The following is a 144179-nucleotide window of genomic DNA, read 5'->3' on the forward strand; positions in this document are numbered from 1 at the left end:
CGTATCGCAGCAGCCATTATGTACAGACATAAATTAGAGGGGGGATTAGGGGTACCCCATTTACAAAAATTCCTCAAGGCGGCCAGGATCTCCCAACTATTAAGCGCGACATTTAAAGACCACTCCTCACAATGGAGGGAAATAGAGAACACATTCATAACTCCCTTTAGAATACAAGATGTAATCTGGTTCAAAGAAATACCGAAGTCCATTCTGCATTCGAATAACCCAATTATAGCCTATGCATTTAAAACTTGGAACATGCTACGTTTCAAGTATAAGCTTATTTCAATAAACTCTCCCCTAGCTACTATTACCAGAAATCCTGACTTTAGTCCAGGTATTGATCCACGGTATTACTCCTGGTGGACGGAGAACAAATTTAACTGCTTCCTCGACATTATACAGAAAGGGAGAGGCACTATACAATCCACGATATCCCCCCCACCCTCTGAAGTATTCCGTACCATCCAATTGCAACATTATATATCACAGAACTGGAAAAACAATTTTATCCCACCATTGACTATATTGGAAAAACTTTTTATTAAAGAAGGAGGGATATCAAAATCCATATCTGTGATATATAAAATGTCTTTACTCCCAATGACTTCAGAGAAAAAAAGTTACCAACTGAAATGGTCTGGAGATTTAAACTATGATATATCTAATACCCAGTGGGCACAAATATGGAGAAACACAGCCAAGTGCTCAAGTAACACAACAATGACCGAAACTTCCCTTAAGCTTATGTTTCGTACATACTTAACCCCAACTAGAATAAGCAAATACAAAAAACAATTCCCCAGCAACTGTTTTAGAGGCTGCCCAAATAATGGGGATTATATACACATATGGTGGAAGTGTCCCATAGCACAGTCATTATGGAGCAAAACTTTCAACCTATCCACTGAGCTCTGGAACAAGCCCATCCCTTTGGACCCAATATATGCCCTTCTCAATCTTAACCTTAACACAACAAACCTTTCCAAAGGAGAAAAATCACTTTTCACAAAAATTTTAGTAGCCACCAGATCACATATTGCCCAATCCTGGCTCACGACAGAACTCTGCTGGGAGAAAGTTGTACAAAAAATTAACCATATTTGTTTAAATGAATATATTATGGCTTTAACAAAAGGGGACACCTCCGCATTTCTCTCCACTTGGCAAGACTGGTTAGCTTCCTCTTATGGAAAACACATACAAACTACCATATCTAGCTATGAGTAAAGGAACGCAGATATAGTTAAAGTTAAACAATTATCAAAACGTTCACCAGAAATAGAGTTCAAGTACTCACCTTTCAATCTGTCTAAGAATAATAGGATATACATATCACTATTAGAATCCCTTCCAATACACTTCGTTACTATTGCAATTAATTCAAGTAATTAGTTCTGAAACGGTTTAAACGTTTGATTAATCACTAGATATTTTGTACAAATGTAGATTATTTTATGTAACTGATTGTTAAATGCAACCAAGGGGAAGAAACTTTGATCCCCCTGTAGATACAATGTCTTTTATTTGGATACCAGTACAAATGTCGTTAATGTTTGACATTGTTTGCTATGTTTGTAATTCAGTTAATAAACTTCTTTGAAAGTAAAAAAAAACAGATGAATGTTTACCTGCAAAAAAGTGCAAACCCCACTCATGGGATAAAATACACAATGAGCACACATACAACCTGTCTACCACTTGGAGGATGTTAGTTTCCACTAACAGCTTGCATGCAATTTGTTAGGTACTCGTCCCTCCCACTGTCGAAGAAGTCTTTCCTCCATGGGAGGGGACCTAACACTAACTAAATTCTACCTATGCATATGCATAGCCTGGGCGCGCTACCAGTAAAATTGAGAATTGCGCAAAAAAAGTGGGATCAGTGCATCACCAGGCCGCCTCTGAATGGCCTCAGCTCAGAGATGTGCTGAGCCCCCCCAGAGACTACAAACGCACCTTGAACCCAAACAGAGGCTCTGCATATACACCAAAGGAAAACTATTAAGTGGGAGCAGCTGACCAGAAATAAATCAATCAAACATAGCAAAGAAATGAACAGCCCTACTTAAAAACAGATGAATGCTTACCTGCAAAAAAGTGCAAACCCCACTCATGGGATAAAATACACAATGAGCACACATACAACCTGTCTACCACTTGGAGGATGTTAGTTTCCACTAACAGCTTGCATGCAATTTGTTAGGTACTCGTCCCTCCCACTGTCGAAGAAGTCTTTCCTCCATGGGAGGGGACCTAACACTAACTAAATTCTACCTATGCATATGCATAGCCTGGGCGCGCTACCAGTAAAATTGAGAATTGCGCAAAAAAAGTGGGATCAGCACATCACCAGGCCGCCTCTGAATGGCCTCATGTGTATGTTCATTGTGTATTTTATCCCATGAGTGGGGTTTGCACTTTTTTGCAGGTAAGCATTCATCTGTTTTTAAGTAGCGCTGTTCATTTTTTTGCTATGTTTGATTGATTTATTTCTGGTCAGCTGCTCCCACTTAATAGTTTTCCTTTGGTGTATATGCAGAGCCTCTGTTTGGGTTCAAGGTGCGTTTGTAGTCTCTGGGGGGGCTCAGCGCATCTCTGAGCTGAGGCCATTCAGAGGCGGCCTGGTGATGCGCTGATCCCACTTTTTTTGCGCAATCCATTTACATTTGCAGAGCGTTTAGGGAAATCGCTAGCGATTGAAAGCAATCCCTAAACATTCAGGTTGGGTGTACATATGACATAGCCTGAAATGCTGCGTTTGATGTCATGTTTTATGTTAATGTTGTGTGCGTTTTTTGTGCGTTTGCGATGTGTTCTTCATGCGTTTTTGCATGCGTTTTAATGCGTTTGTGGTTTGCATATACAAAACGGATATGCATTTTGTATGCCTTTTCCATGCGTTTTTATATTTTTATTTATGCAAATCACTTATGTGCGTTTTGGCAGCATTCCTGCATATTATGCAACAAAACCAGTGTTTTTGAAAACGCAGCTTTAAAAACGCATAGAAAACGCGTTTTTGTATGCCTTTTTTTCCTGCGGCCCATAGGCTTTCATTAGAGGCAAAAACACAGTGTTTTCCTCAACGCTAGCGTATCTGCTGTGTGCACCCAGTGCTCTAGTGGGTTCTACCCCTGAGGCCTGGAACCCAGCAGAAGTAAGTTTCTAAGCCTTTTGTAAGCGCTTTGTGATTTGAAAAGCTCCTGCTAATTTAATGCTATGGGTGTGATCCCACTTGAGGGATGTGATTTTTTTAAAAGTCACCTATAGTATTGCATTAGCAAGAACTTTTCAAATCATGAGCTGCTAGTGGATCCCAAGCCTTAGGGCCCGTTCTCACTTGAGCGGGAATCGCGCGATTCCCACTCAAGGCAAACCGCTAGTGGTTTTTAAAAAAACGCTACAACATGTAACACTATGGCAGTGTTCTCACTGCCGCGTTTGCGGTTAGCGTTAACCGCAAACGTGTTACATGCAGCGGTTTGCCGGCGGTTCTCGATTAGTGTTTAGCATTCGCGATTAGCATGCACAGCACCGCTAATCACGATTGCTACAAAACTGTTGCAGTATCTAGTGATTTTTCCGCGTTACTCGCGGGAAAATCACTCCCGCAAAACGCCGGCGGTTATCGCCGGTGTTTTGCGGTTTTAGATGTGAACGGGGCTTTAGGGCTCTTTCATACTAGGAGCTGATCCGTGCGTTTTGACGGAACGCACCTAGGTAATCAGGGTGCGGTAAGTGGGGTAACATGAAAGTCTATTGACGTTCATGTTACCTTTCACATTAGACAAGGCGTTCCAGAGCGCTCCATTTTAACGTTTCTGGGAGCTTTTAATCGTGCAGCGCAATTGTTTTCCCATCGGGTGAATTAGTACTATTTCCGCTTAACAACGTCAAATCGCAACTTACCAATGTCACGGCGTAGGTCTTAATGCGTGCATGAAATTGGGTTGTGTACGCGTTGCCTAGTGTGACGGAGCCCTTAGAGACGGCTTGGGATAAGGTTTTACTACATAAAAGTTCAAAGGGTTAATATTTTTGCTTTATTTTATAGCTTAACCACTTGACCACTGAGGAGCTTTTCCCCTTGAGGACCAGAGCAATTTTCACCTTTCAGCGCCCCTCCCTTTCATTCGCCAATAACTTAATCACTACTTATCACAACAAAATGATCTATATCTTTCACCACCAATTAGGCTTTCTTTGGGTAGTACATTTTGCTAAGAAATGTTTTTACTCTAAAAACAGGAATAATAAGAAAAAGTGGAAAAAAAAATTATTTAACAGTTTTCGGCCATTAAAGTTTGAAATTATACATGCTACCATAATTAAAACCCATGTATTGTCCAGGTTATTAAACCATTTAAATGATGTCCCTATCACAATACATGGCACCAATACTTTATGCATTTTTTCAGTTTTGCGTCCATCACTATTTACAAGCCCATATTGTCAAAAATAACAGTAATATACCCTCTTGACATACATATTAAAAAAGTTCAGTCCCTAAGGTAATTATGTATATTTTTTTAATTGTCATTTTTTTAATGTAATTTTTTTATTTGGGTATTTATGGAAGAGTGTGGGAGGTAAGAAGTTAATTTTAAATTAAGTGTAGCTCTTTTTATTTAAAAAAACAACAAAACCTGTATGTAGTTGTAATTTTACTATTTGGTCACAAGATGTCCTTGCGCATTACTTTCCATTACGCTAAACAAGAAGTAATGCGTCGTCGTGTTACTCGGGAAGATACAATGACACTGGCATCTCATTGATGCCGGCGATCATTGACACAGGGGGCTTAGATCAATGAATGGGAACTGGTTTCCCATTCATTCATCTCCCCTCTAACGGGCAGCGATGAGTACCCGTCCGGGAACAGGCGTGGGAGCGAATGGTGGCCATCCACTGCAGTAGACGCATATCTACGTCTCTTGGACTTCAGGTGAAGTACTTTCCCAGGGCATAGATATACTGCAGCGGATGCAGCAAGTGGTTAAAAAACAGAGCGTGGTTTTGAAACTGTGAAAGAATGCTATATAAAATATAACTGAAAATAAAATAATACTCTTTTCTAATTAATTGAATGTTCTATTAATTTTCACACATACAATTCATACCATACTTTTTTGCATCAGGTTTGCTTTATAAAGGGCAGCGTGGCGACTAGTGTGGGCAGACGAGAGGCCAAATCACTCAGAGCCCCCGATTCAGTCCCAGCTGGGACACCGTCTGTGTGGAACCTGTCTGTCCTCCCGTGTATGCGTGTATTTCCTCCGGGCACTTCAGCTTCCTCCCACACCCCTAATACAAACGTTCTAGTAGTTTTCTTTGGCCTCCTCCCAAAAACCAGCTTCAGACTGTAGCAGGGACATAATGAGACTGTGATCTCTTCTAATGACAAATAAATTGCTGGAAGAAGGACTTAGGCTGCGTACACACACTCAACGGATGTCGCCCGTTGGGGATCCAGAGCTGACCCCCTTGGGCAACATCGCTGGGCTGCACACATGCAGGTCAGCTGTGTGGCTGACGATGCGCTGTGTTGCTCTGCGAGGGCCGCGAGGGATGAGACGGAGAGATGAAGTTGACGGAGAGATGAAAAGTGGCGCATGTGTGACGTCACGCGGCGCAAACAATGGGATTAGCTGGAGGATTGGCGTCGCAGGCTGAAGGAGACCAACCTGGTGGATTGCTCACGGGCTAGGGTTCACTGGCTGCCAAGTATAGACAGCCAGATGCCCCCCCCCCTCCCCAGTATAGACAGCCAGATGCACCCCTAGTACAGGTAGCCAAATGTCCCCCCAGTATAGGTAGCCAGATGACTGCCCAGAATAGGCAGCCAGATGACTGCCTAGAATAGGTAGCCAGAAGACTGCCCAGAATAGGCAGCCAGATGACTGCCCAGAATAGGTAGCCAGATGACACTCCTCCAGTATAAGTCTGACCCCCAAGTACGTACAGTCAGATGTCTCCCCCCTTCACCCCCAGATGCCACCCTCCAGTATACCTGTAAAGGCAGCCAGATGCCCCCCCCCCCACCCTATAGGTAGCATGATGAGCAATTCAGTATAGGTTGTCCGATGACCCCCTACCTGTATAGACAGCCAGATGACTTCCGTGGAATTGAAATTTCCATTTTTCCAGGTGGAAATCCGCATTTCTGTTAGGAAATCAGAAAATGGAAATTGGATTTCCAAAGAATGCAGAATTTTCAGAGAAAATCGGATTACCGCTACAATTTTAGACCAATCAATCACAAGACTCGAATATTACTGAGTAGTCCTCAGTCTAAAGATTCCCTATAGGTAGCATGATGAGCAATTCAGTATAGGTTGTCCGATGACCCCCTACCTACCTGTATAGACAGCCAGATGACTTCCGTGGAATTGAAATTTCCATTTTTCCAGGTGGAAATCCGCATTTCTGTTAGGAAATCAGAAAATGGAAATTGGATTTCCAAAGAATGCAGAATTTTCAGAGAAAATCGGATTACCGCTACAATTTTAGACCAATCAATCACAAGACTCGAATATTACTGAGTAGTCCTCAGTCTAAAGATTGCCCTAAAATGTCCATGGTTTTCCAATTACCGCAGTAAAATTCTGCATTCTCTGATTGGTGACTGATTCTGTGATTGCCAATCACAGAATGCAAAAAAAGAAGCCCTCCAAAAAAGACTCCTTGGAAATCGATAATCAGAAATACGCGAAATTGGTTATCAGCATTGCTGGAAATCGGAATTTCTGCGTAATCGGAATTTCTGACCATCCCTACTACCGACAGAAAGATGCCCCCCACCAGTATAGACAGCTAGATCCGCCCCACCCAGTATGAGTATCCAGGTGACCACCCAGTATATCGTAGGTAGCCAGATGTTTCCCCCAGTATAGGTAGCCAGATGACTACCCAGTCTACATAGTCAGATGACACCCCTCCCCCCAAGTATAGACAGACAGATGTGCCCCCCCCCCCCCCCCCCGGATAGTATAGGTACCCAGACAACCCCCCACCATAGGAAGCCAGATATTCCCCCTAGTATGGGTCACCAGATGACCCCCCACCATAGGCAGCCAGCTGTTTCTCCTAGTGTGGGTTGCCAGATGACCCCCTCACTATAGGAAGCCAGATGTCCCCCCAAAATAGGTATCTAGATGACCCCCCACCACCACCATAGACAGCCAGATGTTCCCCCTAGTATGGGTCACTAGATGACTGCCCCACCATAGGAAACCAGATTGTTCCCCACAATATAGGTAGCTAGATGACCCCCCCATTATAGGAAGCCACATGAAACTCCCCCACCTCCATTTTAGGTAGCATTGCTGCCCATGCATCTTTCAGTTTAGACCCAATTGCCTTGAAGGAGGGATTTTTTTGGCCCAAAATGCTGGCTAGTGTCTTCTGTCTCAAAGTATCACTTGTGGAAGTGCCAGTCTCCTCATGTATCTTGTAGGTCAACAAAGGGGGTGTTGTCAATACATTTGTCATTAATTATAGGCAGCCTGATGTCCCTGCAATATAGGTAGCCTGATGTCCCTCCAATATGGGTAGCCTGATGTCCCTCCAATATAGGTAGCCTGATGTCCCTGCAATATAGGGAGCCCAAGGTCCCTCCAATATAGGTAGCCTGATGTCCCTCCAATATAAATAGCCTGATGTCCCTCCAATATAGGTAGCCTGATGTCCCTTCAATATAGGTAGACTAATGTCCCTCTAATATAGGGAGCCTGATGTCCCTCCAATATAGGTAGCCTGATGTCCCTCCAATATAGGTAGCCTGATATCCCTGCAATATAGGTAGCCTGATGTCCCTGCAATATAGGTAGCCTGATGTCCCTGCAATATAGGTAGCCCGAGGTCCCTCCAATATAGGTAGCCCAATATCCCTGCAATATAGGCAGCCTGATGTCCCTCCAATATAGGTAGCCTGATGTCCCTCCAATATAGGTAGCCTGATGTTCCTGCAATATAGGTAGCCTGATGTCCCTGCAATATAGGTAGCCCGATGTCCCTCCAATATAGGTAGCCCAATATCCCTGCAATATAGGCAGCCTGATGTCTCTCCAATATAGGTAGCCTGATGTCCCTGCAATATAGGTAGACTGATGTCCCTCCAATATAGGTAGCCTGATGTCCCTCCAATATAGGTAGCCTGATGTTCCTGCAATATAGGTAGCCTGATGTCCCTGCAATATAGGTAGCCCGATGTCCCTCCAACATAGGTAGCCTGATGTCCCTCCAATATAGGTAGCCTGATGTCCCTCCAATATAGGTAGACTAATGTCCCTCTAATATAGGGAGCAGGATGTCCCTCCAATATAGGTAGCCTGATGTCCCCCCAATATAGGTAGCCCAATATCCCTGCAATATAGGTAGCCCGATGTCCCTGCAATATAGGTAGCCTGATGTTCCTGCAATATAGGCAGCCTGATGTCCCTCCAATATAGGTAGCCCAATATCCCTGCAATATAGGTAGCCCGATGTCCCTGCAATATAGGTAGCCTGATGTCCCTGCAATATAGGTAGCCTGATGTCCCTCCAATATAGGTAGCCTGATATCCCTGCAATATAGGTAGCCCGATGTCCCTGCAATATAGGTAGCCTGATGTCCCTGCAATATAGGTAGCCCGATGTCCCTGCAATATAGGTAGCCTGATGTCCCTGCAATATAGGTAGCCTGATGTCCCTGCAATATAGGTAGCCCGATGTCCCTGCAATATAGGTAGCCTGATGTCCCTGCAATATAGGTAGCCCGATGTCCCTCCAATATAGGCAGCCTGATGTCTCTCCAATATAGGTAGCCTGATGTCCCTGCAATATAGGTAGCCTGATGTCCCTCCAATATAGGTAGCCCAATATCCCTGCAATATAGGTAGCCCGATGTCCCTGCAATATAGGTAGCCTGATGTCCCTGCAATATAGGTAGCCCGATGTCCCTGCAATATAGGTAGCCTGATGTCCCTGCAATATAGGTAGCCTGATGTCCCTGCAATATAGGTAGCCTGATGTCCCTGCAATATAGGTAGCCTGATGTCCCTGCAATATAGGTAGCCTGATGTCCCTCCAATATAGGTAGCCTGATGTCCCTGCAATATAGGTAGCCTGATGTCCCTGCAATATAGGTAGCCTGATGTCCCTCCAATATAGGTAGCCTGATGTCCCTCCAATATAGGTAGCCTGATGTTCCTGCAATATAGGTAGCCTGATGTCCCTGCAATATAGGTAGCCTGATGTCCCTGCAATATAGGTAGGCTGAGGTCCCTCCAATATAGGGAGCCCGATGTCCCTGCAATATAGGGAGCCCGATGTCCCTCCAATATAGGTAGCCTGATGTCCCTGCAATATAGGTAGCCCGAGGTCCCTCCAATATAGGTAGCCCAATATCCCTGCAATATAGGCAGCCTGATGTCTCTCCAATATAGGTAGCCTGATGTCCCTGCAATATAGGTAGACTGATGTCCCTCCAATATAGGTAGCCTGATGTCTCTGCAATATAGGTAGCCTGATGTCCCTGCAATATAGGTAGCCTGATGTCCCTGCAATATAGGTAGCCTGATGTCCCTGCAATATAGGTAGGCTGAGGTCCCTCCAATATAGGGAGCCCGATGTCCCTGCAATATAGGGAGCCCGATGTCCCTCCAATATAGGTAGCCTGATGTCCCTGCAATATAGGTAGCCCGATGTCCCTCCAATATAGGTAGCCCAATATCCCTCCAATATAGGTAGCCTGATGTCCCTCCAATATAGGTAGCCTGATGTTCCTGCAATATAGGTAGCCTGATGTCCCTGCAATATAGGTAGCCCGATGTCCCTCCAACATAGGTAGCCTGATGTCCCTCCAATATAGGTAGCCTGATGTCCCTCCAATATAGGTAGACTAATGTCCCTCTAATATAGGGAGCAGGATGTCCCTCCAATATAGGTAGCCTGATGTCCCCCCAATATAGGTAGCCCAATATCCCTGCAATATAGGTAGCCCGATGTCCCTGCAATATAGGTAGCCTGATGTTCCTGCAATATAGGCAGCCTGATGTCCCTCCAATATAGGTAGCCCAATATCCCTGCAATATAGGTAGCCCGATGTCCCTGCAATATAGGTAGCCTGATGTCCCTGCAATATAGGTAGCCTGATGTCCCTCCAATATAGGTAGCCTGATATCCCTGCAATATAGGTAGCCCGATGTCCCTGCAATATAGGTAGCCTGATGTCCCTGCAATATAGGTAGCCCGATGTCCCTGCAATATAGGTAGCCTGATGTCCCTGCAATATAGGTAGCCTGATGTCCCTGCAATATAGGTAGCCCGATGTCCCTGCAATATAGGTAGCCTGATGTCCCTGCAATATAGGTAGCCCGATGTCCCTCCAATATAGGCAGCCTGATGTCTCTCCAATATAGGTAGCCTGATGTCCCTGCAATATAGGTAGCCTGATGTCCCTCCAATATAGGTAGCCCAATATCCCTGCAATATAGGTAGCCCGATGTCCCTGCAATATAGGTAGCCCGATGTCCCTGCAATATAGGTAGCCTGATGTCCCTGCAATATAGGTAGCCCGATGTCCCTGCAATATAGGTAGCCTGATGTCCCTGCAATATAGGTAGCCTGATATCCCTGCAATATAGGTAGCCTGATGTCCCTGCAATATAGGTAGCCTGATGTCCCTCCAATATAGGTAGCCTGATGTCCCTCCAATATAGGTAGCCTGATGTCCCTGCAATATAGGTAGCCTGATGTCCCTGCAATATAGGTAGCCTGATGTCCCTCCAATATAGGTAGCCTGATGTCCCTCCAATATAGGTAGCCTGATGTTCCTGCAATATAGGTAGCCTGATGTCCCTGCAATATAGGTAGCCTGATGTCCCTGCAATATAGGTAGGCTGAGGTCCCTCCAATATAGGGAGCCCGATGTCCCTGCAATATAGGGAGCCCGATGTCCCTCCAATATAGGTAGCCTGATGTCCCTGCAATATAGGTAGCCCGAGGTCCCTCCAATATAGGTAGCCCAATATCCCTGCAATATAGGCAGCCTGATGTCCCTGCAATATAGGTAGCCTGATGTCCCTCCAATATAGGTAGCCCAATATCCCTGCAATATAGGTAGCCTGATGTCTCTGCAATATAGGTAGCCTGATGTCCCTGCAATATAGGTAGCCTGATGTCCCTGCAATATAGGTAGCCTGATGTCCCTGCAATATAGGTAGCCCGATATCCCTGCAATATAGGTAGCCTGATGTCCCTCCAATATAGGTAGCCTGATGTCCCTGCAATATAGGTAGCCTGATGTCCCTGCAATATAGGTAGCCTGATGTCCCTCCAATATAGGTAGCCCAATATCCCTGCAATATAGGTAGCCTGATGTCCCTGCAATATAGGTAGCCTGATGTCCCTGCAATATAGGTAGCCCGATATCCCTGCAATATAGGTAGCCTGATGTCCCTCCAATATAGGTAGCCTGATGTCCCTGCAATATAGGTAGCCTGATGTCCCTGCAATATAGGTAGCCTGATGTCCCTCCAATATAGGTAGCCCAATATCCCTGCAATATAGGTAGCCTGATGTCCCTGCAATATAGGTAGCCTGATGTCCCTATACTTCTCCCTTCAGGTTCCCTTTGTGCTGGGTCACACTCACTGCAGCATTTGTGATTTGCACAAATCGCACACGTGCTGCATGCAGCATTTTGGGGGCAATTGCGATGTGATTCTCATTCTATTGAAAGGGAATCTCAAATGCAAATGGCGTAATTTTGTGGTGCAAATCTGCGATCACGTTTGTGATAGCAATTCACAATTCGCATTCCGAGTGTGAACCGGCCCTTTAAGTTATGGACTGTCTGTATTGTATTTTGTTCAATAAAGTTGATTAAACCATTTAACTAACTTATGCACATTTTAAATAAAACAACAAAGAAGCCGCTTACATTTTTTATGCCAGAAAAAGTGTTACATTTTATATTTAACCACTTCAGCCCTCAGTCGTTTTCACCTTATGCATCCAAGCAATGTTCACCTCCCATTCATTAGCCTATAACTTTATCACTACTAATCACAATGAACTGATCTATATCTTGTTTTTCCCGCCACCAATTAGGCTTTCTTTGGGTGGTACATTTTGCTAAGAGCTACTTAACTGTCAATGCATTTTAACAGGAAGAATCAGAAAAAAACGGAACACATGCATTATTTCTCAGTTTTCGGCCATTATAGTTTTAACCGGTTCAGCGCCGCAGTGCCGAAAATCTCATGCATCCGAGCAACGTTCACCTCCCATTCATTCGCCTATAACTTTATTGCTGCTTATCACAATGAATTGATCTATATCTTGTTTTTTCCACCACCAATTAGGCTTTCTTTGGGGGGTACATTTTGCTAAGAGCCACTTTACTGTAAATGCATTTTAACAGGAAGAATAAGAAAAAAACGGAAAAAAATCATTATTTCTCAGTTTTTGGCCATTATAGTTTGAAATTGATATACGCTACCGTAATTAAAATGCATGTATTTTATTTGCCCATATGTCCCGGTTATTACACCGTTTAAACGATGTCCCTATCACAATTTATGAATTTATGGTGCCGATATTTCATTTAGAAATAAAGGTGCATTTTTTCAATTTGCGTCCATCCCTATTTATAAGCTTATAATTTTAAATAATATAATAACATATTCTCTTGACATGCATAATTAAAAAGTTCAGACCCTTGGGTAACTATTTATGTTGCTTTTGTTTTTTTTTAATTGTATTTTTTTTTTTTTTATAAAAAAAAGTGTATGTGCGTAATTTTTGGTGTGGGAGGGAAACTGCTAATTTTAAATGTAAAATTATATTTTTTTTACTCAAAAATGTATGTGGGTGCAGTTTACTATTTGGCCACAAGATGGCCACAGTGAAAAAAGTCCTGGATGCGAACGATCTCGCATCCAGGAACTAAAATGCTGGGGAAAAGTTTCCTGGGGGCAGAAATACCGCGCTCTCTGGAGAGAAAGTGTCGGTATTTCTGCGGGGAAGTTAGATCGGTGAATGGGAATTATATTCCCATTCACTGATCGGGGGGCTAGCGGCGGGCGGCGGGTGCGCGTGCCTGATCGCTCACACCACGCAGGGAAAGCAGCAGTGCCTATCTGGACGAGGAAACTCGTCCAGATAGGCCGAACTGGTTGAAGTAATACATGCCTCCATGATTAAAACCCACATATTGTATTTGCCTAATAGTCCTGGGTATTACACCATTTAAATTATGTCCCTATCACAACATATGGCGACAATATTTTATTTGGAAATAAAAGTGCATTTTTTCTGTTTTGCATCCATCACTATTTACAAGCTTATAATAATAATTAAAACAAATAGAAATATTTCATCTTTACATGAATATTTAAAAAGTTTAGACCCTTAGGTAAATATTTACGTGTTTTTTTAAATTAAAAATTTTATTTATGTATTTTTGGGAGGGTGGGATGTAAATAGTAATTTTTTATGTAAATATATTTTTATTTTATTTTATTTTTTACATATAGATGTAGTTTTACTTTTTGGCCACAAGATGGCAACCTTTAATTTTTTTTATATGACGTCGCTCTAAGCATACCATGTATGCTTAGAGGGACATAGGGGGATGTAAGAGGCAGAAAAAGTGAGGCGTCTGAGAGAAGCAGTCGCTTTTTTCTGCCGGGGAAAGGAATCAATGATTGGGCACCATGTCCCGATTCATTGACTCCTGGGCTAACGATCGGCCGCGGGAGCGCACATGGCATTCTGGACGTACCATCTAGGTCCAGAAGGCCCAAATGGTTAAAGAGAAACTGCAGTGAAAATAACATTATGAATACAATTTCTAATTGTTTACAATATTCATTTATAGATTATGTAGTCAGTGTTTACCCATTGTAAAATCTTTCCTCTCCCTGATTTACATTCTGAAATTTACCACTGGTGGTGACAGGCCAGCTTTAGTTCTGTCAGGTGATTTGTAGGGAATGTTCGTTACTGAGAGTTCTATGCACAGAGGGACATATTGCTTGCTTGGCAATTGGAAAAAGCCATTATTTCCCACAATGCAGCAAGGTTTACAGACAGCAAACTATCAGTACCATGGTCATGACATCACACTGTGGGAGGGGTTTCACCACAATATCAGCCATACAGACGCCCCCCGATCATCCATTTGAATAAAGGAAAATATTTCTCATGGGAAAGGGGGTATCAGCTACTGATTGGGATGAAGTTCAATCCTTGGTTAATGTTCTTCTTTAAAGTCAGAATTTTGCAATATAAGTGTTGTCTGCTCCGTAAAGGTCATCATGCTGTAGCTATTCTTTTACAGCAAAGAGGAAGTTCCGAGTGTGGTTCCCCTTTAACCATTTCAGCCTTTTGGACGTAGCTGCTATGTCCAAAAGGCTGCTGCCGCACCGTCGTCCAATAGCCCCCGTTAGAAAGGCTTTTACAAGAAGCCGCAATCTTTCTGAACAAAAAAAAAATCATGTCCTCCTCTATATACTTCCTGTTAGCGAGCGCTCTCGTGATTTTTATGGGGGGAAATGACTGAGGCCATCTTGTGGTCAAATAGTAAAACTACAGCTACATACATTTTTTTTAAATAAACACAATAAATTACATTTAAAATTAACGGTTTACCTCCCACACTCCAAATAATACCCAAATACATTTTTTAACAAAAAAAAATTAATGAAAAAAAAAATTACAAAAAACAAATAGTTACCTAAGGGTCTGAAGTTTTTTAATAAGCATGTCATGAGGGTATATTACTAATATGTTTTTAAGTTATAAGCTTGTAAATAGTGATGGAGGCAAAACTAAAAAAATGCACCTTTATTTCCAAATAAAATATTGGTGCCATACATTGTGATATGAACATAATTTAAATGGTGTAATAATCGGGACAAATGGGAAATTAAATACGTATGTTTTAATTATGGTAGCATGTATTATTTTAAAGCTATAATGGCTGAAAACAGAGAAATAATGAATTTTTCAATTTTTTCTTAATATTCCTGTTTAAAATGCATTGAGAAAAAAATAATTCTTAGCAAAATGTACCACCAAAAGAAAGCCTAATTGGTAGCGGAAAAAACAAGGTATAGATCAATTCATTGTGATAAGTAGTGATAAAGTTATTGGCAAATGAATGGGAGGTGAAAATTGCTTGGATGCATAAGATGGAAAACAGAAGGCTGAAGTGGTTAAGTAAGCCGTGGTTTTTCTGTTTAATTAGATAGCTGCATGACTAAGCCGGAGTCCAGGTGTTCCCAGGAGAGTGCTCAGTAAGTGGCCTTATATATGTGTTTAGTTACGAATTGATTTTGACTTCATATGAAATCTAAGCTGCACTCGAGTCTCGCTGTTTGCCGAGCCGGGTTATAATCCTGGCTGCAGGGCGCTTGCTGGCAGAGAACACATGTGTAGGGGTTGGAGAATTTCTCTCCTCCACCTTATTGTCTATTGTTTGGCTTCAGATAAACAGCAGAAGTTCTCTCTGTGATCACCTCCCCACTGCCTGAGCACCAGTTACGCGTTAGTCATTAAGGATGTGGTACATTAAAGGAAATTACACATCGCAACTCGTACTTCCTCTCTCCAGTCCCAACTCTCTGGCTTTCACGTGCCGCACTTGCAGGACCAATCTTTTTGTCACCCGTTAGCACGGGACAGATCCCCTCAGGCACGAGTCTCCCCGCTACGGAAAACAACCGTCACGTGCCGAGAGCATCGGGACACATCTGTCTACGGTCAACATGATTTCCTGTGAGCGGATTCTGCGTGTGATTAAGGTAAGCCAGACAGTCATGTGGAGAGCACGGCATGCTGCTGAGACCAGGAGGCCGCCCGCGCGAGACTAAACAGTACTTCCAGCCAAGCTTCTTTGTTAGTTTTGGAGAGACTGAGAGAAGCTTGTACCTTCTGTCAAGCTAACCCTGCCGTCTTTGTCCCCACTGATGAGATCTTTTTGGCGTCAGAGTGGACCTTGGTGGTTCTGGTGATAAGGGATGACAGATAGCCATCAAAAAACCTAAAAGGGAAAACCCACATTTGTTGAAAAAATGCCCAGAACCTATACTGATCATACAAAACATTAAAACCACCAGCCTAATATTGTGCAGGCCCCCTTTGTGCTGCCAACACAGCTCTGTCTGCATAACTTGAGGCTTCTACAAAAAGTCTCTAAAGGCTTCCTGTGGTATGGGCCACCAAGATGTTAGCCACGGTTCCTTTAACTACTGTAAGTTGCAAGGTGGAGCTTCTATGAATCATAATTGTTTTTCCAGCACACCCCACAGATGCTCGATCAGACTGAGATCTGGGGAATTTGAAAGACAACAAAAATTAGATTCATCGGACCGGGCAAACCTTCTTCTGCTGCTCCATGGGTAGGGTGACCAGATGGGTTCAGCTAAAAAGGGGAATAAGGACAGTCAAAGAGGGCAAAAATGACCAAATATATTTTCCAACTTCACAGCTACCATATGTGACACTTAGTGGTTAAAATTTAGTGAGAACTTTAGTGAGACTTTTCTGTTTCTTTTGAATTTGACATTTTACAAAAACATATTATTCGTCTTTTAGGCAATCAACCACTAAATGCTGTCTGCTAGGCGCTGTTGGGTGGAACTAGAATATACAACCGTGTTGCTAGGGGAAGCAGGTATAAAGGGCGCTGGAGTTGTCCTGGTAAAAACGACCCAGCCATAGGCGGCAATGTTAAAGCCGCAATTAGGGAGTATAAATGGCTCCTAGACACTAGTGATGGGCGAACAGTGTTCGCCACTGTTCGGGTTCTGCAGAACATCACCCTGTTCGGGTGATGTTCGAGTTCGGCCGAACACCTGACGGTGCTCGGCCAAACCGTTCGGCCACATGGCCGAACTAAGAGCGCATGGCCGAACGTTCCCCGAACGTTCGGCTAGCGCTGTGATTGGCCGAACGGGTCACGTGGTTCGGGCCCGAACGCGCTCTGATTGGCCGAACGGTCACGTGGTTCGGGTAAATAAATACCCGAACCACGTCATATCTCCGCCATTTCTCTGTGGGTTTAGCTTTGGGTAGGCAGGCAGGGTAGTTCGCTCTCCAGCCACGCTAGCCAGGGTCCCCCCCAGTCATTGTGTGTCGCTGCTGGGAACAGTAGTACACCGCTCGCTCAGCCACACTATATAGCATTCTGTTTACTGCCACTCTGTGTACCTCGCTCAGCCACACTATATAGCATTCTGTTTACTGTTCTGTGTCTGCTGGGAATAGTAGTACACCGCTCGCTCAGCCACACTATATAGCATTCTGTTCACTGTTCTGTGTCTGCTGGGAATAGTGGTACACCGCTCGCTCAGCCACACTATATAGCATTCTGTTTACTGTTCTGTGTCTGCTGGGAATAGTGGTACACCGCTCGTTCAGCCACACTATATAGCATTCTGTTTACTGTTCTGTGTCTGCTGGGAATAGTGGTACACCGCTCGCTCACCCACACTATATAGCATTGTGTTTACTGTTCTGTGTCTGCTGGGAATAGTAGTACACCGCTCGCTCAGCCACACTATATAGCATTGTGTGTACTGCCACTCTGTGTACACGGCTCAGCCTGACTATATAGCATTGTGTGTACTGCCACTGTGCACCTCGCTCAGCCACGCTATATATAGCATTGTGTTTACTGCCACTCTGTGTACACCGCTCAGCCAGACTACATAGCATTGTGTGTACTGCCACTCTGTGTACACCGCTCAGCCAGACTCTATAGCATTGTGTGTACTGCCACTCTGTGTACACCGCTCAGCCAGACTATATAGCATTGTGTGTACTGCCACTCTGTGTACACCGCTCAGCCAGACTATATACCATTGTTTACTGACACTCTGTGTACACCGCTCAGCCAGACTATATACCATTGTTTACTGACACTCTGTGTACACCGCTCAGCCAGACTATATACCATTGTTTACTGACACTCTGTGTACACCGCTCAGCCAGACTATATACCATTGTTTACTGACACTCTGTGTACACCGCTCAGCCAGACTATATACCATTGTTTACTGACACTCTGTGTACACCGCTCAGCCAGACTATATACCATTGTTTACTGACACTCGGTGTACACCGCTCAGCCAGACTATATACCATTGTTTACTGACACTCTGTGTACACCGCTCAGCCAGACTATATACCATTGTTTACTGACACTCTGTGTACACCGCTCAGCCAGACTATATACCATTGTTTACTGACACTCTGTGTACACCGCTCAGCCAGACTATATACCATTGTTTACTGACACTCTGTGTACACCGCTCAGCCAGACTATATACCATTGTTTACTGACACTCTGTGTACACCGCTCAGCCAGACTATATACCATTGTTTACTGACACTCGGTGTACACCGCTCAGCCAGACTATATACCATTGTTTACTGACACTCTGTGTACACCGCTCAGCCAGACTATATACCATTGTTTACTGACACTCTGTGTACACCGCTCAGCCAGACTATATACCATTGTTTACTGACACTCTGTGTACACCGCTCAGCCAGACTATATACCATTGTTTACTGCCACTCTGTGTACATGGCTCAGCCAGACTATATAGCATTGTGTGTACTGCCACTCTGTGTACACCGCTCAGCCAGACTATATAGCATTGTTCACTGCCACTCTGTGTACACGGCTCAGCCAGACTATATAGCATTGCGTACTCTGCCAGTCAGTGTGTATATTGCTGGGATCAGTAATACTCCACTCACCGTCAACCACTATATGAGCTCACCATGAGTTCCTCAGAGACCTCCGCTGTGAGCAGCACTCCCAACAACAGCAACAGCCAACGCCCCACGCAAGCTATAACATCCACCCCAGCAGCCAGTGGTCAGCAGCAGCCCTCCCCGGAGGAGAACGTTGTGTCCATCGGTCCGGCGCCAGAGCGATTAATGAGGGCTGCCATTGAGGGGATGATGGGGCCTGATGTGGAGGAGGAGGTCGGGCTCAGGCCAGCATCCCAAGTTAATGTTGAGGACGATGAGGGGTCTGTGACTGTGTCTGGGGATGTTGGGGTGGCAGAGGTGGTGGGTGGGTCAGACTCAGGAGAAGAGTTGTATGATGAGGATGATGATCGGGACCATCTGTATGTGCCTCAGAGTCCGACCCCGGAAAACATGTTGTATCGTGTGTTTAGGTACTAAAATCTGCGTTCCCAGTAGTGTTGGGCGAACAGTGTTCGCCACTGTTCGGGTGCTGCAGAACATCACCCCGTTCGGGGTGACTATATAGCAGACTATATAGCATTGTGTTTACTGCCACTCTGTGTACACGGCTCAGCCACACTATATAGCATTGTGTTTACTGCCACTCTTTGTCTGCTGGGAACAGTAGTACACCGCTCACCCGCCACTGTATAGCATTGTGCTCTGTGTCGCTGCTGGCAATAGTGGTACACCGCTCACCCACCACTGTATAGCATTTCTGTACTGCCACTGTACTGCTGCCAGTCAGCGTGTACTGTAAGGATAAGTGAAATGAGGAAGAAATCCGGTGAAAGAGGGAGGGGCAAGGGAAGAGGTGTTTCCCCTGACGGTTGTGCTGGGGAGCTGTACTCCACGGCGGCGGCCCCCCACAATGACATATGACGAGTTTGAGGAGATGGAAGAGGAGGGTATGGACAATGTGGACATAGACCCAGATTTTGTTTGTGAACGAGAACATCGCCGTCGTAGCAGCAGCACAGATGAGTCTGTTGAAGAACCCACTGCTGCACGAGTTCGCCTTGTGCCACAAGGTAGGCGGCGCGCAATTTCAGGCACCACAAGCGTGGAAGTTCAAGTGAGAGGCAAAAGAGGCGCAAACAGAAATCGCCAGCAAGGCAGGTGCTCCAAATTCTGGGCTTTCTTTGAAGACTGCACTGAGGATGTTACCATGGCGATTTGCAAGGTGTGCAAGACCCGCCTGAGCAGGGGGAAAAGTATTAACAACCTCTCCACCACCAGCATGAGCCGCCACATGCTATCCAAACATCCCACTCTGTGGGCAAACGCGGCAGGACAGGGTACCACCAGCAACACTGCCTCCCTTGGGTTCACCAGACTCACCACCAGACCCGCCTCAGCAGCAGCAGTAGCCCAGCCATTGCGTGGTTCAAAACATTCCAAAAAATCAGATGACGCTGACACTGTCACTTTCCGGAGTAGTGCTCTTGAGGTCTCCCAGTGTTCATCAAACACAACAACCAACAGCCCTTCGTTGTGCAGCCCTACGGTTCAGTTGTCTGTCTCGGAGATGTTTGAGCGCAAGAGGAAATTGCCAGCAAATGACCCCCGGGCCGTGGCAGTAAGAGCCAGCATAGCCAAGCTTCTGGCCTGCGAAATGCTGCCATATCGAGTGGTGGAGACAAACAGCTTCAAGGGCATGATGTCAGTGGCCATCCCACGTTACGTGGTTCCCAGCCGCTACCACTTTGCGCGCTCTGCAGTGCCTGAGTTGCATGAGCACGTGGTCAGCAAAATAACCCGAAGCTTGAAGAATGCCGTTGCCTGCAAGGTTCACGTATCCGCCTCTCCACAGAAAATGCAGACCGTCTGACTCAAATTAAAATGAATCAATCCTGGATTGGAAATGACTACGCAACACTCCAGGACCCCAACCAAGTAACATGACCAATGAACATCTGGGATGGTTTAGCGTTTCCGGTCCCTGTTTATTGAACCTCTCATCTGTATTACATTTATGACTGCATGGCGGCAAAAAGCATTGCTGCTATATCCGCACGCTTTTTGTCCTCATGCAAGGCCTGGGTTGTTGTGTCTCAAAAAGCATGGCCTTCTCCTCCTGCGCCTGCTCCTGTTCCATCACGTGTGCTGCTGCTGCTGGGTTAGCGTTTCCGGTCCCTGTTTATGGAACCTCTCATCTGTATTACATTTATGACTGCATGGCGGCAAAAAGCATTGCTATATCCGCACGCTTTTTGTCCTCATGCAAGGCCTGGGTTGCGTCTCAAAAAGCGTGGCCTTCTCCTCCTGCGCCTCCTCCTGTTCCATCACGTGTGCTCTGTGCTGCTGCTGCTGCTGGGTTAGCGTTACCGGTCCCTGTTTATTGAACCTCTCATCTGTATTACATTTATGACTGCATGGCGGCAAAAAGCATTGCTATATCCGCACGCTTTTTGTCCTCATGCAAGGCCTGGGTTGCGTCTCAAAAAGCGTGGCCTTCTCCTCCTGCGCCTCCTCCTGTTCCATCACGTGTGCTCTGTGCTGCTGCTGCTGCTGGGTTAGCGTTACCGGTCCCTGTTTATTGAACCTCTCATCTGTATTACATTTATGACTGCATGGCGGCAAAAAGCATTGCTATATCCGCACGCTTCTTGTCCTCATGCAAGGCCTGGGTTGTTGTGTCTCAAAGCGTAGCCTTCTCCTCCTGCGCCTCCTCCTGTTCCATCATGTGTGCTCTGTGCTGCTGCTGCTGCTGCTGGGTTAGCGTTACCGGTCCCTGTTTATTGAACCTCTTATCTTTATTACATTTATGACTGCATGGCGGTAAAAAGCATGCTATCTGCACGCTTCTTGTCCTCATGCAAGGCCTGGGTTGTTGTGTCTCAAAGCGTGGCCTTCTCCTCCTGCGCCTCCTCCTGTTCCGTCACGTGTGCTCTGTGCTGCTGCTGCTGCTGGGTTAGCGTTACCGGTCCCTGTTTATTGAGCCTCTTCTCTTTATTACATTTATGACTGCATGGCGGCAAAAAGCATTGCTGCTATATCCGCACGCTTCTTGTCCTCATGCAAGGCCTGGGTTGTTGTGTCTCAAAAAGCGTGGCCTTCTCCTCCTGCGCCTCCTCCTGTTCCATCACGTGTGCTGCTGCTGCTGCTGGGTTAGCGTTACCAGTCCCTGTTTATTGAACCTCTTATCTTTATTACATTTATGACTGCATGGCGGTAAAAAGCATGCTATCCGCACGCTTCTTGTCCTCATGCAAGGCCTGGGTTGTTGTGTCTCAAAAAGCGTGGCCTTCTCCTCCTGCGCCTCCTCCTGTTCCATCACGTGTGCTGCTGCTGCTGCTGGGTTAGCGTTACCGGTCCCTGTTTATGGAACCTCTTCTCTTTATTACATTTATGACTGCCTGGCGGTAAAAACCATGTTACCTGTGCAAAGAAACATGACATTTTCAGCATTTAAAAGACAATTTTTCCTTTGAAACTTTACAATCAATTTTCTCAAAAACTATAAGCTCTTTTTGCTAAATTTTTTTCCCTCTTGTACCCACTCCCAAGGTGCACATACCCTGTAAATTTGGGGTATGTAGCATGTAAGGAGGCTTTACAAAGCACAAAAGTTCGGGTCCCCATTGACTTCCATTATGTTCGGAGTTCGGGTCGAACACCCGAACATCGCGGCCATGTTCGGCCTGTTCGGCCCGAACCCGAACATCTAGATGTTCGCCCAACACTACTAGACACCTGAGGTTTATAAATGAGATTTACAATTTACAACCACTTTTAGGTGCTATTTAGCTGTTTATAGCCGCTATTTACTGTCTATAGCAGCTTCCAACATTGCACTGAAAATATACGGTAAATATTAACGTTAGGAGGCAAGAGACTTTAGTGTTAGGTGTGTGTGTGTGTGCTTGTAGCGTACATCAAAAAAGGGCGTCAGGAAAAAAGGGCGCATAGTGTAAACGATAAGCAGTATTATCGTTTATAAAAATATTGTGTAGAATTTCGTTTACAAATAGTGTTTTAAGAATTTATAAATCATTAAATAATGTGTATGAGATCGTCAATTCTTAAAATGTTAATCTTCCCTGTTTCTAAACTGAAACTTATATTTACGTTTAAAAACCCTCCCTGTACCTATCCATAACCCCTAAACCCCCTGGTGGTGCCTAAACCTAAGACCCCCCTGATGGTGCCTAAACCTAAGACCCCCCTGGTGGTGCCTAAACCTAAGACACCCCTGTTGGTGCCTAAACCTAAGACCCCCCCTGGTGGTGCCTAAACCTAAGACCCCCTGTTGGTGCCTAAACCTAAGACCCCTCCTGGTGGTGCCTAAACCTAAGACCCCCCTATGGATAATAATGTTTTACAAACATTAATAAATAAAAAATGCAAATAAAAAGATGTAAATATTTTTTTTGGGTGGATAATAATGTTTTAGAAATGTTTTAGAAATAGTGATTTAGTATCTTTATAAACGTTATTCGTCACGGGCTCATTTTGTAAAGTTAAATCATCACAAGCACAGTTATAAAACCTTAAAAATCTCCGGGCGCCGTTTGTAAAACGTTAATAATCTCCGGCGCCTTTTTTTCCCTGTTCGGCGCCCATTAAACGATATTTATAATGGGAGTGAATGGGGCGCCCTTTTTGTCCACTTGTCTCATGCGCCCAAATCTCCTGCTTCCGTGCTTGTGTGCGTGTGTGTGTGGGAGGGGGTCCTTTGGTGTTAAGGATAGACACCTAGGGAGGGTGAAGTTTAAAGTAAGGCACTGGTTTGAGGTTAGGCACCAAAGGATCAATTGGATCAACTGTCGTTCAAACGACTGTCAGGTCCGTACGTGTGTACAAAAGACTTATAGTCGTTTGTCCAACTAATAGACGTTCAAACATACAGTCGTTTGATCAGTCGTTTAATCTAGTTCATTGTTCTATCCAGTCCATTATCAATTGGTTAAACAACATGTAAATTAGGATATCAGCAGCTTTGTTGGTCAGTGTTACATAGTTACATAGTTATTTTAGTGTGTGTACAGGACGTTTGAACGATTTTGTTGTTTGCACTTCAAGTCGTTCAAACGACCAGTTTAAACGACAATCAGGCGTAAAGTTGGAGTGCATACGCACCTTAAGATACAACCCCACCACGCCAACTTTTTGAGATAAGAATACCCCTCCCACTCCCCTAATCACGCCCCCACCACACCCCTCGTCACTCATAACAAAAAGAATGCAGAAGCAAAAGATGCAGTTTTATCATTCAAACCACGCTGGTCCTTTCTATCATCATTAGTTCTCCTTCATTTTAACATTTAAAAATAAGAATATTTCAATTTAAAAGATCGAAATAGTGTTTAAAGTGTAGGAAACACATTTTCAGTAAAAAAAAATGCACACTTACACAGATCTGTACATCAGTCCTGAAAGAGGGACAGCTGAGGAAGAAAGAGGGATCTAGTTCCCAAAGTGGGGCTGTCTCTCTGAAAAAGGGACAGTTGGGAGCTATGGTAAGGCTGCATGAGCCCTTTATCCCCTGCCTTCTGATTGGATAAACAGACTATTTTCATTGACAAGGTGAACCGAGCCTTAAGGTGCCCATACACTCGTCAGATTGGCAGCAGATAGATAAGAAATGCATCTGATGATCTATCTGATGCGTTTTTAGAACATTTTTTACCAGGATAGAATTCCAATAGATTTCAGTTTGAAATCTATTAAAATTCGATCTGATGGCATTTTTTTGCCATCAGATTCCCATTAAGGCCAATGCAAACTGATAAGCAATCTCATCAGATTGACCTAAATTTTCCACCCTGCCAGTTCGATGGAAATCCATAGAAATTGATCGAAATCGGCCGTCGATCGGTCGATTGGCCAACCGATTTGCAGTCGATCTATCGATCGATCGATCGGGATCGATCGGTCGGCCAGAAAATCGGCTGAGTGTATGGGCCCCTTTAGTTTAGAACTTTATGTATGTTTATTATTGTTATTGCCAGAGCCACGTTTCGAGAGATCTACCCACTTCCTGTAAGGCAGGGATTACACGTCCTAATGTATTTCCTGCCTCCAGCATCCTGTCATGATTTGCCTTCTGTGCAAGGTAAATGACTCCATACGATTCGCACCATCTAAAATAGGTTCTTTATTAGATTTTTCTTTAAAAAGTTACAGCATCTTAAAAGTTAATCTGTGGGAAAGTCAAAGATGACGCACAGGCGTTTCGGGCCACACTCGGTCCTTTCTCAAATCAGGACAGACCCACACTCAAGGTAAAGCAGAAAAAAAGACATAAAAAAAGACGATTACAGGGAAAAAACATGCAAAAAGAACATAAATGCAGGAAATAAATGCATAAAAACACACTGAAAGATGCAGGCATATCCCCAGTTACAAGTGTGATCCCCGCCTAAGCAGAGAGAATGCTTTTAGATGCGTAAACACAGCATTAAAAAAAACGTTTAAATCTACTTCACATAAAGATACTTCTTTCAATTTTGGATAGTAGTAAGAGGGGTTAACCTATTTTGTATTTCTGTTTCTTTATTTTGAGATTTTGTGGGGAAGTTCCTAAATCTCTCCAGAAGCGACAGTGACAAAATGTGTGTAGTGGGCAACATTTAGAATTGTGTAGTTGTTTTCGTTGTCCCTCATTTCCTACCATTACTCCACAAACTTCTACAGTTAAATTAATGGACACTGGAGGGGGGTGGGGGGGAATCTTTCTGGGGGACATTTATCAAGAGTGTCTGAGACAAAATATTAGTAGGTTTTTAGAAATCCGTGCAGAAATGTCTCAGACAGTCTAAGAAATCACTAAATAGTGCAGATTCCTTCTAAAACTGTTGTAGAATAGGAAGAGCTAGGAAGGTCTCTCAGACAATGCAGTGTGTGAGGGGAATTGCTGTTGCTGAGGTAACCAACACACCTGCTGCATTGATAGCAGCAGGCTCTGAGGAGGAATTCAGCGGGTGGGAGGAGCACATCACAAATCATGTCTAGCCTGCACTCTGCAATGATGTCTACCTGCAGTTCTACACTTGTAGAACTGCTATCAAACACTGCTTAATCTGCGCCAGTTTAGGGATGGATTTGCACTTTTCTTAACTGTAGTGCAGCTCTAGAAATCCACGCTAAACTGCCACTATTACCTAGGATTTAAGAAGGCTCTTATTATCATGCAGAACTGTTCTCCCTGCTGGTTAGAGCAGATTAAGAAGAAAAAACTGTTGGTTATGCGTTGATAAATTTCCCCCACTGACTCTCTGAGAGAGTTCTGTATATTGGATGATTGGCCGCCATAACAGTCTGTAAAAAGAGTGTGGTCTAGTCCCAGCTGATCAGGGCCCATTCACACTAGGGCGATTAGAGGGTGATTCCCAAAGTGAAGCTCTGGCACAATTGGAACCCTATGGCAGTGATTTCACTGCCGCGAATGCCGCAGATCGCGGGCATTTCTCGATTAATCGCAAAATGTATTGCCTGCAGCATTTTCTCGAGATTCTTGAGCGATCGCTTATAAAAGCGCTGATCGTGATCTCTCTGAATCGCAAGAGTCTACAGTGGTTTTACATTTTGCGCTTTTAAGTGTGAATGGGCCCTAAAGCCCCCTTTACACCATTCAATTCCAGGCGCGATCGATCGAATTCGATTGGATCAAATTCAATTAGATCGATTAAATCTGACATGTCCGATCGGGATTTGATCGATCGTGTGATCGATTTGCATTGAAAACTAGCCAAAACCGATCACACAATCGATCGAATCCCAATCGAATCTAATCGATCTAATCGAATTCGATCCAATCGAGTTCGATCGATCGTGCCTGGAATTGAATGGTGTAGAGGGGGCTTTAGAGGACTGAGAAGTAATGCCTGGTACACACCATACAATTTCCCATCAGATAGATGGGTTGAATAGACTGGTCCGATCTGATTTCCGATCGTATTTCTGATCAATATCGGTATAGAAGTGATCGGAAGATCGATCAGAAAAACAATCGTAAATCAAATCGGACCTGTCAGAAATAATCGATTTTCTATCTATTTGTCTATCTGGCAGGAAATTGCATAGTGTGTACCAGCTCTGCGACAAACGTCCCTCTCAGCCCCACCCTGACTATAGATCTTCCATTGTTCCAGACCACAATCTATGAGTCAGCAGCTGAGAGGAGCGCCCACAGGCAATGTTTATTTAAGCCAACAGTCCTGGGTTCTTCCTCACTGAATGGCAGAGTTTAAAACATAGTATTTCTATGGTAGCGCACAAAGGCAGGTGTAATACTGTAAATGTTTGAACTGTTGAGAGCATAAATGTGAAGCCACCTTAAAAAAAAAGGGAAAAAAACGTAAGACGTAAGCTCCACCTCTGTCTCCCGTTCATGACACAAATACATACAGCAAAGTCACAGCAGTAAGTTTTTAAAACTTTGCCTTTCATTTTAAACTTTGTTTAAAAATAAAAATCAAATAGGAACACACAGCGAATATATACAGATACCATAATCTCATTATCTCAGGAAATAAAGAGCTAATCATCGTTGATGGCCACTTCTTATTTACACTAGTAATAGCCAGAGCCAAGTAGGTAAATCTTGTGCAAACAAATCAGTGATTACAAACAGATTCTCCAAGACAATTAAGCTATAGACATGCACAGGACAGATACTAGGCTAAATTGCACCCAGGGCGAGGGTGTAAAAATTGCGCACCCTTCCCCCCCCCACCCCCCACCCGGGCGGATCACTCAGAAACAGCCTTATCAGTTCACCGACAGACTGTACACACGCTGTACTGTCTGCTGAAAACATGCCCAGCGGGAGGTGACGACGGACCCGTCGTTGCCTTCCATCAGGCGTGTGTACGAAGCTTTACTCTTTAGGAAATCACAGTCACACAGCCACAGGTCACGAGTAGATCTGCCTACTTACTAGTGACCAGCCAATCATCCAGGAGGGAGCAGGAACCAGGAAAACACACAGGGGAAGAGAGCCCGGAAAGCCGACTCCTCCATGGGCGCCGCACACTGACAGCCTGCAGTACCGCTACAGGACATCAGGTGTCATCATGCGGTGGTGACGTGATGATGACTTGACGTCTGACGCAGGGAGCCCATGAGGAGTCAAGGAAGGTAATCTTTCTTCATTTAACTGCACCCCGCATCACCAGCTCCCTAGCGGTTATGTCCTTTTGCCTGCGCACCCCCCTTCTTCTACTTGCCGATCTGGGCACAGGGAGGTCGCCTTGCCCGCACAGTCCAAGAAACTGCCCTGCACAAGTACTCATGAAAAGTCGTCTGAAAGGTCCAATGAACCTGGATTTTGCCATATCGGCCAAAAATAGTGTAAACAATGTAGCTGAACAACAAACGACTGATTTCAGGCATTGTACCCGATTTATCCGGCGGATAAACTCAGGCGACTGTTGGGCAGATATCATGCAGTTGGCCACGTGTGTAGAACAACATAGCTCTACCAGGGTCAATGCTTCCATAGAGCCTGTAGGGGCCGCAAAGAGTTTAGGGGGAGTTTTGTGATCAGAACCAAAATGAACAATGGATTATTATGCGTTAACTTTAACCCGGGATTGCACTTCATCCCAATCAGTGGCTGATACCCCCTTTCCCACCAGAAATATTTTCCTTTTTTCTAGAATAGATCATCAGGGGGTCTCTGTGTGGCTGATATTGTGGTGAAACCCCTCCCACAGTGTGATGTCATCATGACCATGGTCCTGACAGTTTCCGGTCTGTGAACCTTGTTGCATTGTGGGAAATAACGGCTTTTTCCAACTGCCAAGTAAGCAGTAGAACTCTCAGTGCATAGAATTCTCAGTAACAAACATTCCGTAGAGATCACCGAGCAGAACTAAAGATATCATCACCAGTGATAAATCTCAGAATGTAATTCAGGTAGAGGAAAGATTTTACAATGGGCAAACACTGATTACATAATCTATAAATGAATATTGTACAAAAAAAATAAGCAATTTTATTCATAACTAGCTGATTGCCCGGCGTTGCCCGGGTATGTATTTGGCTGGTGTTGACTCTGCATATTTTTTCTAGCCCTAACACACAATTACTCACTGACCAAGTTTGTGAGCTTTGCGGTCTTTGGTATCAATAATTTGCATTGAAATGAAAAAATCTGATTGGCTGTTTGTGGCACCACACCTTTTTCTGAATTTGAACCCCAGTCACCCAATAACCAACTGTACCAGGTTTGAGGCCTGTGCCATTAACAGTGCAAGAATAGTAGCAATTAAATATTCCCATTGAAAAGCAATAGGTGAAGTTTGATACACTTTTGTAGGCTCCACCCACTTTTCTGAATATTAATCCCAGTCACCCAGTGACCAACTGTGCAAAGTTTAAAAACCCTGCCATTAACAGTGTAAGAATAGCTGCAGTTTACATTTTCCCAGTGAAATTTGTATTTGTCTCCACCCATTGATGACCCGGCATTGCCCGTGTATGTATTTGGCTGGTGTTAGCTCCGGCCACTTTATAACCCTAACGGACAAACACTCAATTACCAAGTTTGTGAGCTTTGGGGTCCTTGGCATCAATAATTTGTATATTCCAATAGAAATTAAACAAATCAGATTGGCTGTTTGTGGCTTCACCCCCTCTCCAGCATTTGAACCCCAGTCACCCAATGACCAACTGTAGCAGGTTTGAGGCATCTGCTATTAACAGTGGAAAAATGGCAGCAATTGAAATTATCCACTTGAAAATCAACAGGTGAATTTTGATTGGCTATTATAGGTTCCACCCACTTCCCTGAATATTAATCTCAGTCACTCAGTGACCATCTGGGCAAAGTTTGGGAACCCTGCCATAAACAGTTTAAGAAGGGCTGCAGTTTACACTTTCCTAGTGAAATTTGTTTTTGGCATGACCAAGTTTGTGAGCTTTGGGGTCCTTGGCACCAATAATTTGTATTTTCCCATGAAATGAAACCAATCTGATTCACTGTTTGTGGCTCTGTCCCCTTTTCTGAATTTAATCCCCTGTGACCCAATGACCAACTGTACCAGGTCTGAGGCTTGTGCCATTAACAGTGCAAGAATGGCAGCAATTGTAATTTTCTCCTTGAAAAGCGACATGTGATTTTTGATTGGCATTTTTAGGTTCCACCCACTTTTCTGAACATTAATCCCAGTCACCCAGTAACCAGCTATGCTAAGTTTGAGAACCCTGCCATTAACAGCGAAGAAGGGCTGCAGTTTACAATTTCCCAGAAAAATCTGTTTTAACTCCTCCCACTTTTTGTAACCTGGACACAAAGTCACTACACAATGACCAAGTTTGTGAGCTTTTGGGTTCCTGGCATCAAAATTGTGGTAATGGAAGCAGTTTATCCAGCAAAGAAATCTGGCTGTTTTTGGCTCCGCCCCTTTACTGAATTTGAACCCCAGACACTTAACGACCGACTGTAGCAGGTTTGAGGCCTCTGCCATTAACAGTGTGAGAATGGCTGCAGTTGCAATATTCCCCTTGAAAATCAAAAGGTGAATTTTGATTGGCTGCTGTAGGCTCCACCCACTTTCCTGAATATTAGTCCCAGTCACCCAGTGGCCAACTGTGTCACGTTTGAGAACCCTGCCAATAACAGAATGGCTGAAATCAATCTAACAAATCTGATAGGCTGTTTGTGGCTCCACCCCTTTAGTGAATTTGGACCCCAGTCACCCAATGACTGACTGTATAAGGTTTGAGGCCTCTGCCATCAACAGTGTAAGAATGGTAGCAATGTGAATAGTCCCCTTGAAAATCAATAGGTAAATTTTGATTGGCTGTTGTAGGCTCCACCAACATTTCTGAATATTCATCCCAGTCTCCCAGTGGCCAATTGTGTAAAGTTTGGGAACCCTGCCATGTGAAAAATGTAGTTGTTGGCACCGACCACTTTTTCTAACCTTGACATACAGTCACTCAATTATCAAGTTTATCAGCTTTGGGGTCCTTGGTATCAATACTTTGTATATTCCCATTGAAAAATAAACAAATCTTATTGGCTGTTTGTGGCTCCGCCACCTTTCTGAGTTTGGGCCCTAGTCACCCAGTGACTGACTGTACCAGGTTTGATGCATCTGCTTTTAACAGTATAAGGGCCTGTACACACTGCTGCGCTTTTAAAATCGCATGCGATTTTTAAATCGCAAGCCTTCATGAGAATAGGAAAAGCGCATTTACATTATTTTTCAAAAGACCTTGCGATTAAAAAGCACATGTGATTTGAAAAGCGCAAGCGCAGCAGTGTGTACAGGCCCTAACAGAATGGTAGCAGCTTAAACATTCCCTTTGAAAATCGAAAGGTGAATTTTTATTGGCTGTTGTAGGCTCCACCCACCTTCCAAAATCTTAATCTCAGTTACCCAATGACCAACTGTGCAAAGTTTGAGAACCCTGCCATTAACGATGTAAGAATGGCTGCAGTTTATATTTTCCCAGTAAAAGCTGTGTTTGGCTCCGCCCACTTTTTGTGACCTTGACACACAGTCACTCAATGACCACATTTGTGAGCTTTCAGGTTCCTGGCATCAAAAATGCGTGAATGGAAGCAGTTTATCCACCAAGGAAATCTGATTGGCTGTATGTGGCCCCACCCCTTTAGTGAATTTGGACCCCAGTCACCCAATGACGACTGTAGCAAGTTTGAAGCCTCTGCCATTAACAGTGTAAGAATGGCAGCAGTTTAAATATTCCCCTTGAAAATCAATAAGTGAATTTTGATTGGCTGTTGTAGGCTCCACCCATTTTCTTAAATCTTAATCGCATTCACCCAGTGACCAACTGTGGCAAGTTTGAGAACTCTGCGATTAACAGTCTAAGAATGGCTGCAGTTTACATTTTCCCATTTAAAATGAACGGCTGAAATTTGATTGGCTGTTTTATGCTCCGCCCACTTTTCCTGGATTTGTAACCTCGGTCACCAAGTGACCACCTGTGCCAAGTGTGGGGACTCTGGCTTGATTACTGTGAGAATGGCAGCCTTTTAAATTTTTTCCATTGACTTGAATGGGTGAAATCTGATTTGCTGTTTGTAGCTCCGCCCAGGTGTGCAGGGGGGCCGCGAGACCCCCAGAACCTATCATCCCAGGTAGTAAGGGATCTGTGTACCAAGTTTCGTTCAAATCGGTCCAGCCGTTTTCGAGTGATCGCGGCACATACACACATACACACACATACACACACACACACACACATCCGATTTTATATATATAGATGTAATTTAAGAGGACTGATGCCGGAAAGGCTGGTAGTTCAGTAGTAGCGCAATCAGCGTATGGCAATTTTACCGGTCCCATTGTCAGGGGAGGGAGCACCACCCATACACTTTTAGCCTTACACACATTATTGTGTAATGCTACAGTAACGTGCATTACCATAGCAACACACGTTACCCCATTCACACGTGTGGTGCAATAATATAACAGGTGTTGAATGATCCCCTGGTGGTAGAGCCAGTAAAATTGCCATGCTCTACCTGCGCACAGCATATTTACCAGTGGTTCCTGCATCAGGCCCCATGAGAGTTAAAGAGGAACTCCAGTGAAAATAATGTTATAAAAAGTGCTTCATTTTTACAATAATTATGTATAAATGATTTAGTCAGTGATTGCCCATTGTAAAATCTTTCCTCTCCCTGATTTACATTCTGACATTTATCACATGGTGACATTTTTACTGCTGCCAGGTTATGTCAGTGGAAGGAGAAGCTGCTTGTTTTTTTGGCAGTTGGAAACAGTGTGATGTCAGCACCATGGTCCTGACATCACACTGTGGGAGGGGTTTCACCACAATATCAGCCATACAGAGCCCCCCGATGATCTGTTTGAGAAAAGGAAAAGATTTCTCATGGGAAAGGGGGTATCAGCTACTGATTGGGATAAAGATAAATTCTTGGTTACGGTTTATCTTTAAATCAGGAGTTGCTGAGACAGATAAGGAGAGTAAAATAACAAGAGAATTCAAACACGGGCCTAGATTGATGGAGCTCCAGTGAAATGCATGGAGCACCTGAATGGAGATATACCCAGTAGAGTTGGGCCGAACGGTTCGCCGGCGAACCTGGTTCGCGCGAACCTAGGTGGTTCGCGTGCGGGTACCGCACGCGAACTTTATTGCGGAAAAGTTCGCCCCATTGCGGTTCGCCCCATAATGCACTGAGGGTCAACTTTGACCCTCTACATCACAGTCAGCAGGCCCAGTGTAGCCAATTAGGCTACACTAGCCCCTGGAGCCCCACCCCCCCTTATATAGGCAGGCAGCGGCGGCCGTGGCCACTCGTGTGCCTGCATTAGTTAGAGTAGGGCGAGCTACTGCAGTCTCTCATAGGGAAAGATTAGTTAGCCTTAGCTTGTCCCTGGCTGCATACCTGTTCATTGATCCTGCCACTGCATACCTGTTCATTGATCCTGCCACTGCATACCTGTTCATTGATCCTGCCACTGCATACCTGTTCATTGATCCTGCCACTGCATACCTGTTCAGTGATCCTGCCACTGCATACCTGTTCATTGATCCTGCCACTGCATACCTGTTCATTGATCCTGCCACTGCATACCTGTTCATTGATCCTGCCACTGCATACCTGTTCATTGATCCTGCCACTGCATACCTGTTCATTGATCCTGCCACTGCATACCTGTTCATTGATCCTGCCACTGCATACCTGTTCAGTGATCCTGCCACTGCATACCTGTTCATTGATCCTGCCACTGCATACCTGTTCTGTGAACCCACCACTGCATACCTGTTCTGTTCAGTGGACCCGCCACTGTATACCTGTTTAGTGAACCCGCCACTGCATACCTGTTCATTGATCCTGCCACTGCATACCTGTTCATTGATCCTGCCACTGCATACCTGTTCATTGATCCTGCCACTGCATACCTGTTCATTGATCCTGCCACTGCATACCTGTTCATTGATCCTGCCACTGCATACCTGTTCAGTGATCCTGCCACTGCATACCTGTTCATTGATCCTGCCACTGCATACCTGTTCTGTGAACCCACCACTGCATACCTGTTCTGTTCAGTGGACCCGCCACTGTATACCTGTTTAGTGAACCCGCCACTGCATACCTGTTCTGTTCAGTGGACCCGCCACTGTATACCTGTTCAGTGGACCCGCCACTGCATACCTGTTCTGTTCAGTGAACCCGCCACTGCATACCTGTTCTGTTCAGTGGAGTTTGGTGTGTCAGTGTGAAGCAGTACCTTAATTACACTCCCTGATTGATGTATACACATGCAAGATGTTTTAAAGCACTTTAGGCCTGTCATTTAGCATTCAATGTGATTTCTGCCCTTAAAACGCTGCTTTGCGTCAAATCCAGATTTTTCCCGGTGACTTTTGGCGTGTATCCCACTCCGCCATGCCCCCCTCCAGGTGTTAGACCCCTTGAAACATCTTTTCCATCACTTTTGTGGCCAGCATAATTTTTTTTTTTTTCAAAGTTCGCATCCCCATTGAAGTCTATTGCGGTTCGCGAACTTTAACGCGAACCGAACCTTCCGCGAAAGTTCGCGAACCCGGTTCGCGAACCTAAAATCGGAGGTTCGGCCCAACTCTAATACCCAGTGCTAACACCAGCAGAGTGCCACATATTGCGTTATTTGCGTACTTAGCATGACCCAAGGTACAGGGCTAAACCAAGCGTTACTATGGTAGCCTATGTTATGCAGGTAACATAATGCGTGTTGCTATAGCAATGCTTATGCCAACCATGTTCCACGGGTCACACTAATCGCGCACTGCTGGCGTTATGCTGGGTACACACAATGCAGCTTCCCAATGGGACCTAATCGATTAATTCCTAGATGTCCGATACCGGCATAGATTTTGTGAAGTAATAATCTGAAAAATCGATCCTGTTATCGATCGGGAGCAGTTTGGATACGTACACTCCATACAACTTCTCGTCAGATTACCCGACGATTAGACGGGAAACAGCATAAGCGAATCAAGGCAACTGAGAAGCAAACAATGAGTTAAACAGATAAGAGAGCTAATTCATAAGTAAGTTTTGTGAATCTATGCCAATGGGAGTTGAGGCCCATACATACGTCGGATTTTAGCGAACGACCCGTCGTTTGAACGTTCCGTCGTTCGGACGTTTTCGCGTCAAATCCGACGTGTGTACAGACTATCGTTCGGGTGATAAGACTGGTTACCAACGATCTGCCGGGCGGATCGCTGGTAACCAGTCTTATCACCCGAACGATAGTCTGTACACACGTCGGATTTGACGCGAAAACGTCCGAACGACGGAACGTTCAAACGACGGGTCGTTCGCTAAAATCCGACGTGTGTATGGGCCTTTAAAGTGCACCTGAGAGTACGCATTTAGAGAGTTTAGCCTGTCTAATTACCCCTCATCTGTGACTCATCACAAGTGTAATTTGATCTCTTAGCTGTGTCAGCTGGCTGCCTCAGCAGAGCAGCTAATATGTAAACATTGTATGTTAACCCTATGTCTGCTTCCGTGAAAGCAGGAAGTAGACACACTGCAGATTTCTAGCAGGATTTTGTATCAGCTGTGAGGCCTTGTTCGCATTGCGTTCAGCTCTGTCCGCGGTGGGTTTTTTCCCCCACATTTTTTAAAGCGTTTTCTAGCGATTTTCTGCGTTTTGTGGGTGTTTTTTTAAGCGCTTTTGCTGAGCACTTCCATCTTTTGATCTGGAAAAAAATCCGGAAACAATAAATGCAATGTATTTTTTTTTAAAAAAACGCTCACGTAATTACTTGCCAAAGCGATTTTGTGAGCGTTTTGCGTTTTTACCTATACCTTCCATTGAGACCAAGCACAACTAAGAGAAGCGGATCGCAAATGAACCGCTCAGATATGAACTCTCTCATAGAGAATCATTGCACAAGCGCTTTCAGGGCGATTTTTAAAATCGCCCGCGCTTAAATTTTTACAAAAACGCCTTAAAGAGAACCCGAGGTGGGTTTGAAGAATATTATCTGCATACAGAGGCTGGATCTGCCTATACAGCCCAGCCTCTGTTGCTATCCCAAACCCCCCTAAGGTCCCCCTGCACTCTGCAATCCCTCATAAATCACAGCCACGCTGCTGACAAACAGCTTGTCAGAGCTGGCTGTGTTTATCTCTATAGTGTCAGTCTGCTGCTCTCCCCGCCTCCTGCAGGACTCCAGTCCCCGCCTGCATCCCTTCCCTCCCTGCTGATTGGAGGGAAGGGACGGGGGCAGGGACCGGAGCTATGCAGGAGGCGGGGGAGCAGCTGAGACTGACACTACAGATGTAAACACAGCCTCACAGCACGGCTGTGATTTATGAGGGATTGCAGAGTGCAGGGGGACCTTAGTGGGGTTTGGGATAGCAACAGAGGCTATGCTGTATAGGCAGATCCAGCCTCTGTATGCAGATAACATTCTTTAAACACACCTCAGGTTCTCTTTAAATGTGAACAAGGCATAACAAAGAAATGTTTTTTCTTAAGGCTACTTACACACCAAGACGTTGTGTTTAGGGGATGTTATAGGGCACATAACGTGCCCCTAACGCAACGCCTGGTGGTGTTGGAGCAGGACGCTACCAAGAGCCGCGTTACAAGCAGCTCTTGGTGTGCCTGCTCTGTCAGATGCGCTGCGGAGACCACGTGAGCGGAGCTCTCCACATCACGCGGTCCCGCCAGCCAATCCGCAGCCGCTCCAGGATGTAAACACTGCAAGTGCAGTGAATAATAAGTAGCCATGTGCCTGGCTACGTAACGGCCTCTCCCTGCCTCCTCTCCGCCCACAAAATAAAAAAACCCACCCGTACTGAGCACGTGCAAACAGTCTAACGCGGCTTTGCCGCGTGTAAAGTACTGCATGTTGTACGTTATCTGGACGTGCTGCGTTACAATGTAACGCAACGTGGGCACTGTGAACAGCCCATTGATTTTTCATTGCTGGGGTGCGTTACAGGCTGCTCTAACGTGCGCCTCTAACGTCCCACTGTGAAAGCAGCCTAAAGGTTATCATGCTGTTGCTTATCTTTTAGTGCAGAGAGGAAGTTCTGAGGTTGGATCTGCATTAAAGAGAAACCGAGGTGGGTTTGAAGAAGATTATCTGCATACAGAGGGTTCTCTTTAACTGCATCCATTTGGGTACACTGCAGTTGTAAGACCTGATGTTTGTTTTTACATTGAAATGACAGTTCCTGTCCTCCTCCAGTAAAGTACCCTGCAAGGTGATATCTTAGTTCTTCTGCCGCCGGGTATGGTAGATAATCCAGGTTGATTAAGGCCAGATGGCTTTATAATGAATATTAGGCATGGGCACCTGGACATTAATGTTCATCTCATCCGCTAATGTAATACCGTAATATGATATCTGCTGAGGCAAATTACTTCTGTTACACAGTCTGTTCCCAAACAAGTGGCTGTGCAAAATGTCCATAGAAACCGAATGGTTTACAGGTGAGCACTATACTAAACAGGCATCACTACAGTGAAAAAAGTAAGCAGTTAAAAAATATGACAGAACCGAGGTTTTGGACTAGTCCATCTTCTCATGGGGGATTCCCAGGGTTTCCTTTGTTTTCTAAAAGCATTTCCTGTACGTCAGTTGATGAGGGCTGGAACCCACTAGGGTGTTTTTGGCAGGGTTTTGGGATCGCCGACGATTATTTCCTAAAACGCTTTGCCAATGAAAGTAAGTGAGCGGGAACCCATTAGTGCGATTGTGGTTAGGGGTAATCGCAATCGCAGGACATGCAGCATTTTGATCGTGTTAACGATCAATGCAAAGTGTATAAGCGATGCATAAATCATCTATCAAAGTTATGATGCAGTTGGGGGCCGAGCAATCGCGTTTAAAATAATACTTTAAGTACTTACCTGGAGTCTTGATTGCCTTCTTCTGTCCATAGCTCTGCCCCCTAAATAAGAGGTCACAGGCACTTCTCTGATTGGTCCTAGAGAAGCACCTATGACCTTGTCCTTTAGGGGGCGGGGCTACGGACGGAAGAAGGGTAAGTATAATAAAGTTTTATAAAAAAAAAAAAGAATTGCAAATTGGAAGCGCTGTACAGTTTACTATACAGCACTTCCAAGCACTGGGGAATCGCAAGCGCAATCGCCCCAGGAATCCCTGCACACAGCGCTGCAGCGATTCCTAGTGGGTTCCAGGCCTAAGCAACTGCCTAAATAGTAAGATACCAGCCAGCCTACCTACTCACCTGCACACTAGTTTGGCAGGCAACATCAGCAATTTCCCCGAGAGCAAGACAGGAGAAATACAGACTAACAGCTTATACAATTAGCTAGCTGACTTGGGGGTTGATTCACTTTGTAGGATCAGATCCCCACACTTTGGCCCAATAGGTTGCCCACCAAGTAACAAGCAGCCTATTGGGCCAATCAAAGTGCAGGGATCTCATCCTACAAAGTCACTGGATCTGACAGGGTCCAGAGTGGGACAATTGGAGCGGCTGTTAGTTTTGGGGGGAGTGTGAGTAAGTCAGTAGTGCCTGCTACAGCAGTAGTGTGCCTACTTTGAAAATGTTATTTGCGCTGCCACACTAAGCTGCGCTGCTTGAGCAGTGTAGCTTAGTGTATCAACCCCTACTGATTTGTCTGTGAACTGCAGCCATCAAAAAAGCCACATCTGGCTCCTGAGCCATAGGTTCCCTACCCCTGCTCTAAGTTTTCGTTTTATACTGGGCATTCTGGTCAACTTGAGATTGAACATCTAGAATGGAATACTTATGTTATGATGAACACTATTAGTTCCTCAGTCTTTTCCTTGGGATTGAGCAATGCTTTTGAGGAACGAATCTTATGGTCAAGCACTGCTTTCAGAGGTAGTGTTTCAGTTCCCTTCCCTAAACCCGCAGAGACTGTAAAGCTATAAACCATGGCTCCCAACTGTCCTTTTTTTGGAGGCACAGTTCTTCTATGGAAACCAAATCCCTCAGTCATTTCTCCCTAGTTGTCTCTCTTTTAGGACTGATGTACAGATCTATGTAAATATATGTATTTGTCTCCTTAAAATGTTTTTAATTGGCTCTAAACCTTTATTCCCATGTTTCTTACTTTCAAATGTTATAGTTAATCTCACTAATATTATAGGTGTGAAAGTTCGGATGTTTGGATGTTTGTTACTCGATCACGCAAAAATGGCTGAACGGATTTGAATGAAATTTGGCACACACATAGTACATTACCTGGAATAAAGTATAGGATACTTTTTATTCCCATAACCAAAAAGGGGGCGGAGACAAATACAAATTTCACTGGAAAATGTAAACTGCAGCCATTCTTACACTGTTAATGGCAGGGTTCTCAAACTTTGCACAGTTGGTCGCTGGGTGACTGGGATTAATATTCAGAAAAGTGGGAGGAGCCTACAAAAGCCAATTAAAATTAACTTATTGCTTTTCAAAGGGAATATGTAATTGCTGCCATTCTTGCACTGTGAATGGCACAAGCCTCAAACCTGGTACAATTGGTCATTGGGTGACTAGGGTTCAAATTCAGAAAAGGGTGTGGAGCCACAGCCAATCAGATTTGTTTCATTTCAATGCAAATTATTGATGCCAAACACCGCAAAGCTCACAAACTAGGTTATTGAGTAAAGGTGGCCATACACTGGCCCGATTTGCGGCAGTTTCGACAGCAGATTCGATCACTGGGATCGAATCTGCTGCCAATCGTTCGCGCAACACGCACCCGCCGATCCGATTTCCTCCCGAAATCGGATCGGTCCGTCGATCGCGCCGTGCGGGAAATTACCCTCGATCGCCCGCGGGTAGGGAGCGCGTCGCTAGCGGCGGCCGATCCGATCAGGTATACATTACCTGAGGCTGGCTCCCGGGCATCCCGTCCGTCACTGCTCCCGTCATGGCACCTCTGGCATCCGTATATAACTTCCGCTGTCATGCCAGTGACAGCGGAAGTACAACTAGAGGGCGCTCTATTTGAACTTCCGCTGTCACTGGTGTGATAGCTTAAGTTCTATGCGGATGCCGGAGCCGGAGGTGCCACATGACGGGGACATCACGCCCGGGAGCCAGCCTCAGGTAATGTATACCGGCGGGGGGAGCGGCGGCAGCACCACCACAACAGATTGTGATCGGTTTCAGGCTGAAATCGATTCACAATCTGTTTGCAGGAAAGGCAGCCATACGATCCCTCTCTGATCAGATTCGATCAGATAGGGATCTGTCAGCTGGTCGATCTGATGGCACATCGACCAGTGTATGGCTGCCTTAATTGTGTGTTAGAGTTAGAAAAAGTGGGCAGAGCCAACACCAGCCAAATACATACCCGGGCAACGCCTGGCAGTCAGCTAGTATCAAATAAAACTAATAGAAAGGACCAGTGTGGTTTGAATGATAAAACTACATATTTTGCTTATGAATTTTTAGTGGTATGCAGGTATTGATAGGGGTGTGGCTGAGCGGAATTAGAGGTGGGGCATGGGTGTGTCTTAAAGTGTCTATCTTTCTTAACTCACAAAGTTGGGAAGTATGCATAAATAAACAAAATTAACACTACATATATATTTATTTTTAGAATGTAGATAGTAAGTTATTGGTCTTGATGTGCATGACTATATATATATATATATATATATATATATATATATATATATATATATATATACGGTAAATACTAAATAATAATAATAATAATGACTATGAGCCACAATAAAAAGATTTAAAAACAAAAACATTCCTACATTTTTTAAATGTCATTTTGTTACACTTTAGTTCTGTGTTTGAATGTCCACTCAGTATGTTTATTTTATTTCAGGTGCTGCTACTTATCGCCCTGGTCCTGCCAGTCACGTCAGGTAAGATGTCTGACATTCAAGATTGTTTCCCAGGACTGACTTGTATAGCGCCCCCTATAGCTGAAGGAAAGTCATTTTTTTAATTGTATCCTTGCCCATTATTTGCTGAATAGGTTCCCTTGAAATATTTTCTGAGGATCTAGATCACGTGTCGAACTCCAGTCCTGGAGGGCCAGATCCATGCCAGTGTTTAGGATGGACTGAGAAAGAGAGGAATGTGTTCTACCTGATGGACCACACCTTTCCTGATTCAGACCCATCAATGAATTTGAGCTGTATCAAAAATGTGTGAGGATCTCGGCCCTCGTAGGACTGGTTTGACATACCTGCTCTAGATTATTGACAGTGATAAATAAGTGTGAAAATGTTGTGCTTCATCAAAATTTAGGTCAAAATTTGCACAAAGATTTGTTGAATATTTTCAAAAACAAGAATATTCAGAAATATGCACTGAAGTAAATTGAGAAAGCAAATATGCATTTTTTTAATAAATAAAATTAGCACTTTCATAAAATAAACTGTAAAACTAAAAAAAACTTTTAGAACTTTTAAAATACCAGAACCCAAGAAAACGTACCCTACCGGGAAATATGCCTAAAGGGCTAAAAAAGTGCAAAAAAGTTTGTGAAAAATACGTATCTTAGGACCTCAGTGATACTATTCACAAAGCATGTGTGTTCAATCAAGCTAGCATTGCAGCAAATAGTAAAAGTGGCAAGTGCAAACAATATAAAGTAGATACTATCACGGTAAATAATGCAGGGAAAAAGTGCCATCTTATTGGTGTGTTATAATACTGCTGCGGCAGAACTAATCAATAAATACATTTTCTGAATAAATTAAATAATGTAAATATAGAATACCTTTCTGGTGGCGGAGGTAGGGAAGAGAGAAAACGTGCTGTCCCTCGTGCGTCCCAGCCTAATGTGTATTGCGGCTTGTGTCTACTTCTTCAGAGATCACGCGAATACTCGACTATCCAAATACCACACCTAAGAACCAAACTAACCAAATGTTTTGTAGCTGTTTACAGCAAATAAGGTCAGCTCTTTAGTTCAGCCATGAAAATATACCAGGCCTCAAATACTGAGGGTCTTCTTGGCTGGAGAAGATTAAATATATAAGTGATTTTGCAAACAAGGCATGGATTGATTAAGAATTATTTACTATTATGCGGTGCGACCTTCACTACAACACACTGGCCAATCACCTTACTTGTATACAGGGGTGTAACTAGAAATCACTGGGCCCCCCTGCAAAACTTTGGATGGGGCCCCCTACCCCTGTGCACTGAATAGGGACGGTCTACAAATCTTTGTTTACAAAACTTTGTATGATTAGTTATCAGTGGCTGAGCAGATGCAGTCATTAGAACAATTGAGCAGAGAGCAGAAAGTGTTTTCTCTCCTTGCCCTTAATTTTCTGTCTCTTAGGACGGGCCCCCTATGGCTTCTGGGCCCTCTTGCGGCTGCATCCCTTGCAGAGTCTATTGTTACGCCCCTGCTTCTATAGATGTGGCCCTCAAAGTTGCTCAACACCTGTGCCCAGGCCAGGGTCGGATTTGTACTTTTTACTGCCCACGCCCACTATCACCAACCGCCTCCGGACAGACAGGATCTTACTCCCCCCCCCCTCCCCCCATATGGCAGGGATTATATTTAAGCTCCTTTTAGGACATTTAGTGACATGATGGCAGAGTTCAGATTTTGCACTCCTCTGAGGACGGTTAGTGACACGATGGCAGACATTAGATTGTACGCTCCTCAGTGAGCCACAGGCTGCTCAGAGGTCACTGTAAGTACCTATCTGCTTCCCCTTCATCCCCTAATTCCAGACCCAATTATCAGCGATGTGCTAACTCTGAAAAGCAAGGTGGTGGCGGACCAGGTCTGGCTGCTAATGTGTGCAGACTGTAGTGCAGGCAGCATCAGCAATAGAGGGGTCGGGCACTCACCCCACCATTGCGAATGCTCAACAGGCTAACTGCCAGTGCCAGCAACAGCCCGCCCCTTGCTTTCCTGGTGCTCTAGGCCATGACCTTTTTGGCCTTGACTGAAATACAGCCATACCTGTGCTTTGGACAGAGGGGTCACTTGACAGGCAAATATCCCTTAACATCCCTTAATCCGGACAGGCAAATAGCAATGACATATAGATACTGAGTGTGACCAATGGAAAATGAAAGGTACCAGTGCTCAAGTGATTTATCCCTGTAGCAGAGAGGTAAGACAGAAGCGAGCTGCAGGGCATATGGCAGGGCACACTCCCAAACAACAACATCGGTAAGTCATGTCACACAGGCAGGAAGGACAGAATCCAGGCACGGCGCCAAACACCACAAAACCTTTCACTGCAGAATTTCACAAGCCGTGACCAAGTGTCTGCGACGTGAAACGGCCGTTGTTTCTGCCTCTTGTCCTGGCGCTCATCAGAAGTCTTCACTCTAAGTTTACAATCTCCGGTAAAACTAGCAATAAAAGTTATGTGATTTCTGGAGCTGTGCCAGGGATTTTTCCATCCCTGCATGGGACAAGCAGATACTGCCAACAATAGGCACATATCATGAGGATATACCCATGCCCGTGTTCCTCGGCCCTGTCATGTTCGTTTGTGTACGGGAGCGCACGCGCGTGCACGAGGCAGGTCCTGGTTTTATTACCTGATGCATTGCACACTAGCGCAGTACTGGTGATTTTGGACTCACACAGGTCATAGGGGAATTTGCACCAAAATTCAATATCCTGTCGGCTCACACGACATTTGGTGCTGATTGTTCTCTCAGCTTGGAGTTGCGAGTTAGCACTCTGCGTGTTGGCTTGTTTGTATACTGGAGGCATCTACCTATCTAACCTGCACTGGAGTCACCTATCTATCTAACCTATACTGGGGGGGGAGGGGCATCAACCTATCTAACCTATGCTGGGGGGGCATCTACCTATCTAACCTGCACTGGAGTCACCTATCTATCTAACCTATACTGGGGGGGGGGAACCTACCTATCTAACCTATGCTGGGGGGGCATCTACCTATCTAACCTATGCTGGGGGCACCTCCCTATCTAACATATACTGGACGCACCTACCTATCTAACCTATAATGGGGGGACACCTACCTATCTAACCTATACTGGAGGCACCTACCTATCTAACCTATAAAGGGGGGGCACCTACCTATCTAACCTATACTGGGGGGCACCTACCTATCTAACCTATACTGGGGGCACCTACCTATCTAACCTATACTGGGGGGGTACCTATCTATCTAACCTATACTGGGGGCACCTACCTATCTAACCTATACTGGGGGGGGGGTACCTATCTATCTAACCTATACTGGGGGCACCTACCTATCTAACCTATACTGGGGGCACCTACCTATCTAACCTATACTGGGGGGGTACCTATCTATCTAACCTATACTGGGGGCACCTACCTATCTAACCTATACTGGGGGGGGGGTACCTATCTATCTAACCTATACTGGGGGCACCTACCTATCTAACCTATACTGGGGGCACCTACCTATCTAACCTATACTGGGGGGGGGGGGGCACCTACCTATCTAACCTATAGTGGGGGCACCTACCTATCTAAATTTTTACACCCTCGCCCTGGGTGCAATTTAGCCTAGAAACTGTCCTGGGCATATCGATGGATGTATCGCCACCTTTAACCAGTATGACTGAGGTGAGAGAATTGCTGTCAGTGACAGTGTCACTTACAGCAGGTGATACAAGTCTGACAGTTTTTGGATTAGTTCATATCCTCATGGGGAATTCCCAGGGTTTCCTTAATTCTTTACAAAATAATTTACTGGAAAGGACCTTTACAAAGATGCCAGTTGGCCTCTATCCTTGCTTGTACACTCTTTTCATAGTTGGACCAAAAAATGCCATTCAGTAAATGCTTTTGAAAATAAAGAAAATCTTGAGAATCTTCCATGAGGAAATTAATTAGTCCAAAACCTGTCAGATCTGTCATTTTTCAATTTTTTTCACAATAGTGGTCTTTTAACAATCTTCCTCAGGCCAGAAGAACCTTAGAAAATCAAGACAAGACAAATAACATTTACAGTTTATTGAATATATTGAATGTATATTTACAGTTTTGAACCCAAATCGCCTTTGTCAGAGACAGACATTTCAGCCCGCAGGGATTTCTCACCTTATGCATCAGAGCAATTTTTACCTCCCATTCAGTCGCTTATAACTTTATCACTACTTATCACAATTTATTGATCTATATCTTGTTTTTTTCCACCACTAATTAGGCTTTCTTGGGGTGCTACATTTTGCTAAGAATTATTTTTTTATAAATGCATTTTAACAGGATTAATACGAAAAAAATGGAAAAATTCATGATTTCTCAGTTTTCGGCCATTATAGCTTTAAAATAATCCACTCTACCATAATGAAAACCTATGTATTTTATTTGCCTGTTTGTCTCGGTTATGACACTTTTAAATTTTGTCCCTATCACAATGTATGGCGTTAATATTTTATTTGGAAATAAAGTTGCATTTTTTCCATTTTGCGTCCATCACTATTTACAAGCTTATAATTTAAAAAATGTTCGTAGTATACCCCCTTGAAATGCATGTTTAAAAAGTTCAGACCCTTAGGTAACTATGTATGTCTTTTTTTTTTTATTGTAATTTTTTTTTTCCATTAAAAATTTTATTTGGGTAATATTTTGGTGTGGGAAATAAACAGTTAATTTTTAATGTTGTTATATGTGTAGATTGTAATGTAAAAAATATGTAGATGTAGTTTTACTATTTGGCCACAAGATGGCCACCTTGAATTTTTTTTCCCTCCTTGTGCTTCTCGCTAAGCGGAAGCACAAGGGGGATGCGGAAATTTTTACGTGCAGAAAGACTGAAGCGTCTAGTAAGAGTGCTTCGGTTTTTCTGCGGGGGACACGGATCGGTGATCGGGGATCATGTTCCCATTCACTAATCCCAGGGCTACCAGGGGACACCATGGGGGCAAAGGGGGCGCGCCCGCGCCAAAGCGTGGCACCGCAGCAGAGCAGCCGCCCGGACGTGAGCTTCACGTTCGGGCGGCAGAAATAGTTAACCAGTACACTATCCAGCCTACCAGGTCTATCTTATACTGAATTGCACAGATATTGTAAAGGCCCTCTATGAAGAACAGAGGCGTATCTAGAGGGGTACAGGCATGGCTTGTGCCATGGGTTCCAAAGCACCATGGGGCACTATGCCCCATGCCCCATGCCTCAGATCAGATTAATTGTTATCTGGGGAACATTGCTACTTAATTTATGTATGTAGGGCTCACTTGGCTTAGCGTTAGAAAAGAGGACAGAGAGGGAATAAGAAGAGATATTTCCCCAAAAGTTACTTCAGCAATATCCTGAGCCCAAAAACACAGGCAACCATAACAGATGTATGAGAAGGGATGCTGTTTTTGGAGGGGAAGGGGTCTCTGAGGAGGGGGGAGGGGGATTTATTCACAGCTTATTCACTTCTTACCTCTCCATTTCTCTGCAGAGTCAGTCACAGAAGAACCCAACACTGGCACAGGTAGGTCAACGTCTCTCATGGTTATTGGGTAATACTGATTAGTAGAGATCAGGTAGCTTTTTGCAAAAAGGTAAACAAAATAAATAAAAATAAAAAAAAAAAGAATGTTTTTATGGCCCTTAAAAGAAACCAGAGACGAACTTAATTAGAAAAGACTCTTCTTCTCCCTCTTCTGCCCCCTCTTGTGGTCCCGTAAGTTTGGCAGTCGAGGACAGTCTGATGCAAGTGCGCTCTCTCCGGTGGCAGAGGGAGACGGAGAGAGCACACTGCGCTCGCTCAGACTGGCCGCGACTGGCTGAAGTTACAAGACCCAGTACTGGTGATACAGAAGGCTGAGTATGGTGGCATGGGAGCGATCCATGCGCATGGGGCTGGAGGAAACCCCAGGTATGCATAAATATTTTGATTAACTTTCCTGGCGGTAAGCCCGAGCTGAGCTCGGGCTATGCCGCGCAGGAGAATTTCTCAGGCCCTGCTGGGCCGATTTGCATATTTTTTTGCAACACGCAGCTAGCACTTTGCTAGCTGCGTGTGCACTCCGATAGCCGCCGCTCCACGCCGATTAGCCGCCGCTTGCCGTGCCGTGCCGTTTCCCCCCCCAGTCCCCGTGCGCTGCCTGGCCAATCAGTGCCAGGCAGCGCTGAGGGGTGGATCGGGTCGGTGACGTCATCTAGCCCGTCGCCACGACGGGGGAAGCCCTCCAGGAAATCCCGCCAGGAGGGTTAAGTTCGTCTCTGGTACAGTTCCAAGCAAATCTGTAGTGAAAATAAAAAGTCACATACTTACCTATGGAGAGGGAAGTCTTCTAGTTCTTATAGGGCAGGGGTGTCAAACTCAAATACAAAGTGGGCCAAACTTGTTCACTGGGACCTAGTCGTGGGCCAACCTCAATGTCTACTGATCACATTCCTCCATTATAAAGTTCCCAGGTGTCTAATACCCCCCCCCCCCCACACACACACACACCCCTATACATTCCCCGGTGTCTAGTGGTCCTCCTTCCCCTATACAGTTCCCTGGTGTCTAGAGGCCCCCACCCTCCTTTATACAAGTCCCTTACGTTTAGTGGCCTCCGCCCACCCCTATACATTCCCCTGGTGTCTAGTGGTCCTCTCCTCTCTCCCCTATACAGTTCCCTGGTGTCTAGAGGCCACCACCCTCCCTTATACAGTTCCCTGGTGTTTAGTGCTTTTCCCCCCACTTCCCCATATGGCTTCTCTGGTGTTCAAGTGATTCACCTCTAATATAGCTTCCCTGGTGGTCTAGAGAGGGCCAAACATAATGCAAAGTGGGGAAACCACTTGAGGGCCAAATTTAATGGCTCTGAGGGCCAGCTTTGGCCGGAGTTTGACATGTATGGTATAGAGCCTTATCTTTCCTCCCTCGGTGTCCTGGTTTCAGTGCTGTCACCCCCGTTTGAACTTGCTGCCTCCGTAAGTTCTTGGAGGGACTTCGGGAACATTCGTCACCTAATGGCAGCCATGTTTCTCATGTCCGACATAGAATTTTCCAGGTTTACACATTAAAGTGGACCTGAACTCAGAACTTCCTCTCTGCTCTAAAAGATAAGCAACAGCATAATAACCTTTTAAGAAAAACGTTTCTTTATTACAGCTTACAGAACTGCTGAGATAAATCTCCCATATGTCTACTTCCTGCTTTTATGGAAACAAACAAAGGTTTAATATCCTGTGTCGACATTAGACATGCTCTTCTCTCTAAAAACACACAGGGTACATTTCTCACTGTCTACCTTGTGTGCTGTGAAAGAGTTCCTGTCTACTTTAAAGACCCCCCCCCCCCCCCCCACACACACACACACACACACACACCTCCTCTTCAACCATTAGTTAACCATTTTGTTGTTCAAAAATATGCTTACATTGACCTGGGTAGATTATGCTCTGAACTCTGCATTAGTATTATTATTGTTAATATAGGTAAATATTTGGTGCAGGCATCTTCAGGCCTGTTACACATCAGAAACGTGCAGGAGAACGGCTCCTGCACGCGTTGCGGCGTGGCGTCGGGAAACTCCGTTGCGACGCTGAGTAGCGGCGGTAGTAGTTAATTAACCCGAAGGGGAAACGGCGATTCCCGACGATAAAATGCGCCGGGATGCGTCGTATCGCAACGTATTGAAATGCAGCGTCGGGTGTGAAAGGTAAAAGGAAAGTCTATGGACTTTCCTTTTACCTTGGTTAACGCAAAGTATAGACCTTGCGTTAAAACGTATAAAAAGGGCTCTGGTGTGAAAGAGCCCTCAGTGAGGTGGTACAGAATAATTAGGAAATGTTTCTTCAGTTAACCATTGAAAGGCACCTTTTTAAACTTTTTTTCTTCTTTCATTGGACAATGATGGTGCAAAACTATTTTAACTATTGAAGGACAGCTATTGCGAAAAAATGAGAAGTTTAAGAATACATACATATAAACGTACAGCTGTTCCAGAGGAACATACACTTTCAATTACTTTTTTATTATGTCACTGTCACTTACAGTAGGTAGTAAAAATGTGACAGATATGACAGGTTTTGGGCTAGTCCATCTCCACATGGGGGATCTCAGTTATTTCTTTATGTACAAAAGCACTTCCGTAAAAGGCAAACTGCCAAAATACAGTAGATTCTTCCCAGAGGGTACTTTTGCAATGAAAAAGGGTAATGCTGAGAATTCCACATGAGGAGATGGACTAGTCCAAAATCTGTCAGATCTGTCAGATTTTCACTACCTACTGTAAATGGCAGCAAGATAGGAAAAATGGGAGAAATGTATGCTTTATATGTACTGGCGTGTATTTTAGATGTTAAAATGTTTCATGACAGTGGGGCTTTAAAGCTCCTATTGACTCAACTGTTAGATAATGATCATGATGCAGACATAGCTGTGATTGTCAGAACTAGCATGTCACTGCAGATATTTTCTGTGTTTTCAGAAGCTGCTGCGGATCCCTTCAGCCCATCTGCGACCCACAGTCCAGGTAGGACAACAGACAGTAATGCTGCTCATATTAAAGTATAGAGTGACATTACAGATTTGATAACAGGCCTGCTCCTCTATTACTGAAGGTTGTAGCTCCTGAGAAGAAGATAGTTGGTAGGTCATCATCACAGGTCAGGGAATGCTAATTAGACTGTAGGGGTCCTATGCATCTCCTTATGCGCAGGTAAATTCTGGTAAGTTAACTTAAAGTAAACTTTCCATGACAAAAACAGACCTTGGGGGGTACTTACCTCAGGAGGGGTAAGCCTCTGGATCCGAACAAGGCTTCCCCTGTCCTCCTCCATCCCTCGGTTGCTGAATTCCCTTCGGGCTCAGGCGGAAATAGACAAGCCCAATTAGGTCTGCTCTACTGTGCAGGCGCGAGCGGATCTGATCAGGCTCAGCTATTTCTGACAGAGTCTGCGCCTGCGCGGTAGGTGAATATTGTTGCGCCTGAGCAGAGATTGCCGGGGGAACTTTTGGGGCTGTCAGTGCTGGATCCCAAAGATACAGAGGGTGGAGGAAACCTCATTAGAACCCTGAGGCAAGTAACCCATAGGGGCTGTTTTTTTCTTACAGGTGTACTTTAAGCACTGGTAAGTTCTAAAATTAGGCGATGGGACCGTCACCTAATTGTAATTTAGCAGCAGTGTTGCTGTAATGTTTCTATCCCTCGGAGCACCTCCCCTTTTAGCTGGGTCACTGCTATACTGTTCGGGGGGGAGCTCCAACAAAACATATTTGAGCCTCTTGCCAGGGCTCCAAATTAGTCCAGGAAATCAACCAATGAGAATCCTCCCTGAGGCAGTTTCTCATTGGTCTACCTAGTGGACCATTGGAGAGTGCAGATGAGACCTATAAAGAGTGTACAAAAACAGCAGGGATATTTCGGCATCAGTAATATTACTGCTATTCTACTTGTGGCTATTCCGGATGGGTACAATATCTGTAGTTTAAGGGCCCGTTTCCACTTGTGCGGTGGGAATCGCCGCAGAAAAAATTTGCATGCGGATGCGAATTTCGCATGCGGATGTATGCAAATTTTTATGCAAATTCACATACGATTTCGCAAGGATGACTATGTATGCGAATTTAACCATGGCAGTGCCTGTGTACTTTTCCATTGTTTTTATGCAAAATCGTATGCAAATTCGCATGAAAATTTGCATACCAAAACCGCATGCAAATTTCCTATTAAATACATTGTATGCGAATCACATAGCGATATGCGGTATGCGAACTCTGATGGCTCTGCCATGCAGATTGTTTCTGCACAGAAAAACGCTCAGATATCCTGACAAGTGAAAACAGTCCCATCCACTTGTACTGTCTATGCGAATCTACATGCAGGAAACGCATGCAGATTCACTCTAGTGGAAACGGGCCCTTACTGCTTTTCTACCAGCAGCTATTCTAGATAGTACAATATCAGTCATTTTACCAACATATACATAAATCATGATCATGTGATTTGGGGCTGGTTAGGTAGATGCAGTAACTCAAATACCAGTAAGGAGCACATGACACGATCATGTAGAATACACTAGGGAAGGGAGGACTCTGCCAAAGGCTTACAATCTAAGGGGAGGGGAGATGGGCACACTAGGTAGGGTTGCAGCAGAATATGTATTCAGCAGAGAGTTACTGCGTGGTAGAGGATGGGTAGGCCATCGTGAAGACGTGGGGATAGCTCTTGAGAAGTCCTGTAGGTGTGCATGGGAGGGAGACATGAGCAGGGCAGTTAGGCAAAGGTCATTGGAGGACTGGAGGGGATGGCTTGGTGTATTCCTGTGAACAAGCTCCGAGATGTAGGTAGGGCAGATTTTGTGCACAGATTTATAGGTCCAGCACAGAATCTTGAAACTTATGGATGAGTCTTGCAGCCGCATTCATAACTGATTGAAGTGTGGAAATACGGTTCAAGGGGAAGCCAGACAGAAGGGAGCTGCAGTATTCACGGCGGGAGATGATAAGACCATGCATGCGCAGCTTGGTAGTGTCTGAGGTTAAGAAGGGGAGGATCCTGAGATATTATGGAGGTGAAGATTGCAGGCTTTGGTGACATTTGGGATGTGGGGGATGAAGGAAAGGGCAGAGAAGAGAGTGACGCCCAGACAACGATTGATTGTGAGGTGGAAATCTGGAAGGGGTGCAGCAGCATGGGGTGGAAAGATCAGGAGCTCAGTTTTCACCTAGTTTACATCCAGGGCCATATGGTAGCAGCGGCCCTGAACAAAACTCTTATCTTACCAAGACTCTGACGCGTAATGATCTTTATAGATTATCTCAAGTGACAGGTTTGGAAATCATGAACATAGCTTTAGGCCTGTTATCTGTTAGGTATAATGACTTGAGACTGATGTAAATAAAGCTATAATATCTCATTTATTCCTGCTTCCCCCCCTTTAAACAGGTACAGAGGCTGTAGAAGGAGGAGATATCATTCATGATACAACACCTGACACGAGAGTGGGTGAGTTGTCTTCTACCTGTTGGGAAGAGTCTGGGACATCCCAGTCCTCAAGCCCCACCCACAGTACGTGCATTGCAGGAAACTCGCACATAATCACAAGTGGGGCAATTAGGGAAGTCTACAGAGCAGATGAATTACTTTCATAAAATATGCACTGCTGGTTGGTCTTGAGGAGAACATGCAAAACGGGTGCCATGGATTACCGATATTCTATTATTGGGCAGTAGTAATTCCGAAAGCTAAATGTTGGTAAAATGTACCGATGTTTTACTATCAATTAACCTATTTAAGAAAATAATTAGAATAATTTTGAAAGTCCTTTTTGTACTTTTTTATTGTGAAATGTTGAAAAGTTATTTTAAAGGATACCCGAGGTGACATGTAACATGATGAGATAGACGTGTATGTACAGTGCCTAGCACACAAATAACTAGGCTGTGTTCCTTTTTTTCTTTCTCTGCCTGAAAGAGTTAAATATCAGGTATGTAAGTGGCTGACTCAGTCCTGTCCCAGACAGGAAGTGACTACAGTGTGACCCTCACTGATAAGAAATTCCCCTTTTTATCTCTTTCTTTCTCTCAGAAGCCATTTTCTGCTAGGAAAGTGTTTTACAGTTGGAATTTCTTATCAGTAAGGGTCATACTGTAGTCACTTCCTGTCTGAGTCAGGACTGAGTCAGCCACTTACATACCTGATAATTAACTCTTTCAGGCAGAGAAAGAAAAAAAGGAACACAGCATAGTTATTTGTGTGCTAGGAACTGTACATACACATGTCTATCTTATAATGTCACATGTCACCTCGGGGATCCTGTAAGGGAAGATAAAAAGTTATCACCTAGGAGAAAACTTGTGAGTTAAAGATAACCTGTAATGAAAAAAAACAAAAAAACCCCTGGGGTATACCTACCTCAGGAGGGGGAAGCCTCTGGATCCTAACGAGGCTTCCCCCATCCTCCGGTGTCCCGGCGATCCAGCGCTGCAGCCCCCGAACAGCGGAGAGGTAAATATTTACCTACTGCGATCCTCCGCAGGTGCACTAGTGGCTCTCCGTTTGGGTTAAGGTGGAAATAGCCGAACCCGATCAGATCCGCTCTACTGCCCAGGCGCGAGTCCTTTACACCTGCGAAGTAGAGCGGAATCGATAGGAATCGGGAATTTACCCAAACGAAGAGCCGTTAGTGCGCCTGCGTAGGATCGCGGAGAGGTAAATATAGCCCGTCCCTGCGCACCCTTGTCAAGCTTGTCGGGGGAAGTTTCGGGGGAACGAGCGCTGAATTCCCCGAAGCTACAGAGGACAGGGAAGCTTCAATGGGATTCAGAGACTTCCCCCTCCTGAGGAAGGTATCCCCCAGAGCGGGTTTTTTAGAGTACAGAGTCTCTTTAAAGAGGAACTCCAGCCTAAACAAACATACTGTCATTAAGTTACATTAGTTATGTTAATTAGAATAGTTAGGTAATATAATCTCTTACCCACACTGTTTTAAAAGAACAGGCAAATGCTTGATTTCTTGATGGCAGCCATCTTTTTGGTTGAACGGAGGTGACAGGGAGCATGAGACACAGTTCCAACTGTCCTGTGTCCTGATCACCCCTCCCAGTTGCTAGGCAACGTGAACAACAACATAGGAAATCCCATCATGCTCTGCACAGCATCAGGGAAAAAAAGCCCGGGCTTTTTTTCTTTGATGGGTGGAGTTTAGATAAAAATGCAGCTAAAAATGAATGATGCTTTGGTAAGAAAAACAAAGTTCTGATGCTGTGAAACTGCTAAAGAAACACCAAACCTTTTCAGGGCTGCTGAGTAGATTTTTAGTCCGGAGGTTCACTTTAAGTCTGGTAATAATATGCTGTAGTTTGTCCTACTATTATATTATTGACCGCACTGTATTGATTCATGCACAGGTCACTCAACTGAAGGAGCAGCAGAAACAGAAGATAAAGCTCTGGCTACAATCAACACAGAGACAAATAATGGTGAGATAAATGTAACATTAAAAGATGCATAAGAAGAGACCTTAGAATAAGAGTGTGACCAGCACTGACGTTTTCAACATCAATGCTTTATTCACATCCCATCCAGTGAATGAGGGTAGCCAAGCATCCAGAATAATAATATCAGGATGTAATGATAGCTCTAATGGTTTTAAAGGGAACCAAGCACCACTTTTTTCCCCTGGATTCTAATAGCTATAGGAGCTGCCATGTTCTCTCATCCCCTTCTAGCTGTCCATTAATTATCCAGGTGTGAAGAGAGCATCTGTTACGTCTCTAAACTCTTTGAAGTACAGTGTCCTATCTCCACACCCCCCTGCTGATGAATGCTTTTGTTTGCCCTCTGCTAATGTGTTTAATAAAATAATCAGTCCTTATCTGCCTGAACTTTCTGCAGTCAGACAAGCCTAGGAAGTAGGTTAAAAAGAAGAAGAGGTAAAATTGATTTTTTTTTAAATGAGCCACACGAATTGGCATGCATTTTTAATGTGCTATTGAGATGCTCTGGGTGCTAAAATGGCTCTTGCTAGCAGTGGCAGTGTATGCATACTCATTGCAAGAACGTATCTTGTATAAGGTTTGTCCGTTTGAAGCGGCGACAGTCCGTTGTGTTTACTAGCTACAATGTAGACACAGCTTCACCCTGAGTTTGCCTCCTACTGCTGCAGCTAGCAAGAGCTATTAATACCATCAGAGCTATCATTACATCCTGACTGTTATTCTGGATGCTTGGCTACCTTCCTTCACTGGATGGGATGTGAATAAACCATTCATGTTGAAAACTTTGGTTCCGGTCACGCTCTCTTTTTCCTGGAAATTATAAGTCTGCCAGAGCCACGCATACTGGACTGTGCACGAGGGTTAAAAGCAGGCGAGGGGTGTTGCCTGAGTAGTATACATAATAAGAGACCTTAAAGTAGAGTGACCAGATTTTTGTCGGTTCAACCAGGGACGGGGGGCGGCGTGCGCCGGAAAATGGGGGGGTTGCGCACCGCCCTGAAAATGGGCGTGGCCATGACATTGTATGGGCGGAGCTAGAATAATGATGTAACAGCGAGGCATAAGAAAGCAGTGTTTACGCCATGATGTGGTCAAACGCGGATTCGCATCATGGGTGTGCAGAAACTGTGTGATGCTATTTAATAGTATACCGTAACCCCAAAGCAGCAAACATAGCCAACTATGACCACTAAATAATAAATGCAGCAACAGTTACCCCAGACACCACAAAATAAACGCAATGTGGGCATCATTTCAGCACAAAATAAATGCAATGTGAGAATCATGTCAGCACAAAATAAACACAATGTGAGAATCATGTCAGCACAAAATAAACACAATGGGCAACATGTCAGCACAAAATAAACGCAATGTGGGCAACATGTCAGCACAAAATAAACACAATGTGAGAATCATGTCAGCACAAAATAAACACAGTGTGAGAATCATGTCAGCACAAAATAAACGCAATGTGAGAATCATGTCAGCACAAAATAAACGCAATGTGAGAATCATGTCACCACTAAATAAACACAATGGGCAACATGTCAGCACAAAATAAACGCAATGTGGGCACATTTCAGCACAGAATAAACGCAATGTGGGCAACATGTCAGCACAAAATAAACGCAATGGGCAATATGTCAGCACAAAATAAACGCAATGTGGGCAACATGTCAGCACAAAAAAACCGCAATGTGAGCTGTCAGGTATAGCAGTATTACCTCACCAGCGGAAAGTGCTGCGGCTGCCGCTTCCGCGTCTGACGTCGCCCCAGCGGCGGCCTCATCCTCTCAGTCATCTTGCACAGCCCCTGGCTGGACAGGTCTCTCCTCTGCACATCAGATTAGGTCAGCACGCTCGCGGGCGGGGCGGCAGGACCTTTATAATCTGAGGAGACGGGTCAGCTGATCTTGCGGTCAGCTGACACCAGCCTGCCAATCACACGCTGCTGATTGGTTCAGCCCTCTGGGCGGGCGGCTTGAATTTGCTTTCTGTATTTAAGCTGGGAGATGTCATTTGCTCATTGTCTGTTGTTGCGAATACTTCGTGTTAGCACTCAGACCTTTGATAGCTGTAATCAGTAGTGAAAAACATACCAATTGTATTTATCTGTGTATGACTCTTTGCCTGCTCTGACTATTCTTTCTGCCTTGTGATTCTGTACCTCTGCCCATCTGATCTTGTTGCTGACTTTTGGTTGAACTTCACTCTGATTCTGATTGTCGATTCTGTACCTTATCTGCCCGTCTGTTGCCTACCTGATCTGTCTGACTATTCTCTCTCACCAGTGGGCCCTCGCCACTGGTGAGGTCACCGCTGTGGTTCTATCTGTAACCTTCATCGCCACTGGTGAGGTTACCGCTGAGAATCTATCAGAAACTTACTGTTTGCACCAATCACTACACTTTGTGCAATAAAGCTAGTGACTTCTGTCACGTCTTACACGCCATTTGCTTACTATATCTGTATTGTTGGTGATTCTGCAGATCACCATATAATCAGATATAATACCTGTATTATTGGTGATACTGCAGATCACCACATAATCAGAAATCTGTTATCCTGCTGACACTAATTGTTACATAAGCAACATTTTAGCGCAAAATAAACTCAATGTGAGCAACATTTCAGCGCAAAATAAACGCAATGTGGGCAACACGTCAGCACAAAATAAACACAATGGGCAACATGTCAGCACAAAATAAACGCAATGTAGGCAACATGTCACCACAAAATAAACGCAATATGAGCAACATTTCAGCACAAAATAAACACAATGTGAGCAACATTTCAGCACAAAATAGACGCAATGTGAGCAACATTTCAGAACAAAATAATGCAATGTGAGCAACATGTCAGCACAAAATAAACACAATGTGTGCAACATGTCAGCACAAAATAAACGCAATGTGAGCAACATGTCAGCACAAAATAAACGCAATGTGTGCAACATGTCAGCACAAAATAAACGCAATGTGAGCAACATGTCAGCACAAAATAAATGCAATGTGAGTAACATTTCAGCACAAAATAAACGCAATGTGAGCAACATTTCAGCACAAAATAAACACAATGTAAGCAAAACATGTCAGCACAAAATAAACACAATGTGTGCAACATTTCACCTGGGAAAAAAAAGCATTTACTCACCTGTCAGAAGTCTCCAGTTTCTGGCGCGCTGCTCCAGGGACCATCTTGCTCCTGCACTGCAGTCTCCCACGCTGACAGGCAGAGCAGGACTACAAGAAGATGGCGCCTGAAGCCCTGTACTGGAGACACAAATAGTCTCCAGTACAGGGCTTCGGCAGCTATCTTCCCGTAGCCCTGCTCGCCTGCCGGAACGGAAGAGTATGCAGGCTGGAGCGGGGCTTCGGGCAATGAACTGGCACGGCATCTATAGACACCGCAGCCAGTTCATGCAGATATGGTGGCCAGAGTCCCGATGCCGGGATGTCCCGCGGCTAAAAGCAGGACGTTTCCCGGGACCTCATGCAGCCTGGGACAGCGGACCCCAAATCCGGGACCTGTCTCAGGTAAAGCTGGACGTATGGTCACTCTACTTAAAGGATACCCAAGGCGAAAATAAAGTAATAAAAGAAATGATTGTATCTATCTTCCTTCTCCTAAAAATGAATTTTTAAGATAGCCCACAGTTTTATTTTATGTTTAAATCTACTTTTTAAGTTTTAACTGTTTTATTGTTTTTGCTCAATGACACATTTATTGAAGTATGCAGAGCTAAAATCTAAGAACTATTGACCCTTTTTATCTCTTTCCTGCTCTCAGATGCCATTTTCTGCTAGGAATGTGTTTTATAATTGGAATTTCTTATCAGAGAGGGTCACACTGTAGCCACTTCCTGTCTGAGTCAGGACTGAGTCAGCCACTTACATACCTGATATTTAACTCTTCAAGGCAGTGAAAGAATAACAAAAGGAACACAGCATAGTTATTTGTGTGCTTGGCACTATACATGCCCATGTCTATCTCATCATGTCACCTTGGGTATTCTTTAAAGGACAACTGTAGTAAGAGGGATATGGAGGCTGTCATGTTTATTCCCTTTCTAAATCAATACCAGTTGCCTTGCAGCACTGCTGATCTATTTGCCTGCAGTAGTGTCTGAGTCACACCAGAAACAAGCATGCAGCTAGTCTTGTCAGATTTGATAGTAATGTCATAAACACCTGATATGCTGCATGCTTGTTCAGGATTTGTGGCTGAATGTATTAGAGGCAGAGGATTAGTAGAATAGCCAGGAAACTGGTAATGCTTAAAGGGAACTTAAGGTGAGAGGGATATGGATGCTGCCATACTTATTTCCTAGTAAACAAATGCCAGTTGCCTGGCAGTCCTGTTGATCTTCTGGCATAAGTGGTGTCTGAGTCAAAACCCTAGAACAAGCATATGGCTAATCCAATAAAACCTGAGTCAGAGTCCCTGATCTGCTGCATGCTTGTTCAGGGTCTATGGCTAAAAGTATTAGAGACTCAGGTCTCTTTCCTAGTGCGACGTTAAAGTTAGAAAATGTTTTAACGTGGTCTAACGCACAGCAATACTAAGTCTGTGCAACATTCACAGTGCGCACGTTGTGTTTGTGTGTAACGTGTAGCGTTATTAGAAAGTACTGCATGCTGTGCATTATACACGTTATTAACTGCGATGGACTGTTTGCACATGCTCAGTAACAACCTGGAAGCATACTTTTCATTGCCTGCATGCCCTACTGTATGCGACGATAACAGGGCATAGAGTTGCGTTTTGACATTTTTGGTTGGTTGGTGGTTAGTTTGCGTTGGTTGTCAGTTTGCGTTGCGACTTTAACGTCGCATCAAAACACAACGTCCCAGTGTGAAAGTAGCCTCAGAGTCAGGAGGACTGCCAGACAACTGGTATTGTTTAAAAGGAAATAAATATGGCAGCCTTCATATACCTCTCACCTCGGGTTCACTTTAAAATCCTTTATTGGCAATATGTTATAATATATACACATCCAATTTTGATTTGCCAATGATTTGCCAATTTTAGCACTTCTCTGTACTGTTAGCCCTCATATTACATAGAGGTGGCCAGTCATTGACCAATTAAAATTGCATGTATGTACCAGGCTTTAGGGCCCGTTTCCACTATAGCGTTGCGGAATCGCCGGCGAATCACCGCAGGCAAATCGCATGCGGGTGCGATTCCGCATGCGTTTTTTGCCGCGATTTCGCATGCGATTTCGCACAGGTAAGGCTGTATGCGAAATTAACTATGTCACTGCCTGTGTAAATTAACATTAATACCTATGCGAAATCGCATGCGAAATCGCGGCAAAAAACTCATGAGGAAAACGCATGCGATTTCCCTATTAAATACATTGCGTGCGATTCACCTGCATTCCACACGCAGGCGAATTCTGAGGGCCCTACCCTGCAGATTTTTCCTGCACAGAAAAACGTGCGGGGAAACGCACAAGTGGAAACAGTCCCATCCACTTGTACTGACTGTGCGAATCCGCATGCGGGCAACGCATGCGAATTCGCAATAGTGGAAACGGGCCCTGCGTCACCGATCACAATGATTCATGCAAATTCTGCATGCCGATTTTCCGTGTTTTTCACATGCCAGATTCTGCTTTTCATGTTTTGCTTTGTTTTTTTTGGGGGGGGAGCGGCGTTCTTTGCTTATTTTCTTTTTCTCATTGTAATGTTTTTTCTAAGCTTACCAATGGAGTTGATTCACATTTTTCAGTAACTTCAAAATTGCATGCAATGTTCACATAACAAATGTGGAGGCAGGAAATTTGGGCGCATGAGGCAGGTGGACAAAAAGGGCGCCGCCATTCACTCCCATAATAAATATCGTTTAATGGGCGCCCAACAGGAAAAAAGGACGCCGGAGAAAAATAACGTTTTAAAAGCGGCGCCCGGAGACTTTTAATGTTTTAGAACTGCTTCTCATGATTACACATTATTTAATGATTTATAATTTTTAAAACATTATTTTTAAACGAAAAACAGTACAATATGTTTTTAAAACATTATTTTTAAACTAAAAACAACACAATATTTTTTAAAACATTATTAATGCTTATCACAGGGGGGTCTTAGGTTTAGGCACCACCAGGGGGGGTCTTAGGTTTAGGCACCACCAGGGGGGGTCTTAGGTTTAGGCACCACCAGGGGGGTCTTAGGGTTAGGCACCACCAGGGGGGTCTTAGGTTTAGGCACCACCAGGGGGGTCTTAGGTTTAGGCACCACCAGGGGGGGTCTTAGGTTTAGGCACCACCAGGGGGGTCTTAGGGTTAGGCACCACCAGGGGGGTCTTAGGTTTAGGCACCACCAGGGGGGTCTAGGGGTTAGGGGTAGGTACAGGGAGGGTTCTGTGTGAGAGTAGGGTTAGGTATAGTTTTAGTAAAATTCTTATTAATGTTTTATAAAACGTTATTATACATTTCACTTTTTAAACAGGGAAGATTAACGTTTTTACAATTGCCGATTTCATACACATTATTTAATGATTTATAACTTTATAAAACATTATTTTTAAACGAAATATAGCACAATTTTTTTAAACGTTATTCATACTTATCGTTTAAAACCTTGCGCCCTTTTTTCCTGAAGCCCTTTTTTAATGTACGCAACAAATGTGATTTTTTTTTTCCAGGCCTGGAACTCACTAGAGCGCTTTTTTGAGCATTTAGGGAGCAGTTTACATCGCTAGCGATTTCCCTAAACGCTCAGCCAATGTAAAGAAATGTAACAAATTCCACAGTAGCGAATGCGATTAGCAAAATTGCAAGCACAGGACATGCAGCATCTTGGGAGCGTTTGCGTTACAGTGTAAAGTATTGAAGCGATGGCAAATCGCTCATGAATAATTACACATGGCGATTTGTATGCGATTTTACTGTAAACTGTAAAAAAAAATAATATAATAAATCTAAAAGACCAATCAGAATTAAAGTCACAATCGCTGGCAAAAAGCTTACACTTTTAAAAAAATACCAAAATCCCCGGAAAACGCTCATGAAATCGCTTAGAAAAAGCTAAATAAAAACGCTTGCGATTTGCGATTTGTAGTGGGTTCCAGGCCTCACTGTAGCGTGAAATAAAAATCGCAAAATGCAAAACACATGAAAAGTAAGAAAAAAACGCAGGTCAATTGTAATGCCACTGAAATACATAAGATATGCTACGAACATAAAATTGTGGTAATGCGCCCAAATTCAAATGAGGGTCGACGACAGGGTCTTTTTATAATAAAATTGAAAGCAGGAAGATCTGTAAAGTTTTGGTCTTTATGGACATCAGTACACGTCATAAATCAATATCACAAGTGACCATAGAAGTATAAAATGTAAGAACTGATCATAAAACAGAATTCTACAAAAGCCCGAACGCTGCACATCTAATAGCACAGATGGATAGCTGTGTCAGTGCCGTGTGTGTGTGTGTGTGTACGTGTGTGTGTGTAATGTGTGTGTATGTGTGTGTGTGTGTGTGCGTGTGCATCATATATACATACATAATACATGACAATGAACCTCACCCACGCACCGTACAGACAGGGCTAATATAAACACACAAACAGCACGAAGAACTACAGCATAGTCACAGTTATAAAAGACTTCATAATACAATACAAGCCTGCAGCATTCTGACTGCTCTATAACTGCATTTTGTATGTTTGTATTTGCGCAGGTTCCTTGCGGCGTGGGTGAAGGTTTTATTGAGCATGTATGATGTATCGGTGAATTAAATATGCAAATACACAGGACGGCCGCTGACGACTATCTGTGGGTGCTTCTTCAAGGCCCCTTTTACACATAACAGAATTAGTGTGCGAATTGCGTTTTTGCGAACTCGCATTCACAGTACATATAATGCCAGTCAACAAGCATTGCATTTGACTTGGATTGTTGTGTGATTTTTCTGCAGAAAACATTGAGAGAGCATGTATGTTTTTTTTTTTTTTTTCTTGCAACAGACATACGATTGACATAGTAATGTGCAAAGTCGCAAAACGCAGAATCGCAAATCCCCCCCCCAAAAAAAATTATAAAATGGCTAGAAATCACATGAATAAGTGTGAAAGCTGCCTATGGTGGCCACACACCACACAATTAAAAGATCCAATTTTTCATCAATTCGATAATTACAATCGGTTGTCCCGAAAAATCAAGAGCTTTTCTCTGTTTTCGATCTGATCGGATTTCCCTTTTTTTTTGGGGTGGGGGAGATTGGACATGTTGGAAATTACAGACCAACTTTATCAAGAATGGTATGGTGTGTGATTACTTCATGTACAGTTTAAATCAATTCTTTCTGAGCTTTCAATTATATTATTCATGATTGGGGGAAAAATTGAACACAGGTATGTGGTACATTGGTCAGATTTTATAATTGTTACAATCAGTCAGAAAAATTGATTGCTATTCTGGAATTGAACAGATATTTAAAAAATTGTATTGTACGTGGCCACCTTAATAGTGCCCATACACAGTACAATAAAAACGTTCAATTTTCACGTTTATCGAATGAAAGGTCAAAAGAATCTTTTTTTCGATCACCTATAAAGAATAGGTTATCCCATTTTTTCAATAAAAATCTGATCGGACATGTTGGACAAATCTTTATATTCGATCTATTAGAATAATCAAACAAAATTATTTAATCAAAAGAATAAATAAATAAATAGAAATAAAAAATTGTACCATGTATGGGCACCATAAGGGTTCATTTCTACGGTAGGCTTGTGTTTTGTGTGCAGAAATTTGCACGCAAATTTTTACATGGAAAGAAAGAAAAATGTATGAATTTTATGCAAATTCTATGCAGTTTTTTTCCATGCCTCTAACATATCTGAAAACTTTCATCTCTTTTGCTCCCCTTGCAAAACACATTTTTGCATTGATGATCATTATGTGCAATTCAGATGGGACGTAGTGCAGCATGCAAAAAACAACAACAACAAAAAAACGACAGCAGACTGTTCAAATTTTTTTTTAATGGAACTAACTCATCACCCCCCCCCCCCCCAAAAAATTTTTTATTTAAAGGCTGGTTTACACTAGGAGCTGCAGCCGTTTCTGATTCAGCCAGGGCTCCCATTCTGCTGTTATGGCGCAGCCCGCATCACTGAGCCGTGCTATAGGGATTTGGCTGTATAAATCTGCAGCACACCGTCTGGATTTGCACCGCGATCAGGAGAGCAAGCCATTAGTTAGATAGGCAGCGTTTCCCCACTATTCATTTATACTCTCATCAGGTCTTTGCATACGGAAGGAGGGTGGCACTCATGGAGGGGAGCGAGCCGCCTTTCCAGCATCAGGTGCCTGTAGGCATGTGCCTGCGGTGCCTTACGGTAAATCCGGCACTGGGTGGTCTGACCCTGGCTGTTACTGTGTGTCTGTACTGATAGTAAACTAGCTGCAGTGTGTGCAGATCTCTGCTACCCCCAGTATGTACAGTATACATTGTTACTCTGTGCCTGTACTGACAGTAAACTAACAGCAGTGTGTGCTGATCTCTGCTATCTCCAGATTCCAGTATGTGCAGTATACACTGTTTCTCTGTGCCTGATCTACCATCTACCTATCTATGCTACCTCCAGTATGTACAGTATAAGCTGTTACTCTGTGCCTGTACTGATAGTAAATTGGCTGCAGTGTGTGCTGATCTCTGCTACCTCCAGTATGCACAGTATAAGCTGTTACTCTGTGCCTGTACTGATAGTAAATTGGCTGCAGTGTGGGCTGATCTCTGCTACCCCCAGTATGTACAGGTTAAGCTGTTACTCTGTGCCTGTACTGATAGTAAACTAGCTGCAGTGTGTCCTGATCCCTGCTACCTGCAGTATGTACAGTATAAGCTGTTACTCTGTGCCTGTACTGATAGTAAACTAGCTGCACTGTGTGCTGACCTCTGCTACCTCCAGTGTGTACAGTATAAGCTGTTACTCTGTGCCTGTACTAATAGTGAACTAGCTGCAGCATGTACTGATCTCTGCTGCCCCCAATATGTACAGTATAAGCTGTTACTCTGTGCCTGTACTGATAGTAAATTGGCTGCAGTGTGTGCTGATCTCTGCTACCCCCAGTATGTACAGTATAAGCTTTTACTCTGTGCCTGCACTGTTAGTAAATTGCCTGCAGTGTGTGCAGATCTCTGCTACCCCCAGTATGTACAGTATACATTGTTTCTCTGTGCCTGTACTGATAGTAAACTAACAGCAGTGTGTGCTGATCTCTGCTATCTCCAGACTCCAGTATGTATTATTATTTATTATTATTATTTAGTATTTATATAGCGCCGACATATTACGCAGCGCTGTACAGTGTATATATATATATCTTGTCACTAACTGTCCCTCAAAGGAGCTCACAATCTAATCCCTACCATTGCCATATGTCTATTTTATGTAGTGTAAGTACTGTAGTCTAGGGGCAATTTTTTAGGGGGAGCCAATTAACTTATCCGTATGTTTTTGGAATGTGGGAGGAAACCGGAGTGCCCGGAGGAAACCCACGCAGACACGGAGAGAACATACAAACTCTTTGCAGATAGTGCCCTGGCTGGGATTCGAACCAGGGACCCAGCGCTGCAAGGCAAGAGCGCTAACCACTACGCCACCGTGCTGCCCGTGCTGTACAGTATAAGCTGTTACTCTGTGCCTGTACTGATAGTAAATTGGCTGCAGTGTGTGCTGATCTCTGCTACCCCCAGTATGTACAGTATACGCTGTAACCCTGTGGCAAAATTGTTTTGTAAGTTTTAAAATTCTTCCCACCCCTTGTACGGTTAATTGACTCTCAGCCCTTGTTATGTATCTGTTCAAGCACTGATGACAAAACAAGAAGCATGGGCTCATTTCCAAAACATTAAAAAGTGATAGACTTGTTTTTAAAGACAACAGCAAAACCAGTAATACAACCACTGTACATTCACATCACTGTTGTTCAGAGACACATTTTAAAGGGGCATAAAGCGAATTGTTGTAGATTACTCAGTATTCCCATATCTATGTTAAAGGATACTCGAGGTGACATGATGAGATAGACATGTGTATGTACAGTGCCTAGCACACTAATAACTAGGCTGTGTTCCTTTTTTTTCTTTCTCAGCCTGACAGAGTTAAATATCAGGTATGTAAGTGGCTGACTCAGTCCTGACTACAAAGTGACCCTCACTGATAAGAAATTCCCCTTTTTTTCTCTTTCCTGCTCTCAGAAGCTATTTTCTGCTAGGAAAGTGTTTTATAGTTGGAATTTCTTATCAGTGAGGGTCACACTGTAGTCACTTCCTGTCCGAGTCAGGACTGAGTCAGCCACTTACATACCTGATGTTTAACTCTTTCAGGCAGAGAAAGGAAAAAGGAACACTGCACAGTTATTTGTGTGCTAGGCACTGTACATACCCATGTCTATCTCATCATGTCACATGTCACCTCGGGTATCCTTTAATGTTATGTTAATTACCCTGGTTTCAGTATCAGCTTCCTACATCTATGTAATGCTGTATATTGGTATGCAGCCCCGCCCTCCTAGCTAAAACTGCTTATTCTCCTCTGAGAGCGTTGTTTCTACTGACTTCGGAACACACAGTAAGCAAACATTCCACAGGCACTGACAATAGGGGAAGCAGCCCCTGCCCCCCCCCCCCCCCCGATCATGGTCGTTTTTGGGGGGCAGGAGGGGTCGCAGCATGATGGGAGAGCTTGGTAGCACGTCGGTGGGGAGGGGGGACATTTCCTCCCCTCTCTCACCTTGGCTATCCCCTCTGCGTTCCCCTCCTGCATCTATGTAAGTGGCAGCAGCAGCTATAATAACCTCCATTCACCACGGAGGTTGCCGATCTGCAAGGGCTTCACATTACTTCCTGTTAAAACAGGAAGTAATGTGAAAGTAATGTGAAGCCCTTGCAGATCGGCGACCTCCAGTGGTGAATGGTGGTAATTATAGCTGCCGCCGCTGCTGCCACTTACGTAGATGCAGGAGGGGAGCGCAGAGGGGATAGCCCGAGGTGAGGGGGGGGGCGTCCCTCCTCCCCACCGATGCTACCAAGCTCTCCCCTCATGCTGAGACCCCTCCTGCCCCCCTAAAATGGCCATGAGCGGGCCCCAGGGTGTGGGGGAGGGGCCCGCTCAAATTCTTGCAGGAGGGCCTGGGGACCTCTAGTTACGCCCCTGTCCACAGGGATGCAACTTTCCAGCAGTAAAGAAGTCGCCACCTGGGATATATTTCAGAATGTGAATCTGAGGGAAGGTGTTACAATGGACAAACACTAACATAGGGCTGATGAACACCAGAGCAGTTCTGAAGCGTTTTTTAAAACGCTTGCAGGGGGAAACCGCTTGGCTAATATATTTCAATGGGCTGGTGCGCACCAGAGCGGGTCGTTTTTTCCACAAACGCAAACTCGGGCGTTTCTGCCTCAATGTTAAACTACAGGAAAGTGGAAAACCTCTCTGAAAAACGGCAGATCAAAGCGGTTTTCCAAGGGTTTTTGTTACAGAAGCTGTTCAGTAACAGCTTTACTGTAACAATATATGACATCTGCTACACAAAAACGCTCCAAAAAACGCAAGGCATGTTTAGAAAACCTCTCTAAGGCCCCATTCACACTAGAGCGTTTTGGCGCTATTTCGGCAAAACGCTCAAATGCTAGCGCTTTTTAAGAGCGCTACTGTAATGAAACCTTATGGACCCGTTCTTACTTGAGCGATTTGCGCTAATCGCCACAAATCGCCCAAAAACGGGCAAAAACGCCAAACGAAAAATGCGTAGCTTGCACCATTTTCAGGTGATTTCCAGGGGATCGCGTTTCAGTGCTATAGGAGCGCAAAACGCGATCGCGACAAAATCGACGTACTGTTTAGTAATTTTTCCACGTGAAATCGAGGAAAAATCACTCCTGCAAAAATTGCCGGCGTTTTGAAAAAGCAGGTGTGAATAGAGCCTAAATATGCCTAGAATCGCTCTGAACTCTGCTTCAAAAACCTCTAGTGTTTTGCAGATCTGCTAGCGGTTTTTGGTGTGCGCGTAAAGTAATTTATAAAGTAATACTGAAAGAAAGAAGCATTATTATTTATTACATTGTAATTAGTGAAGCTCCTCTTCAAAGGGGACCTAAACTCAGAACTTCCTCTCTGGTCTAAAAGATAAGCAACAGCATTATAATTTTTAAAGAAAAACATTTCTTTGCTGCAGCTGATACAAATCCTGCAATACATATGCAGTGTGTCTACTTCCTGCTTTCATGGGAGCAGATATAGGGTTAACATTCTGTGTTTACCAATTAGCTGCTCTGCCGAGTCAGCAGAGATTTCTGAGCTGACATAGCTGAGAGATCAAATTACAGTTGTGATTAGTCACAGATGAGGGGTAATTAGACAGGCTACACTCTCTAAATACATACAGGGTGGATTTCTCTATGCTTTTCTTCTCTCCTATGTAAGTGTTCAGCTCCACTTTAAGTTATGCTGTAAATGGCATTTTTTTCTCTTTTTATGAGAATGTCTCAATATTTGTGTTTTCGGGAAACGTGGACAGATTGCCAGCAGCTGCTGGTTCCCTCCTGATAATAGACGTGTTGTATGTGGACACAATCCCTCCCTTGTGTGAGGAAGACAATGGGGTGGCTTCTGTACAGAGTGAATCGCGGCTCGCGCAAACACATCTCGCCATAATGACAGTGCTGGTCTGTGTGCGTCCCCGCATCGACCGCCGCGTACCAGCGCTGACGTGTGGGCGGCGGCTTCATCATCAGTTCTTGGTTGTTTTCAAAGCGTTTTAGTGTACTTCTGCTTACATGGCTTAAAAAGGTCTTGAAATGGTATTTGGATCAATACTGCAATTTTGTTTCATTGTAAATCTCCTATTTACGCTACTGAAATATCGTGACCATATACAGAGTTTTTCAGCTTTCTTCATTTCGTACTGTATAAGCTGTTACTCTGTGCCTGTACTGATACTAAACTAGCTGCGGTGTGTGCTGATCTCTGCTACCCCAGTGTGTACAGTAGGCTGTTAGTCTGTGCCGGTACTGATAGTAAACTAGCTGCAGTGTGTGCGGATCTCTGCTACCCCCAGTATGTACAGTATGAGCTGTTGCACTGTGCCTGAATTGATAGTAAACTAGCTGCAGTGTGTGCTGAACTCTGCTGCCTCCAGTATGTACAGTATAATCTGTTAGGGCCCATTCACACTTGAGCGTTTTGCCGGTGATTTCAGCAAAACGCTCAAACGCTAGTGTAGTAAAAGTCTATGTAAAAGTTCTTACTTGGGGGATTTGCGCTAATCGCTGCAAATCGCCCAAAATCACGAAAAACAAACTCATCGCCTGCACCATTTCCCGGCGATCGCGTTTCAGTGCTACAGAAGCGCTAAACGAGATCGCGGAAAAAATCGCCACAGTGTTCAGTGAATTTAAAGCTGAAAAATCACTCCCGCAAAACGCCAGCAAAAATCGCCGGCGTTTTGCGTTTCTAAGTGTGAATGGTCCCTTAATCTGTGCCTGTACTAATAGTAATCTAGCTGCAGTGTGTGCTGATCCCTGCTACCTCCAGTATGTACAGTATAAGCTGTTAGGCCTAGTCCACACTAGGTCTGGAAACATATCAGTGCCCTGATGAAAAACGGAGTCCCGGATACTAATGTTAAAAATAGCAGCCATCCTCACCCAAGTAAAAAACGGATCCGTCTGCGTTTGCGGGGACCCGTTTTCAAAAACTGAACGGAAGGTCCGGATCTGCTGCAGTTTCACGGATACACGGATGGGTAGTGAAAAGCAATGAGAAAACGCATCTCCATCTCCACAGGCAAAATAGCAACAAAAACTGATGAGAAAACGGATAGCCTGAACTTTACTATTGGCCCAAAAAATCCTCCACTACCTTCCTAATGATAGAGACGTTTTCTGTCCGTTTTTGGGGGGAAAAAACAGAATGGAAACTGATGCAAAACTGATGCACTTTGATCAGTTTTCGGTCTGGTGGTACTTCCCCTGATCTTCCCCTGATCCCGGACTGCAGTGTCCGTCCTCCAACCGTGCCTAGTGTGGACCTAGCCTTACTCTGTGCCTGTACTGATAGTAATCTAGCTGCAGTGTGTGCTGATCTCTGCTGCCTCTAGTATGTACAGTATGAGCTGTTACTCTGTGCCTGTACTGATAGTAAACTAGCTGCAGTGTGTGCTGATCTCTGCTACCGCCAGTATGTACAGTATAAGCTGTTACTATGTGCCTGTACTGATAGTAAACTAGCTGCAGTGTGTGATGATCTCTGCTCCTTCCAGTATGAACATTATTCAGTAAAACCTTGGATTGAGAGTAACTTGGTTTAAGAGGTCTTTGATATACAAGCAAAAATGTTTGTGACATTTTGACTTGATATACAAGCATGTCTTGATATACTGTACGTCATCAGTTTTTTTTTGTTTTTTTGTTTTTTGTATCTTTGCTTGGTGAGCCACTGATCTGGTATAAGTATGAGGAGGGCAGATAGATAGACCCCCAGTGGGTTGGAGGGTTGCTTCAGACACTGTCATGCACTCTTTCTATCTCTGGGGCTCGGTAATGTAACCTGTTTATTTTACACCACAGAATCCACAACTCTGCAAAACTTCCCAGAGGAGAGAACCAGCACCAGCCAGCAGCCACTGACTACAGCCGGGCCACCTCCTGGTGAGTAATGAGTATCTGTTAACATTCACCGATTCCTTAGTTAAAGGGGTTGTAGCATTCAAAAATCAAACAATTGCAAAAAAATAGTTGGGGCCCTAAAAATGATGTCGTGGAATTTTTTTTTTTTCCTAGCTTATCTAAGAATGCAAATAACATGACACTTCCTATTTTGGATAAGATATGGACCCATTTTACACTTAGGGCTTGATTTACAAAAGAGTGCTAACTGTTAGCATGGCCGTTTTCACGCAAATTTTCGCGTTCACGCGCGATCGCGAACTTTCGCATACAATTAAATGTTTTCACGCGCAAACGTAAATTTTCGCGGGAAAACTATAACGATTGCGCACGAAAATTCGCGATCGCGCGCAAACACGAAAATTTGCGTGAAAACGGGCATGCTAACAGTTAGCACTCTTTTGTGAATCAAGCCCTTAGTGCGTGTTGCATTACCCTGTTTCACCACAAGATAACACAATGGCAATGCAAGTGTTTGGGGCCTAGCACACTTACTTCTTACATTGTATCACTCCAAAAGCTTCCAAATTTCTGCAGAGCTGATGCAAAGCACGCTGCTGTTTGACTTCTGTGGCAATGCAGCAGTGGCAGAAGTCCTTGGGGTCAGTGGACGATGCAGGGATTTCATTGACAGGAGTGTGGCGTGTTGCATATTTGTGTGTGCATGCAGAGCCAGGACAAGGTCCTCCAGCACCCAAGGGTAAGACACCAAAGTGCGCCCCTCCATCCCTCCCACCCCAGCCGTCACTAGGGATGATCAGAACCAGCAAATTCCGTTCCGCCGGAATTCACGGATTCCGTCAGTGTTAAATTCCGTCGCTATGAAAATTACGCCGGATTTGTATAAAATTCCGTCGGAAATTTTTAAAAATCTCTCTCTCTCTCTCCCTCTCTCTCTCTCTCTCTCTCTCTCTCTCTCTCTCTCTCTCTCTCTCTCTCTCTCTCTCTCTCTCTCTCTCTCTCTCTCTCTCTCTCTCTCTCTCTCTCTCTCTCTCTCTCTCTCTCTCTCATCATTCATCATCTTGTAGGGAATTGCAGTTTTTCAAACGCCAGCTTACATCCTTGGCCAGGAATTTAACCCAGGTCTCAGTGTGTAGTAGGTATCTGACTTACCCCCTAGATCACCAACCACACTACATGCTAAAGCCAGCCTAGCATGTACCATTATGATCAATCCAATAGAAAAAGTAGCATGCTCAAGGATTTGTACTTTTTCAAAAGCAAGCTTACATACATTGGCCAGGAATTAAACCCAGGCTGGGCTGAGAGTTAAACCCAAGTCTCAGTGTGTAGTAGGTATCTGACTTACCCCCTAGACCACCAACCACACTACGTGCTAAAGCCAGCCTAGCATGTACCATTATGATCAATCCAATGGAAAAAGTAGCATGCTTAAGGATTTGTACTTTTTCAAAAGCCAGCTTACATACCTTGGCCAGGAATTGAACCCAGGTCTCAGTGTGTAGTAGGTATCTGAGGTATCCGACTTACCCCCTATACCACCAACCACACTACATGCTGAAGCCAGCCTAGCATGTACCATTATGATCAATCCAATAGAAAAAGTAGTGTGCTTAAAGAGAACCAGAGATGAAGCACCCTCTTGTATTTTACCTTATAAATCAGTGGGAACATGACAGTAAACACCTAATCTGCCCTTTGTTTCATTGTTCTCTGTGTAATCTGACTGTTATCACGTCTGATAAGAATCCCCGACTGAGAAGTCAGGCTGCTCCATCTAGCTTTGCTACAGAAAGATTATAGCTAAGTCTGTCTTCTGTGGTGTTATTTCAAGCCCAAGCCTGCCCCCTTGTGGCTTTGCTATAATGACTCAGCAATAATCATTCCCAGCAAAGCCAGATTTAATTGCTCAGTCTGGGATTCTTGTGACTGCTGTTAACAGACACTTTTAGCAGTGAGGACGAAACAGAGAGCATGGTAAGTGTTTTCTCTAATGTTCTTACTGATATACATGGTAAAATACACAAGGGTGCTTCCTCTCTGGTTCCCTTTAAGGATTTGTACTTTTTCAAAAGTTAGCTTACATACCATGGCTGGGAATTGAACCCAGGTCTCAGTGTGTAGTAGGTTTCAGAGGTTTAGCAATTCTGTTCCGACTGCTACAATCGGAATTGACCTAATTCCGGCCGGAATCACGGAATTAACAATTCCGCGGAATCCAGCGAGCATCCCTAGCCGTCACACACTGATTGCTATTAGACTAAGAGGTACCCCAGGGCCCCCAACACCTTAATCTTTATCTCAAGTTATCTGGTTTCCAATCATTGCCATGCATCCCCTTTGCTTATTTATTTCCGCTTAAAACACAATAGGGGAATGATAGCTGAGTGAATTAGGCGCCCCCTCCTACACTGCGCCCTGAGGCTGGAGCCTCTCTGCCTCGGCCCGGCCCTGTGTGCATGCGTGTGTGCATGTGCGGGCTGACGAGAATCCCAGTGACGCAGAGCTGGGGGAGGGGGGATGTCGGGGCTCAACGCTATGCATATGACCTTGTATGACTGCTATTGTCAGAAACTGCAGCGTGTGTGTGTGTGTGGGGGGGGGGGTCAGTGAGGGTTAGGCATCAATAGAGGAAGGGTTAAAGGGAACCTGAGATGAACATAAAATACAAATTCATACATACCTGGGGCTTCCTCGAGCCCCCTTCAGCCTGATCGCTCCCTCCGCACCGTCCTTAGCCTCCGGGATCTTCCGTAAGGACTCCCGTTATCTTCGGCCAGTGAGGGCTTACTGCACATGTAAAGCCTGTTTGCGTGCTCCCGCCCTGCCACACTCCCGTGCCGGGAGCTTTCTGCAGTTGTGCAGCACTACTACATAGGCACAGAACTCTCCTGGAAAGGGGAGTGAGAAAACGAAGTGTGCGCGGCCGCACTGCACATGCGTCAACTGGCCAAAGATACCAGGAGCCCTTACGGAAGATCCAGGGGCGGAGGACGGCACCGAGCACTGATCAAGCCGAAGGGGGCTCGAGGAAGCCCCAGGTATGTATGATTTTTTTTTTTCTTTTCATCTCAGTTACACTTTAAAGTAAGTATTGGGTTAGTTTCGAACCTGCACAAAAGGGCACAAGGGGATTTGGGCATACTATGCGCAGTTATAGGTCGTAGTGTGAATCGCAGCTATAGCGGTGCTCAGACAGTATTTTGTAATTACTTTAGAAACAGCGTAATTCATCCACCAGCAATAGCTGAGTCCATGGCGGCCTGGAGGAAGAATAGTAATTAACGCCCGCCTGGACTTTTGCAGGAGCAGGGGGAGCCGTTTTCCACCTTTTATCATGCGCCCAAGTCTCCCGGCGTTGTTTTTGCATGAATGCAGGTTTCACTTACCTGGGGCCTCTGCCAGCCCCCTGCAGCCGTCTGTGCCCGCACCATGCCATACCGGTCTTCCGTTGCACCGCCGCCACTCACTTTCACTTCGTGAATCCGGTGTACACTGCACCTGTGCGGCCCTGCCCTCGCACGTCCTCATTCACACTCCCGTCGCTGGGAGCATACTGCGAAGGCGCAGTAGAGATTTTCTCGCACTGCGCCTGCGCAGGATGCTCCTCCTGGCCACGGGAACGCGGATAAAGACACGCATGGCCAGGGAACAGTGGACGCCGACTTAGAATTTGGCTTCCACTACAAGAAGAGAAGTGAGCCATGGAGGGAGAACGGAAGATCAGTATGTCACGGCACGGGCACAGTAGCACGGCTGCATGGGGCTGGCAGAAGCCATAGGTAAGTAAAACTCTTATTTTTTGATGACCTTTCAGTTAGTGATAGAAAAATATTGGTAAAGATCACTGATAAAGTAGATAATAGTAGAATATCCCCCACGCTCCCACTTGACCCAGCATTAATGGGCATCCATTATTTCTTAGTACAGTTTATATACATTCCTAGTGGTTTGGGTCACCCCGAACTGCTTGCTTAGGGCCTTTTTCCACTACCCTGCAATTTAATTCTGATCGCAAATCGCAAGGTACATTAAACTAATGGAAACTGCAGCAGCAATTTCCATTAGTGCCATCCGATTACGATGCGATTTTGGTCAAAACACAATCGTCGTCCTGCCGCGTTTTGGATGCGATTGAGCTGGACTATAATGAGTATAGTAGCTCAATCGCAATCGCATGGTGGAAATTGAAACACAATTGTGATCGCATTTCATAGTGGAAAAGAGCCCTTGTTACAAAAAGCAGCAGCAGGAGTCTGCAATAATAAAATACTCATTTCATTCTTTTGTGTTTGTCGCCCTCTGGTGTCCAGCAGTAGTAATGGTATTAAAGCGAACATGAACTCAGAACTTCTCTGCTCTGAAGCCTTGTTCTTGTTCACATTGCGTTCCGTTTGCGTGTCCGTCCGTGTTTCGCATTTTTTGACGCAATTTTTATTCTCTATTCCCGGCGAATACCTGCACGCTGGTTTTTTTCTGTAAACTGCTTTTCGAAGCGGTTTTGCTGAGCGATTGCATTTTTTTCAGTCAGGAAGAGAACTCTTTGATCCGGAAAATAATAAATACTACATATTTATTGCTAAAAACGCGAACGCAATCGCTGCACAAAGCAATTTTGTGAGCGTTTTCGTTTTCCCTATACCCTCTTTTGACGCAAAATCTCCTCCAAAATGGCCCATGCAACGCTTTTCTGAGCGGATCGGAAAATAAACCGCTCAGATGTGAACTGTCTCATAGACAATAATGGTGTAACCACTTTCAGGGCAATTTTGAAAAATCGCCAGCACTTAAAAAATGCGAAAAAACGCCTCTAGTGTGAACGAGCCCTGAAAGATAAGCAACAGCATAATAAGCTTTACAGAAAAAAACATTTATTTGTTACAGCTGATACAAATATGCAAAAAATTTGCAGTTTGTCTACTTCCTGCTTTCATGGAAGCAGGCATAGGGCTAACATCCAGTGCTTTCAATTAGGCAGATAAAAATCTTTGCAAACCAAGAAAGTAATCTGCCACATAGGTTTGTCAAGACGGTTTGAACGATGTATCGTTCTAACGATGCTGACGCTGTACACATGCAACCGATCTGTTCATGCAAAAGACCTGAGATATGCTTTGCGGTCCTTTTACTTCCTCCTTTTTCACGCCGTGCACACAACAGTTAAAGGACATCCAAGGTGAAAATCAAAGGATGAGATAAACAATTGTATCTATCCTCCTTCTCCTAAAAATGACCTTTTTTATTGTATATTTAAAGGAAACCAGAGATGAACGCTTTGGCACAAAATAAACATATCCTCCAATAGATTTTACAAAATAAATACTATGCCTGGTATTTTCGCCACTCTGGTGTGCCGTTTTTTTGTGTTTTTTTACTGTAACTCCCCGCAAAACACAGTTCATCAGAAAAGCATATTATTTAGTGGGCTTTGTGCAAAATGAAATCACCATTTCTAAAAACCTCTTATGACTGACAAGTATAGATTAAAAAAAAAAAGTTTTTCAATATACCCTTACATTAGCTGCTCCTCCCATCTCACCACAGCTCTGTGTGATGCTGCGGGTATACAGAACAGGAAAGCAGAGCCAGAAGGGGGCAGGCTTGGGCTTGAAAAGACATCAGAGAAGACAGACTCAGCTATAATGATACCTGAGCAAAGCCAGACTGAATGCTCAGTCGGGGATTTTATCAGGGCTGCTAACAAGCAGGCTGAGCAGTGAAGGATGAAACAGAGAGCAGGGTAGGTGTTTTCTCTAATGTTCCCACTGATATATATGGTAAAATACACGAGGGTGCTACGTCTACGTTTTCATTGTCTCTGCTCAATGACATTGCAGTATGCCAGAGCTTCAATCTATGAACCATTAACCCTTTTTATCTCTTTCCTGCTCTTAGAAACCAATTCCTTACAAGAAAGTGTTTTATGGCTGTAATTACTTATCAGTTTACACTATACTAGTCTAATCTTTCAGCCAGAGAAAGAACAAAAGGAACACAGCATAGTTATTTGTGTGCTAGGCACTCTACATACACATGTGTATCTCATCGTGTCACATGCAACCTCCGTTGTCCTTTAATTCAATCAGTAGGTTTTTTCCGCTCATCATGGCTGCTTTAGAGTGACCCTGAGATAGGGCAACATTAATAAAAGATACATATCTGGGGGTTTCCTCCAGCCCCCTCCGGCCTGATCGCTCCCTCATTGTCCTCTTCTGACTTCCCGTTCGTCCGCTACTGGCCAACTGCGGTCCGGAGCCAACTGCGCATGCGCGGCCAGGCCCCGCGAGTTTTCCCGTCACGTTTGCATCACCAGGAGTGCACTGCGCCTGCGCAGTACGCTCCTAGCAATTGCAGCAAGACAGGGGAGTGCAGCTTTCCGGACTGCGCATGCGCTGCCTGGCCCCAACTGGTGAGTAACCTCTCATTTTTACTGTCATGAGGACTCGACGCAGGGAAGGAGGGAGGGAGCCACTCTGGGAGGGAAGTAAGCAGCCTTTCCATCATCAGGCGCCAGTAGACAAGTGCCTACAGTGACGTATGATAAACCCGGCCCTGCCGGGGCTAGTTGTGGGCAAACAAGCAGTTAGAAGAGGACAGCGTGGGAGCGATCAGACCGGAGGGGGCTGCAGGAAGCCCCAGGTATGTATATTTTATTCATATGGCCCCGTCTCTGGGTCACTTTCATGGCACACAAAAGTTACAATGAGTTATACCGAGTCTTCTCAAGCACTTCTATGCTTGTAACAGTTTTCCCAGAAAGTGGCGTTTGTTATTAAGCGGTCATATTTTGCAGAAGTCGCCACAAGGATTGTAGGAAAGCCGAGAGACACGGAGAATCCTGACGGTAAGACCAATATCTTGCTATGTATAGCTATATGGAGGGAGAGGCGACAAGAAGTTGTGGCCGCCACCATAGGCACCAATTGAAATAGCGGCATTGAGGGTAAATTTGGGCACCCTATGGTATGGTGGCGCCCGAAAAATAATGTTTTTGGTGTTTGTTTTGCAGCGATTAACATGAGAGGAGGGGGAGGGCTAAGGCTAGCCTTTGGGGGTGGGGGGGGGGCTGGGTGGTTAAGGTTAGTTGTGGGGGATGGGACCTAGTTGCGGGCCAACCTCAATGTCTACTGGCCACCTTCCTCCCTTATAAAGTTCCCTGGTTTCCAGCCCCTATACAGTTCACTAGTGCCTAGTGATCCTCCCTCCCCCATACAGTTCCCTGGTGTCTAGAGGCCCCCACCCTCCCCTATACAGTTCCCTGGTGTCTAGTGGTCCTCCCTCCCCTATACAGTTCCCTGGTGTCTAGTGGTCCTCCCTCCCCTATACAGTTATCTGGTGTCTAGTGGTCCCTCCTCCCCATACAGTTTCATGGTGTCTAGAGGCCTCCACCCTCCCCTATACAGTTCCCTGGTGTCTAGTGGTCCTCCCTCCCCTATACAGTTCCCTGGTGTCTAGTGGTCCTTCCTCCCGTATACAGTCCCTGGTGTCTAGTGGTCCTTCCTCCCCTATACAGTCCCTGGTGTCTAGTGGTCCTTCCTCCCCTATACAGTTCCCTGGTGTCTAGTGGTCCTCCCTCCCCATACAGTTCCCTGGTGTCTATAGACCACCACCCTCCCCTATACAGTCCCTGGTGTCTAGTGCTTTCCACTTAATTCCCCAAATGGCTTCCCTGGTGTTCTAGGACTTCACCTCCAATATAGCTTCCCTGGTGCTCTAGAGAGGGCCAAACATAATGCAAAGTGAGGAAACCACTTGAGGGCTGAATTTAATGACTCCAAGGGCCAGATTTGGCCCGCGGGCCGGAGTTTGCCCATGCCTGCTCTAGGTGAAATTAGATATGAGCATAGATTCCAAATTCGTGCATTAGAGTAACAATCATCACCTGGCACTGCTGGCTTGTTAGTTGCTATAATGTTTAGCTGCGTCACGAAACAGTGCTGTATACATGCAATAGACAAACATCAAACTGGACATACCGGGTAGATGTGGAGAGTCAGCGGTGGGTGCGGGGCACAGCAGCAAGCCTGATACCCAATGGGCGCTTCTTCCAAGGCTGTGCATGGAAACCAGAATAATTTACATCTCATTGATTATTTATCACTAATATATATATATAAAATCGGATGTGTGTGTGTGTGTGTGTGTGTGTGTGTGTGTGTGTGTGTGTGTGTGTGTGTGTGTGTGTGTGTGTGTGTGTGTGTGTGTGTGTGTGTGCGTGTGTGTGTGTGTGTGTGTGTGCCTGGTGTGTGTGTGTGTGTGTGTGTGTGTGTGTGCCTGGTGTGTGTGTGTGTGTGTGTGTGTGTGTGTGTGTGTGTGTGTGTGTGTGTGTGTGTGTGTGTGTGTGTGTGTGTGTGTGTGTGTGTGTATGTATGTGCCGCGATCACGCGAAAACGGCTTGACCGATTTGAACGAAACTTGGTACACAGATTCCTTACTACCTGGGATTATATGTTCTGGGGGTCTCGCGGCCCCCCTGCACACCTGGGCGGAGCTACAAACAGCAAATCAGATTCCACCCATTCAAGTCAATGGAAAAAATGTAAAAGGCTGCCATTCTCACAGTAATCAAGCCAGTGTCCCCACACTTGGCACAGTTGGTCACTTGGGGACCGAGGTTACAAATCCAGGAAAAGTGGGCGGAGCATAAAACAGCCAATCAAATTTCAGCCGTTCATTTTCAATGGGAAAATGTAAACTGCAGCCATTCTTAGACTGTTAATCACAGAGTTCTCAAACTTGACACAGTTGGTCACTGGGTGAATGTGATTATAGAGACTCTGAAGCGAGAATAAATCTCACTTCAGAGCTCATAAATAGCAGGGGCACGTGTGCCCCTGCTAAAACGCCGCTATCCCGCGGCTAAACGGGGGTCCCTTCACCCCCAACCCACCCCCCGCAAAAGTGTGTCGTAAAAAGGTCGCAGAATTTCCCTTCCTGGAGGCAGGGCTAACGGCTGCAGCCCTGCCTCCAGTCGCGTCTGTCAGCGGCGCATCGCCGCCTCTCCCCCGCCCCTCTCAGTGAAGGAAGACTGAGAGGGGCGGGGGAGAGGCGGAGATACGCGCTGACAGACGCGCGTGGGGCAGGGTTGCGGCGGTTAGCCCTGCCCCAACCAGGAAGCGCTCCCCGGGTGTATCGAGGGGGATTTGGGGGTGAAGGGACCCCCGTTAAGCCGCGCTATAGCGGCGTTTTAGCAGGGGTACACGTGCCCCTGCTATCTATGAGGTCTGAAGCGAGATTTATTCTCGCTTCAGACTCTCTTTAAGATTCAAGAAAATGGGTGGAGCCTACAACAGCCAATCAAAATTCACCTGTTGATTTTCAAGGGGAATATTTAAACTGCTGCTATTCTTACACTTTTAATGGCAGAGGCTTCAAACTTGCTACAGTCGGTCATTGGGTGACTGGGGTCCAAATTCACTAAAGGGGCGGGGCCACATACAGCCAATCAGATTTCCTTGGTGGATAAACTGCTTCCATTCACACATTTTTGATGCCAGGAACCTGACAGCTCACAAACTTGGTCATTGAGTGACTGTGTGTCAAGGTTACAAAAAGTAGGCGGAGCCAAAACAACTTTTACTGGGAAAATATAAAGTGCAGCCATTCTTACATCGTTAATGGCAGGGTTCTCAAACTTTGCACAGTTGGTCATTGGGTGACAGATTAAGATTTTGGAAGGTGGGTGGAGCCTACAACAGCCAATAAAAATTCACCTTTTGATTTTCAAAGGGAATATTTCATCTGCTACCATTCTCTTATACTGTTAAAAGCAGATGCCTCAAACCTGGTACAGTTGGTCACTGGGTGACTAGGGTCCAAATTCAGGAAGGGGGCGGAGCCACAAACAGCCAGATTTGTTTATTTTTCAATGGGAATATACAAAGTATTGATACCAAGGACCCCAAAGCTGATAAACTTGATAATTGAGTGACTGTATGTCAAGGTTTGAAAAAGTGGGCGGGGCCAACAACTTCATTTTTTACATTGCAGGGTTCCCAAACTTTACACAATTGGCCACTGGGTGACTGGGATGAATATTCAGAAATGTGGGCGGAGCCTACAACAGCCAATCAAAATGTACCTATTGATTTTCAAGGGGAATATTCACATTGCTACCATTCTTACACTGTTAGTGGCAGAGGCCTCAAACTTGATACAGTCAGTCATTGGGTGACTGGGGTCCAAATTCACTAAAGGGGTGGAGCCACAAACAGCCAATCAGATTTGTTAGATTTATTTCAACCATTCTGTTATTGGCAGGGTTCTCAAACGTGACACAGTTGGCCTCTGGGTGACTGGGACTAATATTCAGTAATGTGGGTGGAGCCTACAGCAGCCAATCAAAATTCACATTTTGATTTTCAAGGGGAATATTTACATTGCTGCCATTCATGCACTCTTAATGGCAGAGGCCTAACATCTGCTACAGTCAGTCACTAGGAGACTGGGGTTTAAATTCTGAAGGGAGCGGGCCAAAAACAGACAATCAGATTTGTTTAATTTCAATGGTAAAATGCAACTTATTGATGCCAAAGACCCCAAAGCTCATAAACTTGGTCAGTAAGTAGTAAGTAGTCAAGATTAGAAATAGTGGGCGGAGCCAAAAACAACTAACTTTTTACATGGGGAAATGTAAACTGCAGCTTTTCTTACACTGTTAATGGCAGGGTTCTCAAACTTCACACAGTTGGTCACTGGGTGACTAGGATTAATATTCGGACAAGTAGGTGGCGCCTACAAGAGCCAATCAAAATTCACCTATTGATTTTGAAGGGGAATATTGAAATTGCAGCCATTCTCACACTGTTAATAGCAGAGGCCTCAAACCTGCTACAGTCGGTCGTTAAGTGTCTGGGGTTCAAATTCAGTAAAGGGGCAGAGCCAAAAACAGCCAGATTTCTTTGCTGGATAAACTGCTTCCATTAGCACAATTTTGATGCCAGGAACCCAAAAGCTCACAAACTTGGTCATTGAGTAGTGACTGTGTGTCAAGGTTACAAAAAGTGGGTGGAGTTAAAAACAGATTTTTCTGGGAAATTGTATACTGCAGCCCTTCTTCACTGTTAATGGCAGGGTTCTCAAACTTTGCACAATTGGTTACTGGGTGACTGGGATTAAGATTCAGAAAAGTGGGTGGAGCCTAAAAATGCCAATCGAAAATCACATGTCACTTTTCAAGGAGAATATTAAAATTGCTGCCATTCTTGAACTGTTAATGGCACAAGCCTCAAACCTGGTACAGTCGGTCATTGGGTCACTGAGGTTCAAATTAGAAAAGGGGACAGAGCCACAAACAGTGAATCAGATTTGTTTCATTTCATGGGAAAATACAAATTATTGATGCCAAGGACCCCAAAACTCACAAACATGGGCATTGATTAGTGACTTTGTGTTCAGGTTACAAAAAGTGGGCGGTGCCAAAAACAAATTTCACTGGGAAAGTGTAAACTGCAGCCCTTCTTACACTGTTTATTTCAATGTTCCCAATCTTTGCCCAGATGATCACTGAGTGACTGAGATTAATATTCAGGGGAAGTGGGTGGAGCCTATAATGGCCAATCAAAATTCACCTGTTGATTTTCAAGTGGATTATTTAAATTGCTGCCATTTTTACACTGTTAATAGCAGATGCCTCAAACCTGCTACAGTTGGTCATTGGGTGACTGGGGTTCAAATGCTGGAGAGGGGTGGAGCCACAAACAGCCTGATTTGTTTAATTTCTATGGGAATATACAAATTATTGATGCCAAGGATCCCAAAGCTCACAAACTTGGTCATTGAGTGTTTGTGTGTTAGGGTTAGAAAATGGGCAGAGCCAACACCAGTCAAATACATACCCGGGCAACACCAGGTCATCAGTGGGTGGAGACAATTACAACTTATACTGGGAAAATGTAAACTGCAGCCATTCTGTTAATGGCAGGGTTTTTAAACTTTGCACAGTGGGTCACTGGGTGACTGGGATTAATATTCAGAAAAGTGGGTGGAGCCTACAAAAGTGAATCAAACTTAACCTGTTGCTTTTCAAGGGGAATATTTAATTGCTACCATTCTTGAACTGTTAATGGCACAGGCCTCAAACCTGGTACAGTTGGTTATTGGGTGACTGGGGTTCAAATTCAGAAAAAGGGGTGGAGCCACACACAGCCAATCAGATTTGTTTCATTTCAATGCAGATTATTGATACCAAAGACCGCAAAGCTCACAAACTTGGTCAGTGAGTAATTGTGTGTTAGGGTTAGAAAAAGTAGGCGGAGCCAACACCAGCCAAATACATACACAGGCAACGCCGGGCAATCAGCTAGTAACTTATATAGTGTATGCAAACAGCACTGACTCACTGCCTGACCTAGCTGTGCTTTTCTGGACAGCTTAGAGGCAGACATAACCTTTTAGTGTCTTAAGGAAGTGTCAAATCTTGGTGAGCTCACTGTAATGATTCACAATACAATACAATAACATTTCTATTGCGCTTTTCTCCCATAGGACTCAAAGCGCTTACAATGATGCACATTTCAGTTTCTCTGTCTTTGTCTTGCAGATAAATCTATATTAGAAGAACAACAGCGCATCTTCACCTACGGTTAGTGGCAAGTAGTGTGGAATCTGCAGAGCATTACACTCATGGGGATTCTCATTTGGATTCCGCAGAACTAAAATTTCCATATTTCCGCATTACCACAAATTTTGGCCTTGATTTACTAAAATCCAATGCTAAAGCAGCGCATCTTAAAGAGACTATGAAGTCTCCTAAAAATGAGATTTTTACTGTAAAAACCTCTTTAACCTCCCTGCCGTTATAAAAAATTGCTGCGCACGGCAGGGAGGGTGTTTTTTGGCTTTTTTTTTTTTGTAGCATGTAGCTAGCCTAGCGCTAGCTACATGCTTCCCCCCTCCCTGCGGCGTCCCCCCGAATGCGCCGATCGCCGCCGGCGCATTTACCCATCCGGAAATCCCGTTCTGAACGGGATTTCCAGGAGGGCTTCCCCCGTCGCCATGGCGACGGGCGCGATGACGTCACCGACGTCATCGACGTCGTGACGTCAGAGGGAGTCCCGAACCACCCCTCGACGCTGCCTGGCACTGATTGGCCAGGCAGCGCACGGGTCTCGGGGGGGGGGGCACCCTCTGATGCGGCGGGTTGCGGCGAATTGGCGCAGAGCGGCGGCGTACGTAAGTTACACGCAGCTAGCAAAGTGCTAGCTGAGTGTAACAAAAAAAAAATTATGCAAATCGGCCCAGCAGGGCCTGAGGAATCCTCCGCGGCAGGTTACCCCGAGCTGAGCTCGGGATAACCGGCAGGGAGGTTAACATAATTGCCCCTCCTAAAACGCTGCATCCCCGCGGCTGAAAACTTCATAAATCACCCCTAACTCTTCCGGCAAAATCCACGACTTTCTTGGTCGTGGATTTTGCTGCCCAGGGAGGCGGAGCTTTGTGCAGTAGCTCCACCTCCATGTGCGCTAATCAGCGCTGTTTGCCGCCTCTCCCCACCCCTCTCAGTGAAGGAAGACAGAGGGGTGGGGAGAGGCGGGGAGAGGCGGTGATCGGCGCTGATGGACGCGTGTAGAGGCAGAGCTGAAGCCCAAATCTGTGCCTCTATACAGAAGGAGCCCCGCCATGTGCCCCAGGTAATTTGGGGTGATTTATGGAGTTTTCAGCCGTGGGGTGTTTTAGGAGGGGCAATTATGTTAAAGAGGTTTTTAAAGTAAAAACCTCATTTTTAGGAGACTTCGGAGTCTCTTTAAAGAGGAACTCCAGTAAAAATAATGTAATAAAAAAGTGCTTCATTTTTACAATAATTATGTATAAATGATGTAGTCAGTGTTTGCCCATTGTAAGATCTTTTCGCTCCCTGATTTACATTCTGAGATTTATCACATGCTGACATTTTTTTGCTGGCAGGTGATGTCACTGAAAGCCAGGGGCGTAGCAATAGGGGGTGCAGAGGTAGCGACCGCATCGGGGCCCTTGGGCCAGAGGGGCCCCGAAGGGCCCTCCCTCAACTACAGTATTAGCTCTCTATTGGTCCTGTGCTCATAATAATCACTTCTATAGATACTTTGAATAGTGGTAATCATTAACAAACTGTTTCCCATCCCTTCCTTGCACCTCTGACTCTGTAGTTGCCATTGGCAGGTTTTGGTGCACCGTATCAATTGCTATGTATAGAGTGCTTGGGGGGCCCCATTGTAAAACTTGCATCGGGGCCCACAGCTCCTTAGCTACGCCACTGCTGAAAGCAGATGCTGCATGCTTTTTTGGCAGTTGGAAACAGCTGTAAACAGCTGTTATTTCCCACAAGGCAACAAGGCTGCCACACTGTGATGTCAGAACCATGGTCTTGATATCACACTGTGGGAGGAGTTTCAACACCATATCAGCCATACAGAGCCCCCTGATGATCCGTTTGTGAAAAGGAAATAGATTTCTCATGGGAAAGGGGGTATCAGCTACTGATTGGGATGAAGTTCAATTCTTGGTTACGGTTTCTCTTTAAATTAAGCAGTATGAGCGAAAAAATTACACACTACATGCGGCAGTGCTGCTTAGCGCGCACTGCTAACTTACACACGCTCTTTTGAATGTATGGCCGCTACTTTAATCCCACCCTGAGCCCGTCGGGTCCATTGTCTTCATAGGACGTGATTGATTCCCACACTTTGTTCGGCCCAATACACTGCCTGCCAATTAGCGCTAAGCACCACAGGATTTTTAACTTGCGCTGCTCAATTTAAGTTGTGTTGCTTTGGAAGCGCAGCTCAGTGATTCAAGGCCTTTGAGCTTGGAAGCAATGGACCAATCACAGGCTGCAGAATGTTTCCATAGAAATCTGAATAACGTGGAGATTTTAAGCCAATCACTCGGTAAACCTCAGTAGTGTCCTGTGATTGCTCTTAAATATCTGTGGTATTCCGATTTCTGCTGTGAATTACTGCCTTCTGCCTAGTCCAATACTGCAGAGTATTTCTGAATTTCGGGTGTTGTGATTAGCCTAAAATTGGAAATACTCGGTAGTTTTGGACCAATCAGAGAAGGTGGAGGTTTACCTCGGAATACGGAAACATTCTGCAGCTTGTGATCAGTCCAATGCTTCCATCTTGGAAGCCAATCGGGGAATTTGGTAGTGTATCAAGACTGTCTGCAAAATAGCATAATTTTATTCGGATTTCAGTAGAAAGTCGGTAATCGGCATATGCCAAAATCTTAAACATCTGGCATGAGAGAGACGGGGACTTGCATTTCCAGTCTGTAGTGCAGGAGTCGGGAACCTTTTTCCCGGAGCGAACCATAAACGCCACATATTTCAAAATGTAATTCTGTGAGAGCCATACAATATGTTTCAAACTGGCACAGTGCGCATGCGCAGCAGAGGGCTCACGTCCCTGTTGCCATGGTGATGTGTATACAGTTGATCCTCTGGGCAGCGGATGCGTCAGACACACCTTCAGCTTCTCTTGGGTTTCAGCAACATCAGCAGTTTCCCTGAGAGCCAGAGAGGAGAAATACAGACTAACAGGTTGTACAATTAGCTAGCTGACTTGGGGGTTAATTCACTTTGTAGGACGAGATCCCCGCACTTTGGCCCAATAGCATGCCTGTCAAGTGACAGACAGCCTATTGGCCGAAACAAAGTGTGGGGATCTCGTCCTACAAAGTCATGGTCCAGAATGGGACAATTGGAGCAGCTGTTGTTCATTTTGAGGTAGTACCAGTAAGTTAGTAGTGCATTAGTACAGCAGTAGCATCCCTACTTTGAAAATTTAACTTGCGCTGTCACACTAAGCTGCGCTGCTTAAGAAGTGTAGCTTTAGTGAATCAACCCCTACTGATTTGTCTGTGAGCCAGATGTAGCCATCAAAACAGCCACATCTGGCTCCCGAGCCATAGGTTCCCTACCCCTGCTGTAGGGGTTTGTCTTTGCACTATTTCTTATGTAGTGAGTTGAGATAAGTTCACACTTTGGACCCTATCCTATTCTCCAAGGCTCGGCTCACATTGGCTCAAAAACGTCCAATTTAGTGGAAGGAAAGGAAATGCTCAGAATGGATGCAAAATGATCCATCCTATACAAAGCCACAGGATCCGTTCACATCAGTCCGTTCGGAACAGATACCTTTTTTTCCTTTCCAACGAAGTGATCATTAAACTGTTGTTTTTTCCTTGCATTACAGATTACCGTTCCCTGAGGCAGTGGGGCCTCATCTGTGCTCTGCTCCTGTGTATCATTGGCTTCTTGGTGCTGCTCTGTAAGTATGAGTACAATGTAAACCTTATCTACTTCTTATCTACCCTCCGACATGCCGAACTCTTTATAAACTCAGACGGGATACCCAGAAATGGAGGTTCATAGTTAATGAATGTTTGAGATTACAATGAGCTCAGTGGGCAGCTGTGAATCATTCTTGGTAATACATTCATACACTGTTTACGTTGCAGCATCAGATCAGATGTTTGCAGCTAAATACCCAGCATGCCTTGCGGTCGACCATATCATTATCAGCCACGCTTGCTTACCTGAGCAGATCATCACTGCACTTAAAGAGACCCAGAGACGAACTACCTACCAGTTTTATACATTCCTGGGGCTACCTCCAGCCCCATCAGCCTGGATCGCTCCCACGCCGCTGTCCTTCGCTGCCTTTGTCCGCCGGTACCGGGTCCCGTCTTTTCGGCCAGTCCACGCAAGCGCAGTGCGCTCCCTCCGTGCTGCACAGGCGCATGCATACAAAGCCGGAGGGAGCCCCTGTGCATGCGGAAGACTGGTCGCGTCCGGCAGAAGTGACGGGACCCGGTGCCAGCGATAGAGGCAGCGGAGGATGGCGGCGTGGGAGCGATCCAGGCTTATGGGGCTGGAGGAAGCCCCAGGTATGTATAACATCTTTTTTCATTTCTTAGAGATCGTTCATCTCTGGTTCCTTTTAATGTTAAGCTGAGATGAAAGGGAGACAAGGATTTTTATGTACCTGTGCCTCAGCTTCCTCCAGACCCCTGTAGTCCACAAGGCCAGATTGTGGGGCGTAACAATAGACCCTGCAAGGGATGCAGCTGCAGGGGGCCTCGTGGGGGGAGAAGTTTATTTTTTTCTTTCCTGAGAGATTGACAGCTAAGGGCATGGAGAGAAAAAACTTTCTGCTCTCTGCACAATTGTTGTAACGACTACATCTGCTCAGCCACAGATAAGGAATAATACAAAGTTTTGTAGACAAAGATTTGTAGACAGTCCCTATTCAGTGTTCAGCAGGGTCTTGTGTACGGCACTCTTTTACCCCCAGCCTTCCTACCCCTCCTCCAAGTGCTGTGTACTGTAGTGATGCTGGAGGAGTGTTTCTACCCCTCCCCAAGTGCTATGTATTGTACTTGGAACCATTTGCATCTGACTGGCCATTTATGTAAGGACCCTTCCACTTGTCATGTGACATCTCACCACAGATGCCATCTTATGTAACGTCATGGTGCAGCGTGGCAGGTCCTGTCCTGTTGTTATGACACAAGAGTGTGTGGTGTGCAGTTATCCCTGAAGTATGTAAAGTAGGCCTCATTGTATGGTTGCACAGCAGCGGCAACGTGCTGTATGACTTTTTGGTACTGTTGTAGTGTGAGAAGAGTCGTACCACAACTGACTGAAGTGTGAAAGGGGCCGAAAGGAGCACCTCAATGAAAATGATAGAGTTAAAGTGAGCCCGAGGTGGGCTAAAAAATTTTTTCTAAAAATTAGGCTACCTGATCCAGGGGGGCTGAGCCAATCAGGTAACCGCAAAAACCGCCACTCCCCGACACTCAGGTGGGCCACTCTCACTTTTGTGTCCTAAAGGACATGACGTTACTGAAAGACAGTGTGTCTCTCACAGCCCACAGGGAGGTGGGGGAGCGGCAGGGGGCGTGGCCAGGGAGAGAGAGCTGCCCAATGGCAGCTCTGGAACCTCTGCAGGAACGCCCCTGGTGGGTGTTTTGAACAAGGAATCCTTCTCCTTGTGTTTACCTCAGAGACAGCGACAAATATTGTCACTAATCTTGGTGGGCTATAGCGTGGCGGTGGGGTGGGGGGGCAGAGAGCGGTGGTGTGGGGGGACACAGAGAGGCATGTCATGAGGCAGAGAACATGCCTACGTGTCACATCTGCCCCCCATGGAACCGCCTCGGGTTCTCTTTAAGGTGCATACATACATCCAATTTTGATTGGCCAATGACTGACCAATTCTATCACCTCTACAAAGTATGAAGGCCACGCCACCACATATTGAATACTATGAGCAGATTGTGAAAGCAAGCTCTCATCCTACTAATATAATAAATGGGAAAGTTTGGATGTTTGGATGTTTGTTACTCGATCACGCAAAAATGGCTAAACAGATTTGAATGAAATTTGGCACACACATAGTACATTACCTGGAATAAAGTATAGGATACTTTTTATTCCCATAACCAAAAAGGGGGCGGAGACAAATACACATTTCACTGGAAAATGTAAACTGCAGCCATTCTTACACTGTTATTGGTAGGGTTCTCAAAGTTTGCACAGTTGGTCACTGGGTGACTGGGATTAATATTCAGAAAGGTGGGTGGAGTCTATAAAAGCCAATCAAAATTAACCTATTGATTTTCAAGGGAAATATTTACATTGCTGCCATTCTTGGACTGTTAATAGCACAAGCCTCAAACCTGGTACAGCTGATCATTGCGCGACTGGGGTTCAATTTCAGAAAGGGGGTGGAGCCACAAACAGCCAATTAGATTTGTTTCATTCCAATGCAAATTATTGTTGCCAAACACTGCAAAACTCACAAACTTGGTAATTAGGTAATTTATTAATTGGGTGTTTTAGGGTTAGAAAAGTGGGTACAGCCAACACCAGCCAAATACATAAGCGGGCAACGCGGGTTCATAAGTGGGCGGAGACAAATACAAAATTTTACTGAGAAAATGTAAACAGCAGTCATTCTTACACTGTTAATGGTAGGGTTCTCAAACTTTGCAGAGTTGGTCACTGGGTGACTGGGATTATTATTCAGAAAAGTGGGTGGAGCTTACAAAAGCCAATCAAAAATCACCTATTGATTTTTCAGGGGAATATTTTATTGCTGCTATTCTTGCACTGTTAATGGCACAAGTCTCAAACCTGGTACAGCTGATCATTGGGTGACTTGGGTTTACATTTATAAAAGGCGGTGGAGCCACAAACAGCCAATCTGATTTTTTTCATTTTAATGCAGGTTATTGATGCAAAAAAAGACCACAAAGCTCACAAACTTGGTCATTAAGCAATTGATGAATTGTGTGTTAGGGTTAGGAAAAGTGGACGCAGCCAACACCAGCCAAATACATAAGCGGGCAATGCCGGCTGGGTCATCAGTAGGCGGAGACAAATACAAATTTCACTGAGAAAATGTAAACTGCAGCAATTCTTACACTGTTAATGGTAGGATTCTCAAACTTTCCACAATTGGCCACTGGGTGACTGGGATTAATATTCAGAAAAGTGGGTGGAGCCTACAAAAGTCAATCAAAATTCACCTATTGATTTTCAAGGGGAATATGTAATTGCTATCATTCTTGCACTGTTAATGGCACAAGCCTTAAACCTGGTTCAGTTGATCATTGCCTTACTGGGGTTCAAATTCAGAAAAAGGGGGTGGAGCCACAAACAGCCAATCAGATTTGTTTAATCTCAATGCAAATTATTGATGCCAAAGACCGCAAAGCTCACAAATTTGGTCATCGAGTAATTGTGTGTTAGGGTTAGAAAAAGTAGGCGGAGCCAACACCAGCCAAATACATACCGGAACAATGTCAGGAAATCAGTGGGTAGAGAAAAGTACAAATTTTACTGAGACAATGTAAACAGCAGCCATTCTTACACTGTTAATGCCAGGGTTCTCAAACTTTGCACAGTTGGTCACTGGGTGACTGGGATTAATATTCAGAAAAGTGGGTGGAGCCTACAAAAGCCAATAAAAATCCACCTATTGATTTTTAAGGGGAATATTTAATTGCTGCCATTCTTGCACTGTTAATGGCACAAGCCTCTTGCACTGTTAATCACCTGTACCTGGTACAGTTGGCCATTGGGTGATTGGGGTTCAAATCTAGAAAAGGGATGGAGCCACATCCAATCAGATTTATTTTATTTCAATGCAAATCATTGATGTCAAAGACTGCAAAGCTCACAAACTTGGTCATTAAATAACTGAGTAATTGTGTGTTAGGGTAGGAAAAGTGGGCGGAGCCAACACCAGCCAAATACATACCCGGGCAACGCCGGGCATCCAGCTAGTAATATATAAGTGGTGAAAATGGCCAGTCAAAATTGAAGCTGTGCACCTGGCTTTATGCCTGGTACACACCTTCAATTTTGATTGGCTGATCACTGACCAATTTTACCATTCCCATGTAGTATGAGGGTTTACCTACACAATCTGCTCATAGTACTCAAAGGGTTTGATTCACAAAGTTGTGATAAGTCATCACGGTGGTGCCAGCGTTTTGTGCGCGTTACAACGTGCGTAACAAATTTTCACGCGAAAATGAGCGCATTTTCAAGTGAAAATTCACGGTAGAGCGCGAAAATGAGCAATTGTGCACAAAAACAATTACACGTGTTAAAGTGCGAGCAAAACACTAGTGTGACCGTGAAAAAAGTTATCACAACTTTGTGAATCAAGCCCATTGCCCCGTTGACCCTCATATTACATGGAGGTGGTAAAAATGGCCAGTGATTGGGCAATCCAGGGATGAGCAGAAAGTACGCCAGTGCGAATTTACGCATCGTACTTCGCATCTACGCATCGTAGTTTGTAGGTGAAGTTTCAAATCTACGCTTACGAATTTACGCATAGCGAAGTACTGTTACGCGTAGCTTATGCCCACTATGCGTAGTTAACATGTGTATTGCGTAGTGAACTACAAATGCTTTACTTGCGTCTAATTTTCCGCGTGCGATTGTATGCTTACAAATTTACGCATTGGGAAGGGGAATGTATGCATAGAAGAGTTAAAATACGTATAATTTTCTGCATACGGGCATTAGCATCCGCATACACTACGCTTCCCACTACGCGTAATTGCGTATTTTAACGTGTAGTCTACAAAATGCATACGAAGTGAATATTTGATTTCGAAGCCGTAGTTTGGCGAAGCGTAATTGCGTAAAACTACGCGTAGTTCCAGCATAGCGAAGTTGGCTGACTACGACCATCCCTGGGGCAATCATAATAGAAAGTGTGTACCAGCCTTAATAGTTGTTTAGTTCCAGCCTTCAGTCAGTAAATACTCCCCTCTCTCTCTCTCCGCAGGTGGAAGATTTCGGGGATTCTCCTGCAGGAGACGGCAGAAACGGTAAGAAATGATTAAATGTGCATCAAATGTTTCAGCTGGACTTCTTCATCAGATTGAGCAGGTTTGGCATCACCAAGCAGTAATATAGCTTCCCAGGCTCAGATGAGCTGAAGGAACATGCCAGTGGTGTAACTATAGGGGGTGCAGAGGTTACGACCCCACCAGGACCCCTGGACCTAAGGGGCCCACAATGGGCCCTCTTCCAGTCTCTGCATTAGCTCCTTTACCTCTGCCTATAACCCCTCTCTCACATATTAGTGCTCGGCATTATGTAGATGTTATCATACATACAGTGTATAAAAGGGGGGGGGAGGCCCAGTGAAAAATTTGCACTGGGGCCCATGGTCAACCCCCCGCCTCGTAACAAGAGAGGGCACCATAACACCCACCAAGATCAAGTACGGCCTCCATTAGATCCTTTCTCCCTCCTGGCAAAATAGTGTAGTAGAAAAGGAGTCAGTAGATTCCTGCCTCCAGCATTGACTTCAGTCCATCCTCCTCTTCGGGGCAGTCATTCTTACGGTTACTGATCTCTGTGATAATTCCAAGCCTTCTGAGATTCCATGCAGTGCGGCATACAAGAAGACTTGTGGCAGCACAGAGCAGGGCAATTTCTAGGATAAATTGTTCAATGGGTGAGGGTGGAAAAACTGCCCCCTCCCTATAGGTTTTGGAACTCCTACTACCAGTACGGGTAACCAGATTTCCCATAAGTCCCTTCACTAGGATTGAAGGCAAGCTGTGCCCCCAGTATAGGTAGCGAGATATAGGTGCCCCCAGTATAGGTAGCGAGGTATAGGTGCCCCTAGTATAGGTAGCCAGGTACAGATAGGTAGCCAGGTATACGTGCCCCAATATAGGTAGCCAAGTATAGGTTTCCCCAGTTACACTATTTTACAGCATGGGTCCGCAAAAGAAATGAAAGTCTATGTAAACTTTCACACTTATTGCAGTCCATTGCATTGCGTTGAAAGTATCCAAACCGACGCAAGGTCAACAACGCGTTACCGCAAGCACTGTGCTTAACCTATGGTGTTTGAGGTAATGTAAGGCTATGGGTGACGTAGTATGTGTGAAAGGCGGAGCGTGGAGTGTCAGGTCAGGCATACGTAGACTTACAGGAATCCCAGTGATGTACTTCCTGCCCAGCACTGAGTGGGAGGCGGTACTCTGCCTATGACCCTGTCGGCGTTCATGTTTGTCATTTTTTTGCATTGCGGTGGGATGTGGCAGGTGCATCAAATCCCCACCACAACGCAAAAAAATAATTGTAAAACTGGCCTATAACTGACACTAACTCAATTTTCAAGACAACGTCTTCAATGGGTTCTATGTCCCCATGCTGATGATTAGTGTCCATCATGCCAGATATTTGCCTTGTCCGTCCATTAAATACCTTCCCTCTTCTTTTCCCAGGAATATTTTATATTTGATGCAAATTAACATAGGCGCCAAAAGAATAAAACAATGGTATAACAATTTTAAAACATGAGGCGCTCTGAGGCGCTTAATGCAGACCTGGACCTATACTGCTATATACTCCTATCTGAATTGCCTGAGGAAGTGGGGCCACGCCCACGAAACGCGTTGTGAAAACGTGGAGTGTATAAATACATTTTGTTTGTGTTATATTTGTGTTATAATACACACCTGTTTTCTAGAGTGTCCTTTGGAGCGGCCAGATATCCACCTTGGCCACGTGCATGTTTTAAAATTTTTATACCATTGATTTAATCTTTTGGCGCCTCTGTTCATTTGCATCGATTATCTATCCACCCTGGTGGAAGGGCGGAGAACGTTTTACGTTCCTTTCCTATCTACAGAGAGCGACTTTTTATTCCTGAGTAGGGACAGGCTCATTCTCCCTACATGCTGTTACAGTGGTTGCCTAAGAGGTAACCCCAATTTGTGAGTATTCTATACTTACCTTCATTGCTCCTCCCTTGTGTCCATACATACTACACTTTATTGGGCTCTCAGTGTCCCTGTGTTCTTTAATATTTCATATGTGTTCAGTAAATCCATTTGGAGAAAGTAATGCACATTAGTCTCACACAATGAACTTCTTATTTTCCAGGAGGTATAACATATCAGGACTATAGAGCACTACAGCCCTGCAACCATCCAAGCAGGAAACAGAAATGACGTCACACTTCCTGTGCAAGCAAATAAAGTTGCCTTTATTCCATAACATTATTAAAAACTGTGTTAATAAACTATTTAAAACGAAAACACAGGCTATGTTCTTTGTTTCCCTCTAGTGGTGAATTTGCAAAATGCAGCCATAACTTGCATTATCATGGGATGTTGATTTTTCAGCATAAACATCTCTTTTTGGGTTCTACAGGAAACACAATTAGTGAGAAATGAACCAAAACATTCCATGGGGATCAGATTGGGGAACTGCTGATTTGAGAACAAACATCCCAAGCTAATTGTGTAGAAGCTAATTGCCTATTCTTGAACTTGATCAGCCCTGTACAAAGTTCTGGTTCACTTTTGACTAATTCTAGGACAAAAAAAAAAAAAAAGACTACTGATAAAGTACATCTGAAGTGAAATTAAAAACAAAAAACAGATACCTACCTAAGTGGAGGGAAGGCTCTGGGTCCTGTGGTAGAGCCTTCCTGCTCTCCACACAGTCCCCTAGTTCCCCTGCAGGCTTCTCCATTTGAATCTCCCACTGCAGAGTATTTCGGAAGTCTTCGGGAGCCCAAGTCCTCCCAATGATGGGCGGCTCTGTACTGCACATGTGTGAGCAGAGCTGGGCCGTGGCAAAAGTGAGAGAGGCTCCAGCCTCAGAGCGCAGTGTAGAAGGGGGTGCCCAACTCACTCAGCTATCATTCCCCTATTGTGTTTGAAGAAAAGAGAATTAAGAAAAGGGGATACATGGCAGTGTCTGCAAGCAGAAGGTGTTGGGGGGGGTGGGGGGGTGCTGGGTGCCCTGGGTGCCTCTTAGGCTAATAGCAATCAGTGTGTGATGGCTGGGGAGGGATGGGGGGGGGGGGGGGGCGCAGTTTGGTGTCTCAGCCTTGGGTGGTGGAGGACCTTGTCCCGGCTCTGCACGCGAGTGTGAGAGAGAGGACAGACGCGCGTGCGCAGTATGGAGCGGACAGTCTTTGGGAGTGCTTCGGTAGACTGCTAAATCACACCCCAATCGGAAGAGAGCAGTCTCCAACCAATCGGTCAGAGACTGCTAACAGGGGAGCCAGCGGGGGAACGCGGGGACCGTGAGGAGAAAGGGACAGCTTTAGAGCCCAGAGCCTTTCCTCTTCTTAGGTGAGTATCTGTTTTTTTGTGTTTTATTTTGTTTCAGATTCCCTTTAGAATGGAAACTTGGACTGCTTGGTAAATGCACATTCTTTGAGCTTGTTTGCATTGTGCATTCACGGTTTTTGCCTCTCTTTAGGACAGCATTTTGCTTTTTCCTGTACAATGCACATATTCTTATTTGTGCTCATCTCTAATTTTAACCGTAAATGTGTGGGTTTTTTTTTTTGTGTTTGTTTTTGTTTTTTGTTTTTTCCACACAAGACAGTACATAGAAAATAAAAGCTTTATTAAAAAGAAGAAAAAAGATTCCCATATCTGTACAATAATTAATCTCTCGAAACGGTAGATGGAAGAAGATAAAAATATATGAAACAGACAAATTTCATGTACATCTGTGTAGATACAAACACTGCACCACAATCAATAAGACCCATCTGGGCTGGAGGTCATTGGATCTTCTCTGTTTGGTAGTAATTCTTCCCTGGGTCGTATTGGATTATACTGTGTGCTGAAAGGTTAGGAATGTAGATGTCCATGCAGCATCTGTACTGATAACTTTCTATAAGTCCAGGTTCTCCTAGTTTTTTCTTTTCTACCTTGAAGGGACCTGAAAAAAAGACTTAGAACTTCACCTATGGCCTGTCATTTTGCCCTGCAAAGCCCATAGACAAGATTGCACTCTGTGGTGATATGGAACAATTCTTCAGGAAGCTACGTCTCAAGGAACACTACTATGACAAGGAATCTTGCAACACTACTGATAATGAGCCAACACACACCAGATCCACAAAAAAACGCGGATGGACCCCTGCAGCTGGAAAAAATCCTACCCTGGACAAATACATCAACAAATTTAGACGCCAAATCTCTGACAGGGTTCTGAATAAAAGAAAAACACTGGCTCATAACATAACATTGCAAGAGCAACAAGCTATCACATCCCTTAAGGAGAATAAGGACATTATTATTAAGCCAGCGGATAAAGGGGGTGCCATAGTCATCATGAACACCGATGACTATATCCAGGAGGCACAAAGACAGTTGTCTAACACCATGCACTATGCCAAATTAGAGGAGGACCCAACAAAAAGGTACAGGATGGCACTCAATAGGATGGTAAAGAAATTGCCCGTAAACACCAGGCTTCATGTACAGACTCTTATCCCGGAAAAGCCAAGAACCGCCTGCTTTTACATGCTTCCCAAAGTCCACAAAGAGGGGAACCCAGGCAGGCCCATAATCTCAGGGAATGGAACTCTCACAGAGAATATCTCAGGGTGGTTGGAAAACATTTTGAAGCCTCTAGTCTGTAAAAGACCCAGCTACATACAGGATACTACACACCTCCTGAACCAACTGGCAGCCATTGGCCCAGTGCCTGAAGGCACCATTCTTGCCACTATGGATGTAGAGTCTCTGTACACCAACATTCCCCACAATGATGGAATTGCGGCCTGTCGCAAATATCTTCAAGGTTTGGGCACACCTATAAACTCAATTGCTGGACTAATGAGATTCGTTCTCACACACAATTATTTCACTTTTGGGGAGGACCTCTATTTGCAGCAAATGGGAGTGGCAATGGGCTCACGGTTTGCACCGCAGTACGCAAATCTCTTCATGGCAAAGATTGAAGAAAAATACCTGAATACTTGTCATATAAAACTCATGGCCTACTTCCGTTTTATCGACGACATCTTGATCATCTGGTCTGCAAGTGAGGAGGATCTTGTCCAATTTCACAGGAACTTCAATGCTTTCCATCCCACAATCAAACTGAAATTGAGCTACTCTCACAAGGAGATTAACTTTCTTGACACCACCATATACATCAGAGAGAACAGCTTACAAACGTCCATGTACCGCAAACCGACGGATCGTCCCACATACCTCAGGTATGACAGTTTCCACCCCAAACATATAAAGAATTCCATAATTTACAGCCAGGCAATAAGATGCAATCGGATCTGTTCTGACAAGGATGACAAAGACAAACACCTGGGTTACCTGAAGAAGAATTTCATAAAACAGGGATACAATCCTCTAATGGCTGAGACCCAAATCAGGAAAGCTAACAACATCCCTAGGACTCAGCTCCTGGAGTACAAGCAGAGCCAGGAAGAGAGCCGTGTCCCACTGGTAGTAACCTACAACCCACGCTTGGAAATCTTAAGAAAGATTGCAAAAGAACTTCATCCTGTTCTACACAAGGATCAGAGACTGAAAAAGATATTCCCTGAACCTCCCCTCCTTGCGTTCCGACAGCCACCCAATCTTAAGCAGATGATAGTGAGGAGTGCCTTAAAGGGAACCAGAGAGGAAGCACCCTTGTGTATTTTACCATGTATATCAGTAAGAACATTAGAGAAAACACTTACCATGCTCTCTGTTTCCTCCTCACTGCTAAAAGTGTCTGTTAACAGCAGTCACAAGAATCCCAGACTGAGCAATTAAATCTGGCTTTGCTGGGAATAATTACAGCTGAGTCATTATAGGATAGCCACAAGGGGGCAGGCTTGGGCTTGAAATAACACCACAGAAGACAGACTTAGCTATAATCTTTCTGTAGCAAAGCTAGACGGAGCAGCCTGACTTCTCAGTCGGGGATTCTTATCAGACGTGATAACAGTCAGATTACACAGAGAACAATGAAACAAAGGGCAGATTAGGTGTTTACTGTCATGTTCCCACTGATTTATAAGGTAAAATACAAGAGGGTGCTTCATCTCTGGTTCTCTTTAAATAGGCAAGAACAGAATGGAACATTCCCCTGCCGAGGGAAAACATGTGGGACCTGTGAATACATCCATTCCACTGACAGGATACTAATACCGGGTACACAACAGGAATACAAAGTACATGGCACCTTTTCCTGCGACTCATCTAATGTGGTATACCTGATCATGTGTGCAAAATGCCCCAAAGGAATTTATGTGGGAGAAACAAGTCAACCACTGCGGGATCGCATGACACACCACAGATCCACTATTAACAGCAGGAAAAAGGATATTACAAATTATACTGATCTCCCAATACCAACACACTTTTGTTTACCTAGACACAGTTTAAGCGATTTTCGCGTCACTGTATTAATGGGTGGCTTCAAATCGGGAAACATGAGACTAACACAAGAAACTAAGTTTATACATTGGTTCAAAACTGTACAAGATGGTTTAAACAAGGACTCCAACTTCTTGTGCTGGTACGATGGGTTTTAAATGCCACAGTTCTTTTAATTTTAATTTTTCTATCGTTTTATTCATTTTTGTGCCATATGCTGTGTAAGATGGAATTCACTGTCACTATTCATTTTATTTGCTTTCAGGTGCTGGCTTTAAATGACACAATTCTCTTAAGCTTAGAATTAATGGTGCATGTAACCAGGCCAGTCAGGGGCGTCTCACCCACCAGGCAAGTATAGGCGGTTGCCTGGGGCGCCATGAGGTGGTGAGGCGCCATGAGGTGGTGAGACGCATTCCCCCACCGCTGCTACTGTGACCATGTTTTTTTATATTATATTACCTCCCGACTCAGTCCCCGGTGCTCGGCACGCTACCATGTGCTCAGCAGTGCCTCCACCTCCACTTCTCCCCAGCCAATAGAGCAATCAATACTGCTCTTCTCTGCCAGGCTCCTTCTTTAAAGCCATGCCCCTTCTTCTCAGTAGCCACACAGGTAAAGTGCTTATCACGTGTGGCCCAGCATTTAACTCCGCCCCACGCCAGTCAAACCAGGAGCCAGCGGCCAGCCAGCTTATGCCCCCGACAGTCTGACCCCCCCACCTGTGTCACTGGCTGCACACAGACACTGGAGCGAGACAGCCAGGGGACAGATGCAGTCACAGAGAGAAGAATGTGATGTGTCCGTGTTGGAGCCCCGCCCCCGCACAAGACAGCAACACAGCCCAGGAGAAGGGAAGTTTCTGCTCCAGAGTAGTGATGGGAATTCTGGCTCTTTTCAGAGAATCGGCTCTTCTGAATCGGCTCCCATTAAAGAGCCGGCTCTTACGGCTCTTCATTAAATATCACTAAACACCACTCAGAATCGGAGTAAAAGCCCCGCCCCATCTCCATGACAATTCCAGACTGCTTCTCTGACTGGGGCAATCCCTCCTGCTACTGCTCTGCTCCGCCCCATACACTCCTACAAGCTGCAAGAGGAGGACTACATCTCCGAACATGCCTCAGCGCCCTTTATTGCAGAGCAAAGCAGAGCTCTGTGGGGCGGCTGAGGCATCGGCTCTTTCAAAACTGAGAACCGGCTCTTGTCGTTCGCAGCAAAGAGCCGGCTCTTAGAGCCAGCTCGTTCGCGAACGACCCATCACTACTCCAGAGATGATAAGCTGCATGCACAGGCAGAAGAGAAGGTATGCCGGCAGGCTGCTAAGAACACTTCCTGTCCTGTGTGCAGACTCCCAGTACTGTTATAACTGCTAGACTGTGCCCTGCTTTCTTTGAAAGCTGGTTAGGCTGTAGGCTGGTAAAGCTGTAAACCTGTACTTTAGTGCTGTGCTGTCTCTCCCTCTCTGTTCCTCTGCCCCCTCTTCCATCTTATGCTGTCTCTACCCCTCTCTGTTCCTCTGCCCCCTCTTCCATCTTATGCTGTCTCTACCCCTCTCTGTTCCTCTGCACCCTCTTCCATCTTATGCTGTCTATCCCTCCCCCTCTCTGTTCCTCCACCCCCCTCTTACATCTTATGCTGCCTCTCCCTCTCTACTATTTCCCTCTGCTCGGATTACGTGTATTTTCTGGTGAAACGCTTCCACATTACGATTATTTTCTGACAATGCTGCCCCATTACGATTTTTTTCTGGTGAAACGCTGCTGCCCTATGATTAATTTCTGATGAAATGCTGCTGCAATAAGTGTATTTTCTGGTGAAACGCTGCCACCTTACGAATATTTTCCGGTGAACTGCTGCTGCAATAAGTGTATTTTCTGGTGAAACACTGCCACATTACGATTATTTTCTGGTGAATTACGATTCTGAATTACGATAATTACTATTATTTTCTGATGAAACACTGCCGCATTATGATTATTTTCTGGTGAAACGATGCTGCATTATGATTATTTTCCTGGGGGGAGGGGCTTGGGAGGGGCGCCACAGGTTTTCTCGCCTGGAGTGACAAAATGACTAGAGGCACCCCTGAGGCCAGTTACCATTTGAATTCGGAATTTACGATGTCTCTTCATCACCAGAGTCTGCTTTATGTCATGTTGAGGATTCTATTGATCTTATCAATTTAGATAGGATGCCTGGGAAAGCCTCCTCAGTAACAGTTAAGGCATCTAATTACATTTATGTTTGCTAAAGAATGTTTCTCCTCTGTATGTCAGTGTATGTAAGCTGTGTTTTTCAGTTCTGGTCAGGAACCAGTCCGACGAAGGCTTTTTATAAGTCGAAAGCTCACTGTTTATCCATCTCTAAGTTAGCCAATAAATGGTATCATCCTGATTCAAAACTTCTTACCTATGGAGAGTGAAGGCTCTGGATCCCATAGAGACGTCCTGGTTGTCTCTCCATCTCCTCATTTCCATGCTGTCCCCCCATCAATATTGCCACCTTCTGGACTCCTCGGGAGCCTTTGGAAGTACTTGTGCTTCTGAAGACGGTGTGTATAGTGTTGAGCCGAAATTTTCGAAATTTCACGTTACTATAATTACGCATGCGAAATTTGCTATTACGATGCGAAATTATGGTAGCGTAATTGCCATTAAAATCGTAATTGAAAATACCGTAAGCGTAATTTTCAACGCGTAATTTCGCGTTTCGTTCATAACGTAATTTCGCATTTCTTCGTAATTTTGCGAATTTCGTAATTACTTGTTAGCAGGGTTGCTTGCGAATTTTCGCCAAAGGCATTTTCGTCTGCATGTTGAATTTTGATGCGAAATATCACTACATGGCGAATTTTATATGCGAAATAGCATTCCGTAACGCGAAAACGACGCGAAAAATAATGCTTACAGTAATATGAACTATCGCGAAATTACGTTATGTAACTACGCTTACAAACAGTTGCATGCAAGGCAAACGTAATTTCGCGATACCCACTGTACTGCAAAAATTACGCGAAAATTACGCTTACGTGGAATTTCGCGAAATCCTTCTTCATTACGATTATGTACTTACGGCCATAATCGTAATTACCCTAATTACGCGAAATTTCGCAAAATCGTAATTAGGTCATTACGCTCATCTCTAGGTGTGTATCTGTACAGAGCATGTGCAAGTGTGGACTCGCAAGTGCGCAGTACGGACCTGATCATCTTTGGAAGTCCTCAGGGACACAAGCACTTCTGAAGGCTGCCTGAGGAGGGCCAGAGATGCCGGTAGAATGAGGGGACAAAGAGGACCAGGAAGGATCTATGGTAACCATAGCCCTCCCTTTTCTTAGGTTAGTATCTAAGTATTATTTTTTCTTGCCTCAGGGTTGTCTTAATGCTCATCTCCATCTCCCCCCCCCCATGTCTTCCAAATCTTTTCCTATTCTCTCCTCTGAGAAATGTAATCTTCTGCATCACATGATCGATGATGCTGGAAAGTGCATGCAGTTATGGCGTCTTATCATCTTCAAGTGCCATGGCCCTGATTGGTGCTGTCCCAATTCTTCCCACTCTCCCCCAAGGACTACATTTAAAGTGAACCTGAGATGGTGTAAAAGGATAAAATGATACATACCTGTGTTTACCACCAGCCCCCTCCAGGCTGATTAGTCCCTCACCATCCTCCTGCATCGCCTGAATCCTCTGCAATTTCCTCTGGAAAATCCAGTCGTGGCCAGTCGGCACAGGTGCAGTCTGGCAGCACATATTTCCCCATCAGTACTGCGCAGATGCAGAATGCTCTCAGCCACGGGAGCGCGATGGGGGCCGTTGCAGTACACCCCAGACCAGGGGACTTTCTAGGGCATATTGCAGCGTATCCAGGTGGCACAGAAGGATGGCGAGGGACAAATCAGCCTAGAGGGGGCTGGAGAAAATCCCCAGGTATGTTATGTTTAATTTCTTCCTTTCACATCATCTCAGGTTCACTTTAAGTCAGGAGAGAGGAAAGGGCTGCATATATTTTCATCTAGGAGATGACCCTTATGGGACCTATTTACAAAAAGAGGGCAATATGCTAACATATCTTGACCACAGGTGGCATTGCACAGCTCCATACAGTGTGAATAGAAAACACAGAAGAGTACAAGTAATATAACGTGTCCTTCCTTCTCATTCCTCTATGTAGTCCGTCAAACACTCAATACGTATTACGTATTCCTCCTGCTTCTGTTATATTTTGTAAGCAGAAATCTTCAGGATGTTTGCATAAGTTGTGTGGACATTCCTTTGTAATCCTCGGACTTCCAAGGTAAGCGTGGTCTGGTGGGTGGTATCTCAGATTTCAGTTGGTTTGGACATCAGAAATCTATAACAAAGTATCACAGTCCATCAGAGGCAGGAAAAAAAGAGGATTTGAGAAATATTAAATCTACTGCAGCTAGTAACTTTTCAACATGTATAGAAGGTCTTCAGTCGCAGATCCAATGACCTTTCAATGTTCCTTGGCGTGAACAGCTTGACTAAAAGCAAATATTACTGGCGAAAAACAGGCTTCTGAAACCACCCAAAAGACATCCCCCCAAAGCAACCCTGAATATGAGGACACATGCGGTATTTGGGGGTAACTGCAGGGAAATCTGTACATCTTAGTTTTCATTTGTTTCAGAGATTTAAAGCTGTTCTGAGTCTGACATCACTTTTCGCAAACGTTAGAAGCCTCTGGGGAGTCCAGAGGCTTCCCGCATCCTTCCCTAGCCCACTGATCCAACTCTGGGACCTGCTATATCTTCTGTCTGGGAGTGCAGCTGTGGATGAGCACGTCACGACAGAGCATGTGCGAGTGAGGTCCACCCATGCCCAGTAGAGTGCCACTCATGCACAACTTCTTTCCTTCATGCATGTGTGCTTTGTTCTACTGGCCTCAGGCATGCCTGGTGTGGATGCCTTCATTCATGACCACCAGAAAACCCATACTTTACCCTCTGAGTTAGAGGGTCCCAGCACTGGATTGGTGGGCTGAAGAAGGACCCAGGAAGTCTCTGGACTATCCAGAGGCTTTCCGCTACTGAAGTGTCTACCTCGGGAGGTGATCTCGGGAATAATTTAAAGAGAACACATACCTATAGAGAGATGGAAGCCTCTGGATCCAAATGAGGTGTTCTCTGGTCCCCTGTTGCTGCTCCCAAACCCTCCAGCTGATCGGGGGCGTAACTAGAAATCACTGGGCCCCCTTTGAAACTTTGGAAGGGCCCCCCTTCACTTTCTGCACAGGTGAACTGAGAACCAATGTTTTTCAATTGGATAGTGCACACTTGAATGTGTTCTCCCCATGCAGATAAAAACACACAGCAGTGAAGCATATAGAAAAACAACAGACGAGTGTGCTCCCAGCCTCAGCTTATTACACTCACTCTGTCCATCTCTGATGGACAGAACTGGCTCTGCACTCTCCAGCATCACCTGTCGTCTTCTCCGCTGGCACAGCTGACCTCACCAGGTTGGCTTTTTCTGCTCCGCGCGGGTCACGTGGTCCGGCTGACGTCATCAGGGCATGCGCCTGGGCAGTACCATCCTGATGACGTCGGAGAGACCACGTGAGCCGTGCGGTGGAACGCAGAAGAAGCCGACCTGGAACCCGACCTGGGAAGGTCGGCCGCGATAGCAGAGAAGACCGGGAGCCACCGGAGCTGCTCCGAGGGCACAGGGCGGCTGCCACGGGCTGGAGGAAGCCCCAGGTAAGTGGATCTTTTTTTTTTTTTTTTAAACACTTAGATGTACAGGATCTTCTCAAAAAAATAGCATATTGTGATAAAGGTCATTATTTTCTGTAATGTACTGATAAACATTATACTTTCATATATTTTAGATTCAAATACACACAACTGAAGTAGTTCAAGCCTTTTATTGTTTTAATATTGATGATTTTGGCATACAGCTCATGAAAACCAAAATTTTCTATCTCAAAAAATTAGCATATTTCATCCGACCAATAAAAGAAACGTGTTTTTTAAACAAAAGAAGTCAACCTTCAAATAATTATGTTCAGTTATGCACTCAATACTTGGTCGGGAATCCTTTTGCAGAAATGACTGCTTCAATGCAGCATGGCATGGAGGCAATCAGCCTGTGGCACTGCTCAGGTGTTATGGAGGCCCAGGATGCTTCAATAGCGGCCTTAAGCTCATCCAGAGTGTTGGGTATTGCGTCTCTCAACTTTCTCTTCACAATATCCCACAGATTCTCTATTCTCTTTGACACTGGACTTCAGGCATTTTGGCATTTCCCTCTCCCCAGTCTTCCTCCAGACTGGCACCTTGATTTCCGAATGACATGCAAAAGTTGTTTTCATCCGAAAAAAGTACTTTGGACCACTGAGCAACAGTCCAGTTCTGCTTCTCTGTAGCCAAGGTCAGGCGCTTCTGCCGCTGTTTCTGGTTCAAAAGCGGGTTCATGCTTCCATCTGCTGAAAAGCTTTATGGAGATGAAGATTTCATTTTTCAGCACGACCTGGCACCTGCTCACAGTGCCAAAACCACTGGTAAATGGTTTACTGACCATGGTATTACTGTGCTCAATTGCCTGCCAACTCTCCTGACCTGAACCCCATAGAGAATCTGTTGGATATTGTGAAGAGAAAGTTGAGAGACGCAGGACCCAACACTCTGGATGAGCTTAAGGCCGCTATCGAAGCATCCTGGGCCTCCATAACACCTGAGCAGTGCCACAGGCTGATTGCCTCCATGCCACGCCGCATTGAAGCAGTAATTTCTGCAAAAGGATTCCCTACCAAGTATTGAGTGCATAACTGAACATAATTATTTGAAGGTTGACTTATTTTGTTTTAAAAACACTTTTCTTTTATTGGTCGGATGAAATATGCTAATTTTTTGAGATAGGAAATTTGGGTTTTCATGAGCTGTATGCCAAAATCATCAATATTAAAACAATAAAAGGCTTGAACTACTTCAGTTGTGTGTATTTGAATCTAAAATATATGAAAGTCTAATGTTTATGAGTACATTACAGAAAATAATGAACTTTATCACAATATGCTAATTTTTTGAGAAGATCCTGTATATCCTTTATTAAGACAGCGTGACTTACCCCTGGGTAAATTGCTGCAAATGGGAATGTCACTAATAGTGTATAAGCCAACCCCTATGCTTTTATTAAGTGAGTCAGACCTAAATTTCTAAACTTATTCTTCAGCATATACAGTATTTGTTTTATGGATTATACAAAGGCATTAGATGAAGTTCAATCTGAAAATCTAATCAGATCATTAATAGATGATGTGAATGATTACTGATAAGCCTCTACTGGGACCAAACGGCATTATTGAAAATCAATGAAGACTTTTGAGAATACATTTTACAATTCTTTGCAATAGCTGACCATTGAACTGGAGGATAGACATAGAACAGAATCATTTCTTAGGCTTACCCAGAAGCTGAGGAACTGTGCAGAATAGGAGTAATACATGTCCAATTATCATTCCTTGCACTGTAGATTAATGAAGACGAAAAGACACATCAGAAAGAGAGGAATCCTTATATGAAACAAAGTAACTTTAAACACTTCACCCCCAGGGGTTTTTTTACCCTGACGGACCAGAGCAATGTTCCCCTGTCAGTGCTCCTCCCTTTTATTCGCCAATAACTTTATTACTACTTATCACAACAAAATTATTTATACCTTGTTTATTTTGCCCCCAGTTAGGCTTTCTGAGGGTAGTACGTTTTACTAAGAATTTTTTTTATTCTAAATACGTTTTACCAGGAAAAAATAAGAAAAAAAATGGAAAAAAAAATATTTCTCAGTTTTCGGCCATTATAGTTTTAAAATACAATATTCTCCTGTAATTAAAACCGAGATTTTATTTCCCCATTTGTCCCAATTATTAAACCGTTTAAATTATGTCCCTATCACAATGTATGGTGACAGTATATTATTTGGAAACGTGTTATTTTTCATGGAGAAAGGATCCGCAAACCAGACTTGGATTAGTGAAAAAATGTCTGTTCTTTATTAGAAAAATCCACATGACAAAAAGTAGTGCAATAAAATCACAGGATCGACTAATGCGTATCGGGCTTACAATCTGCCCTTAGTCATAGTCAAAGTGAACCTGTTAAGGAAACGGCTTATAAATGGCTGGAAGGGATGACTCCACCCCTCTCAGGCCAACAGCCAGGTCCTTAAAGAGGAGCTGTTAGGTATAAGGTCTCAGAGAAAATAAACACATATATCAGTAGCTAAAGATTGGCTGTACCTACATTACATATGCATTTCACTGTCCATGTTTGTACTTCACAGAATTTGTTTATAGTATTTGCAGAGAATGATGCTCCTGACAGCTCATGGCAGGTTCCATGTTTGTCTGTCTCCTATGAAGCCAATTGTGTCGTCATGTCCTCCCTGCTTCCTGATGATTCCACTCACAAAAAAAGCTCTTAATGGATAACACTACTGTGCAGTGAATATTAATTAGCCATGTGGCTAGGAACAATAGGGGACTCCTGCAGTGTACTCTGCCCGGAGATTTATCAGTGCTGTGAGCAGCCCAGCATTACATGCTGTTGTAACATGAGTAGAGTTGGGCCGAACCTCCGATTTTAGGTTCGCGAACCGGGTTCGCGAACTTTCGCGGAAGGTTCGGTTCGCGTTAAAGTTCGCGAACCGCAATAGACTTCAATGGGGATGCGAACTTTGAAAAAAAAAAAAAATTATGCTGGCCACAAAAGTGATGGAAAAGATGTTTCAAGGGGTCTAACACCTGGAGGGGGGCATGGCGGAGTGGGATAGATGCCAAAAGTCCCCGGGAAAAATCTGGATTTGACGCAAAGCAGCGTTTTAAGGGCAGAAATCACATTGAATGCTAAATGACAGGCCTAAAGTGCTTTAAAACATCTTGCATGTGTTTACATCAATCAGGTAGTGTAATTAAGGTACTGCTTCACACTGACACACCAAACTGTTCACTGAACAGAACAGGTATGCAGTGGCGGGTTCACTGAACAGGTATGCAGTGGCAGGATCAATGAACAGGTATGCACTGGCAGGATCACTGAACAGGTATGCAGTGGCAGGATCAATGAACAGGTATGCAGTGGCAGGATCACTGAACAGGTATGCAGTGGCAGGATCACAGTACAGGTATGCAGTGGGCTGAGGGCTCACTGAACAGAACAGGTATGCAGCCAGGAAGAAGTTAAGCCTAACTAATCTTTCCCTATGAGAGACTGCAGCAGCTCGCCCTACTCTCACTAATGCAGGCACACGAGTGGCCATAACGGCCGCCGCTGCCTGCCTTATATAAGGGGGGGTGGGGCTCCAGGGGCTAGTGTAGCCTAATTGGCTACACTGGGCCTGCTGACTGTGATGTAGAGGGTCAAAGTTGACCCTCAGGTGCATTATGGGGCGAACCGATTTTTTGCGAACTTTTGCCGCAAAACGTTCGCGTGCGACACCCGCACGCGAACCACCTAAGTTCGCGCGAACCACGTTCGCCGGCGAACCGTTCGGCCCAACTCTAAACATGAGCCTGTAATTCTCACTAGCAGCCGAGGGGAGGGCCCCAGAATGCTTTGCAGTATGTTATGTGGCCTCTCGTCCTTTTTAAGGGCTTGGGAATACAGAGCCTTGCTGTCAGCACACATCAAAAGTAAGAGAGATTTTTTACTTCAGTAAAATAGATAATAGAGGTTTAAATTAGCTTTTGCAGCCTGACAGTTACTCTTTAAAGGGAAACATTACATACAAGCAATAAAAGCAAACTTACAGTTTACAAAATGTTACAAAAATGTATAAAAAGATAAAAGTAATGTAAAAAAGTTAACCACTGGAACAACAACATTACTACAAGAAAACACCAAAAAGAGAGAAGGTAGATACAGAAACAAAAGAGTACTGTACCAGTCAGTAGTCATATACTGGGTTTGAATCCCAACGTTTGTTTAAACCAAAAGGTGTGCGAGTGCCTAACCTATAGATCCAATAGGCCTACCATTTCAGTAAGAGTCTCACTCTCTATATGTCACCTCCTCTAGTAGGACAGGTGGCTCGTTCCACTCCCTGAAAACTGAATGGTTTTAAATCGCCTTTATGTACAATTTCAAAATGTTTAGAGACTGCTGACTTTTGGAAAGTGTTCCAATGTGTGCCACAATAATGCTCAGCTATTCGTGCTCTTAGGTTGCGAGTCGTGCAACCGACATATTGAATCCTGCACTCTGAACAAGATATGACATAGATAGTGTATTTCGTATCACAGTTGACATATTGTTTAATGGGAAAGCTGGTGTTGAATGAATAGGAAGGCACTGTAGTTCCTCGCTTAGGACAATGACAATAATTACAGGTTCGAAAGCCACAGGGGTATGGACCCACCGTGGCCAGCCATGTAGGAGTATGTAATGAGGAGGGAGACTTAAAAAGACTAGGTGAGAGGATGGAGCCCAGAGTCCTGGCCTCTCCGCCATCAAGAACTTTTTTAAGTTTAGAGTCTGAATACAGAACTGGAAGATATTTTCTCACAATATTAGTGATTTTTGTAAATTCCAAACTGTATTCTGTGACAAAAGTCACTTTGTCAGCCCTGACTCCATCCCGTCTCGCAGTCCCCAGTAGGTCTGAACGTGTTCTTTTGATTCCCTTAATGCGTCCTAGCTCCAACTGTCTATTCGTATACCCCCTCTGTCTGAGTCTATCTTCCACCTGGTTGAATTCAAATTGTAAATCATGTGGATTAGAACAGTTGCGGGCTGCTCTAATGAACTCTCCCGTAGGGATGGCATTGATGGTATGTTTAGGATGACATGAGTTAGCGAGCAGAATCGAATTGCCTGCTGTGGCTTTCCGAAATGTACATGTGGAGACCAAACAGGATGTGGAATCGCCAACCAAGGTTAAGTCAAGATAATCAATTTTAGTAGTATCTGGATTCATCGTGAATGTAAGATTCAACTCATTTTGGTTAACATAAGTCAGGAATTCCCCCAGGAGGCCAGGAGGACCCCCCCACACCAACAATAAATCGTCAATAAACCTCCCATACCATATGATGTGGAAGGCATAAGGGTTAGAATCCCCAAAGATGCGGAGCTCCTCCCACCACCCCATGTAGAGGTTGGCGAGGGAGGGGGAAAATTTGGCCCCCATAGAAGCTCCGCATCTCTGGAGAAAAAAACCTCGAATCAAACATAAAGTAGTTGTGTGTGAGGAGGTACTCCTCAGCCTCCAGGAGAAAAACCCGCAAGGACACATAGAACGAAGAGTATTTATTAAGATGAAATTCTAACGCTTGAAATGAACGTTCATGTGGAATCGATGAATAAAGAGAGACGACATCCAAGGTCACCCATGTATATCCACCATCCCACACGAAATCCCTAAAACTAGAAAGGACATGGCAAGTGTCTTGCAGGTGTCCAGGTAACCTAAGAACAAGGGGCTTCAGATGTGCATCGACGCACTCACCTAGGCGCTCGCCCACGGAGCCGATACCCGCAACAATGGGACGGCCCCGGGGGGGGGGGGGGGGAGCGCCCGGTTTGTGGATCTTCGGGGGGTGGTGGAACACGGGCACAACTGGATGGAGAGGATTGTTTGGAAATAAGGGTGTATTTTAAAAAAAAAAAATTGTCTAACTAATTGTCTGACTTATAAAAACGTCCTGGAGCCGTTAAGAGGCTCTAGCAGGACGTAAGGCGGCTCATCGGTAAGTGGTTAAAGTGAACTTGAAGTGAATAAAAACTTGTGAGATAATGAATTGTATATGTTTAAAGTACGGATGATAATCAGAACATTAGTAGTATTGGAAAGAGTTTCATATTTTTATTTTCTATTTTTTTTAATTGTATGGTTTTATTTTTCAGATTGCATCTGTTTAGCATCCACACTCTGCAGCATTAAATATTTTTAGCCATAGACCCTGAACAAGCATGTTTCTGACTGAAGTCTGACTAGATTAGCTGCATGCTTGTTTCAGGTGCATGCTTCAGACACTATTGCAGCCAAAGAGTACAGCAGGACTGCCAGGCAACTGGTATTGCATAACCTATTGGTGAGGTGACCAGCTTCCTAACCCCCCTTAAGGACCAGGTGAATTTGCATGCAGGGGGGTGGGGTGTCGGTGGAGCGTTTGGGGGGGGGGTCAGGCAGCCGGATCCCCAGTGCAGATGGTGTCCCCCCTGTAGCCAGCAGCATTTACTGATCTCCCAGGCTCCAGCGATGAGCACCTCTAGCCCCCTCTGCTCCGGCCGGTATCCCCGTTCGTACTTCCGCTCAGTTCCTAGTCGCGGCTTGATGACGTCATCAAGCCGGTACCGGGCACTGACGTCAGAGTGAGCGGGGATGCCGGCCAGTACGGAGGGGGATCGCTGATCGTCGTGGGAATAGCAGGAAGGTGAGTGGCTCCTCTTCTCCCCCCACTACCGCATCAGTAACAGGGATCACTATGATCCGCCGGAGATCATAGTGATCACGTGATCAGAAACCATACGCGATGGCTGCTGATCACTGAGAGGAGATGTCAGCTGTCATATGACAGCTTAATCTCCCCTCTTGGGTGCGCACGATCACGTCAGGAGCAGAAACGTCGGGTGGCGTAAATCCTATTCCACATCAGAATTAGGTGGCCACAAGGACGGCTTAGGATTTACACCAGCGGTCCTCAAAAGGTTAAAAGAAAAAAAAATGCAAACCACACTTTAGGTGCCCTTTAAGCTAAAATAAATAAAGTGAAGTATGGACCCTTTAAACTTTCCTGCGCTAAAACCGTATTATTTTATCTTCTTTCTGACATATATCAGCCTTTTAGCTTCTATTTACTTTTCAGGAAACTGACTGAATTTGACAAGCTGTTGATCAAGCTCAGACAAGCTCTTTTTTAAAAAAATGTTTTGCTGTATTGGAAAGCAGAAATGGACTTCGGATAAGGTCATAGTAGAGCTAGTACTATCTGTAAGAGTTGGCAGAGGCACCGCTGCCGCGCTGGGCAACATGGCGGTGGTCTCTGCAACACAGCCGTCGGTTTCCGCCGTGCAGCCTTTTGCCAGCGCGGCGCTGGTGTCACGGAGCAGTGGGGACACCGCCGCTGCGGCCGGCAGCATGGCGGCGGGTCCCGCAACCCAGCCGGCGGATTTTGGTGCGCGTTCGCGTGCGGACCTGGGGCCTGGCCTCTCTGGTATACAGAGGCTGAGGGTCACGCGCGCGCGTGCGAGGCGACAGGGCCTTTATGGTTGTAGAAGGGCAGTCAGCTGACCGGCCGGTCAGCTGACTCCAGCCGCCCTTCTGATTGGTTGAATGAATGGGGTGGAGCTGGGAGTCTTCCAAGGGTATTTAGACCCTGCCTGTCTGCTGTCGTGAATACTTTGGTGTTAACGATCAGACCTTAGTCCAGTTCCTAGGTGTTGATACTAAGGATGTCACACCTCAGTTTAGGATTGTATTGTATATTTACCTGTGTTTTGACTCTGGCTATCCCTGACTACTCTTTATTCTAATCGATCTTGTACCTCTGCCTATCTGATTCAAGTTGCCGACCCTGCCTGTTTACCGACTCTGAATCAGCCTTCTGTTTCTGTACTGCTGCCGCCTCTCTGTTGCCGTACCTCTGCTTGTCTGACCTTTCTCCCTTCAGTGGAACGTCTCCCACTGGTGGGCTATCTCTGAGGCTTGCCTCTCCGAGACGCCTGCCCTAGCAGACGATTACTGCCAGCGGCCGAGATTCCTCTCTTTGCCCGGTTTGAGGATCTCACACACGGGGTTCCCATTCAGAGGTAACCACACCTCTGAGGAATCGCTGTGTAGTGGATATTTCCATGATCTCGTGAATTGACATTGTCGTTATTGTTATCACTGTTCTAGGTGTCCAGAGGTTAGTCATACTCGTATTATTGGTGATTCTGCATGTCATTAATAATCGGGTATACATCTGGATTGTTGGGGATACTGCAGATCACCAATAATCAGATTCTCTCTGTGCGCTTACGCCAATCGTTACACTATCTATCTCATTATGTCACTTGTCGCCTCAGGTGCACTTTAAGATTGATCTGCACACTCTGCCGATACCTTTTTAGCATAATTATCAAGTGTGGCACTGCCAGGAGAATTAGTGGGGAAAGAGGCAATACTTGAGTTCAGCTCCATAGATTCTTATTACTTATAAACATCAATTTATGCAGTGTCAGGTCATTTGCTAGGCAACCTAGGAACCCCTAACACACCATACACATAAACTAATAGGCTGTGTTCCCACATGAGCTGAGAACTGACAGTTTTGGACACCCCTCCCACCCAACCCTTCTTTGCAAAACCGTCAGGGGGCAAGCAGAAGCTGGTGTCATCTGTACATTCGTGGAGGAACCTAAAAAATAAAAAGTAAAAATGTGTACAAGAATAATGACTTAATGATGAATTAAGGACAGCAATTCATTGTTGGAGATGCTGATTTGGCATTGAAAACAACACGTTTTGTTGGTAAATCCACTTCATCAGGTATGTGTGCCTGGTTAGCCTGCACTGTGGCGTAGCTAGGAAGCTTTGGGCCCTGGTGCAATTTTACATGGGGGGCCCGGCCCCCCTAAGCACTATATACATAACAATTGATAAGGCGCAACAAAACCAATCAAGGACAACCCCAGTGTCAGAGGTGCAAGAAGGGGATGGGAAGCCGTGTATTAATGATCACTACTATTCAAAGCATCTATAGAAGTGATTAGTACAAGCACAGGACCAATAAAGAGCTAATACTGTTGTTGAGGGAGGGCCCTTCTGACCCAAGGGCCCTGATGTGGTCGTAACCTCTGCACCCCCTATTGATACGCCACCGGCCTGCACCATTATCTGATAAGCTGGCTTCAGATATTAGCGGTCTCACCTGGCCTGAGTCTGTTCTCTGAGCCGTTTATTTCTGTAGGAAAAAAAAAAAACACAGCAAATGGTGAGCATTATTCCTTCTGTAGGTGGTCTTTGAAGCCCCTCCTCACCCTCCCATTTCATGATATTCTTCAGATAGTAAACTTACCTTAAGAAGTATTACACAAAGTTGTATGCACTGCACATCTGTTTTTGCAATTAAGTTAATTAACCTCTTCACCACTAAGGGCCCGTTTCCACTAGAGCGAATCCGCATGCGTTGTCTGCATGCGGATTCGCATAACCAATACAAGTGGATGAGACTGTTTCCACTTGTCAGTTTTTTGGTGCGTTTTTCTGTGCAGGATTTTTCTGCACGGTAGGGCCTGCAGAATTCGCCTGCGTGAGGAATGCAGGCGATTCGCAGGCTATGTATTTAATAGGGAAAACGCACATGCGTTTTTTGCCGCGATTTCGCGTGCGAATTCGCACGAAAACTAATGCAAATTGAACCAGGCAGTGACATGGTTAAATTCGCATATACCCTGCCTATGCGAAATCGCATGCGAAATTGCGGCAAAAAACACACGCGGAATCGCATCCGCATGCGATTTCGTCAGCGGTGGAATCCCGGTGATTCGCACCGCACTAATGGAAGAGGGCCCTAAGGGGTTTTTCCCCTTATGAACCAGAGCAATTTTTACAATTCAGCAATTCTCCCATTCATACACCAATAATTTTATCACTACTTATCACACCAAAATAATCTATAGATTAATTTTTTTTGCCACAAATTGGACTTTCTTTGGGTAGTATTTTTCACTAAGAATTATTTTATTTTCTATGCATATTAACAGAAATAATGAGACAAAAAATCCATTAAAATCCATTATGCAGCTGTAGATAAAACCCACACATTTATTTACATTTAAATGATGGCCCTAGTACAATGTATGGCGACAATATTTTACTAGGAATTAAAGGTGATTTTTTTTCCATTTTGTATTTTTTTTAAGTACAATCCTTTATTTGCAAAAAAAAAAAACAACAATATACCCTCATGACAAACATATTTAAAAAGTCCCTAATGTAACCATTTATGTCTTCTCTTTTAAATTCTGCCACTTTGACTCTTTTTTTTTACATTTTTTTAATTATAGTAACTATGGGGACAGGAAGGATTAATGAGGTTTATATTTATGTTATTACATGTTTTTTTTTTAATTATTTATTTTATTTATTTATTTATTTAGTTTTTTGGGGGGGAGGGGTAGATAATAGTGTAGTTCACTATTATATTTGTCCACTACATGGCACCGTCAAGTATAGAAAGTTGAATCATAGCTTGCTATACAATAGCAAGAGGTTTTTTTGTTTATTCTTTTTTTTACAGTTTACTTTTTTTTTAAGTAATATCTGCTGTTCATTACATAAGATATTATTTGTAAATATGACATTTAGATTGGTGAATGTGAACATACATTCTCAAAGCCAATCTGTCCTGTAACTACCGGTCACGGGTGCGTGAGCACCACGCATCAGAAGCCATATACAATTATCTAAGCCCCTCGGACGATAAGTGAAGTCCTGCAGGGCCTAGATACATTGCCACGGACACATTAAGTGGTTGAAATATGCAGCTAGCTGGCCACTGTAGATCCTTGCTGCCAGCAGAGTCGGGTTTCCTTCCCCAGAGTTGGTGTTGTACTGGCCAGACTCATTATAGTAAATTACATAAGTCATAATACAGTAAGTGACTTATTAAGGACAACCATTAATTGGAGCAGAATGGACATCTGTGCCTATAGGCTCCTGTGAGGTAAATCCGGGCCTGCATGCATGGAGGGCGGAGTCTAGGGTGCCAGGACATCTGTGCCTATAGGCTCCTGTGAGGTAAATCCGGGCCTGCATGCATGGAAGGCGGAGTCTAGGGTGCCAGGACATCTGTGCCTATAGGCTCCTGTGATGTAAATCCGGGCCTGGAGCAGATACTTATTGGGCATTTAAAACAACATGTTTCGCTGGTTAAACCCACTTCTTTCTTGCATGCTTAGATTATTGCATGCTGAGAATCAGAGCAGGATCATCCACAAGGAAACCTAGGCAAGTGCCTGGGGCCTAGTGGTGGCAAGGGGCCCAAATGTTTGCTTCTCTGTCCCATCTCCCACCTCAGCTTACCAAAATGATCAAATTAGGCAACCAAAATTACTTCCTTGCCTAGGGCTCCAATCAGTGGTGTAGCTAAGGTGCTATGGGCCCCAGTGCAAGTTTTAGATTGGGCCCCCATGCACTCTATATAACAATTGATACGGCGCACCAAAACCTGGTGAGGACAACTACAGTGTCAGAGGTGCAAGGAGGGGATGGGGAACATTGTGTTGATGATTACTACTATTCAAAGTATCTATAGAAGTGATTATTACTAGCACAAGACCAATAAAGAGCTAATACTGTGCTTGAGGGAGGGCCCCTCTGGCCCAAGGGCCCCTGTGCGGTCACCACCACTGCACCCCCTATTGCTACACCACTGGCTCTAATTAATGTTAACCCTTCTCTGTGTTGCACATGCACACTGTTGACAATGTTGAACATCATTCCAAGTGCTTCCGTTATATTCCATCAAAACGCAGGTGGCGATTACGCCCATATGTAATTATGATTTGTAAATGTAATGGATTTTGTGTAATCATTCGTAATTTCACATCATTTTTGCATAATTTTTAAGTCATTCTGTGTCGACTTTAGCGGTGAATAGCAAAGTCCCTTACCTGCTATTGTCACCAAATTCGCTTCATAGGTTAAAGAGAACCAGAAACGAAAACACATCATAGATTTATACATACCTGGGGATTCCTCCAGCCCCATCAGCATGGATCGCTCCCACGCCGCCGTCCTCCGCCGCCTCTATCGCCGGTACCGGGTCCTGTCACTTCCGCTGGACGCGGCCGGTTGTATGCATCCGCAGGGACTCGCTCCGTCTCACCGGCGTCTGCTTTACGCAAGCGCTGGTGCAGTACGGAGAGAGCGCACTGCGCTTGCGTCGACTGGCCCTGACTGGCTGAAGTGACGGGACCCGGTACTGGCAATAGAGGCAGCAGAGGACGGCGGTGTGGGAGCGATCCATGCTGATGGGGCTGGAGGAAGCCCCAGGTATGTATAAATCTATTATGTGTTTCATCTCTGGTTCTCTTTAAAGGAGTTCTGTGGAGTCCTGCAATAAACAAAAACAGACACCTTTCTTTCAGTCCCCTGTAGCTGTTATGTCCCGTGCCGTCCTCCTCCGATCACCTGATCCCCGCCACCGTCCGGCAATGGGCAATTACTCGTCTAACAAGACGAGGTTTTCTTGTACTGTGCCTGTGCAGTAAGCTCCCGGATACAAGGGCGGGAGCGCGCGTGCAGCAGCAGACGCGTGACACGCATAATTGGACCGGGACCGGAGGCAGGGAACGAGTGATCGGAGGAGGGCGGCGCAGGACATTACAGCTACAGGGGGCTGATTGAAGCCCCAGGTTAAGTGTCTGTTCTTGTTTATTGCAGTACTCCACAGAACCCCTTTAAGGAGAACAGTGGGTACAGGTAAAAAATAAATAAATAAATAATTGTTCAAAAAGACTTTGTAGTTTTTGAGAAAATCGATTTTAAAGATGCAAAGGAAAAATGTTTTTTAAACTGTCACGTTTCTGAGTTTAAAAAACATTATTCCTTTGCATTTTTACCACTAAAGTCGGCATGCAATTACGCAAAATTACTAATGATTACAGATTACAGAAAAAATTAATTACGATTTTTTTTCCCCTGAAATTTCGCATTAGGATTTTGCTTCGTCATTGCGAATTTCGATGCCAAATTACATCTATGAGAAATTTGTGCTCATCACTACCGCAGTGTGAAAGCAGCCTTGTACTACGAAACCCGAAGCATTGTTAAAAATGACAAATCTGTGGAGCAGATACTGGGTCACTGTCACAGTCAGAGCTCGTGCTATGTTCCTGTCTTTATGGTTTGTAGGTGGTTTTACCTCTATGATGTGATGTGTTAGAATACTTAAACGAAACCGCGCTGACTGCATGTGCAGGAAGCTGTTGTTCTGCTAATTGTGGGCAATACTTAACCCGCTGCAGTCACTGTCACCACAATACATATATCAGAACCCATTATTCTTTCCAGTTAAGTTTCATTAGCAACCAAAGCGCTACCCCATCCACCGAATGCTGCAAACTCTGATTTGCAGATCCCCTTGTTTTTGGGGTAGTTAAAGTGAACCTCCGGACTAAAAATCTGCTCAGCAGCACTGGAAACAGTTTCACAGCATCAGAACTTTGTTTTTCTTACCAAAGCATAATTTTTAGCTGCATTTTTAGCTAAGCTCCACTCTGCTGTGCAGAGCATGATGGGATGTCCTATGTTGTTATTCATGTTGCCTAGCAACTGGGAGAGGTGCTCAGGACAGTTAGAACTGTGTCTCATGCTCCTTTCAACCAAAAAGATGGCTGCCCTCATGAAATCAAACATTTTCCTGTAAATTTAAAGTGTAAAGAAAGATCAGTATTTAATAAATAATATTTTCCTGTAACTAAACCTAGAACCCTCCCTCCTGATTCCTAACCCTAACCATCCCCCCGCACAAAGAACCGTCCTGATGCCTGACACTAGCCACCCCCCACAATAAACGTCCTGCCTGACACTTAACCATAACCAACCATAACCACTCCGCACAAACACCCTACCTGACACCTAAGTATAACCAACCCCACACGCTTAAACCCCCACCTGACGCTTAACCCTAGCCACCCCCCCCCCCCCCGCACAGACACCCTTCCCGACGCCTGACACTAGCCACCCCCACAATAAACACAGCACCTGACACTGAACCATAACCAACCCTCCCCTACCCCGCACAAACACCCCACCTGATGCCTAAACATAACTGCCCCCCCCCCCCTACAGACACCCGTCCTGATGCCTGACACTAGCCACCCTTCACAATTAACACACTACCTGACACCTAACCATAACTAACCCCCCCCACCATGCACAAACACCCTACCTGACTCCAACCCCCCCGCGCTCAAACCCCCCACCTGACGCCTAACCCTAACCGCCCTCCCGCACAAAATTCCTGACACCGGCCACCCCCCACAATAAACACCCCACCTGACACCTAACTCTAACTGCTCCCCCCCCCCGCACAGACACCTTTCCCGACACCTGACACTAGCCACCACCCACAATAAACACCATACCTGGCACTAAACCCCCCTCCCTGCACAAACACCTCACCTCACCTGACACCTAACCATAACCCCCCACCCCCCCAACACACACAAACACCCTACCTGACGCCTAACCCTGATCACCCCATTACAAAAACAGCATTCCTGATGCTTGATACTAGCAGGGGCGTAGCAATAGGGGGTGCAGCGGTAGCGACCGCATCGGGCCCTTGGGCCAGAGGGGCCCCGAAGGGCCCACCCTCAACTACAGTATTAGCTCTCTATTGGTCCTGTGCTCCTAATAATCACTTCTATAGATACTTTGAATAGCGGTAATCATTAATAAACTGATCCCCGTCCCCTTCTTGCACCTCTGAAACTGTAGTTGCCATTGACAGGTTTTGATGCGCTGTATCAATTGTTATGTATAGAGTGCTTGGGGGGCCCCATTGTAAAACTTGTATCGGGGCCCACAGCTCCATAGCTACGCCACTGGATACTAGCCACCCCACTCGTATGCTCAACCTTTTGTCTGTTCTTCAGTAAAGCTGAATAAGCCAGCCGGCAGGAAATGGCAGTGCATGGATTGTGACAAACAGTGAGGTACAGACTAACCAGCAAGCTCATGGTGAACCAGAACTCATCGGAGTGTGTGAGGGGCTACAATGGTCCTAAGGGTAGAATGGTTAATTTGCATATATTCAGCAGTGATGCACTGGGAGACATCTCAAGCTCACTCCAACCTGAATTATTGCAAATTCTTTCTGTTTTAAGAAAGCAAACTTTTGGTTTTTTTAGCGTTTTAGTAAGGGGGCTTTTAGGACCATTGTAGCCCCTCACACACTCTAATGAGTTCTAGTTCACCATGAGATTGCTGGTTAGTCTGTACCTCTCAGTGTTACAAGCCCTACTGCATAGAGCCAAATTAATCCATGCCATGCACTGATGAGGAGCAAACAATCTGAAACAGTCTGTATGCATGTTGGATTATTATGGCTCTGTACAAATTAACAAGCTGACACATCATTGCATTCCAGCGGTTCTGGAGGTGTGTTTAGCTTCTAAGGGTACAATGGTTAATTTGCATATATTCAGCAGTGATGCACTGGGAGACATCTCAAGCTCACTCCTACCTGAATTATCGCAAATTCTTTCTGTTCTAAGAAAGCAAACTTTTGTTTTTCTTGACAAACAGTGGTGAGTGAAAATGCCGATATTCTTTTCGCATTAATTTTCTTGAAACTGATGTAAAATTTTACTTTTCAGCCAAAATGCCCTTTTCGTGATTTTTTGCAGTAAAAATAACTTTTTTTGTGTGTGTTTTTCGTGAATGTTCGCAATGGAAATACATTTTTTTCTTCTTTGACCATATTGCAAAAATACAATGTAATTTCACCAATATAAAATTTGCAAGCAACACTGGTAACAAATTATTTTATTGCTCATATAAAGCTGAATAATTCCAGATACCTTCTGTTTTAAAGTGAATCCGAGGTGAGAGGGATATGGAGGCTGACATGTTTATTACCTTTTAAACAATGCACGTTGCCTGGCTGTCCTGCTGATCCTCTGCCTCTAATACTTTAAGCCATAGCCCCTGAACAAGCATGCAGCAGATCAGATGTCTCTGACATATCAGACAAGATTAGCAGCATTCTTGTTCCAGGTGTTTGATTTAGACGCTATTGAGTGGAAATATCACCAGGCAACTGGTATTGTTTAAGGGCGCTTTCACAGTGCGATGTTAAACTCGCACGTTATAAAATACTTTTACGCAGAGTAACGCACAGGAATGCAAAGTCTGTGCGACATTCACAGTGCACACGTTGCGTTGTGTGTAACGTGTAGCAATATTTAGAAAGTGCTGCATGCTGTGCGTTTAGCAATACATTTGCTGCGTTGTGTGTGTTGCACATGCTCAGTAATGTTTTTTTTTTTTTTAATGAAACGCATGCGCCTTTTTTGTTCCATCAGTATGCAACGAAAACGGCGCACCAAGACACACAGAACGCAGTGCAAAATAACGTCCAATTTCTTAACCTACATGCGCTGCGTTAGGGGCACGTTGTGCGACTTTAACGTCGCATCAAACGCAACGTCCCACTGTGATAGAGGCCTAAAAGGAAATAAATATGGCAGCCTCCACATCTCTCTTACATCGGGTTCACATTTGTATTTTGCACTTGAGGTACTTGATTATGGATCCTTATCTAAACTGTAAAACTCCTAAAAGTGGGAATAAACTTTTCAAATACCGTAATAAGAAATTAATTCTACATCGATTAAAACATATATAAAACATTGCCCTCCCCCCAATAAATATTTTTTTACACAGCCTGGAGAATGTACCTGTTTGAACCTAGAGTGGCTTATTTACAAAGCCAAGAAAGAGGAAAAAGTTTTTTTAAGATTGCGATTTTGGAGTGATTGTTGGAGGGATTGCATTTTTCCTGCAAAGTGAGCTCAAGACGGACGCTTAACCATGATGAATATAAGGAAAATTATTTACCAGGCGTCAGACAAGGTGTTACAAGTACAGTACATTTATTGTGAGGGTGCCAAATAAGGTTCTTTTTATTTATCATTATGAATAGAGTTTAATCTCACTTTATAGACAAAACTCACCAGAATGTTCAGAAACTTCAAAACCGGAACCGGAACCTTCAAAGTCATCAGCCTCCTCTGCTGTATAATCTCTGCTGGTCACAGCTGCCTCCATGCTGAACGATCTGACTGGTGAAGAGAGGGAGAGACAGAGAGGGTGCAATAAATAATCACCATTTATTATTATTATTAACTTATAAAGTGCCAACATATTCTGTAGCGCTGTACAAAGTAGGAAAACAAACAAGGGGTACATAATGATACCAGGGCCAGATTTCTGGAAAGGCCACAGAGGCCAGGGCCTTGGAGGGCAGCTGGCCATGGAGCGGCTGGACATGGAAGAGGAATTGCTGCATATGTAAGAAGAGGCAGAAATGGAAGACAAAGGTTGCAATTAATTAATTATCCCCTGATGACGCTAGTTTGTGAAAACCGGTCGGGAAGGAGACAGGCAGCACCTTTATACTGTCCTTTACAGCAGACTCATACACGCGTGCAACTTTCTCGGGGTTCCCATTGCATGGGCCCCGTATGTAAGTTTTGTTTTTATGCTATTTTTAAGCTGTTTTTACTATGAAAACTCTATATTAAACGGTTTACACTTAGAGTTGCCGTTTGTTTTTTATGATGTCTACTGATATCCATTTGTGAGATGAATCATTGCTGAATTGGTGGATCCTGGACAGACTATTGCTTCCTGATGTCCTACCAAAGCCTTGATACAACCTTATAATGTGGGTTGTCACCAACTGGTAAGCCTCTTTCCTGTTTTTGGGTATCCAGGATTGCAGAGCTGTGCCGTGACCCCCATACTTATTGTGGTGGAGATTTACCTGCTCTTATTCTTTGTTGAAGACTCGTCTTCTGTTTTTGGACTCTGCGCTGATCATATATAATTTACCTGTTTGTGAACTCTGGACATTGTTCTTCTCTCAGCAGCGGCCACTTTGTTTCCTTGGCGCTGATACACATATGCAAACTTGTGCATCTTCTAAGTTCTCACGCTCTTGAAGAGTTGGGGTGAAAGCATACCCAATCTCTGAATGAGATCGCAGGTTGTATTGATTGTACGTACAACCAAATTGTACCATGAGTGAACTCACCAACCGATCCAAAAGTAATATAAGAGTGAACAGAGGTTACTGAACCCCAGTATGAAAAAGTATGGAACTCATGGGAACTTTATTTCTCAAACTATATCCCCCCCTGATATCATAAAGTTGGGTAACCTCAGCAGCATATCGAAAGGTACTCATCCTGCTAGTTAACACTGGAACAGTAGGACTCTGAATATGCGAATGATGTAAATCTGCTATGGGACCTATATACTATTTCCTAGATACACGGCTACACAAAAAAAAAAAAAAAATGAGGGTAGACCAGACCAAACTCAAAAATTATCTTTTGACCTACAATATAATGCATATAATATGACTCTTCTCTGCGTTATTATTTTTATTTTTCTCTTTATTTTTACTTTTGTGGTATTGTTATTGTTCTCACTTGATCAAATACGAATCAATCGTATAGGTATCTGTTATGAAACTGTATCATTCTCCACTTCCAAAATGTTATCACCGTATACGTTGGATAATAATAAGCTGTTTAAAAATGTTTTAATTGATCTATGTAAACTGCACTATTCCTTAATAAAAACAGTGTTACCAAAAAAAAAGAGTGAACAGAGGCGCCAGCAGGATAAAAGGTACTAAAAAGTTTAAAATTCCTCAGGAGGTGGTGGTGGACTCACCTCCTTGAAGTAGACAAGATACTGTCAGCTTTTTAACAACAGCAGGTTTATTTATATACTCCAGACAACCATGCAACGCGTTTCGCAGGTATATTCCTGCTTCCTCGGGCAATAACAAATAGGAGTACACGCAGTACAGTCTCAAGGTCACGATAACCGCCTCTGACCTCTGATAAGCGCTTATCGTGACCTTGAGACTGTACTGCATGTACTCCTATTTGTTATTGCCTGAGGAAGCGGGAATTTACCTGTGAAACGCGTAACATGGTTGTCTGGAGTATATAAATAAACCTGTTGTTGTTAAAAAAACTGACAGTCTCTTGTCTACTTCAAGGAGGCGAGTCCACCACCACCTCCTGAGGAATTTTAAACTTTTTAGTACCTTTTATCCTGCTGGCACCTCTTTTCACTCTTATATTACCAATATCCACCCCTGGTGGAGGAGTCAATCCCCATCTCTTTTTTCCTGATCTACAGAGAGCGACTTTTAATCCTGAGTGAGGACAGGTCTAATCTCCTCAGGAGGTAAACAACTTTTGTGAGTATATACACTATATACTTTTCAATTCCAACCTGTTGTTTTGTGTACTACACTATATTGGGCTCTCGGTGTCCCCACTTTTATCGTTAAATAACCGATCCAAAAGGTTACTTTGTCTACTGTGCTAAATGCTTTCGGGGGACCCTCTGAGTAGGGATGGTCGCTGGCTTTTGAAATAGTAAAATTCCGTGGATTAAGCAAGCTAATTTTTCTCTTTGATATATCATAATGGTACATGCTAGGCTGACTTCAGCATGTAGTGTTGTTGGTGGTGTAGTGGTTAAGTGAGTTACCTACCACACACTGAGACCAGGGTTCAATTCCCAGCCACGGTATGTAAGCTGGCTTTTGAAATAGTACAATTCCCTGGAAGATGAGAAGGGAGGAGGGAAAAGGACCAGTTAATAGGGTCTATGGGCTATAATATAGGATAAACAAGGTAACTTTAGCAATTTTTTCAATTTTCCGACGGAATCCGGAATTCCGCGGAATTTCGTACAAATCCGGCGGAATTTTCATAGCGACGGAATTTAACACTGACGGAATCCGTGATTTCCGGCGGAACGGAATTTGCTCTTTCCGATCATCCCTACCTCTTAGGGCTGAATAAGCTGGGACAAAGGAAACCGTAATTGGAGGGTGACATCACAGAAGGATACACTTCCTAGAGAAGAATAGATTTCTTTGCAACTTGTGTTATTGTTATAGTTATAAAACGCAAACATATTTCATGGTGTTGTACAAGAAAATAAACATGGGCTACATAATAATACACTGTACCTTTTATTCATACTTTTTTTCCTAGGAGATAGTTTTCCATCTTACGTTATAACTTGAAATTCTAATGCTAGGTACACACAATGAGATTTCCTGGCAGATTAGCTGCCCGATCAATTATTTCCAACATGTCCGATCTGATTTCCGATCGATTTTCCATTCACTTCTATGGAAAATCGATCGTAAAATTGATCAGAAATCAGGTGGGACATGTTGGAAATAATAATCGATCTGACAGTAAATTTGCCGGAAAATCTCATTGTGTGTAGTGTACCTAGCATTAGTCTGACTCTGACCTCTAAAGGAATTTGTGTTTTCGCATCCATACGCCACGGACATCTAAAGGCGGTTTAGTACAAAACTACTTCTGGCTGCCTGTACTTGCTAGTGCTTGGCAAGGGCAGTTTGGAGTTCACCACTGCATTGAGTCACAACTGATCGAGACAAGCACACAGTTCGGCCATACATGTGAAATAGGCATACGTATGTAGCGGCTTTACTGCAGCTGAACGAGTGTTGCAATAGATTAGAGACCTGGAAAGAAAGTGGAAATTGCACTTACTTGGTAACAATTCTTTAAATGCATGTCTGGGACTCTCTGCATTGACACACCTGAGGAAGCCATGGTTGTGCAGAAACATGTAGTGTCGACTCTGGTAAGTTAGCAACTGGATGTTAGGTTTCTGCCCTTCACCCTCCACCACCAGGGACCAGGACTGCTGCTGGCCAATTTTACAGGCATCACCCCTGACATTTCTATGGGCAGAATTCCAGACATGCTTTTAAAGAATTGTTACCAAGTAAGTGCAATAGATACTTGCCAGGGGAGTAACAATAGACCCCGCAAGGGATGCAGCCACAGGTGGGTCCAGAAGCTGCAGGGAGCCCCATGGGGGGAGACATTTATTTTCCCTGTCTTGAGAGACTGACAACTAAGGGCGTGGAGATAAAAAGCTTTCTGCTCGCTGCACAATTGTTCTAATGACTGCATCTGCTCAGCCACAGATAAGGAATTATACACAGTTTTGTAGACAAAAATTTGCAGACTGTCCTTATTCAGTGTTTAGCATGGTCTTGTGTACAACCCTGCTCTACCCCAAGACTCTCTACTAGAGATGGGACGACGAATCCGGCGAATCCACGAATCCCTCGAATATTGGGAAATATTCGAGATTCGTGGATTCGAATCCCGACGCCATTTTCCACTTTACGAATCCGCCGAATCCCGACGCTGCATCGCCGCGCATCCGCCGCTCGCACTCGTCCTCCTCCGACCCGCGCCTCCTCCGACCGCCCCGCGCCTCCTCCGCCCGGCCGCCCGCATACTTTGTATCAACTCACCCGTCCAGTGGAGCGCAGACAGAGCGGCAGACCTCTCGCTGACTTCCTGGTTCCCTCTAGTGACGGCTTTTACAATGACGTCATCAGTAAAAGCCGGTCCGGCCACTAGAGGGAACCGAGAAGGAAGGACGAGGTCTGCCGCTCTGTCTGCGCTCCACTGGACATGTAAGTTGATACTTTTGCAGGGGTGAGCGAGGAGGCACAGGGGACGGAGGAGGCCATGGGGGTGAGCGACACCTACCTACCTACCTACCTACCTACCTACCACTTTACCTACCTACCTGCCACTATACCTACCTAAAGGCCCCCTATACGTACCTACCTACCTACCTACCGGGCACTATACCTACCTACCTACAGGCCCCTATACCTACCTAAAGGCCCCCTATATGTACCTACCTACCTAAAGGCCCCTATACCTACCTAAAGGCCTCTATACCTACCTACCTAAAGGCCCCCTATACGTGCCTACCTACCTAAAGGCCCCTATACCTACCTACCTAAAGGCCCCTATACCTACCTACCTATTTACCTACCTATACTTAAGGCCTTATACCCTGCTACCTATACTGAAGGTCCCTTTAACTACCTACCTACCTACAGGACACTATACCTACCTACCTACCGGCCACTATACCTACCTACCTACCTACAGGCCACTATACCTACCTAAAGGCCCCCTATACGTACGTACGTACCTACCTACCTACCTACCTACCTACCTAAAGGCCCCTATACCTACCTTCCTACCTAAAGGCCCCTATACTTACCTACCTACCTACCTAAAGGCCCCTATACCTACCTACAGGCCTCTATACCTACCTACCTACTTAAAGGCCCCCTATACGTGCCTACCTACCTAAAGGCCCCTATACCTACCTACCTAAAGGCCCCTATACCTACCTACCTACATACCTACCTATACTTAAGGCCCTATACCCTGCTACATATACTGAAGGTCCCTTTAACTACCTACCTACCTACAGGACACTATACCTACCTACCTACCGGCCACTATACTTACCTACCTACCTACAGGCCACTATACCTACCTAAAGGCCCCCTATACGTACCTACCTACCTACCTAAAGGCCCCTATACCTACCTACCTAAAGGCCCCTATACCTACCTACCTACATACCTACCTATACTTAAGGCCCTATACCCTGCTACCTATACTGAAGATCCCTTTACCTACCTAAAGGCCCCTATACCTACCTACATACCTACCTATACTTAAGGCCTCTATATACCCTGTTAACTATACTGAAGGCCCTATACCCTGCTACCTATACTGAAGGTCCCTTTACCTACCTAAAGGCCCCTATACCTACCTACATACCTACCTATACTTAAGGCCTCTATATACCCTGCTACCTATACTGAAGGCCCATATACCCTGCTACCTATACTGAAGGCCCCTATACCCTGCTACCTATACTGAAGGCCTATATACCCTGCTACCTATACTGAAAGCCCATATACCCTGCTACCTATACTGAAGGCCCATATACCCTGCTACCTATACTGAAGGCCCATATACCCTGCTACCTATACTGAAGGCCCATATACCCTGCTACCTATCAGAGGCGGGACAAGGTCCTCCAGCACCCAAGGCTGAGACACCAAAGTGCGCCCCTCCATCCCTCCCCCCCAGCCATCACACACTGATTGCTATTAGACTAAGAGGTGCCACAGGGCCCACAACCTCCCCAACACCTTAATATCTAGTTATCTGGCTTGCAGTCACTGCTATGTATCCCCTTGTCTTATTTCTTTCTGCTTCAAACACAATTAGGAATGACAGCTAAATGAATTGTGCGCCCCCTCCTACACTGCGCCCTGAGGCTGGAGCCTCTCCAGCCTATGCCTCGGCCCGGCCCTGCTACCTATACTGAAGGCACATATACCTTGCTACCTATACTGAAGGCCTATATACCCTGCTACCTATACTGAAGGCACATATACCCTGCTATCTATACTGAAGGCCCCTATACCCTGCTACCTATACTGAAGACCCATATACCCTGCTACCTATACTGAAGGCCCATATACCCTGCTACCTATACTGAAGGCACATATACCCTGCTACCTATACTGAAGGCACATATACCCTGCTACCTATACTGAAGGCCTATATACCCTGCTACCTATACTGAAGGCCCATATACCTTGCTACCTATACTGAAAGCTACCAATATTGAAGGCACCCATACCTAGCTAGCTATACTGAAGGCACCTTTACCTCGCTACCTATACTGCGGGCAACTATACCACGGATCGCACAATTCGTATGTGCAGGATTCGTTAGATTCGGGATTCGAAAGGTTCGAGATATTCGAGAACCTTTTTAGATTCGGATCCGGATTCGGATTCGAAGAAATTGTGGATTCGTCCCATCCCTACTCTCTACCCTGTCCCAAGTGCTGTGTACTGTAGTGATGCTGGAAAAGTCTGCAGAGCCAGTTCTGCTCCATCAGAAATGAACAGAGTGAGTGTAATAAGCTGAGGCTGGGAGCACATTCGTCTGTCGGTTTTCCGCATGCGTTTTCTGCACACCATGTATGTGTGAAAACATGCACATCTTATCACAGAAGCTAATGAAACTCTCTCTCTCCTATAACAAAAGATTAGAGACCTGCCAAGGTCAGGAGAACATAAAGATAAATGAAGTGGAGAGTATTCCATGTATCCACAGCAGTGCTGGTCGTAATGGAGAAAGCTACGCTTACGGATCATTACGCGTAATTTTACGCTATTACGCATTACGAATTTACGCTTACGGCATAGACATTCAATTTCGGTACATGTCTATAATTACGCATAGCACTTACGCAATTACGCGTAAGTATACCGTAATTCAGGTTATTACGTTATTGCCTTACGCGTAAAATCCTACTAGCCATTAATGCGTAAGGTCATGCTGCCAAGCGGAAAAGTTGACGCATGGATCAATGTTTGGTAGCCGCCGACTTTAAGGGTTAATAGCAAAGCCCCCTTAAGTGCTAAGAGCCTCAAATTTGGAGAATATATTAAGGAGATCAGAAGGTATAAGAGGAAAAAAAATGTTTTCAAAAAGACTTTATAGTTTTTGAGAAAATCGATGTTAAAGTTTCAAAGGAAAAATATATACATTTAAAAACCCGCCGACTTTAACGGTTAATAGCAAAGCCTGCTTAAAATTTAGGAACACCAAATTCACAGGGTATATTAAGGGGATCAGTGGGAATAAGAGGAAACAAATTTTTTCAAAAAGACCTTATAGTTTTTGAGAAAATCGATTTTTAAGTTTCAAGGGCGAAAATGTCTTTTAAATGCGGAAAATGTCAGTTTTTTTTGCACAGGTAACAATAGTGTTTTATTTTCATAGATTCCCCCAAGTGGGAAGAGTTTTACTTACTTCGTTCTGAGTGTGGGAAATATAAAAAAAAAACGACGTGGGGTCCCCCCTCCCAGACCTCTTTAACCCCTTGTCCCCCATGCAGACTGGGATAGCCAGAATGCGGAGCACCGGCCGCGTGGGGCTCCGCACCCTGACTATACCAGCCCGCATGGTCCATGGATTGGGGGGTCTCGGAAGGGGAGGGGCAGCCAAGCTTTCCCCTCCCCCTCCGAGCCCTTGTCCAATCCAAGGACAAGGGGCTCTTCTCCACCTCCGATGGGCGGTGGAGGTGGAGGCCGCGATTTCCTGGGGAGGGGTTCATGGTGGCATCTGGGAGTCCCAGGAGAAATGAGTATAGAGGTACTTGTAGTACCCCTTACCCATTTCCTTTAAGAGTTAAAAGTAAATAAACACACAAACACATAGAAAAAGTATTTTAATTGAACAAAAAACATAACCACGAAAAAAGTCCTTTAATATTCTTAATTAACCATTAATACTTACCTGTCCCTTTAAAAGCCAGTTCCCACGCAATATCCTCGGAAATATACTAATCAGTTACAATGTAACAAAGTTATTACAATGTAACAACTTTGTTACTTTGTAACACCACGCACCCGACGTCACTCGCCGCTCACCCGCCGGCCGCCGCATACACGCTAGTCCCCGCCGGCTCCCGCCGTCCACTCCGCCCACACCTGTCACTCATATACATGCTGGCACCCATGGGTGCCAGCATGTATATAGGTGACATGTGGGAGAGGCGGGGAGGGCAGCGGAGCCGGCGGGGACTTAGCGTCCCTTCACCCGACAGAGCTCTGAGCTATATTAGCTCAGAGCTCTCGAAAGCATCTTTGTATTTGGGCTCCAAGGAGCCCCATTGGTCCTTAGCAGACCAATGGGGTTCCTTCAAATCAGAAGGAACCCCATTGGTCTGCTAAGGACCAATGGGGCTCCTTGGAGCCCAAATACAAAGATGCTTTCGAGAGCTCTGAGCTATAGCTCAGAGCTCTGTCGGGTCCTGCAGCACAGACGCGGAGGCGGCGGCGGCGGTGAGTGACGTCGGGTGCGGCGTAGTTACAATGTAACAAAGTTGTTACATTGTAATAACTTTGTTACATTGTAACTGATTAGTATATTTCCGAGGATATTGCGTGGGAACTGGCTTTTAAAGGGACAGGTAAGTATTAATGGTTAATTAAGAATATTAAAGGACTTTTTTCGTGGTTATGTTTTTTGTTCAATTAAAATACTTTTTCTATGTGTTTGTGTGTTTATTTACTTTTAACTCTTAAAGGAAATGGGTAAGGGGTACTACAAGTACCTCTATACTCATTTCTCCTGGGAGGGGGGTGGGCATCTGGGGGACCCCTTTTTAAAGGGGACTCCCAGATGCCACCATGAACCCCTCCCCAGGAAATCGCGGCCTCCACCTCCACCGCCCATCGGAGGTGGAGAAGAGCCCCTTGTCCTTGGATTGGACAAGGGCTCGGAGGGGGAGGGGAAAGCTTGGCTGCCCCTCCCCTTCCGAGACCCCCCAATCCATGGACCATGCGGGCTGGTATAGTCAGGGTGCGGAGCCCCACGCGGCCGGTGCTCCGCATTCTGGCTATCCCAGTCTGCATGGGGGACAAGGGGTTAAAGAGGTCTGGGAGGGGGGACCCTACGTCGTTTTTTTTTTATATTTCCCACACTCAGAACGAAGTAAGTAAAACTCTTCCCACTTGGGGGAATCTATGAAAATAAAACACTATTGTTACCTGTGCAAAAAAAACTGACATTTTCCGCATTTAAAAGACATTTTCGCCCTTGAAACTTAAAAATCGATTTTCTCAAAAACTATAAGGTCTTTTTGAAAAAAAAATTTTTCCTCTTATTCCCACTGATCCCCTTAATATACCCTGTGAATTTGGTGTTCCTAAATTTTAAGCAGGCTTTGCAATTAACTGTTAAAGTCGGCGGGTTTTTAAAGGGACTCCGAGCAGTGCAGAAACTATGGAAAGATGCACATCATTTTAAAGCTCTCTTTCTCCTCTTTCCAATGATATATAAACCGCCACCCTACGCCTTTTAGTTTTCGCTATTTTCGCGATTGAAATTGCCGCGGCCGCGATTTCGATCGCAAAAATAGAGAAAACTAAAAGGCGTAGGGCAATGATTTAGGTGTCGTCAGAAAGAGGAGAAAGAGAGCTTTAAAATGATATCCATCAAGCCATAGTTATATTGTATTACACAGGGCGACTTTTTGTCAAAGTCAGCAGCTGCATTCAGCAAAATGGAGCTGCTGACACTGGGGAAAGTGTCGTCCTGTGTAATACAATATAACTATGGCTTGATGGATATCATTTTAAAGCTCTCTTTCTCCTCTTTCTGACGACACCTAAATCGTTGCCCTACACCTTTTAGTTTTCTCTATTTTCGCGATCGAAATCGCGGTCGCGGCAATTTCAATCGCGAAAATAGCGAAAACTAAAAGACGTAGGGTGGTGGTTTATATATCATTGGAAAGAGGAGAAAGAGCGCTTTAAAATGATATGCATCTTTCCATAGTTTCTGCACTGCTCGGAGTCCCTTTAAATGTATATATTTTTCCTTTGAAACGTTAACATCGATTTTCTCAAAAACTATAAGGTCTTTTTGAAAAAAAAAAATTTCCTCTTATTCCTTCTGATCTCCTTAATATATTCTCCAAATTTGAGGCTCTTAGCACTTAAGGGGGCTTTGCTATTAACCCTTAAAGTCAGCGGCTTTTTTATATTATACGGGAGCGTAATATTACGCGATTACGGCAGACTGTGTAATTTCAATGGGAGTTTACTGTCTTACGCGTAATTTGTTACGCGTAAAACGTAACCCTACGGTCTACGCGTAATTAATTACGCGTAATACCGTAACCTTACACGTAACGCTTACGGTGCATTTGTAGTGAATTACGATGCGTAATTACGCTAATGCATAATTTCGGCCCAGCACTGATCCACAGGGCCTGCATCACAGAATTCTTTCCATAGCTAGAAGACAAAAGGGAGGGGCGCTCCAATAATGTTTATTCCAAATGCAATTTCCACAATCGTCATCAATGGCTCTCTGGCTGTTTGCAGAGCCGTACCCTTACACTAGGGGTGTCAAACTCAAATACAAAGTGGGCCGCAATTGGACAAAGTCGGGGGCCAACCTCAATGTCTAGTGGTCACCGTCCTCCCTTATAAAGTTGCCTCCTGTCTAATGCCCCCCTCCAACTCCTATACAGTTCCCAGGTGTCTAGTGGTCCTCCTCCCTCCCCTATACAGTTGCCTGGTGTCTAGTGGCCTCCCTCCCCTATACAGTTTCCTGGTGTCTAGTGGCGCTCTCCACCCCTATACAGTTTCCTGGTGTCTATAGCTTTCCTCCTCCCTCCACCATATGTCTTCCCTGTTGATCTAGGACTAGGATCTAGGACTTCACCTCTAGTATAGCTTCCCAGGTGGTCTAAAGTGGGCCGAACATAATGAAAAGTGGGGAAACCACTGGGGGGCCAAATTTGATGACTCTGAGGGCCAGATTTGGCCCCCGGGCTGGGGTTTGACATGTATGCTCTACACCAATCAGCTTGCAGAGCAGCCTAACGTCACTTAGAATCATATCCCCCTTTTTGAATAAACATGAGCCACTTCCGTGGTGCTACATATACCAGCCCCACTCTGTCGCCAGTCACCTGAACTGATGAAGATACAAGTACATCGAAAAGTGTAGTGATATGGGCAAACAAAGCCGGCTTGAACACCAGTAACCTCCAACTCTCAACAGCGTTCATGATAAACCCTGCACTTAAGGAGGGTACACGGACACTGTAGCGTTGTGACGGTGGTGCGACCAGCACTAGGTGGGGTGACCCCAGCCGTCCTAGAGGGAGTGCGCTGTAATGGAGGGGGGAGCCGCGGGGAGGGCAGCCCGACCTCTCCCTCCCTTCCTCTCCCCGGGCCACCCTCCATGCTCCCCCCTCCCAGTGCAGAGTGAGCACGCAGCCGCAGGGAAGCGCTGTACTAAACTACTCACCTCTCTGGTTCCAATCGCTGCACTCGCCGCCGGTCTCTTCCTGCTCTGCATAGATGCTGATACACACGCTGCTTCCTGTTTAGCCGGAAGCAGCGTGTGTATCAGCATCTATGCAGAGAGGGGAAGATCAGCGGCGAGTGCAGCGACTGGAACCAGGGAGGTGAGTAGTTTACTACAGCGCTTCCCTGCGGCTGCGTGCTCACTCTGCACACCGGGGGGGAAGCATGGAGGGTGGCCCGGGGAGAGGAAAGGAGGGAGAAGTCGGGCTGCCCTCCCCGCGGCTTCCCCCTCCATTATGGGGGGGCACCTACCTACCTAATACTGGGGGGCCGCTACCTATCTAACCTATACTGGGGGGTACCTACCTAATCTAACTTATAATGGGGGGCAGCTACCTAACATATACTGGGGGGCACCTACCTAATCTAACCTATACTCGGGGCACCTACCTAATCTATACTGGGGGGCAGCTACCTATCTAACCTATACTGGGGACACCTACCTAATCTATCCTATAATGGGTGCAACTACCTATCTAACCTATACTGGGGGGCACCTACCTAATCTATACTGGGGGGCAGCTACCTATCTAAACTATACTGGGGGCACCTACCTAATCTAACCTATAATGGGGGCAGCTACCTATCTAACCTTTGCTGGGGGCACCTACCTAATCTAACCTATACTGGGGGGCAGCTACCTATCTAACCTATGACGGAAGCACCTACCTATCTAACCTATACTGGGGGCAGCTACCTATGTAATCTATACTGGGGCACCTACCTATCTAACCTGTATTGGGGGCACCTACTAAGCTAGCCTATACTGGTGGCAACTATACTGGCTACCTATATTGGAGGCACCTACCTAACTAACATATACTGGGGGCACCTACCTATCTAACCTATGCTGAGGGCAACTATTCTGGCTACCTATATTAGCCCACTGCCTTACTGTTACAGTTACATTACAGTTACCACCACCCATGTGATGTCATGTCCACATCCATTTTTTTACCGATGCGCGCTTCGGTTTTTTTTTTGGGGGGGGGGGGGGGGGGCGGGTTCGGTAAATTATCTGCACCGGGTGTCAAACACCCTAGCTACGCCACTGATCATTGAACAATCAAGCGTTTCATTCAAAATAGTCAACAGGGTCGCAAGAAGCGTGTGGAAAAACAAAGGTGCAAAATGACTGCCCATGAACTGAGAAAAGTCAAGCGTGCAGCTGCCAAGATGCCACTTGCCACCAGTTTGGCCATATTTCAGAGCTGCAACATCAATGGAGTGCCCAAAAGCACAAGGTGTGCAATACTCACAGACATGGTCAAGGTAAGAAAGGCTGAAAGACGACCACTACTGAACAAGACACACAAGCTGAAACATCAAGACTGGGCCGAGAAATCTCAAGACTGATTTTTCTAAGGTTTTATGGACTGATTAAATGAGAGTGAGTCTTGATGGGCCAGATGGATGGGCCCGTGGCTGGATTGGTAAAGGGCAGAAAGCTCCAGTCCGACTCAGATGCCAGCAAGGTGGAGGTGGAGTACTGGTTTGGGCTGGTATCATCAAAGATAAGCTTGTGGGGCCTTTTCGGGTTGAGGATGGAGTCAAGCTCAACTCCCAGTCCTACTGCCAGTTTCTGGAAGACACCTTCTTCAAGCAGTGGTACAGGAAGAAGTCTGCATCCTTCAAGAAAAACATGATTTTCATGCAGGACAATGTTCCATCACACATGTCCAAGTACTCCCCAGCGTGGCTGGCAAGAAAGGGTATAAAAGAAGAAAAACTAATGACATGGCCTCCTTGTTCACCTGATCTGAACCCCATTGAGAACCTGTGGTCCATCATAAAATGTGAGATTTCCAAGGAGGGAAAACAGTACACCTCTCTGAACAGTGTCTGGGAGGCTGTGGTTGCTGCTGCACGCAATGTTGATGGTGAACAGATCAAAACACTGACAGAACCCATGGATGGCAGGCTTTTGAGTGTCCTTGCAAAGAAAGGTGGCTATATTGGTCACTGATTTGTTTTTGTTTTGTTTTTGAATGTCAGAAATGTATATTTGTGAATGTTGAGATGTTATATTGGTTGCACTGGTAAAAATAAATAATTGAAATGGGTATATATTTGTTTTTTGTTAAGTTGCCTAATAATTATGCACAGTAATAGTCACCTGCACACACAGATATCCCCCTAAAATAGCTAAAACTAAAAACAAACTAAAAGCTACTTTCAAAAATATTCAGCTTTGATATTAATGAGTTTTTTGGGTTCATTGAGAACATGGTTGTTGTTCAATAATAAAATTATTCCTCAAAAATACAACTTGCCTAATAATTCTGCACTCCCTGTATTTGTATTTCGTACATATAAAAATCATGTTGCAGTGCTTGGAATGCTGTAAAAGCTAATGTATTTCCATTCCCTAGCAGACGAGGACCTCAGACAGCAGCAGAAGTGGCATTGTGTCATGCTTGCACTGATTGCCTAAGCAGATGCAACTTACCAAACACAGCTGAGGCTAAAAGCAGAATTAGCGCCCACGAGACATTCATCCTGAAACGAGAAGTCCAGACATGTAATTGTGGCTTCATAGGTTGTTTATTTATGAGGATGGGGAACAAAGACAACCAAGGAAACATTTATTTATCTAAGTATTTATATAGCGATGACATATTACACAGCACTTTACAGAGTTTATTGTCTTGTCACTAACTGTCCCTCAGAAGGGCTCACAAGCTAATCCCTACCATAGTCCTATGTCTATGTCTGTATTGTGTAGTGTATGTATCATAGTCTAGGGCCAATTTAGGGAGAAGATAATTATGTATGTTTTTGGGATGTGGGAGGAAACCAGAGTGCCCGGAGAAAACTCACACAGACACGGGGAGAAAATACAAACTTCTTGCAGATGTTGACCTGGCTGGGATTCAAACCGGGGACCCAGATGTTGACCTGGCTGGGATTTGAACCGGGGACCCAGCGTTGCAAGGCGAGAGCGCTAACCACTACACCACCATGCTGCCCATGGCTCTAAGCAGTGGCCTGCTGATTCTGAAGAGCAAATCTACTCTGTAGGACTAGTAAACCAGGCTCCCGGTCCAGTGATCTCCTGATGGAATTGGTTCCCTGGAAAATGGGTAGATGACTACCAACTCTGGAAAATTCCTGGTTACTTGGGATATCATAGAACCATTAGGCCCGGTTCACACTGGCAATTAAGTGGCAAACAGATCAGTGAAAATGGATCTGATTACCGGTCGTTCTGTATTCACTCCGTTGCCACTTATTTACTTCCGTTCCGTTTTCCCACATCTCCCCCCCCCCCCCCTTCACCAAAGGGGATTTTGCTGGCTACAGTGGTCCGCTTCTTCACTAGTGTGAAGAAACATTCCGTTTTCTGCTGTAAGCTTCTTCAGGGTCTATGACTGAATGTATTAGAGGCAGACGATCAGCAGGGCTGCCAGGCAACTGGTATTGCTTAAAAGGATATAAATATGGCAGCCTCCACATACCTCTTGCTACAGTTGTCCATTAACTTTGATGAAGGATTTTGTCCTAAATTTTCTATTGTTCAGTGCTGCGTAATATATTGGTGCTTTATAAACAAAAACAAAACAAACAAAAAAAAAATAAAAAAATATATATATATATATATATATATATATATATATATATATATATATATGTGTATATATCCTCCTCCTCATTCAGTCGACTGACTCTTTGTCACCATATACTTTTGCACGCCAGAAGCATCAGTCAATTACTGTTTCTTAAAGCTGTTGCATAGGCAGGTTCATAGCTTCCCATATGATGTCTGTCCATCTTAGCCTCTGCCATCCCCTTCTTCTTTTGCCCTCAATTTTCCCAAGCATCAAATATTTCTCCAAAGAATCTGGTCTTCTCATTATGTGATCAAAGTATCTGAGTTTTAATAGTAGCATTAACCCTTCTAGTGAACACTAGCAGAACCGGGACAAGGTCCTCCAGCACCCAAGGCTGAGACACCAAAGTGCGCCCCTCCATCCCTGCCACCCCAGCCATCACACACTGATTGCTATTAGACTAAGAGGCGCCACAGAGCCCACAACCTCCCCAACACCTTAATATCTAGTTATATGGCTTGCAGTCACTGCCATGTATCCCCTTTTCTTATTTCTTTCTGCTTCAAACACAATTAGGAATGACAGCTGAATGAATTCTGCGCCCCCTCCTACACTGCGCCCTGAGGCTGGAGCCTCTCCAGCCTATGCCTCGGCCCGGCCCTGAACACTAGTATTGACCAGTTAGATCTGCTCCCAGTAAAAGGAACTCACAGTAACCACACAGGTAGTCCCTGACTTACAAACGTCCAACTAACTTAAGACCTGCCGATGTGAATGGCCCGAAAGCTAAATTTGATTCAGTGGGACCAAAAAGTCAAAAATAATCTCCAAAAAGACCTTGAAGTTTTTGAGAAAATCGATAAAAAAAAACTAACTAACAATAAATGTTTTTTGCTGCGATACACTATACTATGTAGCAAGTTCCGAGCCCTGCATACACATTTTATAGCAAACTTTTGATCCAACATTTGTATGGATTTTGAGAAATCAATTCAATTTTAAAATTGTAATTACGTATAATTTTAATCGCAAAAGTTTACACAAAGTTTAGCATAACCCAAATTAGCACATTACAATAATTTCTAGGACAGAAAGAGGCATAAAGGAGGACGAGGCAGAGGTGGAGGTACAGGGGACAGAGATGGCACAGTGGGGAGGCAGAGGTGGCACAGAGTGGGACGCTGAGGTAACAGGGGCAGAGGTGACAGTTTGGGAGAGCGCAGAGGTGGTACAGAGAGAGACACTGAAGGCACAAGGGAACAGAGGTGACACAGAGGGGAACACTAGAGGCACAGGGGGGCATAGCGGAAAGGGACAGAGATGGCACAGTGGGGAGGCAGAGGTGGCACAGAGGGAGACACTGGAAGCATGGGGGCATAGAGGAGGTACAGGGGACAGAGATGGCACATTGGGGGCAGAGGTGGCACAGAGGGGGGCACTAGAGGCACAAGGGGGCATAGAGGAGGTACAGGGGACAGAGATGGCACATTGGGGGGCAGAGGTGGCACGAAGGGGGAGACTGAGGAAATGGGGGGCAGAGGTGACATAGTTGGGGAGAGCAGAGGTGGTACAGAGGGAGACACTGGAGGCACAAGGGAACAGATGTGACACAGATGCACAGGGGGGCATAGAGGAGGTACAGGGGACAGAGATGGCACATTGGGGGGCAGAGGTGGCACAGGGGGGGGCACTAGAGGCACAGGGGGGCATAGAGGAGGTACAGGGGGCAGAGATTGCACAGTGGGGAGGCAGAGGTGGCACAGAGGGGGACACTGAGGAAATGGGGGGCAGAGGTGACATAGTTGGGGAGAGCAGAGGTGGCACAGAGACAAACACTGAAGGCACAAGGGAACAGAGGAGACACAGAGGTGGACACTGGAGGCACAGGGGGCATTGAAAAGCAAACAGAAATGGCAAAGTGTTTCAAACCTAAGAACAAACCCAGTGGCGTAGCTAAGGAGCTATGGGCCCTGGGGCATAGTTTGCATTAGGGCCCCCCAAGCTTGCTATACATCACAATTGAAATGATTCACCAAAAACCTATAAGGATAACCAGTGTCTGAGGTACAAGAAGGGGATGGGGAGCAGTTTGTTAATGGTCACTACTATTCAGAGCATCTATAGAAGTGAATATTATCAGCACAGGACAAAGAAAGAGCTAATACTGTGGTTGAGGTTAGGCCCTAAGGGGCCCCTCTGACCCAAGGGCCCCAGTGTGGTCGCTACCTCTGCGCCCCTTATTACTACGCCACTGAACAAACCTATTTGGGGGCTGGAGCACACCAGGAGCACTTCTGAACGCTTTTAAACACCCCAGTGCTTTGAAATGGCTAATGTATTTGAAAGGGATGGATCACACCAGAGCGATGTGGATTTTTTCCCAAATGCAAACACGGGTCCTGCAGCATTTCTGAGGTGATTATGCCTCAATTTTAAGTATAGAAAAGTGGAAAATCGCTCTATAAACCACTATAGCAGAACGATTTTCCAAGTTTTTTTTTTTTTTCTTTTACAAAACCTGTAAACTTCCAACTCTACTGTACAAAAAATAAAAAAAATTGCTACACCAAAATGCTCCAAAAATCGCTGGGAATAACTAAAAAAATCACTAGGCACATGCCTATAAACGCTTAGAAAAATCACTTCTAAAAACGCTTAGCGTCTGCAATTAAGCCAGCACTTTGAGGTGTGCACCAGCCTTGGTTCATTGATTGAGGAATATATACAGTACGTACCTCCCAACTTTTTGAGGTTGAGAAAGAGGGACACTTAAGCCACGCCCCTGCCACACCCCTGATCCCACCCCAAGTCACGCATACTATAAAGATTTCATGGGAAAATGATGTTGTTTTACAATTCAAACCATACTGGTATTTTCTATCCTGGTTCATTTTCCACCATATTAATATTTTAAAATGAGTAATATATCAATTTAAAGGATGGGAATAAAGTTTAGAGTCAACCAAACACATTTTTAGTAGAGAGATAAATATATATATATATATATATATATATATATATATATATATATATATATATTGCAGTAGCACACAGTATAATCAGAATACAAATATATCTCCCCTCATCCTACCTGACAGCCAGCCAGCCGTATGTGTGTCCTCAGCGCAGTGTAGAATAAAGCTGACAGATCTGCAGTTAGTTTCGGTGGAAGAAGTAGCACATATCAGCGTCTGCGGTCTACACAGCAACCACTTCCTGTAAAAAGTGTAACAAGATTTAAGATGATCATCACAAGTCACATGTACTCCTATAAATAATTGGGGGCAGTTGTGTAATTTTTCAGTTCTTCAGCAGACCTCTCTGGGCACCAGAATGCCTATATGTGGACATGAGACTGCCTATAGGGAGAAACTCTTATGCTTTGCAGGCTCTTATAGGCCCTTGTCTGTTAGGTTTCATGCACGTTTTGTGCATAGTATAGAGTCTGATGCACAGACACAGACAGAAAGTAGAGCTGGTTGAGGAGATGCAAATAATTGTAGCTTATGTGCAAATGTATTGCAAGTTGCATACAGCTTGCCAAAGGGCTAATCAAATGCACTCCCTGCTGTTTTTCGAGTTTCAGTTCCAAGCTGTGCATGGTTTGCATTAAATTTGCATGCAAGGCAGAACTTACTAGCATCTCAGTCATTAATCATCTCTAGCTCAGATTTAAGCAGAGATGGATTGGGGTTTGGCAAAAGCTGTGCTTGGGATGTGAGAATGGCGTTTAGTTCCTACAAGATTTTTTTCCCTCCAACATCAGACTTAATAACTCCGCCTTGCTCCACCCCTTCTCTGAGTTGGGGGGGGGGGGGGGGGGAGGAGGGTGGTGATCAGAGGTTGTTCCTCTTTCTTATCTCAAAAAGTTAGGAGGTATGCCCTTCCCACAACCCATACCTACTATGTCATTCCACTGGGTATAGCTGACATACAACACATTCATTAGGCCCACTGTGATTGGTCTTATCTGTGAAGTAGCCTCTAACACAGGTGACCCGGGTTTAAATTGTGTCTATTCCTGTTCAATAAGCCAACACCTATTCAGTAGGAGACCTTGGTCAAGACTCCCAAACACTGCTACTGCCTATAGAGCGTGTTCCAGTGGATGCAGCTCTGGTGCTTTTTGAGTCAACTAGGAGAAAGGTGCAATTTAAATGTTCTCTCTGTGTCTGTCAACTTACTTTTTTCGAGCTCTTCGCATGGCTTCCTCATGTGCTGTATATCACAATCAGGCCTGGATTTACATCACAGGAGCCTATAGACACAGATGTCCTGGCACCTTAGACTTCACCCTCCATGAACCTAAAAACTCCCACCACACTGCACCGCAAGTGTGCTGGCTAGCCCTACTGTCACCTCTCCCCTACTTACCCTGCCAGGTGTAGGTAGCTACAGGTGCCCCTAAGTATTAGGTAGCCAGAGTTACCCTCAGTATTAAGTAGCTAGAGATGCCCCCGACTGAAGTGAGATCTCATCAGTGGAATGCCAAGAGCAGGGTGAGTAACCTCTCATTTACATTGTGCTCAGGACTCGGTACAGGGAAGGAGGAAGGGAGACACTCGGAGAGGGGAGTGAGCCACCTTTCCATTATCAGTAGAGTGACCAGACGTCCCGGATTCGGGGTCCGCTGTCCCAGGCTGCATGAGGTCCCGGGAAACGTCCCGCTTTCAGCAGCGGGACGTCCCGGCCTCGGGACTCTGGCCACTGTTTCTGCATGAACTGGCAGTGGCGTCTATAGACGCCGTGCCAGTTCATTGCCTGCAGCCCCGCTCCAGCCTCCTTAGTCTTCCAGTGTTCCGACACCGGCTGGTGAGCAGGGCTACGGCAAGATGGCTGCCGAAGCCCTGTACTGGAGACTATTTGTGTCTCCAGTACAGGGCTTCGGGTGCCATCTTGCCGTAGCTCTGTCAGCGCTGGAGACGAGCAGGAGGAAGGTGGTCCCGGGAGCAGCGCGCCAGAGGCCGGAGACTTTTGCCAGGTGAGTAAATGCTTTCTTTTCCAGGTGAAATGTGCTCCCATTGCGTTTATTTTCTGGTGCAATGTTTCTCACATTGCGTGTATTTTGTACTGACATGTTTGCCTGCAGACAGTGCGTGTATTTTGTACTGACATGTTTGGCCGCATTGCGTTTATTTAGTACTAGGTCTCTTTATAGGAAGATCGATTTAAATCAAGTGAAGCCACAAAATAGCGATCTGTTTCCAAAATTTTTCGTTTCACACTTTATTATATTCACAGAAAATTATTTTTCTTCTTCAGAAAGGTAGAAAAATTCTTTGTAAAGCAGCAGAAGAATTTGTGGTACAGACATATAAAAAGCAATACAAAAAGCAGATCATAGACACTGTGCTTTGTTTGATGAAAAAAGGTAATTTTAGTTCAGGCGACGACACTAGTCCGTTTCGGGTTATTGACCCTTCGTCAGGCCTTTACAAAGCATAGAGAATTATCTTAACCAGAGAATATGTACAGTCATAAAAGACCAAAAATGAATTTGATTAGTAAAGAGGTATCTGTTCCAACCAGACACTACACGGCACCTGACTGATGGCTGACATAGGGAAACTCAGCTGCAAACACAGTTTATTTAGTACTGACATGTTTGGCCGCATTGCGTTTATTTTGTACTGACATGTTTGGCCGCATAGCGTTTATTTTGTACTGACATGTTTGCCCGAATTGCGTTTACTTTGTGCTGACATGTTGCCCGCATTGCGTTTATTTTGTACTGACATGTTTGCCCGCATTGCGTTTATTTTGTGCTGACATGTTGCCCGCATTGCGTTTATTTTGTACTGACATGTTGCCCGCATTGCGTTTATTTTGTACTGACATGTTGCCCACATTGAAAGGCGCGCCAGAGGCCGGAGACTTTTGCCAGGTGAGTAAATGCTTTCTTTTCCAGGTGAAATGTGCTCCCATTGCGTTTATTTTATGGTGCAATGTTTCTCACATTGCGCGTATTTTGTACTGACATGTTTGCCTGCAGTGCGTGTATTTAGTACTGACATGTTTGGCCGCATTGCGTTTATTTTGTACTGACATGTTGCCCGCATTGCGTGTATTTTGTACTGACATGTTTGGCCGCATTGCGTTTATTTAGTACTGACATGTTTGGCTGCATAGCGTTTATTTTGTACTGACATGTTGCCCGCATTGCGTTTATTTTGTACTGACATGTTGCCCGCATTGCGTTTATTTTGTACTGACATGTTTGCCCGCATTGCTCCAATTGCGTTTATTTTATGGTGAAATGTTTCTCACATTGCGTTTATTTTGTACTGACATGTTTGCCCGCATTACGTTTATTTTGTACTGACATGTTTGCCCGCATTGCGTTTATTTTGTGCTGACATGTTTGCCCGCAGTGCGTTTATTTTGTACTGACATGTTGCCCGCATTGCGTTTATTTTGTACTGACATGTTTGCCCGCATTGCATTTATTTTATACTGACATGTTGCCTATTGCGTTTATTTTCCGGTGTCCGGGGTAACTGTTACTGCATTTATTATTTAATGGTCATAGATGGCTATGTTTGCTGCTTTGTGGTTATGGTATACTATTAGCATCACACAGTTTCTGCACACCCATGATACAAAGTCTCGTTTGTCCACATCATGGCGTAAACACTGCTTTCTTATGCCTCGCTGTTACATCATTACGTTAGCTCCACCCATACAATGTCATGGCCACGCCCATCTTTCACCGCCCCCCACTCCCAGTCTTTGTCGCTGCGCGCTCCTCAGTCCCCCCACTTTTCGCCACGCCGCGCTGCAACCGCCGCCCCCCCCCCCCCCCCCCGTCCCAGGTTGGACCCACAAAAAAACCACAAAAATAAGGTGACTCTATTATCAGGCGCCTGTTGGCATGTGCCTACAATGCCTTATGGGAAATCTAGCCCTGATCACAGTACTGCTTGTGGCCCTTGTCCTGTAGGCAGGCATGGGCCTGCACTTTGGAAACAAGCTCTTCCCTGTCTATATACAGTACACTGGAGCCATGAACGCAGAGGAGAAAAACAGGAAACAGGATGTACTTACACAGACAGGAAACAGTTTTTTTCTTGGGATTCAAATACAAATTCTGAATAAAAAATGGGTACAAAGGGATACTATAATCTGGGACCATTGAAAAACATTCTGTCTGATTTGTCTGCGATGTCCAAAATTCTGAAGCAGGGAGACCAAGTCAGACGCAGCACAGGGAAAAGGGCGTGCGCCAAAATGACCTGTTTTGGCCGTGGGAGTGTATAATGCAGTAAATTATTCAGAATATCTACTTTTACTGTACTTTTCCTGATTTCAGAAACTCTTTCTACATCTATATATTGCTGTATATTGAATGTAGCTCAGCCCTCCCAGTGATGCTAGCCTAGGGTTATTAGCTTTGTAGAATTCTACCACCACACATGGAAGAGGGGGCTGCACATGGAATGGGAGAGGCTGCTGTACATGGATGATACACATGGAGGAGGGGGCTGCACATGGAATGGGAGGGGCTGCTGCACATGGATGATACACATGGAAGAGGAATGGGAGAGGCTGCTGTACATGGATGATACGCATGGAGGAGGGGGCTGCACATGGAATGGGAGGGGCTGCTGCACATGCATGATACACATGGAAGAGGAATGGGAGAGGCTGCTGTACATGGATGATACGCATGGAGGAGGGGGCTGCACATGGAATGGGAGGGGCTGCTGCACATGGATGATACACATGGAAGAGGAATGGGAGAGGCTGCTGTACATGGATGATACGCATGGAGGAGGGGGCTGCACATGGAATGGGAGGGGCTGCTGCACATGGATGATACACATGGAAGAGGAATGGGAGAGGCTGCTGTACATGGATGATACGCATGGAGGAGGGGGCTGCACATGGAATGGGAGGGGGCTGCTGCACATGGATGATACACATGGAAGAGGAATGGGAGAGGCTGCTGTACATGGTTGATACCCATGGAAGAGGGGGCTGCACATGGAATGGGAGGGGGCTGCTGCACATGGATGATACACATGGAAGAGGGGGCTGCACATGGAATGGGAGGGACACTGCTGCACATGGATGATACACATGGAAGAGGGGGCTGCACATGGAATGGGAGGGTATTTCAACGTGGAACAGAGGCGCCAGCAGGATAAAAATTCATAAAACCTTTAAAAAAGCTTGGAAGAAGTGGTGGACTTGCCTCACAAAAGCAGATACGAAATTAGTGCCTTTCGTTACTACAGATTTCCTGTTGTCCCCAATTATGCTTGATGAAGCGGGCTTGACCTGCGAAACGTGTTGCATATCTGTCTGGGGTACCATATAATAAATGTGTTATTTTGTATGAAAACAGGATGTCTTGTCTGCTTTTGTGAGGCAAGTCCACCACTTCCTCCAAGAATTTTTAAAGGTTTTATGAATTTTTATCCTGCTATTTCCTGTATGCGAGGTGGCCCCATGTCACTTGCCTGTAGAACAATACAGCCCTTCTAACATACCTCCCAACTTTTTGAGATGAGAAAGAGGGACACTTAAGCCACGCCCCTGCCACACCCCTGATCACGCCCCCATCACACCCCTTCGTCACACATACCATAATGATTTTATAAGAAAAATATTGTGTTTGATAATTCAAACCACACTGGTCCTTCCTATCCTGGTTCATTTTTCTTCAAATTAACATTTTAAAATCAGTAATATATCAATCTAAAGGAGGAGAATAAAGTTTAGAGTCAAACACACACATTTTTCAGTAGATAAATATATATATTTACAGAGAAATAGGGACTAAGTCCTAAAAAAAGGGACAAATGAAGAGGAAATAGGGACAGAGGGAAAGAAGGACAGGGCTACCAAAGAGGGACACAGTCCCTCCAAAAGAGTTGGGAGCTATGCTTCTAACACTGACATTTTTAGGGTCTATGATTCTGCTTCTGGAGCATTCTACAAATGCACAAAACTGTTTAAAGCACAGGTACATCAGGTTATATTGTATTTTGCAATAATAAGGAAGGAAATGAATAATAGTGAAAAGGAGGGCAGCATTCTAAAACTGTTCATCTTCGTACTAACGCCTTGCACAATAAAACACACACGTACATTCTATTTTTTTCCTCAGTCAGCAACTAAAGTGTTACAAGCACAGCTCAAAACGAGACGTCCTAATTCATGAAAGACTGTAATAAAAATTACTTAAAGTGGACCCAAACTAAAAATACAAGATTTCAGAAATACA

The 144179-nt window shown here is 44.8% G+C and overlaps 1 protein-coding gene across 2 annotated transcripts; it reads left to right on the forward strand.

Moving 5' to 3' along the window:
- Positions 1-15481: 15481 nt before the first annotated feature.
- LOC137523038 (FXYD domain-containing ion transport regulator 5-like) lies at positions 15482-92741 on the forward strand. 2 transcript variants are annotated; one of them, XM_068243226.1, is made up of 12 exons: positions 15485-15797; positions 40494-40533; positions 46045-46077; positions 49013-49057; positions 51473-51532; positions 53437-53508; positions 69114-69194; positions 75967-76017; positions 81715-81756; positions 85349-85423; positions 90467-90509; positions 92587-92741. In XM_068243226.1, exons 1-12 carry the CDS (start codon positions 15762-15764, stop codon positions 92609-92611), a joined length of 603 nt encoding a protein of 200 aa, XP_068099327.1. In that variant the 5' UTR covers positions 15485-15761; the 3' UTR covers positions 92612-92741. The 2 variants fall into 2 exon arrangements, with proteins under 2 accessions (XP_068099328.1, XP_068099327.1); XM_068243227.1 differs by lacking the exon at positions 75967-76017 and having other exon boundaries at positions 15482-15797.
- The last annotated feature ends 51438 nt before the right edge of the window (positions 92742-144179 follow it).

This window comes from Hyperolius riggenbachi, chromosome 6, assembly GCF_040937935.1.
Source record: "Hyperolius riggenbachi isolate aHypRig1 chromosome 6, aHypRig1.pri, whole genome shotgun sequence".
Classification (NCBI taxonomy): domain Eukaryota; kingdom Metazoa; phylum Chordata; class Amphibia; order Anura; family Hyperoliidae; genus Hyperolius; species Hyperolius riggenbachi.

Excerpts from the sequence above, each read along its gene's own strand:
- LOC137523038 (XM_068243226.1), top strand. The coding sequence starts at position 15,762 with ATGATTTCCTGTGAGCGGATTCTGCGTGTGATTAAG. Across the intron at positions 69,195-75,966 it reads TACAGCCGGGCCACCTCCTG|AAGTCGCCACAAGGATTGTA; the intron begins GTGAGTAATGAG and ends CATATTTTGCAG. Across the intron at positions 76,018-81,714 it reads AGACACGGAGAATCCTGACG|ATAAATCTATATTAGAAGAA; the intron begins GTAAGACCAATA and ends TTTGTCTTGCAG.